Source organism: Sylvia atricapilla, chromosome 5 (genome assembly GCF_009819655.1).
Source record: "Sylvia atricapilla isolate bSylAtr1 chromosome 5, bSylAtr1.pri, whole genome shotgun sequence".
Classification (NCBI taxonomy): Eukaryota; Metazoa; Chordata; class Aves; order Passeriformes; family Sylviidae; genus Sylvia; species Sylvia atricapilla.
Genome location: NC_089144.1, coordinates 16,525,085 through 16,667,488, shown reverse-complemented (window position 1 = coordinate 16,667,488; position 142,404 = coordinate 16,525,085). Strand labels below are relative to the sequence as shown.

The 142,404-nt window shown below is 43.2% G+C and overlaps 6 protein-coding genes across 8 annotated transcripts; 4 read left to right on the top strand and 2 right to left on the bottom strand.

Annotated features, from left to right (window-relative positions):
- Window positions 1-44,150: 44,150 nt before the first annotated feature.
- Window positions 44,151-55,573, top strand: HSPA14 (heat shock protein family A (Hsp70) member 14). The gene is made up of 14 exons (XM_066318791.1): window positions 44,151-44,220; window positions 44,323-44,403; window positions 44,506-44,588; window positions 45,606-45,654; window positions 46,444-46,537; window positions 46,621-46,711; window positions 47,822-47,926; window positions 48,496-48,657; window positions 49,081-49,236; window positions 50,434-50,536; window positions 51,954-52,166; window positions 52,593-52,766; window positions 53,621-53,691; window positions 54,977-55,573. Exons 1-14 carry the CDS (start codon window positions 44,164-44,166, stop codon window positions 55,053-55,055), a joined length of 1,518 nt encoding a protein of 505 aa, XP_066174888.1. The 5' UTR covers window positions 44,151-44,163; the 3' UTR covers window positions 55,056-55,573.
- Window positions 55,574-56,119: 546 nt separating this feature from the next.
- SUV39H2 (SUV39H2 histone lysine methyltransferase) lies at window positions 56,120-69,038 on the top strand. Its single transcript, XM_066319476.1, is given in 10 exon segments — window positions 56,120-56,150; window positions 56,514-56,634; window positions 56,636-56,714; window positions 56,717-56,738; window positions 57,716-57,861; window positions 58,801-59,472; window positions 61,392-61,538; window positions 63,072-63,201; window positions 64,579-64,694; window positions 66,819-69,038. Coding segments are annotated over 9 exon segments (1,458 nt in total). The 3' UTR covers window positions 64,689-64,694; window positions 66,819-69,038.
- Window positions 69,039-69,369: 331 nt separating this feature from the next.
- On the bottom strand, window positions 69,370-81,205 carry DCLRE1C (DNA cross-link repair 1C). The gene is given in 15 exon segments (XM_066318782.1): window positions 69,370-70,802; window positions 70,804-71,753; window positions 72,210-72,310; window positions 73,160-73,248; window positions 74,839-74,893; window positions 75,058-75,194; window positions 75,804-75,905; window positions 76,429-76,569; window positions 76,734-76,806; window positions 77,075-77,176; window positions 77,255-77,310; window positions 77,967-78,026; window positions 79,063-79,147; window positions 80,839-80,890; window positions 81,049-81,205. Coding segments are annotated over 15 exon segments (2,184 nt in total). The 5' UTR covers window positions 81,158-81,205; the 3' UTR covers window positions 69,370-70,730.
- A 123-nt stretch (window positions 81,206-81,328) lies between these two features.
- Window positions 81,329-89,344, top strand: MEIG1 (meiosis/spermiogenesis associated 1). 2 transcript variants are annotated; one of them, XM_066318780.1, is made up of 4 exons: window positions 81,329-81,449; window positions 83,607-83,739; window positions 85,556-85,718; window positions 87,683-89,344. In XM_066318780.1, the coding sequence occupies exons 2-4, from the start codon at window positions 83,636-83,638 to the stop codon at window positions 87,809-87,811; spliced, it is 396 nt and encodes a 131-aa protein (XP_066174877.1). In that variant the 5' UTR covers window positions 81,329-81,449; window positions 83,607-83,635; the 3' UTR covers window positions 87,812-89,344. The 2 variants fall into 2 exon arrangements, with proteins under 2 accessions (XP_066174877.1, XP_066174878.1); XM_066318781.1 differs by lacking the exon at window positions 81,329-81,449 and having other exon boundaries at window positions 83,664-83,739; window positions 85,545-85,718.
- Window positions 89,345-100,338: 10,994 nt separating this feature from the next.
- On the top strand, window positions 100,339-109,024 carry TMEM243 (transmembrane protein 243). The gene is made up of 4 exons (XM_066318779.1): window positions 100,339-100,442; window positions 106,272-106,322; window positions 107,169-107,273; window positions 108,341-109,024. The coding sequence occupies exons 1-4, from the start codon at window positions 100,365-100,367 to the stop codon at window positions 108,461-108,463; spliced, it is 357 nt and encodes a 118-aa protein (XP_066174876.1). The 5' UTR covers window positions 100,339-100,364; the 3' UTR covers window positions 108,464-109,024.
- Window positions 108,851-137,715, bottom strand: DMTF1 (cyclin D binding myb like transcription factor 1). Of its 2 annotated transcripts, none has more exons than XM_066318777.1 (17): window positions 137,597-137,715; window positions 130,923-131,039; window positions 130,301-130,420; window positions 129,288-129,382; window positions 128,437-128,551; window positions 126,213-126,289; window positions 124,656-124,813; window positions 123,842-123,874; window positions 122,606-122,715; window positions 121,815-122,043; window positions 120,073-120,224; window positions 118,377-118,592; window positions 115,819-115,904; window positions 115,011-115,169; window positions 113,918-114,304; window positions 110,770-110,917; window positions 108,851-110,224 (listed from the first exon to the last, which is right to left on the bottom strand). In XM_066318777.1, the coding sequence occupies exons 2-17, from the start codon at window positions 131,029-131,031 to the stop codon at window positions 110,115-110,117; spliced, it is 2,304 nt and encodes a 767-aa protein (XP_066174874.1). In that variant the 5' UTR covers window positions 131,032-131,039; window positions 137,597-137,715; the 3' UTR covers window positions 108,851-110,114. The 2 variants fall into 2 exon arrangements, with proteins under 2 accessions (XP_066174874.1, XP_066174875.1); XM_066318778.1 differs by having other exon boundaries at window positions 114,005-114,304; window positions 137,597-137,714.
- Window positions 137,716-142,404: the final 4,689 nt, after the last annotated feature.

Below are 142,404 nucleotides of genomic sequence, written 5' to 3'. Positions count from 1 at the left end.
CTGAATCGATCTTAATCCCACCCTTTATGTGAGTGTGGGTGCACATCAGCTGGTGAGCTGTGGAGAGAGGGAGAAGCCTGTCCAGTGGTTAAATGGGCACTGCATAAGGGCAAAGGTGGATGCCACAGATGACTTGAACAATGCTTCCAGCCTAAATCACCAGTATTTTCAGGCCTTTAGTGGCACACTAGAGGCCTCAAGGGACGCAGCAATCCAGATGTCACTTGTGTCAAACAGCAGTGCTGTGAGGTTCTCTATGGACAGTACACCAGAGGGTGCAACTTCTTCAGCTTCCTGGCTTTGCCCTACATGTGTGTAGATGCCACTACAATTCACCAAGCAGATCTTCCTAGTTAGATATGTGTTCTGCAGCACCTTTCTGTGTGATATTCAGATGTACCACGTGCACAAGCCCACCAGCCTTCCATACAGCCATCCCCATGAATTCGCATCTGGGGTCTTGGTTGTAAAACTCAAATCAAAAGCTTTTCCTGCTGCTCCTCAGAGTGCTCCATCTCTCTCCTCTCCAATGCAAACCTCCCCTACTGATATTCTCTAGCACTGAGGTTCTCTTGTTGGCCTTGAGGACATGCTGGGTGTTTTTTACACGTTCCTCAGTGGGTTTCTTGACTCACATACCCTGGTTTCAGGTGTGGCCCTTCACTGTGGCAGAACTTCCTTCCTTCCTTCTGCCACTCCCAAAGAGCCTCTGCCATCCATCTATCCCTGTGCATCCAGTGATGTCCTGTTCTTGAATAATTAAAAAACCCACCTAAACAACAACAAAACCCACCAAAAACAAAACAAAATTAAACAGAAAAAACCCCCAAAAAAACAAAAGAAACAAACAAAAAAATCCCTAACCGTGCCCCCCTCCCCAAGAAAAACCAAACAAAACCCCCCAAAATACCCCCACAACAATCCAGAGCAAGAGACACAGGCACCAGAACCAACTTTTAAAAGTCTCTGGTTACTTTTGTCTCAGAGCCTGGTGATTCAGATTCTGCTACTCGCAAAACTGTCTGGGAGCTAAAAATATGTGACCTCCACAAGGAGAAATACATAAATCTGTTTGGCCTCCACAAGTCACCAAACTTTCAGCATAAAGAACGTTCTGCAGTCTCTGGTTTATTTTCAACTTCACTTCTGCAATCATAAAAGTCTATTAGTGCTGAAAACCTGGAATTGAACTGCCCTTTGGAAAAACTAAACTCAGATTAATGCACAGCTTGGTCTGCTCAAAAGCACAAATTAGTCACACAACGTTAAATCATCCAGATAAAAGTCTCAGGAAAGCAAGTACCTTTCTTTCATGACTGGTATTTGGCTATTAATAAATTAATTAGTGTAATAACTGTGTTTCTTGGCTATCAGTTACTCAGATGGTGGTCACTGTATTCTTGTCCCGAAAGAGAATTGCTTTAAGTCTGTTATAATCTGATGGATGAAGACTTCTCCATTCTACTTGTTCTTGTTGTGAAAGTTTGAGCAAACTTCATCCCCTTTGGTGAGTGTCCCCATTTCCTACACAGCAGACTCCCACTGTGAGCCCTGGCTGCAGCCTGGTTGCAGAAGATACACTCAGTACCAGGGGTACTCAAACCTGCAGAGACTGAAAAACACCCCTTCGCATCGATCATGGGAAATGCAGTGAGATGTCATCCCCACAGAAAACCCGATTATTGCCCATAGGTTGGAAGGAACAGTGAGAAGTGGGGCAGAGGGAGACCTGTCAGATCATGTCCCTGCATGTGACAGGGGCACTTGGGTGTGCCAGGCTGCAAAGGCCCCCCTGAGTCGTAGAATGATCACCCCGAAACTCCTCTTCAACCCTGCGGTATAGGATGGGCCAGCTGGCAGCAAAACAGCAGCCTCTGTGCTCTTATTTCTGCTGAAGCTTGGTAGAGCTTTGTGGGGAGGGAGTGGTGAGATCTTTATCAGCAGAGTAGCTTTGACAATTCTAACAAGCGTTTTGTCTGGCAGAACAGTTCTATGGGACCGATGCTGAAAGCCAGGAGGGGCCCTCAGAAGAGCAAGTCAGTTTGGGGTGAAGCTCTTTGCTCTGGCAGTGCCAGCACTGGGGCCCTCTAACTGTTGCCCATCCCTGGTCACTCTGTAAATGCACCAATGCCAGCACCAGGACAGCAGTGTGGGGAAGGAAGAGGGAGAGGATGGACTGCCCTTTTTGGCTGGTGTTAAACAGTAAATTTCATCTTGAATTTATGTTGTGGGAGCGTTGAAGGACAGTTTCTCAGCCTCAGCTACTCTGCCTGTTCCTTTGCCTTGTAGCCTTGTCCCTACAGCTCCTGCTGGCTCAAGATTAGGTCTCCCACATTTGTAGCTGGAATTTGCTAAGAGGAAAATCCTCATTACTTTTGGTTTGGGAACCAGCTGATGGCACCAGTGCAGGGAGGATGGGCAGCTACAGCAGCAGTGGCTTGGACTCCCTGGACACCCAGCACTCAGATCAGAGGGGCTGCACTCCTCTGCTAGCATTGGATAGGAAAATGAGCCAAAGAGTCTTGAAAAACCCTTTTATCTAAACATCACTAGCGTTGGCAGAAATACGATCTAAAATTATTCTGCTTTCACAAGATGAAAACAAGATGCAGAGCCCTGGGGTGCCTCAGTGCAGGGGTTTGTCATGTCCCCCCTTAATGGGCACGTTCCTCCTCAGTGACTTATCCCCAGCATTCCTGCAGCCCCTCTCTGTGCAGGTGGCATGTGAAGGGGCTGAGAGGGGGGCTGACTACAGCCTGCAGCACAGGGTGAGACATGCAGAAGTGCTGACCACAGAAACGCTATCTGGGGAGAGATATCCCTTCACTGAGGGTGTGTTAAGACCTGTGAGGCAGGACCAGCCCATATAATGTGTGCTTTGGGGCAGGACACAGCTGCAGTGGGAACTGAGCTGTTCGTATTGTATAAGGCATTAAATGCTTGTTACACAGGGTAGTAGCAATGTGGAGAGGGTTACTCCCTCCTTTATTGCCCCAGGAAATTCATCTTTTTACCCATGTGCAGGAATGAAAAGGTTTGGGGACTCCCTGTGGCCCTTCCAGCAAATGCATCACTACCTGTCCATGGAAGACACCGCCACCATCCCTCACATGGGCTATCACGTGCATTTACAACTTCATACCAACATGAACACACAGGGTTGGGATCTCCTAGACCAGCTCCTGACCACGACAAGCCTTGGCAGGGCAGAGGTGGTGAAGTGCTCCCACATGTGGGCTCTGACCAGGCTGCTGGGCTTGGGTCCCATCACACTCAACCCACATGCTCTGCTTTCAGCCAGCACCAGCCTTCCTCATGACTTTGGTCAAGAGATTTTCTGGTCTCTGCTTATAAAACCCTCTGCAGGAAGGAGGACCTCACTGTCCTGGACCAGCACCAGCACTGGTATGACCCTTCAGTCCCTACACCCACAGTTCACAATCAGTTTAGGCCAATCTGGGAGTATTTTGTCACTCAAAGGTGTGATACTTACTTCCTGTCCTAGCTGCATGTTTCTTCTTGCTCCCTTGTGTCAGCACAACTTGTGGTGCAGCTACCAGCTAGTTGGATCTGTTTGGTGGCTCATTTTTCAGCCAGATTAGCAGGCTGACCTGCCTCACCATGTGGCTCCACAGCTGCTGGCCTGGCACAGTGGTGGTGGCAGGAATGCACAGCCAGGAATAGGGTTGGATGGGATGGGACAGGCAAGCAGGACTGTCCCTTTTGGCAGCCAAGCAGAGCTGGATTGCCTTGAACTTCTCGTGAAAACCTGCTTTTAATTTTCCCTTTGGTAAATACGAATAATTCTCTTTTAATGGGGAAGTTGTGCAGCTCCATTGTGTTTCAGAATCACTCTAACCACAGCATCTTTCTGCAGATCATAACTGAGTTAAGTGTGTTGAGCAAATAATATTTCAGCTGCTAACAGTTGAGTCAACAGCAGGGTAATCACGATTTAATCTTCTGTTTCACAGGGGGAGACTGCACTGCTATTTTACAAAGCCTTTTTCATCACAATAGGATTCCCTGAATCAAAGGCTCACAGGTGTGATTTTTGGCTGGGAACAAACAGTTGTATTCCTATCAAATGCATTCTGCTTTCCAAGCACAAATAACTTTCAAATACTTGGTCCAGAATTGCTTTCCAGACAAGGAAGGTGTTGCCTTCCCATGAGTTCAAAGGCCCATCAGAAATGTGGTGTTAAGGATGCTGCTAACAAGCAATCTTTCATTACTGAGGAACAATTCCTAGAAGTTAACCAGGCAAAAAATGCCTACAGGAGGTTCAAACTACCCTAATTTAGAGAAAGAACTAAATTCAGCCATCAGCAGTAAGAAGAAGGCAGCATCCCCTTTTCTTTTTCTGCAGAAGCTGAATAAAACCCCTCCATGCTCCTTAGCTCTAAGCAATGCCCTTTCAAAACTGATGGAGTAAAACAGACATCTCTTTCAAAAACAAGTGAAAAGCTGCTGAATTTTCTTGTTGGTCTTTGTGGGAATATTGCTATATAATAGTCAGTGGCTGTGCTCTTTGGGAGGTTAGATTAGATGTGCATAAAGATTCCTTCTGCCTTGTCAGGCTATTCATTTTGTCATGGATTTCTTTCAGAGTGCTTTCTTTTTATTACATCAACATTCTGAAGACAGACAGTGATTTCTAATTCTCTAGAGGACTTTGCAAGACCACATCAGCACAAATGAGCAATTTTATCCTGCAGGGATGTGGGAGTACCATAAATGAGAGGCTCCTCAAATGCAAGATGTAAAGGAAAGCAACTTCTTTCCCAGGAATGTGAAGTGGTCACACCTTTAATTGTCAGCAATGATCTGATTTCAAATATCTCATGAGAGACCAGAGGAATTCGATACTAATTCATTTCTTGGGTGTTTTAGTATTGACAGACTTCCTTGCAGAATTTATGCAAGCAGTGGATTGAGGCCAACAAGTCATTTGAGCCTGCAGGCTGCTTGCCAGGGTATATCCCGGATTAAGGCAGGAAGGTGGAAATAAAAGGATGGAGCAGTCCTCCTGTGCAGGTGGGATTTGTCCATAAGCAATATTGCTCTGTGGGGAAGCCATTCACCCCAACTCCTTGAGGGCAGCTCCTTATCCTCCAGTTAATGCTTGGGATACCTTTAGGAGGGACAGGGCTGGGGAGCAGGGAGCTCAGGAGAGTGTGGAGCCTGTGTCTCACCAGCACTGCTGGTCACAGTGAACCTCAGGGTTTACAGGGGTGAAGCAGAGCCCTGTTGCAACACCAGATCCATCAGTGGGGTTACTGTGGTGAGATCGCTCCCTGCCCCACCAAAACCTGCTCCAAACCTGCTGGGTCCCAGCTGTGGCAAGAAATCGGGAAACAGAGGGGACAAACAAAGAGGGCAGGAGTGCAGATGGGGCAAGGTTGATCCATGTGTCAACCTCTAGGCCAAAGCCGGAAGGAAAAAGGGGTCCTCCCTCTGCAGCCCAAGGACTCTGGAGGTAAGGAAGGCTGTGCTGGGGAGGAGGGCGGTAAAGAGCCACAACACAAGCCTGAAGCACGTGCTGTCTGCATATGCTGCTCTGCAAAATCTGGGTTGAAAAAGGAGATGCTCCAAAACTGTAAGAAAGCGTCTTGTTATCACATTCGATCCAGATGTAATATCCAGAAAGAACTGCCACCCTCATCTTCAACAGCACCTGGCAAGCTTAGGGTACTGAAGTTGCAGACTCTTCTCTGTTTTGCAAATAAAAGGCAGGAGATTTTGTTTGTAAGAGTCTCTCTGAAGCAGGGAGTTTGAGAGTGGGTTTAGGAGGTGCTCCATAAGTTGAAAACAAGCCACCATGCTCTGTACATGTTTTTTTCTCAAAAGGTTCTAAAAAGGTAGAGAAGAAGGTACTGAAGATAAACCACTGGCAGAGCTGTAGCAATTTGGGGGTGCAGCAACCAGAGCTGCTGTGAACTGCCTTGGGTAGGTGACAGAAGATGGGAAAGGGAAAGGGAAAGGGAAAGGGAAAGGGAAAGGGAAAGGGAAAGGGAAAGGGAAAGGGAAAGGGAAAGGGAAAGGGAAAGGGAAAGGGAAAGGGAAAGGGAAAGGGAAAGGGAAAGGGAAAGGGAAAGGGAAAGGGAAAGGGAAAGGGAAAGGGAAAGGGAAAGGGAAATGAGCTGCTGGGAGGGGGAAGCCACCATGATTTACTTCTCTCAGCAAGGCAGGGCTCAATGCCTTCTGCAGACAAGGAAGCAGCCTTCCAGTGCTGTCCTTTCCAAGCCAGCTCACTGCAGATAGCAGGGTAATAAATCTGTCAGTCCCTCAACAGAGAAACTGCATTCCTGTGCAGACCTGCAAAGAATTATTGGCTGAATATCTCCCTTTGAAACTAAAGCTAAACTTCCAGAGCTCCTAATCTGACCCTGGCTGTGTATCAGCCACACAAATCTCCTGTTAATAATAGATAGGATATGTCATAATTTGCAGTAAGGAAAGCTCTGCATCAGATCCCTGCGTCTCAGTTACTTGGGACACTCCTTCCTAAACTTCGCCCTTGTTTTCAAGCCAGACAACAGACAGAGATAAAAAAGAGGTTAAAAAAATTAAAGAGGAGTAGCTCACTTCTGATTTCTTGTTGAAAAACAGTTGCCATGCCATATTAGATTGCCCGTGTCCTCTGAAAGACCCAGAACATTAATCACACATGTTCACCACACTCCCCTAGGGTAAGCAGAAAGATGATGGGATGCCAAATTCCTGCATCAGTTCAGTAATTCTGCTAAGCTGCTCCTCATTATTTCACTTACAGACCTGATCTGCAATGTCACTGGTTTGGGCTCCTGCCCCCAGCTCCACCTGCACAGAGCAGGCCGGCAGGAGGAGTGAAGCACAGGGCTGGAAGAGACATCCCCATTATCTTATTACCCTTTGCCATCATCAGAGATCCATTATGACTGAGGTCCAAAATACATTAAAAGCCTTTGAGCTGATCATTTACAGACAATCAGCAGCATCATGTAGCTGGGTATTTCTAGAGGTTGACTGTTGTCACCCTTGTGATGCATTTAATGATAGAACCAGGAAAGATAGTAGAGCAGAGCCAAAATACCCCCACTGTTACCAAACATCAATACTTTTTAGAAGCCATATTATGAAACTAGAGCTTCCTGACATACAGTCGTGGTGAATATTAATAAACTTTTTGGAGCTGATCCAAGTTTTCTATCTTGGCTTTTTGCTTTGTTTCCCAAACAATAGAGATTCCTTTAGCAGAAAGAGGCATCATTTCAGGCATGAAATTGTATGATTGTGTTTTGGGACAACGAATAAAAGATTGAAATCACAAAATACATAGTCAGGTCTCAGTGCTGCTCTTGTTCAAACCTCACTGACCTCGGGAGGAACAGGAGAGGAAGCAGGAGGAAGACAAACTTCAATCACCCCTCAAAGCTTGCCTCACTTCCAGTTTTTCAGCATTAAGTGTTTCTTTTTTCCCTCCCACTTCTGCCTCCTGCTGGCCATGCTCTCGGGCTGTGATTTCTTGGGTGACAGGCTGGGTTAGGTCTCACACCCTCTGCATTTACTTCTCAGCCCTTCTAGGAGTCCATCACCCCGCTGGTTGTGCTTGAGCCAACTGCACTGGGTCTAAAGCCATGAGCAAAACCACCTCACGGAGCTCATCGGCCCAAAAATTTAAATTATTTGTTTGTTTTGGAGGGGGCAGGAAGGAAGTGGAGGAGCAGCATCCTCCAGCATTTCTTGTTATACATTACATAGGCATTTCAAAAGCCAGGTTAGATTTTGCAACAGCACACGCACTTTAGGGAGAAGCATTAAGAAATAAAAGATGAAAGGCTCAGAGGACAGGAAAGCAAGAAGTGTGGAAAAGGACCAAAGGGCCAGACCCACCTACTGCAACAGCTGTCAGAGCCGAGAGAAAAATCATAGTGACACTGTATTTTAGGAAAGAAACTCGTCATGAAAAACCCATCAGATTAGATCAGACTTCTTTCCTCCAATGCCTTGGTGCATCTTGAAGAGCAGCATGGTTTCTTTAAATAACCTGTGTGTTTTACACAGTCCTGCAGGCTGGGGAGAGAGTTCTGGGTATGCCAAAACACTGTGAGCTCAAGTGCTGGAGAGTGGATGTTCGTGGGCAGGGGCAGCTTCAGCCAGTGATCACTTTCCTGCATCCCCCTGCAGCACAGGGAGGTGGGGGGAGCCCACCAGAAGCCCCTCAGCATTTCTCACCCTGTGAAAGGGAGGAGGGGCAGCACATCTCTGCTCAGGAGCCCATCTGGTGATGAGACATCACCTCGGCGTGTCGGTGTCAACTGCTGACATGACCGTAGCTTTGTCTGGCACCCGAAGTCTCCTGGAAGGAGCACACCGGGCTCCAGATGCTTCTTTGTATCTGCCTATTTGCATCCCTCCCTCTTGGGGTTTAAACCTAACTAGGCTTTGCAATTAGCTTCATGGGAGCTGCACCTTCCCCCTATGCCTGCAACAAATGCTGAGCCTCTGACATGAAATGGCTCAGGGTTTGCACTTTGGAGGGCAATATAATAACCAGCTCGCTCAATCCACTTTCTTATTTATGTGTCCATTCTTCAGAGCAGGGCAAAGCTTGAGCTCATGCCCTGGCAGGCCTGAGAGGCTAATCCCAGGATATTCCACTGGGGTGGCGTTTATTTTATTACTTCAGATGGCAATCAGGGCTGCTAATGAGCTGACACAGGGCTGAGGAGAGGGGGAGAGCTGCTGACTGGGGGTCAGTGGAACGCCTCCTCCACTTCCCACATCCCTGCTCTCCCTTCCTCCACACCTCTGCCACTGCAATGCTACTGATTTCTAAGGCTTCCATCTCAGTCCTCTGCAGAGACTATCAGTTTCTTTCTATTTTTAAAAAAATATTGACAAATAACGCCTTTAACCAGGCAGGTCTTAGTGAGATATTATGCCTGTTCTCTGCATTTGCAATTCTGCTGATTTTGTTGGAAAATCAAGCTCCTTCCTGTTGCTGGTAACATTTGTTCTTTGGCTGAGAAATGATGGCTGAAGGGAATGGAAACAATAGGACTCAACGAGCATTTGCTTCCAGGGGGTTTCTTGCCAGTGCAATTCCACAAGCAAAACTAACAATAATGAAAAATGATGTAAGTGTTAATATTTTCTCTGAGAAGTTAAATTGCACAAGCCCGGGGAGCTGAAAGAATGGTTTAATTAAAATCTGCTTGTGTCTGCTTTCTTCCCTGCATGTATGAGCAAAGCCCTCTGGGAAAATCCTCCTACAAGAAAGACAAATCCCTCTGAAAACTGGAGAATTCCACAAGAACTTATAGCCAGAAAAATAAGGACAAGAAGTTGCTTAAGGCCACTGGCTTCATTCAGAGCCTGAATAACTGGTTCCATCCCTGCTCTCCCTGGAGCTGTGCTGGGGCAGGAGCAGCAGGCGCCCATGGGCTCTGACTTTAAGAGAGAATCTTGTTGGCACAAAAATTCTCTGCTTCTCCCTATACATTTACCTGGATAATTTTTGGACCTTAAATACTTTTCTTTTTCACCGCTCTAAATTGTACATGAACAGATTCCATCCTGCTAGTGAGATTTTTCTGCCAATGGATGGTGACTCAGCATAAATAATTTTCTTTTCCTGCTTTGGTTTATTGTTTGAGTTTCCTGAGAGCTGGTTCTGCCACTCTTCCCTTTCAGAAATTGTGCATGGTTTCAGACTGGAGGATCTCAGGGTCTGGGACTTGATTTCACAGATATTTCTTTTAAACAAAGTTATAATACCATATGAGGAACTGCTGAATACTTGTGCAATAAAAACAAACTTGTCTTGAAATTATGAGGCTGCAACATTTGAAATTATTTATATGATTATATTTGGCTGAAACATGAAAAATCTATTATAGTGGGGTATTTTTAATTTCTCATTTACAAATGTCACAGTTTTCAAAAGCTGCAAAGTGTGGAGGTTTGTGTATAATGGGAATTTTATGGTAGCAACATGACAAATATTAATGCTTCTGTCAAAGGATCATATATAATTGAATAATAGCAGAGAAATTGGAAGAAAATTTTCCAGAGAGTGGAGAAAAACACAACATGAAGGACTGAAGCTCACTCAGATTTTGGAGCAGAGTAGAAGGAAGAAGAACTGAAACTGATTTTTGCTTAAGGCATATTTTCTTTTGATGTCTAGAAGGTCACATACCCACTCAGCATTGGGACAGTGAGTACCAAGAAGTCTTGGGATTTTAAAGGAGTGGTTTGTCAAGGTCTGGCAGGTCTGCAGAGGAAGGTGGCAGCAGACAAAGAAGCTTTTGGATGGGTTTGTGGAGGATAAATTTAGCTTAATATTAGGAAAGCACCCTCCCCAATGGAGACATCCAAAGAAGCTGAACATGTTTCTGTGGTCCTCATGGAGAATAAGGCAAATTTTTGTTCACACAAATTAAAGTCTGGAAAATGCCCCACTCTAGTGGGAGATGACTGTCATTGAATGCAGGTGTTGATGCCTGGGTCACTTGAGCCCTATTCCTGGTGAAGACAACACTCAGTCAATTAAGGATTTGCACCAGTCATCTGAAATCTCATTGAGCTGCAACCTGCACAGCAAAGTTACAATGAACTTAATTGGTTTTTCTTTTTCCCCTGGAAGGTTCTAGATCATGCAGCTGGGCTGTGGAAGATTGAGATCTACCACTGAAACAAGGTCCTTCACTATTACTACTTTTTATTGCCCAGTTTTGGTTAGCAGGTTCCTGTACATGCCAAGTGGAGGACTCAAGGTGCTCAGCAGCAAGAAATATCTGCTAAAATTTCACTTCCGGTATCTAAAAATTATCTTTTGGCATCTAGCCACTGCTTTTGATACTAAGCCAAAGGACAGACACAAAATCTGTCAGCAAACAAAATATTACTAACCCCCACTATTTAGATCTGAAATTGCAGAGCAAGGAACACACAGTTTGTGGCATGTGGGACTAAATATCATTCAGCAACTTCAACCCACTGAATTATTTGTTAGCTCTGATAGCTCTGCCTGTGCCTAGCTTCTCTTCATGTAACCAGTACAACAGCAGGCCTGGAGGCAGTTTTGTATGTGTACAGGTGAGAGGACAGCCCTGTCCCCTGAGAAGGCATTGTCTTTTAGCCACAGAATCTGTCTGCTTTGTGTCAGAGCAGGAAAGCTCTGGGTCCCTTCTGCTTGGGCTAGTTACAAAAAAGCACTAATTTAGACAGAGCAGCTGGAGAGTCCTGGTTGCTGGTGTGTGGAAAAGAGGGTGACAGAGCAGGGCTGCGTTCCAAATGTATTGCAAATGTGTAGTCCCAAATTACTGGCATTGTTCTCAGGGCTGTTCAGCCTCCACAGAGTCCTTACCCAACACAAAGCTCCGTGTGCATGTTCTGAAGCAGAGCTCAAACAACAGCGTTTTGCATCTGATGCTCTGAAATCAATGACAGTCTCCTTAGGGAGCGACCCTCCACATCAAACCCTTGGGTCTGGCTGTGCTCAGGAGTTTCTTTAGAGGAACTAATGGCCCAGATGATTTGGGGTTTTGGCACTAGTGGTGCACTGTTTGTGGTCTAAATGTTTCCATTAAAAATAATCAAGAAATTAGACCTGTCTTCTTATGGTTTAGGTAGGACTTTTCTGAAGTTCAGTATTCAGGTGTTTTGTCTGGGGAGAGGCTGAATGCCGATCTCAGTGTAGAGCTGGACTGCCAAGCCATGGCCTTTCAGAGCAGCATTTTTTTTTTTAACACCCACCCCCAGTGCATTAGATAGAACAGTATCTCTGGGTACAATTATACAATTTGTATACAAATTGTATACAAATTGTATTGCCTCAACACATGGCTATGGGACAAAGGAAAAAAGCAGAAGCAAAGCTAAGCGCTATCCTGCCAGAAGTGTGTGATGGCATATGGAGTGGATTATGAAGGACTCAAAATACCTATACTGCAATCTATTATACCTGGATATAATATAAATTGATAATGATACACATAGTATGTGTGTAGATATAAGATTTATGAAGTTTTGGATTTCTTGAGCTCTGTGTCTCTGGGCAAATACAAGGTCTGGTCCATGTAAGGCTTGATCTTTATTCACAGGCAGAGTCCCCCAGGGTCCTACTGGCTGATGAGTATTTCAGTGCAGGATCAGGCTCCTTAGGTACAGGGCTTCTTAAGTTACTAAAAGTAGCCCCAAACCAAGAATATTGTGGAGGACCATATAAAAGTTCCTCCAGAAGTCCAGGTAAATAAATGAGGTCAGTAGCTCTTCTCATGCCCACTGGTGCCATCACTCCACCAAGGAAGGACACTTCTATGGTCACTCAGTCAGGCACAACTTGCCCTTGGTGAAGCTGTATCAGCCTCTTCTGCTTTTGCTGTTGGAGAGGGGGTGGCCATGGCTGTAGCAGATGTGAAGACTGCTCAGCAGCCAGCCCTGGATCAGTAAGAATGCACAATATTGACAGAGTTTGCTTTATCAACGACAAAACAGCAGAGCTGTGATGTGTCAAGTCATAAATAACTCATCATGGGGAAAGTGTGTGCTGTCTGGGCAGAGAGCCACAGCATTCAAATCAGTCCCATTAGTATCATATTCTTCTGTAATTACTCCATTGATTCAAACTGCATCTTATCTCCCCCCAAGAGCTGCAAACTCCCTTTAATTTAAGGAAGGAGAATGTTACCATAACATTCACACTGACTTCAGAGCAAGTTTGGAGAACTTGCAAACAGGGCATGAATATCTATGGAGATGTTCTGCAGGTGCTAAAGTGAGCAAAAGCCAAAACCTGAATGCTAATGGGATGCCAGTGTTTACTCACACAGCAGCATGACAGGACTCTCATGCTCACCCTAAGAGTAGAAGGGGTATGAACTCTTCACTGACCCTGGGCTGTTCTGTGTTGGTGATGAAACCCAAAACCTGTCAAGTTTCATGCGGTCTCCAATTTCCTAGAGGAGGTTTCAAAGGGCTCCTGTTACAATATCTTGTTTTCAGAAGTACCTTTCATGAAACTTCACAAATTCTCCTTAATCCCCTTTAAATGAGGGTCCCGTGGCTTCCCTGAAAGCTCCACTATTTCCATTATTATTGTGGGCACAGAGGAGGTTCATTACTCCCAAGAGATGCTGGAATAGGTTTCAGTGTGGGAAGGCCATGAAAGAGGTTCTTAGGCTGTCTCTTATCACTCTGCTAGGCAGGAGATGTTGTAGAACAGCAGCTGAAATGCAGCTGCATAACCCCTCTGCAAAAAATAACCCAGCTGATGCAAGCTGAGGAAGTAAGAGGTAAGAGACAGATTTCACAAAGCAAAAGAAGAGTTTCTTGTCAAATAGGGGAAGCTGCACCATTTTGGTTGGGGTCAGCTAAAGCGCTGCCATGTGAAAGATGAAGGGGGGAGTTGTTGGATGAGGAATTCTGCAGGCAGGAGAGGGTTGGCAGTGCTCACTGGTCTGTGCAGAGATGTGCCAGCCTAGGGACAACACAGTCTGGGATGGCACACAACGTCCCTTTGACCAGAGCCTGCTGCTTCTACCACTTGAATGGATTTTATTTTGCATATGTGCAGGCCATGGAAGAAAATGAATGAGTTGTACATTAGCCAGGATAAAAGACTCTGTGCTGCCATTACCTCTGTGTTTCTGTGGGAGTGGGGAACAAAGAAAAAAATGTAATGAGAAAGTCTGGTTTCACTTAGGTACTGTTTATGTTGAGAGTGTAGAACTGCCAGCCCACACAAACTCTCCCCAGACAGCTGCTCAGTCAAGATTAAGAGGAAGAGTTGAAGGGAAACATTACAGTAGCATGCTCTAGTAAGAGATTTTGGTCATAGAGAGCAAGGAAACAGAGAGGGAAAAAAATCAATCCTGTCCAAGGACTCTCTCAAGTATCTTGGAGGGCTCTGGCCAAATCACCATGGCCATAATCTCCCAAATGAATTTGCTAAAGCATTAATATATAAATGTAATTTGTATAAATTACACTGTTTTATTTGAGATGCTAAGCTCCTGCAGATGTCAGAGTAGTGAAGGGTGTTAATGCTCCTCTGGCAGCCACAGCCTGAGATTGAGCATCCAGCTAGAGCACTTTGAAGCTATGAGGTTTAACCTGTGGATTTAATTCGATTAAATTAAAGCAAATTTGTGCCAGAGTAATACTGGGGAAAATAAAAGTAGATTTTCCTTGTTGTGCTGGAGAAAAAAATATCGCTGTGCAAGTCCTACAGTCCCACTGATGAAATGATCATAAACATCTTCTGCTGAGGGGTGTAGTGAAGCCTTTGCCAAGGTAAGCAAAAGGACAGCTCAGGACTGAGCTGCTGCCAATCTCCAAGTAGTGATGCTCTTTTCCTGCTAGCTTTTAGCTGCTTATCAAATTACTTAACAACTCCCAAAACATACTTTAAATGCTTCCTTCAGCAGTCAGACCCTCAGGCCCACAGGGCCTGCCAGCACCTGAGGGGAGTTTGAACACAACCACTCTCACTGTTTTCCCAGGAGAGCATGTGAAGTGCCAGGAATCCTCACAAGCATTGTGTCCCTAGGAGCTGGTATTACAAACCCATGAGCAGTGAGTGAGTTTGACTGTGAGAAGTCCCATTATTTTCAATGGGCTGTTGATATATTCAATGTATTTATGGAGTTTACCTACAGGGTATAACTTCAGTGTAGGGCTTCATCTAGGACACTACTGGTGGGTTTCCTCCATCTCAACTGTCCTCACCTCTTGCAGTCTTGTGGCACTTTCAGTGAGCACTTTCCTCTGCTGTAAATGTGTGACAAGTCATTGTCAGGCTTTGTTTTACATCACTGTCTTGACACCCAGATCAGTTCTGGGCCATAGCCTGATGAAGTTGTTGTGAATTATGGTACCAAAAGCCTGTCTGTTATGTCCAGAGTCCTGAAAATAAGCTTCATTGTGTCAAACCCACTGTGTGGTTTCTCTAGCCAAGGAACTAATCAAGATACCAAAAGGGTGCAAATGCAAAACAGACAAAACTACATGTTCAAGGTTTGAAAGTAGCTGTGAGATCCTCTAAAGGGTTCTATGTACCCTGAAGGTATGACTGGCACTTTATTTAGGAAGTTGCTACTGAGACCAATTTCATTAAGGCTCCCCAGGAGCAATGGGAAGCTTCATCTGACATATCATTCCCATGATCTCTGGTGTAAGATCTCAGCTTCTGATTTTCTGGTGGCTCAAACAGCTTGAAAGGGAAAAAATGATTCCATGATGCATTGGATGGTGTTTAGGTTTCTTTTGTTTTGGAAAATAAACCAATCTGAACTGTGAAGGTCAACAGAGTTCAAGTCAGGTGAGTGATATCGCAAGTAGAAAGGGTCACTGATATGCTTTTGTCAACATGAAACATTTATTGGAGTCATAGCACAGTTATTGGTTCAGAGCAATAAGGATTTCTTCTAAGTTTCCACCCCAGAGTTTATCAGTTGCTAAAACTGTACCTGGAAATAAAAGATGATAAAATTTTTCATGCTGTAGCTGAGGTTGAAAGATCAGGCAAGCAAGTTCTAGTCTTTAGTTCTGGCAGCTTTGATTTATGGCCTTGTAAAGGCTGATAAAGACTCTCCAGCACACAAAACGCAAGAGAATTAATTCTTTACACATCAGAATCAGAACAAAGATGCAAGATGTCAAGTACTTCATTGACATTTAATCATGCTTTATTACTGAGGCAATCCCTAAATATTAAAATGATGGTTGGTTATTTACAAGCATATTGCTGCCATGGTAATTGTGACCAAACAACTCTAACTCAATCTCTTTGGTAATTATTTTCAAATCTAATTTCTGTTTGGATCATGTTTATATCAGATTTAAGCTTGGCTCCATCTGGGGCAGATGCAGTCTTCTCATAAAAGGAATAATTGATCAAATTCTGGATTTGGTTACATGCATGCAACTCCATTGAAATCCAAAATATGTGACTACATGTCCCAGGAGGGAGAGTCAGCTGGAAGATCTCGTTAATTAGTATATTACGTGTTCAAATTAGAATTGTAGGCTGCTCTTAGTGAAAAGTGGACTGATACTCTCTCTCCCTGGAAAGGATTATGCTGACAGGTAGACAGCAGATCTCTTTTAGCTGGAAGATCTCAGTGTATTTGTCCTTAGCTCCTTGATGTTGTGAAATTTCAGAAATTAAGGAGACAAAATACTATGAGTGTTTATCCTGACATTACTTCAGCTATTGTTGAAGAATTTGATGCAAGAACATGAATTAAGGATTTCCTGTGTAGGACTCTGAGATTCCTGTGTGGACATAGCATGTTTGCCTTTGCCACTTAGCAGTTAGCTGTTTGTTTAATTTATAGATTTCACTGTGATTGGGTAGGAGATGTGACAAATTCTGTCTGCTTCATAGCTGGAGAAACAAAGGGAAATTCAGATATGACAAGGAGAATGGAAATCTCAGTCTTCTCCATTGGGCCTCACTGGCTCCTTTAGCAATGTCTGGATATTATTATTTTAGGACAGGCATGAACTCTGCTTTGGGACTGTAATGCCTCCAGCCCCAATTCTCCATCAGCCCTGTACTTTCTCCTCTCTTTCCTCTCCACCCTCCACCAAGGCCACCCACACCCTGCTCATGGAGACACTGTGCTCATCTTTCCCTCCTCATTGGCCATATTTTCCCTGAGTCTCTTCCCATAGATGTACACCAGATGTCCTGTGTGCCTCCCACCACCTTTTCTCCCCATGTTCTTCCTCCCTCTCACACCAGGAGCAGTGTGTGTGGTCCCCAGCCCACCACATGCCTTGACCATAACCGTCCTCTCTCTTCCCCACTTCCTGCTGGAGTCCCATTGCTGGGACCCTCCTCTTCCTCTCCAGATTTATCATGTCTCTCCCCCAGCTGTGGCAGAAAGTCCAAACCCCCCAGTATCTCCACATGCCACACCTTCACCCTCAACCCACCAGAGTCAGTCCACATCCTGCATTCCTTCTTCCACCCACTGCACTCTGACACCCAACCAGTGCATCACACAGTCTTCAGGAATAGCCGGCCCCCTCTTCTTATTTTGCTTCAATTATTTATTTTTGATAAATAATTTTTTGATTGCCTACCTGAGAAGGCAATCAGGGATGGTACAAACATTTTAAAACCAGTTGAGCTGATGAGCAGAGCTGAGGGAGGACACTGCTTTGCTGTAGGGTACCAAGAGCTGCTGCTAAGCAAGTCTCACAGAAAAGCAGAACGTAGACACTCAGACACCAAGACTCTGTGGGTCTCCTGTTTCTCCCCAGCTTGCCACCAAAATCATCTCAGCCCTTTTGCTGCAAAGTGTCCTGACAGCTTGGAATTGATCAGATGCAACATCTGGGCTGTGTGTGCCTTGGAGACAGAAGTGCTCCTTGTGTGTGGGACTTTACAAGTGTCACTGACCAGACCTTGGCAGGAAAATCCCAATGGTGAAGGGCAGCAAAAAGCCCAATTCCTGCTCTAACAAGGAATTTTCTTGCAGATCTCCTCAATGATAGGAGAACGTCAAGGGACTTAGAAGAAGGTATTCAGCAGGAACTTCAGGGCAGGACCACACATCATCCTGATAGATGTTTCTTTTGTAGCTTGTTCTTAAAAAAATCCCTAAAGCCAGTAATGAAAGATTTGAAGTGGCATCTTGGATGACTGAATTTGATTCACTCAGATTGTCCAGAGGGATGGGGCCAATTCCTGACTTCTCCTCTGATTGCAGAGTCATATAAATTTGACTCTGAAATTGGACCATGTGTACTCCTGGAGAAAGCCCTGGCTCAGGTTAGCCAGCAGAATCCCTGCTCCACCACTGCATAGGCAATGGAGCATCTTTGGATTGCCACAGTCTCAACCCTTCAGCATTGCCTGTTCCAACACCACAGGCTGTGCAGTTTTGAGATGCCTGTGCCCAACATAAGAAACATCTTCTCTACAGTGAACACTCGCAGCATGGGAGAGATGTTGGCAGTGGTTTTGACAGCACAGGGATGAGCAGAAGGTGAGTAAAGGCAGGGTGAAGTGGTTGGAAGGGTGTAGGTAGGAGCAGGCAGAGGAGAGAAATTGCCACAAAACCATTGTAAAGCCAAGAGCACCACAGGCTGTCTCAGTGACAGCAAAGAGATGCCTCATGCTCATAAGCTACATGCATGCATCAAAATCCAGACGTCACAGAAATGGTGACTGGAAAGGGCCTCCTGAGGTCTCTTTCCCAGCCTCCTCCTCAAAGTCAGATGGATGTCAAGGGTATGCCAGGTCAGCCCCGGGTTTGTCCAGCCAAGCCTTGTTATCCTCCAAGCACAGCCTCCCCATCACTTCTGTGTGACCTCTTTCCATCCTGCACTGCCTTCAGGTGAGAAAGCCTTTCCTGACACCCACTCTGAACCTCCAAAACAAGGAAAAAAACCCAACCAAACAAAAAACCTACCACAAAATAAAGCAAAGCAAAACAAAGCAAGAAAAAGCAAAACACTGAAGGAAAAAACCCCAACAACAACAAAAGTGAAACCAGAAAAATGTTTTACAAAAGTGAAACAACAAGAAAGTGAAACCACAGCTGGTGAGAGAGACCTTGATAACATCTGGTTTGGCTCCTTGAATGTCATAAAGACTAAATATACTAACTCCATCTCCATATAATGGCCAGCTAGCTCTTTTGCAGAGTCCAGAACACCTTCATAGTCAGCCCTCCTTTCTAGAAATTCTTATTCTTGGGCAGCTCCATTTCTTCCTTGTGTTTTTTACTTACATTCTACATAGGAGTTGTGGTTGGTGGCAACAGGATTGAGGTGGTCTACAGAGCTCCCAGCTCTGGTAATTGCATCATAACTCACATGGAAACCCTGATTCTCATAAGTTTCTTAATTCCACCAGATATATCTCACACTAAACCTTTTTCTAGCACTTGTTCTACAAGAAAGGCAGATATCTTTGCCACGGTATTACCTGACTGTGAAGGGGAAGTAAACAGCAGCACTGTGAATATATGTGATTTGGCAGGGAAATTGGGAAAGGAATGGACTCCTAAACAAAAGCTGTGGTATAAAAAATTTGAATCACACATGTGGCTTCCATTCCTCAGTGTTTATCGGGGGGAAAAAAGCCTGTGATCTCCAGTTACCTAGCCAAGAGAAAACGAGAACAGCACCATTTGTCCATTACTGTTTATTATTTTAGTAGTAACAGTGGTAAAACACCCAACTTTGTGATCTTATTAAAGAGAGAATAAATTGAATTCACCAAAACTGCACTCAAAACCTTACTGTTGCCTCCAAGTACACACAAGCTAAAAATAAGATGGAAAAGGGATTCTGCAGCCACTGGTGCCACGGCCTTGAGGCACCTGGCTGAGGTGGCAAAAATGCAGCATTCACCCAAGTCAGGGGGAAAAAATGATGCCTGTTCATTTCAAGGGATTTTGGATGAGATCCAAAATAAGTGAAGATCAACAAAAAATAAGAAGGCAAGTGATCGAAACATACTGTAAAAGTGCCTGGTATTATTACAAGCACCCCCTAAGGTTTCTGATAATGGTGCAGGAAAGCTATAGCTGTCATATTGTATTATTTTAGTAAGAACAGCCATTAGTCCCTTCCTCACTGCATGCCAATCAATACAAGGTAAATGCTCCCATGGATTTTTTTTCCCCTACCCTTTTTATACTTTGCAAAAGCAAGCCAGTTCTCTTACCTTGCTGCACAGGGACTTGTAGAGCACTCACCTTTGGCACGTGGATGATGGACGGCCTGGGGATGTGAGTGCAGAGTGCAATAACTTCCTGGCTCAGCTCTTTAGCAGCAAACACTGATGGCTGGGTGGCAGCAGGCGCTCCCTGAGCAGCAGTGTGATTGCTGGAGCTGCTGCTTGCACGGCTCTGTTTGTCATTCCGTCTGCTGGCTTTGAACATCTCCTCGCTGCCCCTCTCTCCTCCGTGCTCGATGCTGCTGGCTGCTGCTGTGGATGGCTGCAGGCACACTGCTGGGGCTGCCTCTGTCTTCTCCTCCTCCATGGACACAGGACCTGCGTTGGGCTGCTCTAAAGGAGTGTTTTCGTGTGTGTTTCCGAAGCAGGTGAGCAGGGCTGAGCAAGGGAAAGGATGCATCTTGGATGACAGGTTATCGGATCCACTTAGCCTGCTTTCCACATCTGCATAATCAACAGGCTGCACTCACATCCAGAAGAGTGCCCAAAATGAAAGCCCTGGCATGACGGCATTCCAGCCTTCCCAGGAGAGAGCAGCCCCTTTTCTGCTGTCAGGAGCATTCAGAAGTGGGGTACTACACCTCCTGCTCTGTCCTCCACCAAAGTCAGCCCGCTATCTCCTCCCTGCCGACCACTCCTATTGTCTGCAAGGCAAAGAGGTGCAGGCACTATACAAACGTTTGCAGCCCTCGCATACCCTTGCTGGGAGCTGTCAGCAGCTGAACAAAGCCCTGACAATAGCCCCATAGCCCGGCGGGCTACGGTTACAGGAGAGGACTCTCCAGCGCCCGCCGGTCCTCAATCAATAGTGCCGCGGCCTCGAATTACCTGGCAAAGGAGGCAAAAAGATAATGTAGCCCGAGCTCTGCGGCCATAACAGCATCAACGCTGTATCAGTGTCATCATAACAATAGAGAAAACTGGCTCTGGTTTCGCTGCTCGGGTGTTTATCAGCCATAAACCCTCAAATCGTTTATCTATTGCTGACTTGGATCAAAAATGTACTTCCAAGCTGTGGCTAGGCTGCTCATCGGGAAAACGAGTGGGTGCTTTGGTCAGGAGGGTGAAGATGGGGTGCTGTGTGGGCACCCCACATCCAGCACACCTCCCGAGAGCACAGGCAGGATCCGAGCCCCACTGCTCCTCCTCCAGCCACGAAATATCGCATCTCCCAGCTCCTCTCAGTCATCCACTGCTCTTCCTGGCCTCGCCATTCCCCAGAGAAACCAGGGGAACGTCCTTTAAAACTCATCTGCTCTTGGGTGGTTGTAAAGGGAGACATTTCCTTTTTCAGTGTGCAGTGGCTCGAGGCTGGCTGTTAAAATAAAAATATGCGGGAAGTGAGGGAAGAAGGGAGTTTGTGGTTAGAGCATCTGCTTCCAAAAAATCCCAGTTCTTTCTATTTTGTGCTGCCACAGGCTTCCTGTGTGATAGCAGAGATGTTATTTGATCTCTATCTCCATCTGTAAAAACGAGGAGAGTAATCACTTCTTTTTTTCCACCCACTATACATATCCTGTCTCTTTGTAAAAGGTTATAAATTCTTATTTGCCTTTAAGCTGCTGGTACAAAAGGTCTCTGAATACAAACACGGCATTTACCTGCTAATATCTTCTACAGAGACATACTGCTCTTGGAGTGAGAACCATGTACCTGCTGACCCAAAAAGGCTTGGAAAAAGTTAGGAGAGGATATAATAGTGGGGAAAGCAAACTCAGAGGTGAAAAATGTGCTGCAAAATTGGAAATTCTTGAAGTGAAAAGCATTAGCTTTATTATAGTCATGGGAGAGGTTGATTTTGGTTTGGGGTCCACCTAACTTTACTTGAGGTGAAAGTACAGCATCAATGTCAGTATCCAGCAAGTGCCAGGAGACAAAAGGCTGGCTGTGCTGATATGCAGCAACTTCCTTTCACTTTGCATCCACTGGGACGGACACGGATCCCTTTGGAATCACTGCCAATAGATAGTTTTGCACCCACCTGGGTGCCCTGCTCCTCTGCACAGCTCTGTGGCTTGAGAGGTCAGATGGAGAGGCAGGACCAAAGAACTGTTTTTGTGTGGAAACAGCTTTTGGTGCTTAGATAATAACAATGATTTCAAAGTGATGCAGAAATAAGACTTCAATGATCTGATATTTCTTTAATGAAACAGTAAGTTGTCCTTGGAATTAAAATAAGTTTTCCAGCAGGTCAGTCAGCCAACAACCAATATTCAATTATTTCCAGGTCTTCTGGCCATGCCAGCTTTTCTTCAGCTCTTTTTGAGAACCTAGTGAGTATATAGGGACACCAGTCTACACAAAGACTAGCTCCATGAATGAGTCATGACCACTTAAATTCACCACATGGCACAGATGCATGTCTGACAGAAGAGTGGTTGCTCTAAAAATCAGGTCGGTGCTTGTATTACCTCTGAGGAGGGAGGATGTTCAGTGCCTGCTTGCTATGAGAGCCAGAGAGATACTTTTTCAGCCAACAAAAAGAGCTAAATGCTCCATTGTACCTGTAAGAGAAGTCATCAGGACAAGAGAAATTAACCTGTGAGTCTTGTCCTGAGTTCAAAGACAACTTGAGAAATCTCACAAGCTGAGAATGTCCAAAATGAACTTGCTGGTGACATCTAAGAAGTGACAGCCATGAGCCCCAGCAGTCAGACATGAGCTCCATCTCCTCACAGTTTGGGACTGTTGGGTTTTACTCAAAGCCCATCACTCTTGCTAACACTGAAGTCACAATTCAAGGTTTGTTTCATTCAAGCAGATCTCCTTGCACTAATCAATCAAGTGTACTGACCAGTTTTTATGTGTGATGAGATATTATTAGGACAAGAGACAAGACTTGCTTTATTTTTCCTGAATTTGCTCATAAATTAATGATGAACTGAAATGTTCTGGCTTAACAGCTCAGGGAGCTGGACATGTCAAGTAAATGGAGAAGGCAAATTGCAGCCAACTTATGACCTGTCTTCAGTATTATTCTTTCAAGAGAGATTTTTCCTTCACATGGCTGATATTATACTCTCTTCTCAGCAGGAGACATCAGGTCAGATTTAGCTCAGATGCTCCAGGCTTGCAGCAGGAACTAAGCCTAGCTGTGTCTTTCACTTCACAGGAGCCAGTTTTGCAGCATTTTGTTTTGCAGCTTTTGTTCTTCTGAGCCGTCCCTTCTTTCCTCATCACTCCTACAGTAGTACTGACTCTCTAAACACCTCCCAAACCCATTTCTGTCGGATGGGTTTGGCCATAGCTCAGCATTCCCCAGCTGAGCTTTCTCATCCTGACAAAAGCTACAACCTGCATCTGCTGCCTCAGGGCTGCCTGCAGAAGGAATACATTCTTTGCACCAAAGTAGATTTAGGTTAAATCAGAGCTGATAATAATCAATAGAGTTCCACTGCCTTCAGATTTGGGGGATCTGGAACGGTGATCAGAGGATATAAATCCAGTCTCCTTCTATCTCTTCTGTCTCCTTTCAGACTGTCCAAACTTTAGCTGGAAACAAGCTGAGCTTCTGTCTCCTCTTACTTCATATAAAACATACTGAACTGTCAGAGGGCAGGTCTAGATTAGATATCAGGAAGAAATTCTTTATTGTGAGGGTGGTGAGGCCCTGGCACAGGCTTCCCAGAGAAGCTGTCAATGCCTCATCCCTGGAAGTATCCAACGACACGTTGGATGGGGATTAGAGCAGTCTGGTCTAGTGGAAGGTGTCCCTGCCTGTGGCAGGGTGTTGGAATTATGTTTGTGTGAGGTATGCTTTCTAGACACATAGAGCATATACATTCTATAGAAGATGAGTAGGATGTGAAGAGAGTGTAGCTGAATCATGAAATCAGCTGGGAGCAACTTGGCACTGCTTGGATGGAGCTCAACAGAGGATAGTTCAGAGAAGAGCATTGCAGATGCCAGAGGGACCAGCTTGTAAGAGAAGGCTTAAAAGGGCTCAGCTGGAGATGCAACATGAAACCAGTAAGATAAGAAATAAAATAAGATGGCCTATGTTTATCTGAGATAGGGATTGAGGTTAAAAATAAAATGATTATGGCAGCCAAACCACTCCCTAATAATTTCAGAGTTTCTTTCATCTTCTGTTGTACCTGCTATTAGGCATCACTGGAGGCAGGTGACTGGCTGAGAGGAACTATTAGTCTCATCCAGTTATGGCAGAGCTGGTTTTTCTAGTCAGGAAAGTTTAAACTTTTAAGGTTTTTTTTCCAACTAATTTTCTGAAATTTCTAAATGTTTTGACACTTCCAAAACCAACCAAACAACCAAACAACCCCCATCTCCCCCATATTCCATTGCTAATCTGGTTTTTCAAGGTCTTGAGCATGCTTGTCAAAATCTCACTCCTGAGAGGCTACAAAAACTTCCTGTCTTGGAATGCCAAAAAACCTGATGGGACTAACTGGATCAGCTGGAGGCAGACTCTAAGTACACCCCTCTGTCTTCTCAGGAAAATCTATTATTTTGAGGGATTGTGAAAATACTTATTCCCTAAGGGATTCCTACTGAGTAGCTGGGAAAAAAAAAACCACAACTAAAAAGTAAACCCAAGTGGTGAGATTACAGAAGACTGGAAATGAAGAGCTGAAGTCCTTTGCAACAAATTGTGCCATTCTACTGTAGAATTAATACCAGAAGTTGGATGATTCCTGAAGCTGGATGAATGCACACATGCACTGTTTATATTAATGCAAATCATTGTTCAAATTTTCCATTTTTGGCCATGCAAATAATATTCATACCAAACCAAAGTCCTGGTCCTTGGAGCCAGAAGCTTTTATAGAAATCAGCAGATTGTAGAATCAGTCTTGATTCTGCTGTTGAAATGCGTACAACAGAGGTGATGATATTTACTTTGCTATCTTCCAGTCAGACAGGTTGCTTCCATCAGGGAAAACTTGGAAAAAGCAGGAGGCTGCTTAATAAATTAGTTCTTTCATAACAAGTGCTACTAGTTTCTGAGATGAATTTAGAGCTCCTGCAGCTGGGTTAACAACTGAAATAAAATTTCTGTCTGAGCACAAGTTTCTGTCCTTGAGGCAGCAGTAGAATATCTTCCTTTTGTAGTTTAGAGGATACAAGATTAAACCCCATATTTTTTTTTAAATGACCTTTCATGCACTAATGACACTTCAAGCCTCTGAGCCAGAAGAGTTTCAAATAATTGACACTTTGTAAATGATCAGCTTCATTTACTTTCTGCTCTTTTCTCAATTACACATCCAACCTTCACAACTTTATACATTTATAGCAATTTTCCGGTTTTCACTCTCATCCACTGGTATTAACATGGCGTGACTGCAAATATTAAGTAAAACAAAAGAGCAATGACAAAATATTTCTCTGAGTTTCAATCACTTCACTTCATAGAAAGATTTCCTTTGAATTTGCAAATATGCATTCTAGTCTTGTTGCAGCCCTTTTAAAATAACACAGACTTGCCCGATGGCTGAGTCTTAGCAATCATTCCAAAAGGCAGGTAATTTTCAAAGAATTGAAAAAAGGGGGGGATTTTCTTGTTTGTAGCTTAGAATCATAGAATGATTTAGGTTGGAAGAGGCCTTTAAAGGTCACCTAGTTCAACTCCCTGCAAGGAGCAGGGACACCTTCCACTAGACTAGGTTGCTAAATGCCCTGTCCAGTCTGGCCTTGAACACTTCCAATCCACCACCTCTCTTCCACTATTTCTCCATACTCATTGCCAAAGAAATCTTCCTTGTATCTAGTCTGGATTTGCCCTCTTTTAATTTAAAACCATTACCTCTTGGCCTACCAGAAGAGGCTCTGCCAAAAACAGTCTGTCCCAAATTGGAACAGGCTGCCCAGGGAAGTGGTGGAGTCACCATCTCTGTAGGTTTTTAAAAGACACAAAGATGGTGGAACTCAATGACCTCAGAGGTCTTTTCCAAACTATATGGTTCTATGACTAAGATCTTTCTTACAAGCCCCCTCTAAGTACTGGAAGGCCACAATAAGGTCTCCCTAGATCTTTCTCTTCTCCAGGCTGAACAACACCAGCTACCTCAGCCTGTCCTCACAGAGAGGTGCTCCAGCCTCCTGACCATCTTCACAGCCTTCCTCTGGATCCACTCCAACAGGTCCAGGTCTGTCATGTACTGGGGTTTCCCCAGCCTCATGCAGTACCCCTGGAGAGCAGTGGGGAACAATCCTGCCCCTTGACCTGCTGGCCACACTTCTTCAGACTGGAAACATATCTTTGATGCAGCAGACACATCTGTGGACCCTGTTGGTCTGGTGCACTGTCCCGGAGCCATTCCCCATATTCCAGACTGTCGCTTTGCTCACATGTGTTGGCATATGGATGGAGCAGCCTGCCAGATGTCCTTTTGGAAAGGGATGGACTGAAGGGACCCTCTCAAACAGCTCTGATTTTTCCAGCTTTTGTCATGGGGAAGCAGGGGGTCTCAGCCCTTCCTTCGCTGGTCTCAGCTGTGTCACTGCTCCAGGAGCACCGGGCAGCTCCACTCCTGTGTACAGAGAAATGCCAGCCGAGCCTGGACTGGGGGAATCATTCTCTGGCTGCCCCTTCCCTGCTCTGCCTGCTGAGCCGAGCCCTTTTCCAGTTGCACACCACAGATGGCTAATTAGGATCATGGAGAGAGGAAATCTGCTCTGTGGCCTCCTGTGCTGGGACGGGCTCTCCGTTATGCAGATGAGATCCGTCGCTGTGTAATTCAGCCGGCTGTTGCAGCTGGGGCATGGCACAGCACCCAAGGCTATGGCACAGTTCTGCCCCCTCAGGGACCAGGAATCTGGTTTTGGGCATGGATGGGCAAGCAGATAAATAGGGCATGCAAAAGAAGGGAGCAATGTCTGGGAGCAGAAAAGGTGGATTTTCAGGTTCTTTTCGTTCCTACTGACTTCTTCTTTGAACCCTCCCCATATCCACCTAAAAAATATTGCCTGTGCTATTTAATGTCAAGGTGCTGTCATTATCTCTCATCCTTAAAATCACCTTTTCATTCTTGACTATGCTAATTACAATGAAACAATTGCCTCCCAGAAAAAATTCGCCCAATTCCTTTGACTCTGTGGGCCTTGAACTGAGCAAGCATCCATGGCTAACAGAAAGAGAATCATGAGGAACCATGTCATGTACTTTGTGTCACACACAGGCCATAAAATCTAACTCTGAAATTTCTGGCATAAAAAAAAGCACTATATTTCCTTCTTCCCTCACAGGAACTTGAAAATACATCATCATTGAGGACTTCAGGCATATATTGTAATCTGTATTCTGACTGCTTGCTGAACAAAACCTGCTCTTCAACTCAGCACAGCAGTGATTCATGAGTATTAAAACCAGAATCAATATTAAGGGGCAACATAGTGAGAGATTCTAAAATTGTATAATTGGTTTGTATTTGTAAATACAAATGCCCTGTAAACCTCTGGGTGTTTTATAAAAACACTTCAAGAAAACATATTATTTACAGGAAAAGAAACCTCTCTTTCCTATTTGTATGAAGAAGTCAACTTTTTTAATAAGAACATTTTTGTGAAGAAAAAAAATCTACCAAAGCAATTGTCATTTCAGGAAGTGATATTTTGTGAAATGATCTTTCTGGTTTGGAAGCCTTTTCTTGAAAACTCTGATTAAAGCCTGAACTTGCCATGGCCTTGACCAGAGACAGGTGATTAAACCAAACAGGGTCCACAATCATTTCGCTCTGTTCAATTTAATTTTGGCCGTGTTTGCACATCACTTGGCTCTGCTTACTTTGCAACAGTCTTGCCTGATGCTTGGGAAAACAGTCATGACTGTTGCCAAGATTCTGTATTTCATCAAGAGACAAGATCACAGAATCACAGAAAGGTTGAGGCTGAAAGGAACTGCTAGACATCATCTTGTCCAAGCCCCTGCTCAGCTGGGACCACCTAGAGCAATTGTCCAGAGCTGTGTCCAGACAGCTTTTGAATATCTCTAAGGATGGAGGCAACTTCCTTGGGCAACCTGTGCCAGTGCTCAGTCCCCCTCACAGCTAAAAAGGGTTTCCTGGTGTTCCGAGGGAATCTCCAGTGTTTCAGTTTGTGCCCACTGCCTGCGGCCCTGTCACTGGGCACCACTGGACAGAGCTTGGCTCTATCCTCCTTGCACCCTCCCTTCAGGTTTTTACACATATTCATAAGCTCCTCAGAGCCTTCCCTGCCCCAGGCTGAACAGCCCCAGATCTCTCAGCCTCTCCTCATAGGATAGATGACCCAGACTCTTCATTGTCTTCCTGATCTTTTGCTGAACTCTCTCCAGTATGTCCATGTTGTTGTTGTATTGGAGAGCCCAGAACTGAACAAAATACTCCAGGTGGGGCCTCAAGAAAGCAGAGTAGAGGGGAAATATCACTTCCTTCCAGCTTCTATAGTAGTGTACTGCAGCCCAGGATGCCATTTGCCTTCTTTGCTGCAGCGACACAGTGCTGGCTCATGTTCAACTTGATGTCCACCAAGGTCCTTTTCCAACAAGCTGCTTTCCAGCTGGATGGCCTCCAGCAGGTATTGGCGCCTGGGGTTGTTCTTCCCCTGGCACAGGACTTTGCACTTCTCCTTGTTAAGTTTCATGCAGTTCCTGCTGGTCCATTTCTCTAGCCTACTGAGATCTGGATGGAAGTGTAATCCATCGGTGTATCAGACACTCCTCCCAGTCTGGGGTCATCCAGTTCATGACCACATTAAATCCATCTCAGATAGAAGTGGGTGACTTAAACATCATTCACTGAGTCCAGGAACCATAGCAATCAACCAGCTCAGGTCTGACAGTAAAAGCTCTGCACTGACTGCCTGACCTGAATCCTTGTGGGCAGATGATGAGGGGCTGCCCTTCAGCACCCTGCTGGCTCCTGCTCACACGTGCAACAGGGGCAATTCTCAACCAGGGGCTGAAATACGTGTGTGTTGATGCAATGCACTTGTTCCATGTTTGCTTACAGTGCCTGAGCAAAACACAGATGGCTGGGTTCGCTACTGCCTCTGCACCGGGGCTCTGTGGGAATTTCACTGCCACACTCCTTGCTGAGACAACACAGGCAACAATACAAAGGCATCCCTGTGGTGTCCTTAGGACTAATTATCCAGAACTTCAGGCAGTGGGACTGGTAACCCAGCTAAACAAATTTCAACAGAGAATTGCTAGGTTTGCAGACATTTGGAAAATTTCCCAAGCAGAGGTGACTCCTCACCACGATGCACTGAGTCCTCTCTCAGCCAAGCCTGCAACATGAATCTTACTTTTTAACCTCTGTACAGCTTCCACACTTCAGGTTTCATTTGTTTGATCCAGTCTTTAGGCTTCTCTTTTTTTCCTTCCCAGCCCCACCACAGGCGCATACGCAGCTCGCAGGTGCAGCTTTCCATCGCTTGACTTGTCGGGGTGGGTTTTGCTGGCTGCAGCTGGCTGCCTGATTAAACAGGCAGGAATTCCCATCTCAGTGCCCACAATGCATCTAGCAGCTGCCTTGCTCCCACAGACTGCTCTGATTTTGAGGAAAATGATTTTAAATACCTGCTTCCCCCTCACACCCACCCTTTGAGCTCACTGCAATATAATCAGGTCATGATAAACCACAGCATGGGTCTGTTTGACTCTGCCTTCATGAGCAAATATTTGGCAAGAACAAAAGTTATGGGGTCTTTCAAGGTGCTTCAGGCTAGAAAACCTGGCCTGAGGTTTCACATTCTGCATTTCATTCACATGCTGCAAATGTGAAATTAACCACAAAATTTAAGGAACAACTTTGAAAACTTTATTGCAGCAAAATGTCTTTGGAAAAGATGGGTCCAGTGTGCAGTGATTTAGACGTGAAGGAGCTGAGCCAAGAAGTTGTAGCAATGTTTAAGGTTTGAGAAGGAGTCAGTTAAAGCTCCTGGTTCCCAGAGGCAGGTGAAATGCCAGAATTGCAGATTCCACATTTAAAATACATCTCTGAACCTTGGGCTTGTAACAGAGAGTCTAAAGTTTACCCTGGGAGTAGTCAGCAACACACTGATGTGTCCCTATGGCCCTGTACAACTTCCAGCAGGGAGGAGAGAGTGAAGGCCCTTCAGCAGGGAGGGAAGAGATCCTTCACCAGCACACAGCATTGGGACAGTGTCCCACACTGCAGTCCTCTTATGCTCTGCATGCCCCAGAGCAGATGAGGAGGATCACCCTATCAGTGTCCTACCAAATTTAGCTGCCTCTGCAGGGCAGAGGAGCAGGAGAGGGGGTACCTGGGGAGACCAGTCCAACATATCTCTGCCCAAAGACACCTCGTCCTGCTGCTCAGACCCTGGAGCTGATGCTGCTCAGAGAGAGAAGACACAGGCAAGGACTATTAAGAAGGCAGATTTTAGCAAATACAAAACACGCCAGATTTGGCCTGAAAGCTGCTCAATGCCGTCCTTCAGGATATTATTTAATTTGGGATAGCAACCAATTTCATAGCTGTGTTTTGAGATCCATGGCAGGTGCCCAGCTGGCAGAAATCTCTCAGAGGCAAGACTGAGGGGAAGCATTGTCTGTGCTTCCGACACGGACCCGGATCTCTGCCCCAGCATTAACAATGCAGTTAACTCCAGGGAGCTCTTGGCTCAGCTCAGCTCAGCCCCCTCCAGTTCTCCCTTCAGGAGATGGCTTCACCTATCCACACTGGCTGTGAGCACAGAAAGGGAGGTCAGATCCCAGCCTGTGTCCTTCCGGCAGAACCCTCTTCATGGCTCACTTGCCAGCAACAGTAGTTAGTGTTTCACAACTTCCTGCTCTGCCACAGCCTCTGTTGTGGGTGGACAAAAGGCTTTCTCTTGGCATGACGTGCTGGGAGACAGAAGGCACCTCTTCTGCCAGAGTCTTTGGAATGGTGGTCTCAGCAGTAGGGAAAAAATAGCTTTTCAGGCTGCCGAGTTTGCTGCCATCAGCAAATGTCAATTCACAGACTGAGACAGCTCCAGAACGCTGATGGCAGCTATTTCTGCACCAGTTCAGTAGATGAGGGAGTCCCACCTGGTACACAAAACGTTTCCAGATTCATGTTTTGTTCAGAGAGAATATTTTCCTTCCTCATTTTAAGGTGTTAAACCTGCTGCTTACACGCTGTGTGTGACTTGAGCGCCTTTCCCGCTGAGTAATTTTGCATAGGGACCCACACCAAGCCATGGGCTGGTGGGAATTGTCTGGGCTCTGCTGAGCTCATTTGACTCCTGGCAACTCTGAGTCTATCCTTAGGAGCACACCTGCCTATTCCCCTAGAAAATAAGTCATAGCTGAGCAGACAAGAGGTCTTGATCAGGACCTAAATATCTATCTATATTTTTATATGTGTGTATATATATATATATATTCTTGACCACAAGAAAAAGTTTGCAAACTTTAGGCAACACAATTATATCCATTTATTGAAATACTTTGGCAATGACATGCAGATTTATGTATTTTGTACGCAGTTTTGCACCTCACTGCAAAAAGACACGGTGGGTTTGGATAGGAAATGCAGACCATCTTATTCAGATGTACCTGGAGGGAAATGGAGGTAGATAGGAAGGTTTAGGCAAGGTGTGTTTGGCCACATTCCCAGAGTTAGTACTCTGCTCTTTTATGAAGGTACAGAAGATTTCGAAGAGGTGGAAGGGATGGACTTAACTTCTGTCACAGAGCACAAAGGACAAGTAACATTAAGAGTAAAGCAGGTCCTTGGTTCATTACTGATGGACAAGGAACAATTCCTCTTCCACTTCCTTTTTTAAAGTATATGTTCCCAAGTAACTGACAAATAGATACATAGATTAGATCAAGATGAAGATATATAGTTACCCACCTCTGCGGGTATACAGTTGTATATATATAACTATATATAGATATATAGTTACCCACATGTTGTATATATATATAACTATATATAGATATATAGTTACCCACCTCTGTGTCTACCTCTGTGACAGGAGATACTGAAAATTCACTGCAAACCCACACAAGACAGGCTCTATTCAGTGACCTCAACATGTTTCAAACCCTCTTGGCTGAGACACCAAGTGTGGGCAGGTGTGACATGGGACCTCCAGGAGATACACATCCTTCCAGCCCAGCTGGCCTCCCCAATGGCCCTAGAGATGTCTGCTCAGTCAAGAGATTCAAGTCCAGGGTTTCCAGACAAGACAAGGCTGCCAAGGTTCAGATGTGAATTTTTAGGCATTTATTAATTTGTGATATACTAGAAGTCTTCTTTTTACTAATTTTACTATTGCGTTTAACCAATTGCAGAGTCCTTTTTCCATGGGGTTTGATTGTGAAATAAAAAACTGTTCAAAGGCCTGCCAATGCATGAACTAGTTTCTTTCCTAAGTACTATATTTGTTCTCTTCTGCTTCTCCAGCTACTAGAAAGTAGGTCTCACTTTTTCCAGGATGGGTCAAGTTACCAGAGGAAGGTTTCTTCCTGCTGTTAAGGGATCTGCTGCCAGCCTCAGACTTTGGGACCAGCTCAGATCCTGCCCATCAGAGCTTAAGCTGTTCACTCAGGACTCATGTCACAACTTGTCCTGCTGCCTCCCACACCTTTCAGGGTATGAGGGTGCCTGGGCAGAGCAGCCCAGGATGAGAGAAAGCACATTTCCTTCTGGTGGAATTGGAAGGGATTCTGCTCATTCCCACAGGAATTTTTGAGGTAGAAACATAATGGACAAGCCGCCTGCTTTCCTTTTATGGTTTTAACCATTATCTTCTGCTGATCTTCCTGTACCTACATTTTCTGTACTTAAGGTTAAACTCACAGGCCCTACCTGTATACATTCAAAAACCTCTTTAAACAAGCAGAATATCCTGGAGTAGTGGGATTTTCTGGTTGTGTTTCCATCCATTATATCAATCCCTGATTAGAAGGGTTTTGTAGAGCACCAAAACAATAAGAGAGTTGAGAGCTCAAATTCTATCGAAAATCTCTGGAAAGTTCAGTTCAGTAAAGTGAGGTGGCAAAGCCCTTGGATATCTAAAAATTGTGACAAAACCCTTGGATATCTATAGATTTTGGAAAAGTATAAAACGAAGTGGAAAGAGACGTATTTAGAGTAGGTCTAAAAATCTTGAGTTTTCACATATAATAGCTTTAAGTGGATTTGGCTGTGTATTTGTGGCAAACTGCTTCAAAGGCAACAAGCAAAGGAAAACAGAGGCTTGTTCAAGAATCATTCCCAAGCAGCAAAGATCTAGGGATTAGGGAATAATCTTCACAAGGGAACACGTATGTATTTTGATGCCACATTTACTCTCCCCTCCATTATAAGATTACAGATGCAAGGTGAAACACTCATTTTGTCATTTGTGCACTACAACCAGATTTTTGGGAAAAAAAAGGCTTTTTTTCCCCAGGATTCTGCCTTATTCTGTAACCTGCAACAGACAGGGTTATCCACAGGATCCCTGCCTCCTTCCTTCACTGCTAAGATAAAAGGCAAAAGCCTTCCAGGAAAGCCAAGATGGATTTGTGGCCAAGGAGCTGCCTGTGGAAGCTGCAGCCAGTGCCAAATACTCCTGTATGAGAAGATAAGATGGTGTGATTGCTGGCTGCTGCTGCTCAGTGTCAGCAGAGAGTGCTCTGACAGTGACTTCTGCTGTGCTGTGCTGTCCTTGCCCTGCCATGGCACTCCCAGGCTGCTGCTGGCACTGCAGGCAGAGCCCTTTCCTAATCCTGACAGCGTCATGACATGCTTTAAATGAACTCACCTGAAAACACACTGAAACAAAAGCAAAATCCATGATTCTTGCTAGACTTCAATTTTCTGGTAGAACTGCACTGGGAAGCAGTGACACACCATGTTTTATCAGGAGAATTTAGTTATCAGCAACCATGAGCAGACTGGGAATGCACCACTGGAAATCCCCCTCCAGCTCCCAGCCTAAATCTTAGCAGAGCTGGTGTAACATGGCCAGAGAGATTTAAAGCTGCCTCACACCAATAAATCCTGTGCTTGTAAATGACAAACTCTACCAGTGTCACACACACTTAAAATCAATGGTGAACCTGATCTCCACTGCAGTTGGGTATTGATTTACCTACATTGACCTAAATTCCAATATAGTAAATTGAGAGCTCCCTAGAAATGACATAAAAATGTAGGTTAAAGGTACTTGTCCTAAGAAAAATAATTTTAGCAGGATTAATTATTTTTGCCTGAGTTTCCTTCTGGGTATGGTTGGACAATCACAAGCAGGCAGGTTAGTTCCTCATGGCACATAAGAGTCAACAGCAACACTGAAAGGAAGAAACCTCCAGGACAGGCTGGAAAAGCAGAAGGCAGCACATGCCACTGTGTCCTGCAAAGCTCAGCTGTCCCTGATTTCTTATGGCCACGTGCATGTGGGCATGTGAATTCTGTCACTTTCCTGCCAGACTAAAATTAAGTAACTGAAGTCACTGGCATCAGCAGTCTGAGGTTAAATTAAACCATTGGGAGACCTGGTGAGGAATGGATTCTGTGCCAGCTTGCAGTGGAAATTTCTGAAGAGTGTTTGAGGTGAGGAATATTAATAAGAAAATCAGAAGAGTGGATGCATGCAAATGGCAATGATGCATAGTAAGAGGCAGATTGTTTCCTAGCAACAGAGGCTTTAGGCTGGTTAGTTTTGGTTAGCATTTTCTGACTAAGGGATGCAATTTGTATCTGTATTGCTGCTCACTTGTCTACCTGTGCTGAAAGACAGAAAGAGCAATAGAGAACACAGGGTAGGATCTGCATGTGCCAGGCTGTGTTTGCAGGGGAGAACTCTGAGTGTGGGGAGTCTGCCAGCAGTCCAAAAACTGATGAGTGTCTCTTCAGATGCCCATTTCTGCTACGTGTGAACTAGCTCTGACCTGGACTTTGTGCTTCAGGCAGCTGAGCCAGGGCACATGAGTTTCAACCCACTGCATTCTGGCACTTCCCTCCTCCCCTGTCTCTATTCCATAGTACTGTGTGCTCCAGGAATATCCTATGGCTAATTCTGCTCTCAGTATCATCAGTGAGAGACCCTTGACTTCACTGGTAACAGGGCAGAGCCCTTTAATTTATTTATGGATTCTGTCTGTGGCTTTATTTACACCATATCCTCAGAGAATAGTGTAGAAAAACAGCTCCTCTGTGTGTGTGTGTGTTGATTGTGTTTTATGTATAGGTCTTGGCATACTGGGACCTCTGCTCACCTATTGCAAGGTAAATAATTAATGATTGTATGTCTGTTAGAAATCTTTTCTGAAGGTGTTTGACAAATGCCTTGCACTGCTAGCATGCAACAAAAGCAACTCCTAATAAAAATTCCAACCATCCATTTAAGACAGCATTTGTGACCAACACGGGCTTGAGACCAGTGTCAGCTCAAGGTGTGATCTGGGCTTTCCACACAGACACTTTGGAACAAGCTCTGCTTTCTCCATACAGAGCCTGCTGACTTCTCCCCAGCCTGCCAGTACTTCCAGCACTCAGCCTCCCTCCTCCTCCTGGAGAGCTGTGTGTGTTTTAAGTCCAGTTTCCTTTCCACAAGAGGAAAGAATGTGAGAGATGCTTTAGAGAGCATGTGAGTTTTCACATTGTCCTTAACTCCTCTGTGCTGTGGAGAGGAAAAAATTCACCCAGTTTATGTAAATGCTGTGGAGCAATTGCTGTGACAGAGGGCAGCACAATCAGGGAGACCAGTTGTTGCACCCCAAATTAAATGGGCTTGTAGCCCCACATCTTGCACTGATCTGTCTGCAGCAGCAAGCATTTAAAGCCAAGGATCAAGGCTTTATCAGTCCATGGCATCTCTAGAGGGGATGGCACCAGCTCCTCAGTCTCATTTCTTTCCTCAGGAGGAAGGCTTTAAATTAAGTCTCATTAGCCACCAGAAAAATCACACAGGAGAATGTGTCTGAGAAGTACTCTGCCATGAGAAAAGCTCATGCCAACCCCTACACTTTATTAGGAAAAACATAATAGATCCAAAAGTCATTAAGCCACTAGAAATGAGGTTTCATTCAGTCCATGGGACTGGCTGTTTATGTCCTATACTTGGTTTTTGTCTGCCATGAAAAACTGTCTGGGTGAGAGGAACAAAAGTTTTTGATGTACAAAGAAAACAAGAAGAGGGAAAAGAGACTTCACTTATTTGAGTTACTCAAAACTCGGCAGTCTTTGTGCACAGCTGTTGAACTCGAACAAGCAACCTCTCTCTGAAGGAGTCAGCATTGCTCCTCTTTCACTGCAGAGCTGGGAAAGTGCCCATCCACATCCATGAGTCATCCAGACAGGCCTCCAACAAAGGCTGCTCTAGCTAGCAGGAAAGTGTAAGCCCCAAACTTTTCCTGGCCTCAGCTGTAAGTAGATGAGAAAAGGGATGAAGGGACTACAGAACTATTTATTTCCCTTTCTGTTCAGGTTTAGAAGGGCTGAAGAACAGAAGAAGTCTGTAGGAAAGCATTCAGTTGTTACAGTGAGACCCCAAAACCCAGCAATTTGTGTTAAAACCTCGACCTGCCTCATCCAACCTCACCAAACTGTCTGCCACCTTATACTTTACACAGATCTTTGGTAGGGGATGCTGCAAAGCTGGGAAGGCTTGCACACTCCTAGAAACCTATGGAAGTACAAGGCACAATTATGCCAGGGATGTTGACTGCCACAAGCCACTGGCTAAAATCATGGGACTCCCCCTTCCATTGGGTAAAACACATGGCAAAGCAAAGGGCACAGCAGTGTAACCTGTTTGTAATGGATGTTGTAAATGTACAAATAATTTTCAAGGGGATATTGAATTGTGTTGTTTCTATTTGGCAATATTTTGTTTTAACTTTGCACCCATAATAAATTCTGAAGCTAAGGCTTGAATTGTGTCAGCCTGTCACATGAGCAAACATGATGAATGTACAATTAAATGAATTAATGAGTAACGTGATACAGCAAGGAAGCTCTCCTCTCCATGGTAGAATGCATTCCATAAAAGCAGCAGGGGTTTTCTGCTAGCTTTTATAGCACAGAGAAGGCAAAGAGACCACCTGTGGTTCTAAATCAAGAATGAGACTTGCAGCTCTACCCACCTAGTCTGTCCCACCACAGGGGATAGTGGATAAATGCTCTTCAGCAGAGGGGCAGGAGGCTGGACCACAGAAGCCTTTGCTTATCTCCTGGCCAGACTGATTCACTGTTTCTCTGCACCCCAGGAAATTCCTCTTGGTTTGACTGTAATTTCTTCAAGTAGATTTTGTATTTTTGCTCTGTGGTTGAACAGCACTCAGAGGAGTAACCTCTGGGCATGAGAACAGGCCAGGGAAATCTCCAAAAGGCAACCTGGGAAAATCCAGAGCTAGATTTTCTTCAAAGGGTAGAGCCATGCAATCGATTGGTGCTGCAGATGTCTCTGCTGCAGTTGGCCTAAACCAGGCCACCTCTGCTCTGTGGAGTGGGGTTTGTCCCCTGTGAGCTGCCAAAAGCAGTGTGGCTTCTGCAGCAGCTCTTCTGTGAAGACTTTGGGGATTCCCCTCTTGCTTCCAACAAAGAAGTGAGGAGCCCCTGCAGCACAACTGATTAAGATCAGAGCATGCAGAGATTTTACAACAAACTGCCTGATTGCACAGCCCTCCTGTGGCCCAGGAGGAAGGATCAGTCCATGTAATGTGTCCCAACTGCCTGGGCCCCAGGTCTGTCCGAATGAGACCTGGTGGTTTTGTGGTTTTGTCTCCATAAAAACGTGTAGTTTTCCACAGAAGTGACAGCTGTTATTTCAGAAGCAGCTCTCTGGGTCCAGGTCATTAAAACCAGAGCATCACACAGTAAAATCGTTGGGTGTCTGAAATTCCTCGGAAGCCCTGAAGCTGTCGCTAAGGAAAAGTGCAGCTGTTTGTTCATCAGCACAACAGCTCCCTCCTTTCCACCCTTGGCCTTTCCCAGCTTCCTCTGCAAAGGTGGAAGGGAATTTCAGTGTATCTATTCAGTCATCAGCTGATGAGCTGCCAACAGCTCTGTTAATTCTCCCCTGCTGTAATAGGCAGTTTAGGGCGCCAGCCAATGACCAGGGAAGCTGCTGGAAAGAGTCCCACTGATTTCAATGGCTGTCCAACAGCACACGGCCATATATGCTGAAAATCAAGCACAAATCTCGCAAATCTGCTTCTCACAGGCCGTAGGACTGTCCTCTGTTCTTCATAATTATCATTATTATTGTCATTACTGGGCTTGAATTAATGCCCATGAGTGCAGATGGACAGAGATTTTTTTTTCTGAGCACAAATTCTGTCATTTAACCAGGGCTTTCTTAGAACTTAAAACAAATGATTCCAGATGCCATTATTTTCCTTTGATCCCCACAGCTGCTGACCAGCTATGATGTCCACAGCAAGAACTAAATTTCTCTAAGTGAATTCTTATATTCTAAGTGAATTTGTAGTAAAATCTATCAAAAAATTTTACATACAACAACAATGAAAACCGTTAGCTGAACAGCAGAGATTGCCAAAGGAATATTAACAAGTTAGCTAGAGACAGAGATCATTAACACTTAAAAAAATATGACTGCTCTGTAGTTTAAAGAACTGTAATTTCATCTTTGAGCTTCATAGATAACAGTGGGATTGTGGGAAAGGAAGTAGTTCTATCAGCTCTGCATGAATCCTATTAACACTTTTTTTTTTTTTTTTTTTTTTTTTTTAATAAAAGGACCTCAAAATCTATCACCACTTTGATCTCAGTTCAATAAAGCTAATCTTAGTGTTGGTTTTAACATGGACATTTAATTGTGTTTAATCACCTTCTGCAGAAATCAATTTAGTTGACATGATACTGACCAGGAGTGGTCAGCAGAGATAAGAGCTGTGTTCTAGCTACTCCATCCTATTACACTCACCTCTAAGCAGGCAACTAATTAATGTGGTTATCCTCAGAACACCCTTGGGAGGAAGGAAAATGCTGGTCCTGTTTATTTGTTGGTTTGGGTTTTTTCTCAAATGAAGAACTCAGGGGACAGCAAAATTAAATGGCTTCCACAAGATCACATGGTAAATCTCTGACCATGCACAGAATGAATTCCTTGTTTCTGACTGGCACCCTCATGCCTAAATCCTTTCTTTGCCTACACTAATCACTATCTAATCTGGTGCTGATCATAACCTGTTGTGGTAGTCATCTCTTCTTAAACTGCTGGTTTAAACACAGCTCACTTTTCGTGGAATCATGGAACAGTTCAGGTTGGAAAAGGCCTTTAAGAACATTGAGTCCAACCTTTACCCCAGCACCACTGTGTTCACCATCACCCCGAGTGCCACACCCACACATCTTTTATAAACTTCCAGGGATGGTGATTCCAACAGCTGACCTCCCTTTCAGCAAATAATTTGTTCCTAACGTCTAATTCTAATCTAAATCTTCCCTGACACAACTTGAGGCCGTTTCCTCTCATCCTTTTGTAGTGACCTTGCCCTGCAGAGTATGAACTTCATGGCAGTGCTCAATGAGCACAAGGTTTTCCACTGAGAGCACAAAAGTAAATTTCAGGCATATTTTACCATGAAGTTTGCTTGGAAAGCTCTGAGCTTGCCTCATGGCACCCTTTGTAATGCATGTCACAACTCAGATCTGCATTATTAACCATAATATTTTGCATTTACAGAGCATCCTCCAGCCAAGGATCTCAGCACACTTCCTATCTATTATTAAAACTTTTCAACATTCCTGCAGAGTGAACTTGATAACATTTAAGAGATGGAAAAATTGAAACACAGAGAGGAAAAAGGACAAAAATATGCAGATTTGTGCTCTTATTGGGAGGGAAAAAAGTGGTCTGTGTGTTTGAAAGTTCTCAGGCTTGACAAGAGTAATGAAATTGTTTAGCCAACTTTGATCATCACAGATGTGCCCAAAGATGGTATTGCCTTACACAGTCAATAGCAATTCCCCAAACAGCAGTGAGAATGTTACATATCTTTTATTTTATTAACACCAAGTGTACATGCCATTATCTGTGGCATGTGCTTATATTTACTCTACAGTAATTCATACAAATTTGATTTCCCTAATAGCCAAATTTCAACAAAGCCTTGTCAAAGGTGGCTTGTGCCAGTTCTCTGCTCCAGCCTTGGAGTGTGTTTGCCGTGTTTAATTGTTCTTCAGTACCTCCCTGCTCCTGTCAACAATAATTCACAATTGGCTGAGTGGCAGCAGAGAAGAAATGTACCAAAATGACCTGAAAGACAGGTCAAATTATTTCAGGACATTATTTTCAGTGGAGTCATTGGCAGATTCCCTTGGGATGCTTCAATGTGGGTGAGCAAGGAGCACTCATCAGTGCCCCAGGTACAGTTTGGTTGTTTCACGTTGTAAGAAAATAAAAATTTTCCTACTTTGTGACTCAAGTTTGTGATGTGGAGTGCAAAAAAAATGGTGGTTTATTTTGAAAGCCTCTAAGGTTTTTCAAGAAAAGAAAGAAAACCACCGTTCTTGATTTACAATCAAAATCAGAGATCTTTAATATACTCTATGTCCTCTAAAATATAAACTAATCTTGGGATAATCTCTAATAAGCACGCTGGTGTGAGTAAAAAAAAATTAATCTGGCTTCAGTTTTGCTGCCAAGCTGCCAAGCTGCCACAGAGACAGAATGTTGCAGCTAAGTTGTAACACTGATTTCATGCGGCAGTTCTGCCACCTACAGGCACTGAAAGCAGCTCTGCAAGGGGTTTGCAAACTTTCTATGTACTTCTTTTTTTGGTCTGCTGGGGGAAGACTCCAGAGCAGTCAGCCCCGACTTTCGACCCATAAAAATATTTTGTTCCACTTATTATATATTAAGACAAGTATTTAACTAATCTGACCCACTAACTGAGCTTGCTTCTTCCCTATCATTTATATACTGGGGTTATGAAGAAGAGACACTGAAAACTATTTTATTAGGTGACTTTTGTAATGGGTGGCAAGTGTTAGAGCAAACCCAGAAATAGCTACAGCCTCCACCAAAGCCCATCATAGAGGTGATATACAGACAGACCCCCCCACACCATGTGTGCCCCAAACAAACACTGTGATCAATAATGATGGTGTAATCACTTTGGGGAATTCAGTCTATGTGCTTGAAAAGACTCTTTTTATACAAAGTGAGGGAAATGGAAGTTTTCTAACAGAGATGTCAGAACTTCCAGTAAGACTGTGTAGTCTTACACCTCTGTCTTGGGGAAGGAGCTGTTTCCAAAGCTGGGGCTAAGTGCCACACAGAGGATTGCTGTCCCCCATAACCAGGCTCTCACAAAGCTCTCCTGAGAATCCTGAATCCTGATCACTGCTCTGGCTCTGTTCACATCCTCAGGCCAGAGATGATCACAGGCCACAGTCTTGGAGCTGCCATCTTACCTCCTCGAAGCTTAATTTTCTGAGGATTAAATCAGAACACACATAAGATAACTTAAAGAAGTTCTCTCATCTCTCTTTCCTTACTCCAAGGGACATTTTAGAGTATATATTATTCACCAGCTGCAAAAAAATCTTTGTTTGATACAGACACTTGTCTCCACCTTAAAGACATTAAAGACATGTGAGAAAGATGGGGACAGAGTTTTTAGCAGGGCCTGTTGCAAGGGTGATGGTTTTAAATTGAAAGAGGGTTGATTTGTATTAGATATGAGGATATAAGACTGCTCTGTGTTTTGGATGGCTGAGAGATGTGCCACAGCCCAGAGGAGAAGGGACAGCTCTGACACTTTGAAAGGTTTGTGCTACTGCTTTTTCAGCTGGAAAATAATACTAAGGAATTTCATCAGAGTACCTGTCTAATTCTGAGCTGAATTTGATGCATGGTGGATGTTTGTTGGATGTAGGTGCCTGGAGATGAGCAGGACTCCAGTCAGACTGTGGCTGGGTGTTTCTCCTCTTGCCAGGTCAGAGAAATAGCTCCCACAGAGGTGTGCAAGATCAAATTCCAAAGCCAGGCTGTTTATTCCACTTTTTCTTTAGAGATGGGTTGTTGCCCCATCTATCACCTAACTCAATCTCAGTGCAGCTTCTGAACTGCCCATTAGATAAGAACAATTCCCAAAAATATAAGAAGGGCACAGACAGACAAGAGCATTTCACTCCTCAGCAAACATCACTTGCCCCCACTAACCTCTGTCAAGGAACTTCTTGCCTGCCAATTCCTTCCCACTCAGGTTTGCTTATACCTGGCAGGAACAGTAACTGCTTTGGTTAGTGTGAGAAATGGATTTGTAGAGGGTTCTCAAAGCCTGACTGAAAGCTCACATAGTCTTGTACATCTGTATGCATCTGTATGTACATCTCTTGTACATCTGAGATAAAGTGTGCTGACTTAGAAAGGCCGTGGAATAGAGAAGGCATTGTTGAGAGAGAAATTGAACTGGAAACAAGTTTCAATTGATGGCCTTGCAAACAGACCAGATATTTTGGAGAATTAGAACTGTGAAAGATGCATTGTAGCTAGACCACAAGGGGTAAAATAATAGGTGATTGGTGTTAGAAGTACTAGCAGCATTGTGTGGCAAAAGCTAATAGGCTGAAAAACGTTTATAATGTATCGTAACAAAGAAATAGTTTGGCTTCTGAAAGAATGGCATTGAGTTTTACATCTTTTGTGTCTCACCCTCCTACGAGATTGATAATAGAATAAAATCTTTTAAAAACACCCCAGTTGCCCTGTCTCTGTAGAGCTGAGTTTTTCCAACAGGTTTAGATAAGCAGAACTTCTTGTCCATATGGACATATCTATAACAACTGGAAAATAACTGTGGGTGTGCTTAGCAGATCAGGAGTTGTTACCAGTGTGGCCACAAGCACTTTGTAATGCACAGATTACACATTCTAGCTTGGGTTCTAAATACCAGTATATTGACATAAATATACCACCTATAATATATAATATACTACCATAAATATAAAGGTACCCTAATAAACAGTATTAGGATTTGGAGGAAAGCACAGGAAAAATATTCTTGGTTTCTGTATTGGGGCCTATATTCTCCTTTATCCTCACATCTTCAGTGTCTCTTCCCAGACTCTCTTCCCTTGTCTTTTGCCAAAAGCATCACAGGGAACCTCCCTCCACCCTCCATTTCCACAATACCTTTTTCCAGTGTGCACAGCTCTCTCCTGCCCACTTCTACCCTTTTTCTCTGTTCATTCCTCCCTTTACAAGAGAAGACAGAAATGAGCCATTTGAACATACTCCAAAGGTATTGCTTCCAGTTGTATAGGCTTTTTCTTTGTCACACTCACATAATCTCTGGAGCATGGACTGCTGGCATCTGAGCTCCAGCCTTTGGGATCTTCAACAAGTCCAGTTACCCAAAGGAAGATCGGCGCGTGACTCAAGAGCTGTGGGATCTGTTCTGGGACAGAAAATTCCATTCCAACTCCAGTTAACACTTTTCACCTCTGTGTGATCTTGGTTCATTCTTTCAGCCTTCAACATATCATTCATAAAGCAGGATAAGGACAATCTTTGTTTCAAAATAATGCAGTGAGGTGACTCAGAGGGGCATTTAGCCCCCCCATGGAAATGAGATGCAAATGGGCACCCAGACCTACACAAGTGCTGTCACCTGGAGAGTGTGAGGTCGCAAATATGCGGCGGCCTGTCCTGTGATCATTTTGCAGTTCCTTTTATCAGGCCACACAAAATGTGAGGAGCCATTGGCACAAAGCTCTGGCCAGGATGAAGTTCTGTGTGAATGATGCTGATATCCCCAGGTATGATTAGAGATTTTTTTTTTCTTCCCTGTCCTGTGCCACTGAGAAATAATTTCTCCAACAGCAGTGCAGCATTATGGGACAGTGAGGTTTGCTTTCAGGCAGTGGTCATGCCTTGTTAGGTGATGGAAAACCAGCACTACAGATCAACCTGCAGCACTAGATACACGGATATTTCTGTAACATAGAAAGATTGGACATTAGGAGGTATTTCTTCACTGAAAGGATGATTAGACAGTGGAACAGACCGCCCAGGGAGATGGTGGAGTCACCATCCCTGGAAACGTTTAAGGAAAGGCTGGATGTGGCAGTTAGTTCCATGGTCTAGTTGACAGGGCAGTGCTCAGTTAGACTCAGTGATCTCAGAGGTCTTTTCCAACCTAATGGAAAAGCTGGAAAAGGTTCTGTGATTCTATGATTTACAACGTCTCCCTCCATGTGCTTCACTGCTAGCAATTAACCCGCGAGAGGCGCCACGGACATAAACCGTGACACGCACACTTGCTACTCTTACTCTCGATTTCCTGTTTTAATTTCTCTGTTTTCTAGTTGCCGCATTTAACTCCTGTTTTCTCTCCGGCGGCTGTCCGGCTTACACAAACCTCCACGGCCCCTCAGCGCCGCTTCCCGCCAAAACCGCGCGCCCCGCGCGCAGTCTGCCCCCGTTGCTATGCGCAATGACGCCACTAACTTTGCTTTTTCTGATTGGCTGCTCTGCCGGTGACGGCACAGCGCGGCGCGGGATTGGCTGGGAGCGGGCCCGCGCGGGGCACGTCGGGGCGGGAGGGGGCGATGGCGGCCATCGGGGTGCACCTGGGCGCCACCTGTGCCTGCGCCGCCGTGTACAAGGTGAGCGCCGGGGCCGCCCGTGTGGTGTCTCTGCCGCTCGGAGCTCCCCCTGGGCCGTGAACCCCCTCAGGCTCACGGCTGTGCCCCCTTCTCTCTCCGCAGGATGGCCGCGCCGACGTGGTCGCCAACGACGCCGGGGACAGGGTCACTCCCGCGGTGGTGGCGTTCTCGGAGAGCGAGGAGGTGAGGCGGCCCCTCCGCGGGCTGCTGTGGGGAGGAGGAAGGGAGAGGGCTCTGTCTGCTACTCAGTTTTTCCTTTTCTCTTTTCCTTAATTTCTCATGCAGGTTGTTGGCTTAGCTGCCAAGCAAAGCAGGATAAGAAATATTTCAAACACCGTGGTGAAAGTAAAGCAGATCCTTGGGCGAAGGTAAGAGAAGGGGCGTGGAAGGGGCGGTGAGAAATTTTTCCCATTTAAGGCTGTTTTAACGTCTCAGCGCTAATACAGAAGGCATCTCGTAAAAAAAAAAAATCATTCTGTTACCGTAGTCACCGAACGGTTTTGTTTAGAAAAGACTTTAATGATCACCTCTCTTCCAACCCTCCTGCCATGGGCAGGGACGCCTTCCCCTAGACCAGGCTGGTACTATGAGCTTCTTGGCCTGTGTTTCTTTCCAGCAGCAAAGAGATGCTTCTGAAAATAGAAAAGTAGAGAAGAAAATTTGTATTGTAGGCCTAAACTTGTCTGTGAAAATCAAGTTGCAAAATATAGTAACAAGTTTCATATATGCTTTTCATACATAGGTTTCTTAACTATGATTTCTTGTCACCTGATTGCTTTTCTGTGTGTAAAATCCACTGTGGTTTGTTTGCCTGAAATTTTGTGTTGCTTTTATTGCAATAGTAAAACTATTGATTAGTGCCTGTTGTGATTCCTGTTAGTGGAGGATCATTTATTTGCACTGGCAATTACAGTGATAGTAGAACTAAACCTCTTGGGTTGGAGTTAACATCAGAGATGTGACAAAACTTTTTAGTGATGACCCAGCTGTGTGATACAACCCTTTCACTGTTGACAGGAGCCAACAAGATGTTGCCGTTTCTGGTGTATTTCTCAGCCCTTTTCAGATGCAGAATATCACTGAAATCTTATATAATGTTCATGGGGGATAGCAGGTTAAAACAATGGCTTTGATTTTCCTTTTCCATAAGTAGTAGGTGTTTTTTCAATCATAAGTTTTGGGAGAGGAGAATGAAAGATGCCACCAGTCAGAACTGTTGGATTTTCTTCTACTCTATAAATGTATTTTTAGAGTGAAAACAGGATTTTTTGGTTCAAGTGTAGCTTGATGTGTTGGAGGTGTTAAAAGAAATATCAGCAAGATGCATTTGTGCAATTAACCTTGAACGTGTGATTGATTTTGTTATTTTGAATTTTCATGGACAGCTCTGGTGACCCTCAGGCAAAGAAATACATTGCAGAAAGCAAATGCTCTGTGAGTATGATGATTTGTAAAGTTTTATGCTTTTCTTGCCATTGTTTGGGCCACACCACATCCATGTTCTGTAGTGATCAGCTCTCATCATGTGATGTTCCTTTGCTGCTATGTGGAATGTTTCTGCTTTTATTCAATAGATAACTGTGTTCTTGGGTCTGCCAGCATAATACAGTCAGTTCCAACAGAATTTTTTTTTTATGTCTTGGTCATTCTCCAAAGGGATGAATTCTGATATATATAGGTAGTAGAATTGTGATTTTTCTTAGAGCTGGTGGAAGATACTCAATTTGCAGCACCTTGTGATTAACATCTTCAGCCAATGGAGTTAATCTCAGTATTTAATTTTCATAATACTCTCCTTGTTGCAAGAAAATTTTGCAATTAGGAGAAAAATTATCCTGGAAAATACATTCATAACAAAAGAGCAAGCTTTTCCCTGGGTTTTGACTGTTCATATTGGTGTGATTTTATAAATAGCTGGGGTTTTTCTTACAGAATATAACCAGGAGTGTACTTTTGTTCTAAACATTGTTTTTGTACCCAGGAAAACTTAATAGAAAGGGAAAGTCTGGACTCTTTAAGTTCTTAAATGTCTGTCATATGCTACAGGTCTTTTGTGATCTTTGATAAGCATGTAAAGCGTTTATTCCCTTGTAGTAGAAAACTAATGCAGAGAGTCTTTGCACAGTTTAATGCTTTTTATGTTAAACAGACCCTAAATTAAACATTACTTTTTGTTATTAACTGAATTACTGTCTAACAAAGGTATGTTGGGTTTGCTTACAGATAATTGAGAAGAACGGAAAACTACAGTATGAAATAGATAACAAACTTATTAACCCAGAAGATGTGGCAAAACTCATTTTCAGTAAAATGAAAGGTATATAATAATTAAATTCATAAGATGTCATGTACTTTTTCTTTTTTGCTTTTACTCACCATGCTCTGCCTGTTTCTAAATAGAGACTGCACAGTCTGCTTTGGGTTCCGATGTGAATGACGTTGTTGTCACTGTGCCATTTGATTTTGGAGAGAATCAGAAAAATGCCCTTGGGTAAGAGCATTGAGGTTTTTCTGTTATTTTACGTGCCTAAAACAGATGGGCTGGACAATCAGCATCAGAATTCTGCTGCTGGACTTCAACTTGTGACCATCAGTTAAAATATTGGGATGTTGTTTAAACTGGGAAAATATGAAAGCAGGAGATTAAATCCTGAGTTGAGAAACTTTTAATGGACTTTGCTGATGTCGCCAAAAGGAAATTCTGAATCACTGAAGTGAGAGAAAGTTTCAATTTCATCAAGTATAGAAGCTCATTTCAGATCAGGATCTTCAGTGACCCCTTTAAAATACAAATAGTTCTCACCCTCCTCCATAATTTCTCCTCCCTGCCCTTCATACTCCCCAGAGTGGTGCTACATGACCTCTTGAGGTCTGCTTTGTCAGAGCAGGTATGGCATACATGCTAGTTTTCTACTTGGAAATTCTGTTTGGAAACACTTTTGCTCTACAGTTCCTCGGTAGGAAAACATAGGCATGCTTAAAACTGAGCATAAATGGCAGTATCTATTCCTGCTTTCTGATATTTCTGCCTTTACATTCAGCTGTCATGAAAGAAATAAATAAAGCACGCCTAAAAGTTGATCAGAAAACAGTGATCTGTGTGTTTTGCAGTGTCTATAATGAAACATTTCTTACTCTGGTGTAACTTCAAAGTGGGGAAAACAAGTTGTGGGGATATTCCCAGGGTCACTGAAGTTTCAAGAAAACACGTAACTTAAATGTTGCAAGTGAGGCAGGGTAAATTAAAATTGTTACCTGTTGAAATATTGTATCAAGGAGTTTTAATACCACACCTGAAGAGAAGCTATGACCTTTGATTTAGGGTAGCATGTAGTTGCAGGGTATTTTGCAGTTTTTATGCGTTATGTAGTCTGATACACCAGTGTTTTCTTTGACACTGGGCACCCAACAAATCCAATTATTTGAAGAAAACAGTAGCAACTGACCTTGTTGGTACTTTTCCAGTCACTCAGTTTTATTAATACCATGCTATGAACAAGGTCTGATTTGGTGGCACGTGTAGTTCAGGTGAAATCTTAATAGTGTGTGTCTATAGTGAGATCATTAAAGTAAAATGAAATGCTGTTATGGCTCATTGCAGAGAAGCAGCTGCAGCTGCTGGCTTCAATGTTATGAGATTAATTCATGAACCATCTGCAGCTCTCCTTGCTTATGGAATTGGCCAAGATTCACCCACTGGGAAAAGGTAAAATCCTAATATTTTACTTCTTTTTAAGCTACTGTACTTAAATCCTGAGAAATCTTAAATGAGGGAATGCTGTGTTGCCTTAGCATGAGGCTTGTTTTGCTTTTTTCTCTCAATCAAGACAATAAGCTTGTAGAAATTGTAATTTTGTAGTGTATTAAATCCCTTTGTTTTGGTCTTTATGTTTTGAGAATTGTCTTGAAAGATTTGTCCCCAGTTTCCAATTTTCTGTTTAAAAAGCTGATTGGCTTGAAGAAAAATGCATTCCTTTTTAAATGTATTTTGGCATAGCTGGTTTTAATTGTGGGAGATGGGATCATTTTATATGGGCTGGAAGAACTGAAGCAGAGCTCCTGTGTTCAGTCAGTGCATCTGGTTGTCTTTATGAATGTACAGATAATTCATTTTCAAATAACAAAGACTGCTGTCAGTTTGAATTTTTTTGTTCTTCTTGTTTGGTGTTTACCATTCTCGTATACTTGTCTGATTGAAACCTTCAGTACATGATGGTAATCATTTGACAATGTGTCAAAATTAATGCTACTTTCAATATTTTTTTAACGTGGCAGCAACGTGCTGGTTTATAAACTAGGTGGAACATCACTTTCTATCACAGTCATAGAAGTAAACAGTGGAATATATCGTGTACTTGCTACAAACACAGATGACAGCATTGGTGGAGTTTGCTTCACAGAAGCTCTAGCACAACACTTAGCTTCTGAATTTCAGAGGTAAGATTTGAATTCCAAGCATGTTGCTGTTAGGACAGGATCCTTCATTATGTGGTGCTTGCTTAAAAAAAAATCTAGCAGAATCTCTGTGAGTGAAATGGTTCAAATAAAGATGATGCTGAAGGAGCAGTCAGCTGTTTGAGTCTGAGGAGGAAGGCTGGGAATGCCTGAGTTTGGATGGATGTTGCCTGAGGTTGGTGTTGAACTATAAGGGCTCAGCTGTGGAATCTGCTGTGCCAAAATATGTGCAAATTTTCATTAGTGGCATTGTAGTTAATACTAAGATGTTTACAAAATCAGTTCAAGAGCTCTAACCTGTTTTTCCTTAAAGAAAGCATTAACAGTTGAATTGCTGCCTCTTTAAATTGGTATCTTTTTTTTTTTTTTTTTTTTTTTTTTTTTTTTTTTTTTTTTTTAATACAGGTCTTGTAAGCATGATATTAGAGGAAATCCCAGAGCCATGATGAAGTTAATGAACAGTGCTGATATTGCAAAACACTCTTTATCAACCCTGGGAAGTGCAAACTGTTTTGTAGATTCATTGTATGATGGATTGGATTTTGATTGCAATGTGTCCAGGTAAGGGAGATCCTGAAGCTTCTGAAATCTTTCCAGGTGCTATTATGGACGTTCATTCAGTAAGTTTTGATTTCTGATGGTGTTTATTTTAGAGAAGGAAGAAAGGCTGAAGGCAAGTTTGCTGTTCCGTGTTGATAGTTGTGTTATGCTGCCATCTGTAGTGCTCAGGGCAGTCACACCAACAGTTGTTGCCATGATGGTTAGATAATTAAGTGCAAAAAGGTACAAGGATACCCCATCTTCAGTCTGGTTGTTGATGGAAAGGGAGTAGATACTGCAATGAATCAATGTGGCTGTTTCCTTCCCCTTATTGTTTTTGTTATACTTTTCTTTAAGAAAAGGTGGCTTGTGGACTCTTCATCTAAATGAGTCCAGAATAGTAGCAGTTCTGGAAGTCTTGATGTTGCTTCTCAGCGAGAGCTGCAGTAGAAAGATTTTTTTGTCTTTTTTTACCTACTGCTGTGCCCTACTCAGTCTCTTTTCCCTTGGCGTTATCTCTTACTGAGATTTTTAGCTCACTTTGATTGCTCTTCCAGGCAGCAGCAGCTTTAGCAAAATGAAGCAGACTTTTCCATTCCAGAACTCCAGGAGCTGGAGCTGCTCAAATGAGGCACAGCATGTTTGAAAGTGTGAGAAGCAATACCGTAGAACTGATCCTTTTGGATCAGGATGATCCTGAGGATCAGTGTTGCAGACTTTGATTTGTTGTATTTGTGCAGAGTAGAACTTCGTTTGCAGGCATGAAAGAGACAAAAGCAAGCAAAGTTTGTTTTTTAATTTGCTTAATCTTCTCCCTGTGTGAAAATCAGGACACATCTCTAAAATTTGAGTCCTTGTGTCCATTTTAAAGATCATGAAGCAGTTCCAGGATTTTTCTTTATTTTTTTAGCATGAGTTGAGGCATCAATACTGGTGTTGTCAAGACAACAATACTGGGTTTTTTTTCCTCTAGAGTACACTGAAGAAGAATGAATGTGCATTTATGTAGGTGGTGTTGATGGAACAAATAGCACAGATATTTCTACAACAAAATCACTTGAAGATTAATAATGGGAAGGGATGATTTTTTTTTTAAATCCCTTAGTGCCAGCTGGAGAACTAAAGTATAGTCTAAAAATTATCGTTCTTCCATTTCAGGTATTTGTCTCTAATGAATGATATGAACCCTTTTATGAATGTTTTGTTTTTCTCTTTTAGGGCCAGGTTTGAACTTATCTGTTCTTCACTTTTTAGTAAATGTGTAGAAGCAATTAAAAAGCTCTTGCAGCAAGTTGGATTTACAGCAGATGATATTAATAAGGTAATAATAGAAATCATTTGTCTGTAGCACACTACCACAAGAACAATGCTTATGGGGCCTGTTCTTCTTGCAGACTGAGATTATTTCATGATATATTGAAGTAGTTTTTACTGAGATCCAACAAAGTCTATAGATTTTATCAGGGTCTTTAAAACTGCTGTATTTGCTTTCATTTCAGGTATTTGAAGTTAAGTATAAGGTAGAGTCACATTCAGTTGTGTGTTTTTACTGCTGCATATTGAGTAGGTGGGGAGGATCTGTCTCCATTTGGTGTATTTGTGTAACTCTGCCGAAATCCAAGCTGAGGGGTACCTTCCTTGAGTTCAGTCTCTGGGCTTTGTTCTGCCTTCATTGAACTTTGGACAGGGTTTGCTGATGCTTCTGAAGAAAGGCAAAGTTTTGACTTAAAGTTGAACAAATCACTGAAGTGTCCACTTGGTGCCTGTGCTCGTCCTTGCTGGCTTAAAAAACACATGAGGTTTTTAAGGTGCCAAACCAGAGAGTGCTTTAATCCCAGAGATGGTGAGCAAGGCAGCAGACATTAGCAGTTTATTCATATATCTCTTGCCTTGGTGTGAGAGAGGAAATTCATCTCACCTCCTTTGGACCTGTGCTTGGCAAATGGTGCTGCATTCACTGCTGGAGAAATTGGCTCATCAGGCCTGCAGCTAAAGCTGCCTGGTGCTTTTAATGACACTTGATGTTGTTTCAGACTCTTAATTAGTGTTTACTGTGTCACATCTCAGTTTCTCTGATGAGTAATGAAGTATCCCAGGCCACTGTTCAAAGAATGGCTTTTGTGTTCTGGTGGCAGTGGTTTTTAGGTGGCCTTTTAGGCTCTCAGGCATTAATGCTTTGGATGGAGGGCAGTGGAACAGTTTAAATGTAAAACTAAATAATTTAAGAGTTGTAAATTGGATTTATGTTTTACATGAGAAAAAGTAGGAGTTAGCTTTGTTTCCAGATCTGGCTGATTTCAACAGAGTCACTGCAATAAGACCTGGATTTATGGATAATACCCAACTTGTTCCTTCCTACAGGATCTGTGGAGGAAAGATCCTGAGCAGCCTGTTATAACTGTGCCTGTTCTGGCCAGGAGGTTGGACTAGATCACCTTTCAACCTGATGTTCTTTTTGTGATTGAAATTTAAAATTTCAGTTTTCAAAATTTTCAATTTTCAAAGTGTTACTTTATCTGGGTGATTCTTGCTGTAAGAGAAACTTTTCAAAGACATCATATTTCTTTTAATTTCAGAAGAAAAAGTATCAAAAGTCAACTAAAGATTACATCAATTTTTTTTTTCAACAACTGCAGATGATAAAATATCCCAGAGCAGTTTGCACTTCTGAATTGCAGGGTGTGACCTGTTTTATTTCACAGACTAAAGATTTGAAATTCTGATGATTTGTTTCCCAGGTAGTTCTTTGTGGTGGGTCTGCTCGAATCCCAAAGCTACAGCAGCTGATCAAAGATATTTTCCCAGCTGTGGAGTTACTGAATTCAATTCCTCCAGATGAAGTTATTCCCATTGGTGCAGCCATAGAGGCAGGAATCCTGCTAGGGAAAGAGAATACCTTATTAGAAGAAGATGCACTCATTGAATGTTCTGCCAAAGATATTCTTCTTAAGGTAAGAATTTAAGGGAATTTGAATTCTTAATTTAAGGTAAATTTAAGGTAAAATTTAGAATATTAGGAAATTTTACTGCTGCAGTGAATATATAGCACTAATTATGTATGATTGATGTTAGAGAAACAGCATTGTTTATTATTACTTATACAGATTTACTATAGATTATCAGTACATGGTAACTTAGGTTCATTGACAGGAAAAAGTGATTTTAAGTGGAGACAGATTGTATGTTTCCTGTGTTATAATAGCTGGACTTCTCATTTATAGGAACGTCAGGGTTTTTGACTTGCTATGGTGGTAAATGTGACAGAGGGAATGAAGCTTGGATTTCTTTCCTTGTGGAGCATTGTTGTAACACTTCCAGCTCAGTGAAGCACCTTAAAGAAAAACACGAACTGTATTCTTCTTTTTTTCTTTTTTCAGGGAGTGGATGAGTCAGGGGCTGACAAATTCACAGTGCTGTTTCCATCAGGGACACCCCTGCCAGCTCGAAGGCAGCACACCCTGCATGCTCCTGGAAATATTTCCTCGGTGTGCCTTGAGCTGTACGAGTCACTGGGGAAGAGTCCCATGAACGAAGAGGAGAAATTTGCACAGGTGAGTATGGGCACACTCCTGTGCACTTCTAACAGCAGCCACCTGGAAATCACTTGGACCTGGGAAAAGAAATGGAAACCAATTCCACCAATTCCAAAGCTTGTTGTTAGAAAATTACAGTGACATGCATCTCTTTGGTATTGGTCTTTTATTTATTCTTCTGGACATGCAAAATATTGAACCACTTTGTAAAGAAACTGAAATTTCCCTTTTGAATTCCTAAATGGCTGACAGGGTTTGACACTTGGCACTACTGTAATAAGATCACCTGGGATGAGAGAACTTTACCAGTTATTTTAATAGTGCAGACATCCTTCAACATTATAAAGATAAAACTGATTAAGAAAATGGCATAGCTGATGTGTTGATTACTTTATCATTTTCTCAGATTGGACAGGATCTTGTTATTGAATATTGAATTTGATTTATCACAGTGGTAAGATAAAATTATTCTATCAAGTGAGGGTTTAAAATTGTTGGTTAGGAGTCAACCTGCAGAGAGAACACAGCTTTTTTGAAACAGTTATGATGTGCTTTACATGGAAGGAACAGATGCGTCTGAAACTGATGAAATATTTAAGAAGATTGTTATTTCACCTTAATTCTGCACAAATATCTTCAAAGGGGATAGGGAAGGGATGTTACCTAATAATTACAGTACTGATTCTAAAGGACACTGTGGGAGTGATAGGTACTTCAGCTTATCTCAGGGATAGATTCTAAACCAGACCACAAAAACAATAGTGCAAATAGCCAAAATGTGTGAATTTTCACACCTTAGCTGTTGTGTCACTTCCCTTGAACTGCTGCACTTGAATAACCTATTATAATCAAACTTTTTTTTTTTTTAATAGATTGTACTCCAGGATTTAGATAAAAAGGAGGATGGCCTACATGATATACTAACTGTTCTCACTATGAAAAGGTACCCAAACCACTTTTTGTTCTGCTGTTTACCCTGCTATGTCACACTTCTAACAAGCAATCTTTGCTCCTGTTACAGAGTATTTATTTTTTTGGAGGAATTTCAGCATTTCATTGGTCACAGGGATGTACAGTCCTAGCTGGGGTAAATTCTGTAGAAATGTGGGTTTTCTGCAGTACCTTTGGTGCTGTCATTGTTTGATTCATAAAGAAACAAAGCTTAATACAATTGTGTAGATTATTTTTAGCAACTTCTGAACCGTTCATCAGTTTAACCATGCTTGAGAGCAGTCAGGATCTGAGACTTCCTGGAAGTGGGTTGGGTAGGTTTGCTGAATGCCACACTCTTAGGAAAAACTGAAGTTTTTTTGTCTTTTTTAGGTATGAAGGATTGTAGAATTTACAGTGGCTCTGTCTTTTCAGAGGCAGGGTTGTTAAGCAGATAAACAGTGCCACAGGAAATTTCTACTTGCTATTTAAGGTTCAAAATACTTCATTTTCTTGTGTTAGCTATCAGGTATATTAATGCCTGTTAATAGACCTCGCCTAAAATGTCTTGTTTGTCATACAGAGATTTATACTGAGCCCTGATAAGGGAAACATTTTGGAGATTACAGATGCAACTCTGTCATGCAGAAAAAACAGCATTATTTGGAAGGTTTAAGTAATATTTAGGTGAAAAAGGGAGAGGAAGTTTAGGAGAGAACATCTATTTGTACCTAATTTTTTTGTGTGACCGTATGTCTAGCTGAAGTACAACTCAATATTGTTTCTTAATTCTTGGATTTCAACTATTAAGATTTTCCTTGTTGAAGGAGACCTTTGGAATTTAAAGACTACTTACACTTCAAAAGTCAAGTTCTTGTGGTGTGACAAGACATATTTTTCAATCCATTTCGGTTACTCAGTTCTCACAAGGAATATTTTGAATAATATTACCACATATTCTAGTTACAAACCTGTACAAAATAAATTCAGTTGCGATCTTTAAATGTGTTCCTAGATCTATTCCAACATATGTAGAGAAGATAGATGCTTTAAGGGCAAAAAGTGCATATAAAAGCACTGACTAAATTAAACGTTATTTCATAAACCAATTTCATCTGTATTGAAGTATGTCAATACTTCAGCTTCAAGGGATATCAAAATATCCCTTGGTATTTTGATGCTGATCTGTTTGTTCTTTCATCTGTGGGAAGACTATTGTTTATCCTCTCTGGCACCTGCACTAGTGTAGTAAGTGTTGTGTTGGGATAATCCTAAACGTTACTCTCTGTTTTATCTAGGGATGGGTCCTTACACGTTACCTGCACGGATCAAGATACCGGGAAGTGTGAAATCATCACTGTTGAAGTGGCATCATAGTCCATTTTTGGAAGGCAGCATTTTTCTAACTTGATTTTTTTGTCTCTTACTGACTTTTCTACCAAAGCAATGACTCTCTGTGATGTCTCTCATGATTCTTAGAGGACTGTAATAAACATGTAAAAATGCCACCGAGTTAATTTGCCACCGGGTCTGTTTAGAGTGTGGTGCAAACATTAGTCAAGACACGTGAACAGCAGATTGTTGAATTACCTTATTAGCTCTTGATTTACAAAATGCAAAGCACAAATGCTTGTGCCTGTGGTTCAGCAACAGGCATATTACACGATTTTGAAGATTTTTCCTTGACTTATCAGGTCTTGTACCCGTTCAGCCAGTGCATCTGTGGCTTCAGTAGTATAGCTTTTAACAAGTGACAATGAGACTAGTGAAAATCCACTCTCTGGTAATTAAACTGGAATCCTGTGTGGTCTTGATATTGCCTGAAACAGTGAAGGTGGAGCCCATTTGTGCTGGCCTCTTGAGCAGATGATTTTCTTTGTTCAGGAGTTTTTTTTCTGTCAAGTGATTTTGTGATATTACCTGAGAAATGTAAGCGTTGTGTTTATTTATATGTTATTAAAAAATACATTTTTTATGCAGATTGTGGCAGTCTTCTTTCTGTGTGGCACTGTACAAATCTGTATTGTCATACATTTGTCTGGGAATAAGCTGGCAGGTATTTTCAGTAACAAGATAGAGTAGGCAAATGTGGTTATGAAATAAGAGTGTCTCAGCCTAAAGTGTAATTAAGGGACAACAGTTCAGTGCTTACTATACTGTGTTACCTTGTAAAATACTGAAAGTGTCACAGAAGACTTAAAAATTAGAGGACATAGAGCAAGAGATCCCTGTCTGTGTTTGAAGAGGGTTGTAATTCCATTACCTGGGGTTTGAAGTGAACTTAAAAACTTCTGCAACTGCCTGAAAGGAGCCTTCCTGTCAGTGCTTGCCTGGGAGGAAGAGCCCCACAGGATGAGAGGATGCTGCATAAAGCTGTGACGGGAGATTTGGGTTGGACAGTGGGAGGAATGTCTTTACATTAAAGGTAATTGGGCATTGGCATGGGCGGTGGTGAAGTCGCCGTCCCTGGAGGTGTTTAGGGAAAGCCTGGAAGTGGCACCCCGTGCCATGGTCTGAGCCACAGGGTGGGGTTTGGTCACAGGATGGACTGGAGCCAGAGGCCTTTTCTGAACTGATCGATTCTGGGATTCTGTCAAAGCTACATTGATAGTAAACAGCTCATCTGAGGAGTGAGGTGTGATGGCAGTGTAACTTTTTCTTTATTTTTTCCTTTTTGTGTTTTTTTTTTTTTTTTTTGTTCTTTTTCTTTGTTGTTTTGTTTAGTTGGGTTTTTTTACTCAAGGAGTACCGGGACATTTCTCCGAGGTTCTTTTCAGTTCTGCAGCAGAGGGGCCCGGCAAAGAAGCTGCCTCGCGTTTCCCCCGCCTTTCGCAGGCACTGCGGACTCGAAAAGAACAAAAGCCGAAAGGGTTTTCAATGCGCCCCGCTTGGCCGGGCCCGTCCGTCCGGGGCCCCTCACGCCGAGGCGGGAAAGGGGCCGGGGGGCGGAGCCGCGCACGCCCCGCCCTCTGCGCTCCGCCCCCTTCCGGCGGGGGGCGGGGCCGGCGCGACCCGAGCGCAGCCCAACCCACCCCCACAATATGGAGGGCTGGCACGGAGGTGAGCGGGGAGCGGGCTGGGGACGGGGCCGGGCGCGGCTCTGCTGCCCGCCGGGCTCTGCCCGCCCTGCTCCGGGCGCTGGGGGACCAGGACGGCCGGGGAGGTTCCCGCTCTCTCTCGGCGGCGGGAGCCTGGCTCTGTCAGGACCCTTCCCACCCCCCCTGCCCACAGATCCCGGCGGGGCGGGGAGGGAAGGCCTGGGGGTCCTGTCCGCTGCCCTGCGGGAGCTGTGGGAGGAGGGCGGGAGGTGCCTGGGATAAAGCTGGAACGGGGGTGGGACGCGGCGATCCCGCTGGATCCCGATGCGGCCGCGGGAAAGGCGCCGCCGCCCCCTCCCGAGCTCTGGGCTGCGCCGGGGCCGGGGCGGGAGAGCCCCGCGGAGCCCCGGGGGGAGCGGGCACGGCCCCGCAGCCGCCGGCCGCCGCTCGGGGCTTCATCCAGCCGCTTGATCCCCGCGTTTCCCGGGCGCTGGCGCTCTGCGGAGTGTCTCGTCCCTAAATCCTCCTGGCTGACAGGCACTCGCCATCCTTCTGAATGAGGGCTGTGGGTCTCTATCTCCTCGTCCGGTCACCATGGTTGCATCGCAAGTGCTCAGTTGCGCTTGACTACAGAAATTTGGCGGTCTTGTTAAAGAATGGAGGATTCCTGCTTGCCGTAGTTCAGTTACGCGATGCTGCAATTGTAGAAAAATTGCCCGGTGCTTAGTGTGGGAGACTTTCACCTCTGGCAGTCTCTGCCCTCCAAAATATTTTTTTATAAGTGTACTGTACAGAATAAAGGTGCAGGGAGGGGAGGGAACCATTAATGTGTTTCACTTGGCCCGTTAGAAGAGGGTTGAGTTGGAGACGCTGCAGCTGTACAAGAGACTTTGTGGATTGCTGTCGCAAATGGTAATGTGGGGACTCTGGGATGAGGCATAATGATTTCGATTTAGCTGAGACATTTAATAGGATTCTTTACCAATTTTCTTATTATAGCCTGGTATGTGCCATGTCTAGCTTCACTTGAGACCCTCCAAGAATTTTGTAGGAAGGAAAATCTCACATGTAAATCCATTGGAATCACCAACAGGAGTCTAAAGAGTTATGAGGTGGAATATTTGTGTGACTACAAGGTAGAAGAGGTAAGAGAAACACAGACCAATTTGATCACTCTTTCAGCTGAAATCTCGAAGCAAGCCAAAGGTGGTTTTGCTCATAATATAAAGCAGCAGGCAGCGAGGACAAAGCTTTTGCTGGCATCAAATTAAACATATTTTGAACTTTGAACTGTAAACAGAAAGTGGTGGATGTGCTGCTACTTTCAGTATGCGGAAGGAAGATCTTTTCCTGAAATTACAGACATTAGAATATGAAATGTTTCACCTTTGCATATCTGATGCTTTAGGGTGGTAGCTCAGTATGAATTGTGATTTCTCTCCTTTATTTGCAGATAACCATGTGTATTTCTCTCTTAGTCTGGCGAAGAATTAGGGCCGTGTGCTGAAAATGGATTCCTGTGGAGTTCAGTCTCAGTGTTTGTCCTTGTTACAGTTATTTGTCCTTTTTAAATAAGTGCAAAATGTGTGCTGCTTCATTGTAAATACAATATTACACGTATCAAATTAATTACTGTTCTGGGAGAATGGTTGATATTACCAATAGTGGGTTTTAGACTTTTTTTGCTAAATTTTGGGTTTATTTTTTTTGTTCTGTATGTGATATGACTGTATTCTGCTTGTGCATACAAGTCATACAGCGAGTTGGCATAACTTAGCACCTGCCCTGACAAACTAGCCTCCTCCTCCAGGTATGGCGTTAGCAATCAGAGTTCATCCCAACTTTTGATTTCTTAGCCCTTAGAGATGATTTGTAAAGTATGCAAAGTTGTGCTATAAGTTAATTTGCAAACAGAAAACTTGATTTTTCTCTTCTCCCCAGTTGTAATTTTTATGGGGACATCAAGGCCTTCTGCCCTGTGTACTGATCCTTAGCACCAGAGCTTTTGTGTTTGTGTGCTCTGTGATGCTGGATTTCAGCATCATGAACTCTGGCTAAATCTGTATCTGTTTCTATATTTCAAGGGCAAAGCATACTACCTTGTGAAATGGAAAGGATGGCCAGAATCTTCAAATACTTGGGAACCCCGGAAACATCTAAACTGCCCTTTGCTTATTCAGAACTTTCTTAGAGACAAGAATGAATTCTTGTCTCGGGGGAGAGAAGGCAAAGCAATGGAAGTGAGGAAACATGTTAAAACTTTGAAACCTGCAATTGCAGATTATATTGTCAAGAAAGCTAAACAAAGAATAGCTCTGCAGAGGTGGAAAGAAGAGCTCAACAGGAAAAAGAATCACAAAGCAATGATTCTGGTAGAAAACACCGTGGATCTTGAAGGCCCTCCTTTAGACTTCTACTACATCAATGAGTATAAACCTGCTCCAGGGATAAATGTGCTCAATGGAATAACAACTGGCTGTGAATGTGCTGACTGTCCTGCTGAGAAGTGCTGTCCAAAGGAAGCTGGGTTTATTTTGGCTTACAATAAACGTAAGAAATTGAAAATCCAGCCTGGCTTGCCCATCTATGAGTGCAATTCGTATTGTAGGTGTGGGCCTGACTGCCCGAATAGGATTGTACAGAAAGGGACCCCATATTCCCTCTGCATCTTCAGAACCAACAATGGCCGTGGCTGGGGAGTAAAAACCCTCCAGAAAATTAAAACCAACAGTTTTGTGATGGAATATGTTGGAGAGGTAGGTATGTATTTATCTTGTGTAGGTGAATTAGATACAAGCAAGGAAGTGTTAGGTGAAGTCTTAATGGACTTTCTCTCAGATTTAACACTTCTTGACTTCTTCACCTAGAGGGTGGTCAGACACTAGACAGGCTCTCCAGGGAGGTTGTCATGGCAACAAGCCTGACCGAGTTCATGGAGTGTTTGGACAATACTCTCAGACACATGGTGTGATTCCTGGGCATGTGCTGGGCAGGGCCAGGAATTGGCGATCCCTGTGGGACTCTTCCAAATCAGGATATTCTGCAATTTCACAGTATAATAGATCAGTCTGCTTTTGAGTAGAAAGATAAAGGGACATTCAAGTTGACAGCAAAATTATGTTGTCTACAACACTCCTTCATTCCAAAGCAGTTGTAAAAGGTCAAAAGTAAAGAGAATATTTATCTCATATGGCTCTAAAGAATTATTTTAGATACATGCCCTAATATTATTTCTAAAAGCAAGTCCTTAATTTCTTTCATGGCAATTATATTCTTCCCTGATCATCTTTTTTGTAGTTTTTGCCATTCCCAAAAGCACAGTCATTATGAAACTCCCTGCACAGTCTTTTAGTCCCTTTTCTGTTTTGCCTGCACTTCTAAGGCAGTATTTCCAAGCATATTTATTACTTTTGATTAACAGCAAGAATAAGACTCGCAGTATAGACTATTTATTCAATCTCATACTATTTCAAAGAGAACTTTTATGTTATAAAATACAGACACTGGGTTACTTTTGAGATTTTGTACTGCCCTGTGCTTATGTGGTTCACCCTCTGCTCTGTTCCAGGGCTCTTCCCACCAGCAGTTTCTGGCTGACTCTGTTACAGTGTGTTACGTTTCTAACACAAACCTGCCTTGCTATTATGTTGACTCAAAGTATTTCCTTCTGTTCCTTTGTACAATGTTCATGGTTTTAAGTAGATTTCTTCCATGCTTCCTGCCCCAAAGCTTCTAATTTCTCATGTTCATCCATTTCCTTTAAATATACAAAAGGTCAGATATTCCAAGTATCTCTGTTAATGCAGAAGGGCGATTATGTAATTTCAGTGCTTAAAGGAAAGAGTGTGTTTACCATTTCACCTGAATCTACTTAAAATCTACTGCTGAATTCTCAAATCTCCTCTCTCAGGTTTTAGAGGGATTTGTTGTCCAATTCCATCACATCTTGTGTCTCTCTTGCTGCCAAATTATGATTTCTTTGCTCCATCCGCACAACAGAATGTGTTTGATGTGACAGGCAGCAGATGAAGCTGTTTAAGCTGTTTTATCTGTTGACAGTGACACATTCACCTAATGGAATAGATTGAACTTTGTGAAGTGATGTCTGTCTGAGCTGCCATGAATAGGATCTTTCACTGCAGTCAAAAATAGCAGGAAGAGATGCTTCTGGGAAGAGAGGAAATGAATATCGGGCTGTAAACGTGGCTGAGTTTTAAAGAGTGATACCTGTTGATTATCTGTGCAAAGGGAAAAGGTTGAATCTTGGTTTTATGTGAAGTAAATGAGGCTCTCTGGGTCTAATGGAAAACGTGTGTTTATATAAACTTCAGGTAAAAACAGTTGATTGTATTGTCATCATCAAAACAATTAATAGAGGGTGCTGCTATGTTTGTTTTGTTTTTTTTTTCCAGAGACAAAGTAGTGCTGTGCATCAGCTGTAGACAAATTGCATCCAGAGAAGGCTCAGTCAGTAATTAGTTCAGCTGTATGTACTCTTATGTATTCGTCATTCATTAGATAGAATGCTATTTCAGCATCAAAAACTTACTGTAGTATTTTTTACTAAATATTTTTTCTAACTTGATTGTGATTTTTGTTTTGAGTTAATAATAGTTAATAATATAATGCAGGTTTCTTTTTTCCTTTTTTTTTTTTTTTCCTGTTTTTTGTTTAGGTGATTACAAGTGAGGAAGCAGAGAGGCGAGGCCAGCTCTATGACAACCAGGGAAATACATACTTGTTTGATTTGGACTATGACTCAGATGAATTTACAGTAGATGCAGCTCGATATGGAAATGTGTCCCACTTTGTGAACCACAGTGTAAGACCTTGTTTTATGTACTAAGAATTTGGAGAATTATCCTAAATGTGCTAGAAATGTCTTCTACTGTAAACATTTCTTTACTGTATTCACAGTTTTTCTGGAGTAGTTTGCTTCATTTCCGCACAGTCCAGTTAATCAGATGATGTAATAAATAAAATTCGTGGCCTTACTTGAATTGAGACTGCCTACAAAAATCTAGGGAGAGATGCTGCCTGAACTGGACATCCTATAGGACTGGAGTTTTCAGTGAATCAGCTGATTCTAGACAACTAAAATAGGGTTGGTTTGGGTGTGTTTTATTCTGAGTATCTGAAATACTTAACATGTGACAGGTCCTAAATAAAATTAGCCGGGAGTTGGAGATGACAGGAATTGATGTGTTATTGTGTAGCCAGGCAGGAGGGAATGTTACTTTGTATTCATCCTGCAAACTTGGTGGAGGAAAAAGAGAAAATTCCTGCGCTCTCTTAGGTATCTACAGGGGAGAAATATAATTTTTCCTCCTCATCTAAACTTGCCAGAGAACTCAGAAATAAATTTTAATATTCAGTTTTTGTAGTGTTTTGTTCAACTGGAGTACATAAAGCAAGAGGGCTGAGCTGCATTTGTAAGGATTCCTGAACTAAAAATTATTATTTCTAATTGATCCAGTGTTTGGGAGGTATACAGTCAGTGTTCTACACACAGAAAATTCATGTCTTCAGGTTTGAGATGGTAATGCTTGTATTTCATGGAGGCTTGCCAGGAAAAAGGATGAAAGAAGGGTTTTAGATACAGACAGTTGCTCTTCACTTTTGCGAATGGAAGTATTCTCAGTCTTCAGTGTAAAGTTAAATGTCTGTAACTTCACTTTGGATTCTTTAATGTGTGATATATTTCACTGTTAAAGAACAAAAAAGCCTGTAGAGCTTAACAGTCTCAGGGACTACTGACTTCTGACACTTAATCCAGACAAAATGAGGGAGTGGTTTCTAGTTCCAGCTTAGTGACTTTCATCCTCCTCCAGACCCTGGCAGGGAATTCAGAAGCCAAGCAGGTTTGCTGTAGAAATTCATGCATAGTATGAAGATATTCTCTCTGGCCTGGAAGCAATGCTTAAACATCAGTACAGAGTAGTGAGTTTGTGGGGTTTGAAACGTTAGGTTGTTTTTACAACTTTAATTCTTTTTATGGGTTTTGTTGGTACATACTAGCATCTGAATGTAACCATTTTTGTTGTCACCTTTGAAGGTGCCATTTTTTTATAGCTTGTTGTATAGCAGCGTAGTCTGCACATTGTGCGAAGGTTGCCTTCCTGGAAGGGCTTGAATCTGAGCTAAGACTGTTCTCCTGGAATGTTTTTTCAAATTATTGATTTGAGACAATAACTTAATTGCACACTTCTGTCACTGAGACAAGAAGCTATTCTTCCTCTGCCGTGATCTTAGTTTACTTAAACACTTCAGTGAAATTATATGTTAATTTCTCTAATTAATGTTTTCTAATTAGTTAAATGTTAATAACAGAAACTGCATTAATTTTTGCTTACAGTGTGATCCAAATCTTCAAGTCTTCAACGTGTTTATTGATAACCTCGACTTGCGTCTTCCTCGAATAGCGCTGTTCTCGACCCGAACCATCAAGGCTGGAGAAGAGCTAACCTTTGACTATCAGATGAAAGGTCTGCACATTTTAATGTGGTTCTTGTGGGAATTTCGGGTGCTGGTGGGTTTCACTGCAGCCTGAATGGTGGTAGCATTTCAGCTTAGGCATGGCTTTGTATAACACAGCTCTGGCTTTCAGAACAATCATCACTCGTGACGTGTAGTGCAGAGAAGAGCACACCCAGAAGCTTTTGCCTGCATCTCTAGTGCATTGCCTCCTTTGGTGCTCCTAGCACATCAGGGATTGTGGCTGGATTGTCTGGTGAAGCAAATGATTTTGAAGCTTTGTCCCAGGAATGCTCAAAGGAATGGTCAGGCCCTTAAAGAAAGCTTTCCTTTATTCAAATTGGCATTTCAGGTAAACCACTTTCTAGATAGTCTGCTAGTGATAGCTACTAAGATAGATACTAAGGCAGTTGTAACAGCTCAGCAGCATGAAGCACCATGGGTTTGAGTTCTGATGTCTATAGGCCTCAGTTGTGGATGTACAACAGATCTTTCAGCTGGGATAGTTAATTTCTTCTCAGTAGCTGGTCCAATGCTGTGTTTTAGATTCAGTATGGGAATAATGTTAATAACTCACTGATGGTTGTTGCTATGTGGTGTTTTTCTTAAATCAAGGACTTGTTTGTGTCTCATGCTTTAACAGTGAGGAGGTACTCAAAAAATGTAGAAAAAAAGAGCTGGGAGGGAGCATAGACAAATGAACTGGTCAAAGGGATATTCCATGCCAGAGAATGTCATGCCCAGAGTAGAAACTGGAGAGATATCCAGAAGGGGATGATCAGAGTTCAGGGATGGCCTCTGGGCATCAATGAGCCATAAACAATCGTATGTAGATCACTTGTGTTTGGTTTTTTCTTTTACTATTACTGCTATTACTAATAATAGCAATAATCAACATGATCAGAATATAATCATTATTACAATATTTTACTGTTTCAATTATTGAACTGTTCTTATCTCAACGTACAAGTTTTACTTTTGGTTCTCCTCCTTGCTCCACTGGGGTGAAAGTGAGTGAGTGTGTGTGGTGTTTCATTGCCAGCTGGGCTTATACCACAACACTGCCAAAACTGATCTTGAATCTTAAAACTCCTCTGTGTCTCTGTTTGTGACACTGACATTGAAGGTCTTGGAAAGCCAGCTGCACTCTCAGCTGATCCATGTGGATACCTGGGGTGTGCAAAGCTCAAGTCCGAGTTTTGGATTCTGATGTGTATGCCAGGTATTGTACAAGTAGCTGCAACAAGGGTGTCAGTAGAATCTGAGTACAGCTTCACACATGGCTCTTTGAACTGGGCTGTTAGAGGGGCTTCAGAAGCTGTTTGAATACTGGGCCTGATCTCGGTCTGTTTTCAAAACTTCATTACTTGTGTTCATCTGTGTTGCAGGTTCAATAGATCTGAGTTCAGACTCTGCTGAAGGTCTTAGCCCATCCAAGAAGAGGATCAGAACTGTCTGTAAATGTGGAGCCGTGTGTTGCAGAGGTTATCTCAACTGAGTTCGGGTATCCAAAGTCACAATATTTTGTTCTTTTTTTAATGTGTTTTAAGAAGACTCTTCTTTCACACATATATTCAAGTATTCTTACATCTAATGTAAATAAGAATGGTGAAAACAAGGTATTGTGTTTGTAACTGAAATGGCACTGGCCAAAGAAAGATATTGTAGTGTTTCAAGCCAATACAAAACTGATAATGGGGATTAAAAATCCATTTTTCTAGAGCAGTTGTTTAGGAAGCCGTAAGATGTATGCAAAGAATGTACCTTGATTTGAATATTCCTAAAATCATAGAGTAAGATGGATTGGAAGGGACCTTCAAGGGTCATTGTGTACAGCTCTTAGTCCTGCACAGGATATCCCCAAGAGTCACACCCTGTGCCTGACAGCACTGTCCAAACACTTCTTGAACTCTGCTAGGCTCAGTGCTGTGACCACTGCCCTGCAGAGCCTGTTCCAGTGCCCAACCACCCTCTGGGTGAAAAACCTTTTCCTAATATCCAGTCTAAACCTCCCCTGACTCAGCTTCAGCCTGTTTCCCCGAGTCCTGTCACTGGTCACCAGAGGGAACAGATCAGTACCTGCCCCTCTGCTTCCCCTTGGGAGGATGTTGAAGAGCTCAATGAGTTCTCCCCTCAGTCTCATCTTCTGCAGGCTGAACAGACCAAGTGACCTCAGCTGCTCCTCATAAGTTTTCCCCTCAGACCGTTCACCATCCTCGTGGCCTCCTGGATGCTGTCTAATGGTTCAAGGTTGTTTTTTACATTGTGGTGCCCAAAGCTGCCCCAGCTCTTGAGGTGAGGCCACCCCAGTGCAGAGCAGAGCAGGACAATCCCCTCCTTTGCCAGGCTGCTAATGCTGGGCCTGATTCACCCCAGGACAGGGCTGGTCCTCCTGCCTGCCAGGGCACTGCTGGCTCATGTTCAGTGTCACAGATATTCGAGTGGGAGCTTTCAGCCACAGGCCTTCAGGAGCTGATTCCAGGGGGATGAAGCGATGCTACACGTTTTCTCTACCTTGAGAAGTCAGGAGGCATTTGATTTGAATTCTAAATCTTAGATGACTTAATTGCTTTTTGTTATATAAAGAAAAGCTTGAAGATCTTAGCAATAATATTTATGGCACCAGGATGAGGGATTAAGGCGAGCCAGTGTGTAACACAGGAGTGCAGATTGTAAAATTGTAAGGGAAGTAATTGCAAAAAGAAAATTAGAGAGGCCAAAGCTGAATTAAAACTTAACCTGGCCACTTTTTTAAAGGATAGTAAAAACTATTTCTCTGAATACATCAATAGCAAAAGGAGGGGCAAGGAAAACTTCCATTCTGGGGGAATATAGTTACCAAAGATGAGGAAAAGGCTGAGATACTTAACACTTTCTTTGCCTCAGTTTTCAACATTATACAGTTGTTCTGTCCTCAGGACAACTGGCCTCCTGAGCTGGTAGACAGGGATGGGGAGTAGAATAGTCTCCCTGTAATCCAGGAGGAAGCAGTTAAAGACCTGCTGAGTCACTTAGATGCTCATAAGTCTCCATGGGACCAGATGGGATCCATCCTAGGGTGATGAGGGAGCTGGCAGACGAGCTCACCAAGCCACTCCATCATTTACCTGGAGAAAAGGAGGCTCAGGCCTGACCTTAACTCTCTCTACAACTCCCTGACAGGAGAATGTAACCAGGTGAGGGTCAGTCTCCCAGGGAACCAGCAATACAACAAGGAGACATAGTCTCAAGCTGTGCTGGGTGGGGGATGGTTATGTTGGACATTAGGGAAAAATTCTTCAAGAAGGAGTGATAGTACATTTTAATGGGCTGCTGAGAGAAGCATCCTGAAGGTGTTTTAAAAAGCATGGATGTGGCACTCAATGCCATGGTCTGGTTGACAAGATGGTGTTCAGTTATAGGTTGGACTTGATGATCTCAAAAGCCTTTTCCAGCCTAATTGAATCTGTAACTGGTATTAACAGATCCCAAGTGTAAAACTTGAATTCTTAGCTGATGTTATGTAGGATGTTTTCAGTTGTTATGCTCTGATTTTTAGTTAGGATTCTATAGGAGGGCTGCAGTTCTACAGAGAATTTGTAAATACGGAATTGTCAGAAGTAACATTTGCTGTTTATTTTCATGGCAGAAATTTGGCAGTTGTGGCTGAAACAAGTTGCTGGCTGCAGTTTGGAAATAGATAGCAAAAGGTTGAGGAGAGCAGCCCATTGTCTAACAAAGCAAGTGAATTGTAGAGATATGCTCTGTTACCTGTTAGATGCAAAAGAGCCCTGGGATTGATGTATACTCACAAATGGTTTTGGTTAGATTTTTACATACTGTGTCTTTTTTACCTAGTGACAGACTTCTAAGATACTAGGCCTGTATTTTCTGGTTGCAAAAATGTTAACTTCAGTGAAGTTAGACTAGGGGTGAGTATACCCATTTGCTGTAGACATTTGTAAGATGTTCTTGAATGTAAAGGCTGAGAAATATGTTGTTCTTCAGCTGCTTGAGTCATCTTTTTTTTTTCCTGATCATCTTAAAGTTGTCTTAATCTATTCATAACATATGCTAAGTTTTGCTTGGCTTCAGAACCCCTGAAGAGCAGTTGAGGTAGGTGATGAGTGGACTTATAGCCAAGGTCCATGCTGTAGGGATGATCCACATGCTTTTCTCTCATGGATTCAAAGCTGGTAAAACTTGCATATTGCTTACCAGTCACATAAATGTTGACAAGGTCAGGCAGAATAATGTTGCTCCATGAATGGATGCTCCATAGCTGGATGCTGGCTATGTATCATAGGTCAGCTAGTTACCTTTATAAGGTGCACAGCTGTTGGCTCAGGTGAATGAAGTCAAGTACCCAGCATGTAACTGTTTACTTAATTTGTAAGAAAATGCCTTAAATTCCATCTTAATTACTGGCACTTCAGAAAAAACATTTCAAGATTGTTTCTTAAGAAGCACAGTTGCATTTGTACTGAAGATCTATCTGTCTCTTTGGTAGCAAATGACATTTTATATGCTACTAGCCAAAATCAGTTTTACACTTTTGGTGAAGAGCATGGGCCACTGGAAATGCTGTGTGAGTTTTGTAATCTACAATACAGAGATACACATTGAAATAGAGACTTTATATTCTTTAAGGAATAGGAAAAAGTTTGCTTAGATTTAAAAGTATTTGATGTGATCAGGCTCACCTGTATCCACACAGCTGATAAATGCTGAATCATATCTGGTTTTATCATGCCCTGTCTCTAATGATTTTTCTTTTTAATTTAAAGTTTTAAGTGGAGTGTGGAGCTTTAATGTCAGCAAACTCGTTTGGAGTTATTAGTGCTTTCTCTTGCATGTAGCTCAGATGAGCAATGCATTCCATGTGGAAGGAATCTGCAGTCTCCAGCTCCCTAATCCACTGCAGTCTGCAGCCCGCGCTGTCCCTGCAGGATGGAGCGGCTGCGGCAAGAGATGGATCCTCACTCCAGCCTCGCCCCTGCCGGGGGCACAGGGCAGGCCCCGGGCTCTTTCCCTCCTCATGGCCAGTTTAATTTAAATATTGCAAGTTTGATTTGAATATTGCAAGTAGATGCATTTTAGAAGGTAACAGTTGTGGCAGTTGTACTGGAGTGCAGTGTCTGCCTTTTCCAGAGGCAGAGATGTTACCACCAGCACTGGAATAATGCTGCTGTTTGTTAAGGATATGTGTATTATCTTCTGCCATAAATAAAAAACTGTTAATTTATGTTCTGGGAGGTAGCAGTATTTTGTAATTATTTGAAGGAAACCCACAGATCCAGTTTCCAACATAGGAGCCTTGAACAGTATTTTATATTTACATATTCACAATGTATTTGGATTGCAGTCATTGAATTAACTTAATTCAATGGGACAGTGTCAGTTTTAAAACTCCTTTTACTGTTTTTATGAGTTTGGCAGAAAATTGCCAAACTGGAAATGGAGAAAAAGCTGTTTTCAATTTCTTAGGGAAGCTAAACCAGCCCAGCTTCTGCCTTTGTTTTGCTTTGTGGTCCATTGGCATCGTCATGGTCACCAGTTCAGTCGTCTGTATGCACTTCTTGGGGGCTGGCGACCTGTGACCTGTGCTCCAGCTGTTCTTTTTTAGTTGGTTTTATATTTATTTCTTGGTAGCAAAATTAAAGCTGGAAGATCACCTGTAAGAAAAGCTATTGCCTATTTAACCTCCAAGTTAATTTAATCTTGGTTATTTTTAATGTATGTTTTAGGAACTGTATTAGAATATGCAGTTTGTAAGCTCAGGAACATTTTCTTTTCATACTGTGTCATCTCTAGTAGTGCTATCTTCCTATAGTTTTTGATAAAATAAATTAAATTTAGTTTTTCTCTTGTTTATTGTCATTTTTTTTAAAAAATATTAGCCTGTCAAAATTAGTTGGAGGCACTAGAATTCGCCTTAAGACTGCAACCTTTTAATTCCTGGCCTATACCCAAATTTTCTAAGACTGTAAGGGCTTTAGCAGAGGGACCATAAGGAAATTATGTGTTTTCAGTTTAGGGCTGGTGAGAACTGGTATAAATTTACACTTGCATGAACAGACAAGTTCAGGCAAGTGTAAATTGCATTCCTGTATTAGATTCTTGTATTTTTGAGCATCCTTTTAAAGGCAGCCCTAAACTTACATGTAGTTTTCAAATATGAAATGAGGCAACAGAAGAGGTTCTGTTTTGTCTTACTTTATTCACAGAGGTAGTTCCAACAGCACTTCCACTCACTCAGACTTGCTAAAAAACCACCAAGTTGGTAGATCACGTTTGGAAATTAGATTAGCAAATCCCACAAACAGGAAAGGTAGCAGTGGAGAAATACATGGATCTTGAATATCCTTAAAACCATACATGGATTATGGCAATGCTTTGTCTCTCCTGCCTCTGTTCCCTGTGGCAGAATGCTGGTTGGTTTAACATTCACGTGCCACTAAACATGGCACAACAACTGAAGGCACACTCAAGAGGGCAGAGATGTTGTGCTGAAGTATGTTTAATTCTTTGGGACTTAAGACCATGAATGGAAAACCTCAGGGATTTTTAGATGACTTCTGTGGTTTGGATATTTTGTAGGCACTCCAGTTTAGGAAAAACTTCAATTACATTTCTATGTTAGAAGCTAAGAGTTTTGGCAGAGAGTTATGATGGCACACATGCATGGAGGATATATTGTCTTGATTTAAAATAGTGAAGTCCACAGAATGTTGCAGAGGAGGTGAAGTTTTGTAGTACAAGAGCCTGTCTGGTACACCAGGTTACCTTCTGTGGCTGAGTCACCTGCCAAAGCAGGACAGGGCTGGTAATTTGGGAATCACACAATTTTAATTTTTCTGAAGAACAATTCAGAACAAAGCAGAACACAGAGGAAGTGATGACAAGTTGTTTGCAATGAGTTGGAGGTGAAGCACAGACAGCAGTCTGCAGTACCTAACTCCAGAGTTACAGTTCAGTGTAAAGAGAGACTTTTTGAAATTAACAATTTGATTTAAAACAAATTAAAACCCCCTCATAACCTCAGTAATTCTCTAATCAGTTCTGCAGTTATTTTTAAAAATAACTATTAAAGAATTTTAATAAATATTAAATTGTTATAATAATGATAAGCAATGGTAATAGTGATTAAAGCCCAATTACAGCTGCTTTGTTTGCATGGTCATTCTTAGGTGTTCCTCCCCACAGTTATCAGTGTGCTATTTTATTAAAACCTGAGATCACATTACAAAGGCAAACTCTTAGAGCTCATGATAAACACTAAATTTCATTTAGTGTCCTACCCTTAGTTTTGTCTGGTCCATTTTTTATCTACTTACAGTCCTGGAGAATTGAACCTTGAGAGGTAGAAGGCTTTTGCTGTCCCTCCTGGGAATACTTTCTGAACACTTCCTTTTCAGTATTTCATGGAAGGAACACAGGCTGCAAATAAAGGTACACAGGCTGCAAATTCCTAGTTCTGACAGTAAGATATTCTGAATAAGGCATGACTCAGCATAGCTGCAGACAGTAATCCACAGGAAAGGGAAAAAGAATTCAGGTATTAATAGACATGCTGAGTATTACCACAAGGTAACAGGTTGTACCTGTTCTCAGGAGACTTTTTTCTCAATGATTATGTTTTCACCTGCTGCAAGTTTCTTGTATAAAAGGTGCAGTTTGTCTGGGTGAGGTGCTTCAGCATCAGGGGTCAAGGGAATTTCGAAGTCCGAGGAACTCTGGGAGTCCCTCCTCAGCTCCAGATCAGGAGTCCTGGAGCTGTCACTTATTCCCACCAGCACATCCTGAACGTGGGCAGTGCCATCTTCTGCAGCTTTCTCACAGTCTTTGCTATTCAAGTCACAGGCCCCATCATGGGCACAAGGTCTGTTCTGACCTGGTGGCCTCCCCCTGCTGCTGTCCAGCTGAGTGTCCATGGGACTTCCCTGCAGCACAGGAACCACTGCTCTGCTCCCACCTTTGCTGAGATCCAGGGCACTTCTCTCCTGGGAGGTGATGAGCACTGTGTCCATTTGACTATCCCATCCCTGGCTCCCCTGCTCTGATATGTGTGTTGACTGAGAAGAATTTTGGGAGGAGATGTGTGTTGAGTCACTGACTCCATCTGAATCACTGAAGAGTGACTGGGACCCGCCAGCATCTGCTGAAGATGGGATGTTGTCCTCATTTTCAGAGCTCTCCTCTAGTTTATTAACAGTAAAAAATTCATCCCAGCATGGGACATTGGCATTAGACTCCTGTTGGTCACTAGTTACTCCATTGAAATTGGCTGTGGAAGTGGCATCTGGCTCATGGGAAAGAAACTGAGCTGTATTGTTTTCAGATTCTTCTTCATCGTCGTCATTGTCGTCATCATCATCATCATCATTTGATTCCTCACAGTCCACAAAGTCTACCTTAAGGGATGTGTAAGTTGTGGTCCCTTTGTGATTTTCTGTGCTCTCATTAACGTTTCCTTCAGAATTTTCAGACAGTCCTGTGCTGGAGGGCCTGCCCTCTCCTCTCTGCTGTTTTGGAATCTTAGGCCTTGTAGAAATTAATTCTGAATCAAAGAGATCATCTTCATCTGGCAAGAAACAAACAGAAAATCACTAAGAAAAGTTCATACCTCTGCTAAAATCTTGTTGAGAGCAAAGTTTTTTATTAAAAATTCATTTAGTATAAGTTGAGGAAAATATTCTTTAACCCAGCTGGAGATTTTGCAGGATGATATTGACAGTGTTTGCCTTGCCTTGGTCAGCACAGTGCCTCACAGTTAGAAAAAGCTTTCCTAGGGCTGGTCTAGGACTGAGAGAAGGAACTCCATCCAAAAACTTACAGGGCTGTTGAGCATTAAGTACATTTTAAGACTGCAAACAAGTGTGTTTTTACACAATTAGTGCTCTCGCCCTCCTAATACCCAAGTTCACGTAATTTCTATTTCTGTTGCTTTGCATGCACAGATTGTGGTGAGCACCAAAGCTTTTGGCACCTCTGCTTAAGTCTCAGACTTGCATTTAAGGTGCAGCAGCAGAACCTTTACCTGTATCAGACAATTCTCTCTTGTGGGCTCTCTTCAGTGTTCCTAAGGGCTTGTACCTGGGTTCCATGATTCTCCTGAATGACCTGCATAATGGCTTTAATCTGAAGGGAATGAGAAAAGCAGTTAATATTTAGAAGTCAGCAGATGCTTTCAGGAACAGAAGTAAATCCTTCAACTTGTTTTAAACAAGTTAAGTGCCTTTCAAAGGCACTGCAGCAAAAATGTTAAAGCAAAAGCAGCAATACCTAGGATGAAGTTGATTCATTGGTGAGCTACAGCAGCTGAAAGGCAGAAATCTGTCCTTTCAATATATTTACCTTAAAACATGTACAGTTTTTGGAAACTATCTTGTAGTTCCTTCCTTACAGAAGAAAAGCTGACAGGGTTCAAAATCTGACTACAGTTTTATTCAGTGATTATTAAGTGGAAGTCTCCTTTCTTACTAAGGAGGAAAGGAAAAAAGAAGAGGAATCTTTGTTCTGTCCAGACTACGAGACACCACAACTCTCCTGCTCCCCGAGGGTGCTTTTTAAGCTGCTAACATCTACAGCAGCACAGGAGAACTGGCCTCTGATGCTGTGCAGGGGAGGACTTCAAGTCCCCAGAGAAATCATCTTTAAAAGAAACTTCTAAGAAGTAGCAATGACAAATAGAAATGGATCACAGAACACAGTGAAATGAATCTGTATTTAGCTTCCTCCCAAACAGAGTTTACCAGCAGAAAAGCCTCTACACACAGAGAGAAGTAGAATACAAACTCTGAGACTCAGCTCAACATGCATATGTGCTTCAGAAAACCCAAGTCTGTGGGACTGAATATAGAAAAAATTCTGACAGACAAGTAAAGCAAAAGGCAGTGGCCCCCCTGAGAAGCTGGAATTTGGGAGGGGAATTGTCCTTACAAGAACAGAGTTTGGGTCACCTCCCTCCAGCCCCCACTTGTCACTTACATTTGCATCACTTTGTCCTCTGTTGCACCCACTGGCAATACATTGGGATACACGTTCACAGGACAGATATAGCTCAGGAAATCCTTGATCTGAATTCCAGAAAAGAAGAAGAGCATTCTTAACTGTTGATTTTACAAATTACATCAACAGTTAAGAATGTCACCTAAAGGCAGCACTGATGTGAGCACATCCAAAAGTACTACTAGTAGTCTTTATGTGAAGACAATGTAGTCCATGAGTCTGTCAAAGTAGGTATTTCTGGGACAAGAAAACAGGCCTGGAAGGATGCTGAGAACTCAGCCTTACCTAACACCTCACTGCAATTACCAATTACTACACAGACCATCACTGTCTCTGAAAGAAAAGGCTGGGCAGACCTGGAATGTGAGCCAGTGCTTCCTTGTCCTTACTGCTGCTGATCTTTTCAAAAGTGCATTTTTCTTACTGGAGTTCAAGTCTCCAGTGTTGCAAATCAGGTTTTCCTTTCCTATTTCTAAAGTCTCTCCTAAAGTACCCTTTAAAAGCCCATTATGACAAAACACACGTTTTTCCCAAGCCTTACTCTGTTTTCTTCTAGATGATCTCCAGTAAATTTCTTGAAGAATTGTGTCCAGTTTTGGGCACTCCTGCTGAGGCTTTTTCAGTGCTGAGCACTGGAAACACTTGCAGGTTGCAGATTACACTGCTATTTGTACAGACAGCAGGACTGTCCTGGGGTGACCCATAATGTTATTGCAATTTTGTATCTAGCAGTTAGTTACTGTTATTTTTTGCCTGTTGCTGTTGCACTTGTTAGGAAACTTACATTTTCACTGCTATCTACTCCTGTTCATTCCTTATTGGTGGAAAGGGATTTGCTGAACCTGTAAAGGAAGACAACTCCGTCCAGAGTGTTCTCCTTTAAATTGTCTCAAACCAAGACAAGGACCCATCTGTTTTTGCATGTGGAGGTAGGAGTGTTACAGTTACACTACCTCTCATATTCTGCCAGCAAATTCCACACTGGGACCTCCATCTAAAATCCTGCATGGCAGTGCAAATTTAAACTGAATCAGGATCTTAAAAACAGTAATGCCCTCCTCCATTTTGTAGTGCAAGAGTTTGTGACAGATCATTGTTAGCACTGATCCAGTTTCAGTTTCTTAGGAGAAAGTAGTGTTTTTAGAGCTGTATCGAGTCAGGTTAAATGAAAAGTGTGTGATTGTGGGGAGGATGCTGCCATGACCCATTTCCTTTCACTCTCAACACAGGAAAAGGGGCAAGAGCAGCAGTCAAGATGTGAGAAAATTCAGTTTAAATGTGTAGGCTGAGAAATGAAGGCAAACTCACCCAAATCTGAGGCACAATAGATAAACAACATATTGTAAACTAAAACTCCACGCTTTAAGCGTTGCATAGTTACACAATAATCAAAACTAGAAAGGCAGTCAAAACAATTGTAGAAGTGACCTATACATTGAGAACAGAGAACATGAAATAGGCTCGTAATCCTGCCCTAACAAGTTTCTCTGCAGCTATATTTAAACAAATTTCTCTGTCTTCAGCATTCAGAACTTCCTGTCTCCTTATGTCTTATTACTGACAGGATTTTTTCTTATTATGACAAGTCATGTCATCCACTCCGGAATAATCAAAACTCTTACATTTTTTAAATCTATATATACTAGAAGTATACAAACCTCACTGTATGAAGAGTGGAAAGAGAAACAAGCTCTGTATGTTCTCTCCCCAGTCCTAAAAAAAACAGAAGAGGTACAGAAATTAGGTAACTGCTCTTCATCTGTGGTACACAGACCAGCATAACCTACTCTTGAAGTCCATTCTGAGATACAATTATACACATATCAGGCAAGATACAAACCTGAAACAACAGGTTTCTGTGTGGTTCAAATGCTTACCTCACTATTACATTGGTTTTCTTTTTCCTTTCTCCAAACCACATTGTGGAGGGTTTGATGCTGATTATGTGCAAGGGAGTTCCATTAAGGCAAGTCATCCCACAGGGCAGTCTGTTCCCTCGGAAGCAGTCCTCATCCTGTCCAATGGATACAAAATTGAGTTCAACAGTGATCTTTTTAACCCAGAAATTAAGCAGCATAGTATCCAGCCAAACCAAGTTTTCTCTCACTTGTAATTCTCTTGAAAGACCCTGTCACACCTTGGTTTTTTAGTGCAGCTGGCAAAGCAAATTAGTCAGAGAGACCAATGCCCCAATGTGCCATCTCAAGTTCTACCTGTGTTCCTCGAGGCTGGAGCCTCCAGCCTGACAGACATCCTAGAAGTGGATGGCCACGTGCTAAAACCACATAGTGTGTGGCTGCAGCAGGCACCATCTGAGCTGCTTTTGATACATTGAAATGGGTAATACCTGATTGATCTACTCTGCTGCTTGTCTCACTTCGCTTAAAACCACCATTTTTAGGCTTCAAATATAATTAAATTACCTCTAGCATAAGCTGATATATTTTCCCTTTAAAACAAACAAACAAACAAACAAACAGACTTCAACCCACTAACTAAGGTTTTCACTCTGCTTTACATTGAGTCACCATTTCACCAGTCTTCATTTAGCCAACAGGCCCCAAACATCACCACATTTAACCACTTTCACAGCAAAGGTAGGGGAGGCTTTGCAGGAGCGCACCCGAGGATGTCGACAGGCGTGAATCTGCGTGTGCTGGTCTGTGGTAACATGGCACAGGATTTCTGGCATGTTCCTGAACATATCGAGTTTGTTCATGTGCACCTAGAGAAAGGCAGAATTTATTTTTCATTAGTTCAGTGTGTTTGCCAGACTGCAGCTGGAGAAGGTACATAGATGGGATTCTGCTCTCCCCAAATGCTGGCAGGCATTTAAATTATTACTCCCCATAATGTCCAAGCCGAGATGTGTCAGCCAAAACTTGGATATCTAGAGCAAGTAGAACATACCCCCTATACTGAAGAAGGATGAATACTCATCAGAAAATCAGAATATATATACTATTAATGCTGTATGCAAATTACTTTTATCATTCACAGAATAAAAGGGAGCGAGGTAAATGCTGACCTTGAAAAGTGGAATTAACTTCTCTTTGGAAAGCCCAGATGTTCCAGACTGAAGTCAACTAGTTACCTCATTCTGAGCACAACTGCACTTTTAAAGGGAAGTTAATGAAACAAGCATAACTGTGACCTAGAACACTTCTCTGAACAGCCATTACCAGCTCAGTGTTGGCCACAATCATTACTGAGGGTCTGTTCCAAAGCCACAATTAGAGAAACATTACCTTGATTCCGAGTTCCTCACTGAGGTTTATGAACAAATACTCATATCCATAAGCAGCTTTGCAGTTCAGCCACACAACATGATTACGAGACAGTGAGGTCCAGCTTCGCACTAACTCCAAGATCCCATTTAAACATTCCTCCTGAAAAGTGTAGAAAATGCTGTCAATCATCTTGGAAAATACTTTCAAAGTGCTGTGATTTAGTAATGCAAAATAGCATTGCCTTGCAAGACTTACCTACCAAAGGGGTAGTTAATTAATTAACAGTTTTAAGTGCCTTTGTTCTCATAATTTATTAGACTTACCCGGCTTGGTATGTGATAAAATTTGGGATCACAAAAAGTAGTGTCCAAATACACACTCTGGATGTCTTTTACCCTGGAGGATAGAAATATGATATCAGAGTAAACATTGCCTCACAATGCTAAGATACACCACATCCTCTCTCTTCAAAAGGAGGTAATTCTACCTCTTAATTACAAAGAATACATCAAATGGGGCTTGTAACTGCAGTATTGCAATTATATTTAATCCAGTATTGCAATTATATTTAATCCAGAATAAAAAAAGAGGGAAAAAAATTAATACCTAGCCAAACTGTCCATGCCATATGATCTTTTCTTTCTATACTCCACAAATAGCTCACCTGGTCCCTGAATGCAAAAGCTCCATTCTGGCTGCTTCTCCTTTAGCAAGCCTGAAATCCCCTGTGTACAACACAGTGCCGTTCTCACCTTCAAACAGAAACCTGCAAACAGCAACACTCGGGTCAAATCCCTCATTAAATGCCAGGTGGTGAAACATTTAAAGTATTGAAAGGACATACATGACTGAACCTGGACAGTGACCAGCTGGCAGAAGTGTCACCACTACATCTTCTTTCTGGAAGAGAGGGGTTAGCATTATTTTCAGACTGTAGTAATTACTACCAGTACTTTTGTCAGCACAGTGAGAGTAATGTATTATCCCCACAGTCTCCTGCAGCATTTGGCATTGCTTTTAAAACCAGAGAGTCTCTTCACACTGCAACAAGTGCTAAAGAGCAACCACCATCCTGTCATGGCAGAAGAAAGGACCAAGTATTGTATGGTGCTTACAAAGCAAGCTGGAGAGGAGACAGCTCTACTTCCTTGGTTAATGGTGAGCAAGTACAGAATCACAGAATAGTTTGCATTGGAAGGGACCTTTAAAGTTCATCCAGTCCAACTCCCCTGCAAAAGGCAGGGACATCTCCAACTGCTCAGAGCCTCATTCTGATCTTGAGTGTGCCCAGGGATGGGGCATTCACCACCTCTTTGGGCAACCTGTTCCACATTTCACCATCCTCATTGTAAAATGCTTCTTCCTTATATCTAGTCTGAATCAACCCTTTTTTAGTTTAAAACTATCACCTCTTTTTCTGTCACTAGAGGAGAGGAGGGGCACATACATTTTAAAAATAGCTTGTGCACTTCAGATGCTGCAGCTGTGTTTCCTGTACTCGTGTAAACAGCATTACTGCCCATGACTGACATAATCTTTTTTTCCCTGTAACTTACCTCACCAGATGCTTCATCTACTAAAGAAATCTGAGTTGGAGTTTCAACTTCCAATGCAACCTGTAACAAAATGATTAACTGCATTGTAGGATTTACTGAACATTCTCTTTCATGTTTATGTCATGGTATTCATTATGTAGACATCTCTAGCACTCACTGTGGCTAATGCCAAGCCTGTAAAATTAAACTCATTTTCCCATAGCAAATCATAAATTTCCATTTCCAGTGGAATAAACTTTCCTAAAAGTTATCTAAAAATTAAATGGAGATACCTCAACCAAGGTGTGCATGCCTAAAAAAGTTAGAGCATGTTGGACTTCTATCAGCAACAGCTCTTGTTCCTCTGGATGGATCACATGCTTTGTTTTTTAATGACTGCAAAGCCCAAAACATCCCAGTCCTAAAGCAGTGGATCTTGCTAGGACTGCCCCCTATTACCAAAAGCAGTGCCCACAAATCACTGGGAGCACGTATTCCTGTGTTTCTGCAGAGATAATTATTTCTATTTCTGTAAAAAACCTCCTGTTCAATTTCATAATGCCTGCATCTGCAAAGGGAAGGAAATAAGTTCCAGTCACACCTGTACATAACACTGATCCCTTGCAGTCTGGCTCCAAACACTGGAAATCATGTAAATTTACTAAGTTTTTCAGTGATTCTATACTAAAACTTCTTCACGTTATGGTCCATTTTCAAAAAAAAGCAAAAGGCAAATCATGTAACTTTAGATTATATACACTCCAAGCAATAAGAGACTTAAAATGAAGCAAACAGAAGCACGCAGAAGCAAAGAGACATGAGCAAGGTAAGGAAATGAATACCAATGATCAATACAAATGAATACCAATTCATGTGTATAGATGATCAATATTAAGATGAAGGCAACATAAAGCTGAAGTTGAGGGAAAGGAAAAATTCTGTGGGGAGACAAATAATTAAACAACAAACAGCAATAAACCAATCCCACATAAGAAGCAGCAGGAAAGGCACATTGTTGGAAGTACCAATACTGAGACACTCCTGAGGAGCAGGGAGCTGCTTCTTTCTGAGAATCACTGCTTGGAAAGTGCTATTTTCAAAATAAACACAAACTCACAATATGATTCTCCCAAAACTTGTATTTCCAGTTAGTCAACAACAATTCCTTAGTTACTGGCGAGCAGTAAAGTTTAACTTTCAAGCTGTGAGGAGACAAAAAACACAGGTGTTTTTTAAAGTAGACATGAGGAACAATCTAACAACACATCAGCACCTGGCACCCAGAACATCAAACCCTGCACTCAGAAACCTCTCATATGAGGAGACCTGCAGATCTGGAAGCCTGCAGGCTTCTCTTCAGCACAGCAAATCCAAACCTACCCCTGTGTGCCTCTGCCTGCACGGTTTTGTGCTGACATAAACGCAGTGTGTGGTGCATGGTCATGACCTATCTGCTTGTTTCCATACCCCTGCACACACCCCCGGAACAGGCATTTGGGACAGTCAGCACACAGCAGAACATACAGTACTCCTTATGAAGCTTGAGCTTATGCACAGAGACCCGATGAGCAAAGAGAGATTCTCTGCTTGCATCACAGGAGATGCAATAGATACTCTAATAGATCAAAGAGAGCCTAGGAACTGGTCCACAATCTCCCTGGACCCATTGCCACATTTGATCATCCTCATAGTGTAAAAGGTGTCCCTTGCCCTTTCTTTATGCACTTCCATGGAAAGTCTGGCTCCATCTCCTCTACCCCTACCTGCAAACAGTGATACGTGATTGTCTCCTACTCCTAAGGCTGAAGACATCCAGCTCTCTCAGCCTCCCCTCACACATCACATGGTCCTGGCCCCAGACCAGTGTGGTGATGCTGAACAAAACATGCATCAATTTATCATCCAGGGGAGCCCAGGGCTGGACACAGTACCCCAGAAAGGTCTCACAGATGCTGGCCAGAGGGGAATAATTGTCTCTCTCAAACTGCTTGCTTATGTGCCTCAAACACTTCAGAGAGCCCAGCTGGCTCCTTCACTGAACAGGCACAGCACTGTCTCTGGGTACCAACACTTCCAGGGAGTAACAGAGAGATCCTTATGAAGCTCATGAATGTCATGGAGCTCAACAAGGCCAAGTGTACCTGAGTCTGGGCAACCCCTGGTATCCAAACAGACTGATGGATAAATGGGTTAACAGCAGCCCTGCAGAAGACTTTGGGGTACTGGTGGATGAGAGGTTGGGCATGAGCCAGCAGTGTGTCTTGCAGCCCAGAAAGCCACTATTATCCTAGGCTGCACCACCAGCACTGTGGGCAGCAGGACAAGGCAGGGGATTCTGCTCCTGTGAGACCCCACCTGCAGCGCTGCATCCAGCTTTGGGGATCCCAGCACAGGAAGGACAGGGACCTGTTGGAGCAGATCCAGAGGACGCCACAAAGATGCTCAGAGGGCTGGAGCACCTCTCCTATAAAGGCAAGCTGAGTTCTTCAGCCTAGAGAAGAGAAGATTCTGGGGGGCACATTACTGCTACCATTTGACATTTAAAGGGGGCTTTCAAGAAAGTCCCTATAGAGAGGGACTTTCTACAAGGACATGGCATGGACAAGGGAAGCTGATTTAAAATTGAAAAGGGGCAGGTCTAGATGAGATACAAGGAAGAAGTTTTTAAAATGAGTGAGGATGGTGAGGCACTGGAACAAATTGTCCCGAGAAGTTGTGGATGCCCCATTCCTGAAACAGCTCGAGGCCAGGTAGGATGGGATGCTGGAGCAACCTGGTCTAGTGGGCGGTGTCCCTGTCCCATTCCCATGCTGGGATTTCTGCCCCATGGCAGTTGTTCGCGCCGTGTTGCTCACGCTTTGCCGCGCACCCCGAGGCCTCCACCAGCCCGTACCTGCCCTCCAGCCTCCTCTTCAGGGCGGTCGCCCGCAGCCCCTTCATGTGATCTGGGGAGAGAGGCACGGGGTCAGCCGGGGCGCACACGGGGCGGGGAGAGACGCACGGGGGGTGGGACATACAGGAGAGGGAAGAGACGCAGGGGAAGCGGGGAAGGACGCACGGGACGGGGGAGGGAGGCGGGCAGGGGGCCCTGGCGGGCCCTCACCCTTGTGGCAGTGCGACAGGAAGAAGGCGCGCGCGCGCAGGTTGTCGCGGTCGAAGCGGTCGATGGACACGGCCGGGTACTCGCGCGTGCGGCCCCCGAACCGGCTCATGGCGGGCAGCGCGCGCTTCCGGCCGCGCGGGCCCCAGCCAATCCCGAGGCGACCCCGCCCCGCGCCGGCCTATCAGGGGCGGGCACGGCCTTTTAAAGGGGCCGCGGCGGGCGGTTGCCTGGTGACCGTTGGCGTCGTGAGGGGACGGCAGTGAGGAGGGGACAAGCCGTGAGGGGACAGACGTGAGGGGCTTAAGGGGTGGGGGGCGGCCGTGAGGGGCGCTCCCTTCCCGCCTCGGCCACCGCTCCGCCCCGAGTGAGAAGAGTCCCCGTTTTGCGTCTCTTGATCCGAGGTGGGCCGCCTTAAGGGCTGGGTGGGCGGGTTATGGCTGTGGCGGTGGAGGGAGGGTGAAGTTACGGTCGCAGCGCAGTCACGGATGCAGGCTGGGATGTCTGTCTGAGCACATCGGAATGTACTAGGAACTGTCGGGTAGAGTAGGTAGAAGTCACTGCAAAGGGGAACTTAGATTGGATATTAGGTTTTGTTGGTTTTTTGTTTGGTTGGTTGGTTTTGGGGTTTTTTTGGGTTTTTTTTGGGGTTTGTTTTGTTTTGTTTTGTTTTTTACAGTGCAGGCGGTGAGGCACTGGGACAGTTTCCCCAGTGAGGTTGTGTTGTCCCAGCCTTGAGACAGTTCCAGGCCGGGTTGGATGGGGCTTTGACCATTCACCTGATCTCATGGAGGATGTCCCTGCTTGTGGCAGGGGGATGGAACGAGATTATCTTTAAGGTCCTTTTCAGCCCCTTGACATCCTATGAAATCTCTTACTGGCTCTTCTGAGACCCAAGCAGGTCCTGTGTTTGCTGACTTGGGTTAAGTGGTGTAGGAGAGGTACAGCCATCTCCTCCCGCTGTTCTGCCCCGGGGCCTCTCCTGTCTGGGGACATGGTGCTGCTTGTCTGGGCTGAGGAGACAGCAGAGTCCCTGTCCCACTTGATACCCTGACCTGGACCCAAGGTGCCCCTACTCTTCAGCTTCAAGTTTGCTGGTGAATAGAGGTGTGCATCCTAGGTATACCAAAATGGATGAAGGTGCAGACACCACTCCTCCCCAGCACCAGGCACACAGGCTGTGACCCACAGTCCTGCTCCACCTGCTGACATGGAGCCCCTCACTCATGACAGCCTTCCTCCAGCAGCTAATTTTTCAGGACACATCCTGTTCCTGCTCCAGTGGCTGGAAATTGAGTACGTTCACCTACTCCAGATATCACAGAAGTGCTCACACCCCCAGCCTGACTCCAGGAGCTGGCACCAGTGTTCACTCGGACACAGGTCTCACCAGGAGACTTTGTCTTTGCAGCACACACACATGTGGAATACAGAGTTTGTGCAGAGAGACAGTTAAGATTTAAGAAGATACAATAGGCTAGGACAGTCTGTGATGCTCAGGTGTGGGGCTTAGCTGGGCATGTAATACTGACTGCTCCTGTTTTACACAGAACAGGCTTATTTTATACACCTTTCTGTCTATTCCCATCTTTGTTTCTCACTGGTCCTGCTCATTCCTCACACGTCTATACAGTTCCATGGATTCCCACACCTCTCCAAGTCTGGGCCCCTCTGGTTAGGTCTTACCAGTGCAAAGTCCAGGTTGATCTCCCAGGATGTTATTTGTGTAGTTTCTTGATAGCCCATCTATTAGTGCTAGAGTTGAAATTTGTTTATCTGGGTTTTTTTTCAGGTTCTTGGCTCTGCATATTTTTTTTTGTTTCCTCCTTTTTCCTAAATTTCCCAACTGACAAGATTTGTCATCAGATAACCCTGCTGGAATAAGCATTTTCACATTCTTCACATGCCACATGACTGGCCAGGTGTAATTCTCTTCACCAGCTTTCTCATTTGCTGCTCAGGTTTGAGTCCCCATATATTGTTTTATGGCTTCCTCCCTTTCCTGTGACCCCATATTTGCAGTGAAAATGGTCCTTGAGCAGATGCCCTAAGGGAGCAGACACTCTCCTCCCACAAACACCAGCTTGTGTAACTGTTCAGGAAACCACCATCAGCGAGCCCAGGCTACTTAGAATTCCACAGTAATTGTGTTATGATTAACATTAAAAAATGTGTTCCCAAGGCCAAAGCACTCACTGTTTATCCTAAATTAGGAGTAGGCAAACATTGTCATCTTAGCAAAGTCCAGTTCACTGCTCAAAAATTTGCCCTTAAATGAAAAGTGTTAATATTAAACTGAATATTTTCTTATCATTTTCTTGTCTTCTTTATTTGCCTTTATCCATCTGTTGTCTTTCATCTCTTCCCTGAATTCCTGGCTGGAGTACAGCTGTCCTCTGCTCTGCTACAATGAAAACAGCTCCGTGCCTGGAACTTGGACACATAATAGACAAAGAGTACAATTTTTAAATAGCAGCCCCCAAATGGGATTCATTCATTATACAAAGTCACTGAGCTGGAACTTTCAATACATAATCTTTATATCTTTATTTTTGGGGCAGGAACGCCTGTGGACAGGCACTGGGAATTAATGGTGACTCACAAAGTGCCAGACCTACCCACATGTCTTGAAGAAAAACATTCATTAGGTGAATCCAGCACGTCCTGTAAAGAAGAGCTTAGCACTAATGACATGTAAGTTGTCACAAGACACTTCATTTCATTGTAGCTTAGCATTTATTAAGATCTAATGTTATTGCTAGTCATATTGACTGTCTAAAGTCAATATTGACTGACAACAGTTCTCATCAAACACTGATGAACAAATAAAGAGCTTGAAAAATCCTGTGACAGCTACAAAAGAGCAATTTGCAGCAGAGGAGAAAAAAATTTATGTTGAGATAGATATCTCAAAGACTACCCTAAATTTAGAATAAGGATCTGTGCTTATCCTGTTAATTTGTATTTGATAGCTCATAACCAGATGGGAAAATTAATTTTTTATTTTTGTAAATTGTAAAACTTTCAATTGTAAAATGCTGCAGTGCCTGGTAAAAGAATGCTTGCAGTAATGAACTGGAATAAATGGTTTAGTGTTGCCAGAAAAATGCCCTTTTACGTATTTTTATTGATCTCTAATAAAGTGTGTTCAGTAAGAGATGAAAGGCCTTTTCTTTGTTTACTGATTGCTCTCTGCACAGGTGTGCAGACTTCTTTCTGCTAGTTCCACATTGTGATCACAATAATTCTTGATACAATTTTCCCAAAGATTTTTATCTTGTGGTGCAAGACTTCTTTTCCATTTTCTGCTTTTCTAAAAAGACTAGTGGCATTTTGCATTTGATAAGACTTCAGCTTTCAAATTTTCAAGCTCTCTGTTGATATAGGAACTTGCCAAGTAAAGAAATTGGGCAAGGTTTGGAGGCAGCATCCTACCCACAGGGAAGGAGATTGTATTCATCCTCTCACTGCAAAATCCAGCAGCTTTCATTCCTTGGAGATACTTTCCTAATTATGAAGCTGAAGCTTGGTGACATTTCAGAACTGGGAAAGGACTCATCTCTGATCATACCTGCTAGGCACGATAGTGATGTGCGTGTTTTGCTTGCAGAAGCAACAGAAGTTTTTTTGAGTAGCAAGAAAGCAAGTAGCTTAAGAAAGCAAAGGCAATGAAATTTAAATATAAGACAGAAATCAAATGATTTTTTTTATGTAGTTCAAATCCATCCCTCGTGAGTATCCACTGTCTGCGGTTTTTTAAATTGCTTTTTGCTGCTGTTGTTTTTAGTTTGTTTGTGGTTTTTGTTTGTTTGTTTGTTTGTTTTTAAATCTATCTCTTTTATTAATTTTCTTTTCAGTTTGAGTTTCAGCTTGTCCCAGTTCTGCTCTTTTCAGGTTTAGCAGGTGATTAACCTGTTTGCTATGTCTGAACAAATGGGTTTTGTGTGAGGAGGAGTCAGTGGCAGTCAGTCTGACTGGGCAATGTTAGAAAGGGGTGAATTCTGGTGGTGTGTGCCTTGTCCCCTTATCCAGTTTATCTCTGGCACTGTGCCTATGTCTCTGACTGTGCATTGCTCCTCTCCCCTCCTCTCCCATCCTGAGTGTTTGCCCAGATCTTCATTCTGTAGTTCCCAGTTTGATGTCACTTCAGGAGCAAGAAAAAAAAAATCTGGACATCTGCCTGCATGCCCCAAGGGGACAGCAACTGCAAAGATGTGAAATTCAAAAATACTGCATTTAATATATTTTTAATGCATCAATATGCACAATTTAATTTAAGAAAGGTTGAGTCAAGATGTACGTGGAAGTGCTGAGGAGTTGGGTTTGTTTGAGATCAAGTAGTGCATTTAATTTGATTCCAGCTGCTTATAACTTTTTCCTTTTTTAACCTCAGACTTTGAGCCCTGTAATTCCTTTATTTTACAATTTTGTTCTATCCATTACCCTACATGTCCCCAACAAAATCACTTGCTTCTGTCTTCTCTATTTAATTTTTAAAGTTTAATTTCAGGAAGATGTCCAAAGTTTCTGAAGTAATGACTAAAGCTGACATCAAACCAAAATCTATGCATCGTGCCAAAATATGGTCAGATGATGTTGAGAACTTGTACAGATTTCAGCAAGCTGGATACAGAGATGAGGTGGAATATAAACAAGTTAAACAAGTTGATGAGGTAAGATGTAGAACTTTGTAAGAGTTACTGCTTTAAACTTCTGTCTCGTGTAAAATTATTAACTAGAAGTCGAGGTGCTGCTTATTTCCTTACATTTAGGCTAGGTTCTGATACTGTGTGTTTCCTCACAGGTCTGACTTGGATTCTTGAGCAGTTAACTGTGTAGAATAACTCATAGAACTGAAACAGAAACACTACCCAGCCTGTGTTTTGTTCCCCCTCTCTGATGCATTTAGAAGCATCACAGATCTCTTTGAACACATGTAGCTGATCTTCAAAGGAGTAATTCAGTGTTGAGGGAAGAAATATTTCAAAGTGAGTTCTCTGCAGCTTCCCCGTTAGTCTGTCAATAGACTCGATAGGGAACTCCCTGACTGTCCATGGAGTCAGTCCTGTGTCACTGCTGCTGCTTCACTTTGCAGTTGGATTGTGTGGTAGCACAGTCAGGCTTTGTGCACACTCACAACTTGGCCTCTGTCAAAATGATGTCCACAATGGAAGTATTTGATGCCAGCTGTAAAAGGCAGTTGTGACACAGGCTCTGGTGTCTCTGCTCACCACAGCTGGTGGTGATGCTCCCCAGCACATCAAATGAGCTATTGAGTAGTGCCAAATATCCAGTGGCTACTCAAGGTTCAAAATGCCAACTAACAGGTTAATACAACAAACAATATATCATTTTTATTACAGATCTGCAAAGCAGCAAATACAGTATGAAGAACACACTTTTAAAAGATGTTGACCTCCTGTGCACATAAGAAACCACAGAAAGTTCCAAGAAACTCACTCCCCATGCAGTTAACTCAGAGCACAGCAAAACATTGATGTGCATAATAAGATACGGTTTATTATTTTACTGTGGGCTCTGATACCACTGCAAAGGCTGTGGTATAATTTTCAGTAACTGCAGAAGGAAATCGTGTCATTGTTGTGGTAGGATCTGTGTGTTTAAGATCTATGGCACAACTGCCAGCAGTTAAACCCTGATGGAAGTTAAAGAATCCCACTGACTCATTGTAATGTGAGTGTGCACTCTGTTCCAGCCTGCCAGGGCCTGGCACTGATACTCTTTCAACTTACATATTCCAAAATGTCTTGTTTGGTCCATACTGGGTTTCTATAATGCAGTTGTTACTAAAGATGCAATTTTAATGTAGGTGGAATGAATATTAAAGCTGTTGTGTTTAGACAGACAATGCAAATAACACAGGTGTATGCCTGAAGTCATAAGGTAAGTGATGAAACCACTTCTGGTGAATGCTCCAGACAACATCCTGTTGTCAGCTCTGCCTGGAAGAGAAATAAGATGGTTATTACCTGATTTTTAAGGTTTAATCAGAAGCAGTCATAGATGCTCAAGCTCAAAGAGATACTAAAGCCATAAAGCTGTTGAATGTGCAAATGCTGAAGCTTTTAATTTAAAGCTTTACACCATGGAACAGTGAAGAGCACCAGGGTGATGCTGAGTTTGCGTGTTGGATCCTACTGTCTTTGAGACTGATACAATCTGCAGCTTACTTTATTTTCATGAAGTTGCTAATGAAAATCCCATTTTTCATGGTCAGAAGGATCTGAAAGAAACCTTTAAGTGTATATCAGTCTTACAGAAGCAGACCTTTGCAGTCTCTCCAATTACTGAATAACTGAATAGCACAAATATTATATTCCTATACCAGGTGTTTTAAAAACTTGTCCAATTTTAAATTAGCCTGTTAAATATCCTTAGATTCCTGTTTCTGGGCTTTTCAGATCACATAACTTTATCCTAAACCTGAAAACTGTTTTCCGTCATCTTGTTATCAATCTGCTTTTAAAAGTTCAGCAAGTTAATAGAAAAATGGTATTTAGAGGCAAATGAGGGTTCCCCATGGAAGTATACCCTATATTCCTTGCAATGTCATGCACAAACATCCCTTAATGTGAGCATGTTCAGGTGATTTTATACCTTTTTGTTCTACTTATAGGTAGAGTGCTGGCCAGAAACTGGATTTGTTAAGAAACTTCAGAGAAGGGACAATACATTCTATTATTACAATAGGCAAAGAGAATGTGAAGACAAAGACGTCCCTAAAGTGAAAGTTTACTTGTATTAGTGTTGTTACTGTTCTGGTTGGTTTGTTTTTATAAATTGTTTCTTAAGACCTTTAAGTAAATGATTTGTGAAATCTGGCTTACCTTAAGTATCCATGTCAAGTTTAGGTAGAAAGGGGAGTGCTGGAAATGCAGAGAAACCTGAACTATAGACATAGACACTTCACTTTTTCCTTCCTGCAAGCAAAAGTCTTATTATTCCTCATTTTTCTGGTTACAAATGCTCTGAAAAAAAGCTAAAAAGCTGGTAAATGGGCATCATATATTTCAGTTACCTGTATAACATCCACTGTAAGTACAGGCATCAATCATTATTCCAAACAATATAATCTGTGACACTGCTTAAGATCAGCCACAGTCTCTTGCTGTAGCTGAGGTTTATGAGACTCCAAAGGGCCAAAGTGAGACCAGAGCACTGACTAAAATTTCCTTGGGGCAGAGCAAGAAAAACAAGCAAAGAATTTAAGTGAAGGATTCTGAACAATTAAGTAATAATGGCCAGTGCTGAGCTGCAGTTACAAAGACTGGTTATTGTGATAGAAAGTCACAAAAGAAATGTCTTTCTGTCTATCCCCAAAGTATTTTTGTCAGGTGCCAGTACTAATTACTCAAAGAGGAAGTATTAATTAACTTAGCATCTGCCTTCTAGTGGGGGTGGATCGTGGATTCACAGGTTGAAAACATGGAGTATAAAACTCCAGGGAGAACATGAAGTCCACACTCAGTAATGTTTAGGGGAAAGTGAGGTACACGGATGATATGTGGGATTTCTGGGCAGAATTCATCTCGTCTTCAAATGTTACATTATCAACATCTACACCTGATCCTGTTGTTTGGACAGCCTGTGTTCTGAATAGAGAGAAGCTCTTGTGGGCACAATTAATTTATTTTAGATGCAGCTATGTAACATTCTCTTTGAATGTGCTGCTGTGACATCAGCTCTGCAGCAGCTGCCCATACCTGGGCTACTCTGAGACACTCAATGAAGATCAGGGACTGTACTTACCTTCAGTCATGAGGGGATTTAATTAAAAGCTTTGAGAAGCCAAAACTCTTGATAATTGTCCACTAGAATAGATTGTTGTTATGTAAGCCAGTAGGGAGGTTTGTGGTAGTTACAAAAAAATTGTTATTAATATTTCCTATCTCTAGACTGTTGACCAAGGGTATCTAAACTTAGTTTTAGGCATGCATTAGCAATGTATATTTGACCATCTATCTTATGGGTATTCTTCATTTATTTGAGCCTAAGATGGAGTCAGTCAGGATGAGAAATAGAGGACCTACAGCTCCTAGTCAAAATAAGTACTATGGATGCAATATTTAAAAGACCTCGTTGACAATGACTGGTGATGGTATCCTCATCTTAGACTACTTGGAAAGTTTTAGCTTAATTTGTATTAACTCTGTTGGAGAAATTACTAAAAGATACTCTGAAGCAACTATGAAACATTTATTCCCAGAAGGTTTTAATGGCATATAAAGAGAGAGTTACTGCAATGTAGAGAAATAAAGCATTGCTACAATGAATGTCACTTCAGCCTTTCATTATGATTTCTTCTATACTTGGAATGCTCTGGATGTACTTTTAAAAGACAGGACTTTTTGCATACTTTGCAGTTAAATAGGGGGAAAATAACAATTGCCAGATAACCCATCCATTTTGTCACTTTGGTTTAGTGGATCTCACTTTGTTAACTATAGATTCCTAAAACCAAAATATTCCAGTGGACATGAAAACAGCCTTTAAAGCATTTCACAAAAAATAGATGTGTTGTATAGCCAGCTCAAATTTATTGTCAGAAATTATTGCTATCAGCACACACAGAAGAAGTGCGAACATTTGGTACAGCCATTTTCCCAGTCTATAAAAAAGACAGAGTTGGGAGAGAACATTTGAGAACAGAAATTAAAACTGCAGGTAACTTTTTAGAATTTAATGTGGATTCTTTTCCTCAAGAAAAATTTTTAAAAGTTGAAAGACATGTAAGAGATTTTTCTAGAATTCCCTCATTTTACCTGCCTACTCCTCAGTATTTTTGCAATATTGCTGGATGCTTCTGTCTGTATTTTAAAACCATGACTGTGCATTTCTTGCAGCCCATGGATATTTCACTTCAGATGAGTAGTATGGGAATTCATGTTCCCCTTTATATGAGTTGACAGATCTTTCCCACTTTGAGAGAGTGAATTACCTAAATATTACTTACATTTTTCAGCATTTTCAATGTAAAAAAGATTGAATGTCACTGTGATATTTAAAAGATTCACAGGATGAAAAAGAAAGACAAGCTGTGTAATCAGACCAGTTTACAGAGATGGCCTTTGTCAAGGCTGTGATGAATTTGGGAGTTCTCTCAGTTCATCAGCAAAACAGCAGATTTTGTACTGGCAGTGTTGGTTTCAGTTATAGCTGTCCTTTGACATCCAGTTCACGCTAAACTTAAGGTGATGTGACCACTCCTCCAGCCTGCCAAAGTTCCTCCTGACCAGGCTTTGGCCTTCAGCTGTGCTGGCTGAGCATGAAGCTGATACCTGAGTACCAACAAAGTTTCCTCCACTGCCTGGGTGCTGCTGTGAAAGGAACTCAGTGTTTTCTCTTATCTGATACATCTGTAACTGAAATATCCCTATCTCAGTTTTAAGCAGGTGGAGAACTGTGAGCTCACTTGTCTCTTAAGCTCAGTTATGAAGGAGTGTCAGAAGTTCGCAATCTGGGGAAGTTGTGCTTCATTTAAGGGTGACACATCAGTACTTACCAACATAAATAATTTCTGAACATCATCATACAAACTTTTAAACTGAATTTTAAAGAGCTAAAGCACATACCTCAAATTTTATTGCCTAGAGATGAAAATATGTGCTATTTTTCTGATTTGAGTCTTAGGAAAAAGTAATTCTGTAAAAAATACTTCCCCAGGTACTTATCTGTTGGTATTTCTCTTATCAGGGAATACTGTATGTACTGCTCTCAATGGCCATTTGCAGCAGCTCAAGGAATGGCTGGTGTCAAGGCTGTTAGCTTTCAGCTGCCAACGCCCGATCTACTTGGTCTAATTCTAATTCCCTTCATAGCTTTGTACAAGAAGGATAAATCCTTTCTGTGCCTGTTGAAGCTCACGAGAGTAGGGAAAACAAAGTTCCAAGACCTACTTCTCAGGCTTTATGTTTGACTGCTACACGTGAAATGGTAAGAGTGTAATCTTGTGTATTCTAGGCTGGTGTGCTCTGTTCTTCAGGCCTTACTGGAATCCATTATGGGATGGTATTTTCTGACAGTGATACCATGATGGTTTGATTGCTTTGCAGTCACAGCAGCTCAAAGCTCCACACAGAAGGATGGTAGAAGTGTTCTGATTTTCACTTAGGCACCTGAATAGATGGTTGTTTTTCCATCTCTGAAGACAGTTCATCTCTGTTTTTCATCTCTGAAGACCTCAACCTTTTGGTTTGCAAACATGGTTCCCTTGTTTCAAAGTGTTGAAAATGGTTCCCTTGTTTTCAAAGTGTTGAAAATGGTTGGCCTCAAACTTATTAAAAACATCTTTCTAACTCAGCAGCTATTGGTGCTGCTGTTCCTCACATTGTTGATACAAATGTGCCTGAAAGCAGCTGGAATATAGTTCCCCTGTGCTCCTTGCAGGTTCTCTCCTGGTACTCTAGTTCCTCTGAATTTCTCTCATTCATTGGATCTGCTTTCTCAGTTTAAAAACCACACAAATTCTTTCTTGTTGCAATTGAGACTTTGCATTTGGTTCAAGTCTGAAGAACGGCATGCTCACGAACAGCATTTGGGATGGTGACTGGGGAATGTCTATTGATGGCAGAGTTCCAAGGTGGCACCCAAAAAATCACTGCAATGTAACTTTGAACAAACAATCATTTTTATGGATGCTTTGTCCTGCCAGTGTATTTACATCTCTCAGTGTTGAGATAGAGTATCTTTGCTGCTTGTTGCTTTTGTGGCTCTTTATTTTCCCCTCAATACCATTCCACATTCTCTGCCTTCACAGGCACTCCACACTTATGGATCCCTTGAAAAGCCTGTTCAGTGTCCTCTATCCTGGCTCCCTCAACCAGCCCTGGCTCAGACCCTCAGTCTTTTCCGGGGCTGTCACACAGCAAAGGTAATTAAGGATGGGATTTAATAAGAAGGCAGGCCAGACTGCATGGATCAGGGCCAGGGCCCAGCCAGGTGATTGTCCTGCACCAAACGTTTGCTGTCATGTCTGATCCAACCCTCTTTCTTGTCATCTTCTTACGCTTGTTCCACCCTGATCCTTCCCCTCCTGTGTCTTTGGTCATTTCCCTAAACATCCTGTAGTAAGGTTTGTTCAGTCCCCCAAGCCCCTTCAAATACACCTGTGCTCTAATTTCACACTAACAGTGTTTTCTCTGTCTTATCAGTTACAATATTGCGGCAGATCCTCTCCAAAGTCAGAGCAGCTCCTTTACTGCCCATCAGTCAGTGCCTGGCAAGCTCTGGCTTCCCTTATTGTCTCCCTAATCACCTGCTCATTAATGGCTATGTGCCTGTGTGTTTAAATCACCGTTTTCCTCGCTATTTGTTATTTCTGTGATACGGAATAGCCAACAATTTACTGAAGCAGATGCTCTCCAGTTTCACACGTCCTGTGGCAGGCGCTTGGCTGCGCTCTGAGCGATGGTGTAGAGGCACCTACGCACCGGAGCCCCGCGGTGCTGCCGCTGCTCGCGTGTCCTGGCAGGCGGCAACTCCAAGGACGTGGAGATACAGGGAAGGGAATGGCCAGAAGCAGGAGGGGGAAGGGAGGGAAGAAAGGGACGGGTTCAGGGGACGACGAGCAGGTTAAAGAGTCAAGCACACGTATGCATCAGCATTTTGCCAGCAATCTCGTACTCGCAGAAACCTCCTCCCCTGCTGGCAGCTCTTGCTGGTTGGGGAAGTAGGATGTGGTTCCAACTCCTTGCTGCAGATGTTCCTCTTGTCTTGGCAGAAGCACCTGAATACCTCATCCAAGGGGAAGTTGTCGTGTTCAGCTGGATAAACTGCTGCCAGTTGCTTGGGAGATGGAGCAAAAAGCCGGGGGACTGGATATATGGCAGGCTCTTCATGTTTGCCCGGGGTGTCTAGAGGATGTCTGCTGTGCTGTCCTGGGGAGCATCCTCGTGCCAAGTACTGGATGTTCCAGCCAGTGCTGGGATGTGAGCGAGGAGGAGCCAGCAGGTGGGCTGCGAGTGCCAGGAGATAAGTGCTGCGAGGCTGTGCCTGGAGAGAAGGGCTGGAGCCAGGCACAGGGATGTGTTGGGCAATGTTTCTGGAGAAAACAGCCTGGTGCCCCTACAAATCAACCTCTTTCCGTGGCTCTGGTTTCCTAAAGCTACAGACAGTGGAGCTGTTGCTCTGTGGTGGTTACAACCTGCCAATTCCTATCCTAACCTCCCTGAGAGATACACATCCATCTTGTTCAGAAGGAACTTGAGTTGCAACCCAGAAAGACTCTTCTTCACTCCACTGGGCCCTTCAAAAAGGAAGCAGTCTGTGTATCAGAGCTGAAAGATCACTGTTTGAAGGAGATGCTAATTAAAACCATGAAATATCTCTTTGATAGCCTATCACTCACAACGTCGGTCTTAGCAAATGACAAAGATTACTACACTTGCAACTACAAAGACAGAGATTTATTTAAAACTTCAGTGGATTAATATTTTGTCAGACCAGAGCAGTATTTCAACAAAGGTCGAGAGATGATGGACAGAGAGACAAGTCTGAAGGATGAGTTCGGAAGAGGTGCTTAGAAAATATATTCATTGCTATAGAATGTATATTGCAAACAGATTATTGAGAATGCAAGGCAACACAAACTGAAGAAATATAAAAACTTAAATATGTTATAGACAGTAAGAAGACATTAAAATATTGCTGAGGATCTTTACTTAGGAATAGCTTCTCTGCTATTTACAATCTTACCATTTATATCCATCAGATGGGGAAAAGCATCACACTGAATGTTCATAATTCCTACTTTACTATATCAGAGCAAGGTAGTAGGATCCATCTATACCAGATGAAATGATTTACCATCTGTAGCTGAGGAGGATGTGAAACATCACCCTGCTGAATACAGACACTTTCAGTTCAGAAGTCTGGGGTCATGTACACTTTCAGTCTTAAGACCAGTAGCTCAGTACTTTCATTTCACTAATTTTAGATCTTAACAAACTTTGGAAAACTGGAGAGGTGCCAGAGGACTGATGGAGAGTCAACATGAGCCAGTACTTAAAAGGGAATGATACTAGACTGGATAAACAGATCAGGGATAAACATTATCAGGGATAAATTAATGAAGTGGTTACACTGGGACACTCTCAATAGAGGTTAATAAGTATTTTCCACTGTGCTTCACTGTCAGACGTCATGTCTGATATAGACAAGGTGAATACAGAGACGTAACACAGAGCAAGGAGTAGTTTTGTTTCTGCGACACTATTTTACTGCCTGAAGACTAACACAGTTTCCAAACACTGTCATCGGTCCTTGCCCAGAGTTACCTGACTATTAGCAGTGGCTTGTGCTGTGTGAGACCCTGAAATGAGAGTTCACACTTCTCACTTGGGATGGAGCCCTCCACTCTCAGAATCTGTGAAAGGCCATAAACTTCAGTAAGATAACAGCTCTCTTGTGCAAATAGGATTTGCATGACTTGCTTTTCAATTCAGAGGCTGTAGCCACTGCAGGATTTGAATTGCACATACCCATGGAGAAGAAAAAAGCCTGTGATTGAGGCAGTGCCAGCTGGAAACATTTCAGCACAAGAGGCAGCAATCTGGATTTCAGGCAGATGTTTTAGTCAGCCTCTGGCTAGCCATTGGTTAATGGAGCATATGCCTCAAGAACATCAAGTTTTGGGAGGCAAATCTCCTTCTCCTGAACGAGATAGCCTTGAGGTGGCTTGGGAAGATGGATGAGCCACACAGACCCTCACTGCTGGTGGGATGACCCCTCAAAGCGTGCTTGCTGTGGGCAAAGAAAGTTTTTCATCTCACCTCTCTCCAGAGAATCACAAAATCCTGCATTTTGAGGCTGTGGGAGTGCCAAAGGGGAACATATGCACATAATAAGGAAGGACAAATAGGTGGATAATTTTCTTTTCTGTTCATCCCACTGTGGAAAGCTTAAATGACAAGATGGAAATCCTCCAAAATCAGGAGGTGGTACTGCTGCTCTGTCCTTTTGCTATTCAAAGTAGGTTTTTTTCTCCTTGAAGAGCAGTACCAATGCAAATTTCCCTGTGATGTTCCTGCCACCCTTGGTGGGGTGACAGGTGATGTCTGACTTGCAGATGCAGCAGATGAAGGGATGTTTTGCAGTTCAGCTGCTGTGCAATGACCGGTGTCACACCGAGCTCTATCCTCTGCTCTTCAAAGGGGTGTTTTGAAGCAGCCCCACAGCTGCTGCCCCACTTAATGTCTGCCACCAGCCCAGAGGAGCAGTTGGTAAACTGCTTATACGTCTATCAGATGCCCAGGAGGGAAATTTGCGTTATATATGCACACATATGCATTTATTTATGAAACATCTATACTTTTGAAGATGTTTTTTCTCAAAAATAAAAAAATATTGAGGATATTTTTCTCTAAATCTATTGAACACTGACTCTCTGCTGAGATTTTGGAGCATGTAGGAGCAGATGGGAAAGCTTCTGCAATACATTAAGTAAGATAATGTAAAAGAGGGAGACTCCACAATCTTCATGAAACTCAAATGCTGAAAAATCCACAAGAGAACAAAGATTTTAATGAATAATTCAGACAATACATTTTTGAATGAGAAAGTTTCAGCTTTCTCATTTACTCAGTCTCTCATCTGATCTCCAAGAGCTAAACATAAATGTGGAAAAAGTGAAATGAAATAGTTTTTCAGAACTGTTTGAAGCCCTCTGCCTGCATTCTGGAGCTTGGAGGGATGCCATGGGCTGAGGTTTGCATGGAATCTGCGAGCTCATGCCTCCCTCTGCTGACTGCCTCCCCAGACCTCTCTCTCCTGGCTGCAAATCATAAAAGGCCGTGGTTGTTCTCCCCCTCTTGTTGGGCTGATATTCCTCCCCATGTCCCAAGCAATGACAGTAAAGTCTGAAGAGCTGCTGGATACGGGCTGCTCACATCAGCCCCAGCCCCATGGTGCCAGTGGGTGTCACCCCAGCAGCCCTGCGTTCCCTGTGTGGCATCTGTCCCATGGGTCCCAGTGCCACTCTGGTTCTCCATTAACTCTAAATTAAAGCATCCGTGTTCAGGGGAAAAACTGAAAGCAGTAAGGCAGAGACTCAAGGAAAGTTACCATAAACTGAGAGATAGAGGCAGAGACCTTTGGCTACAGCACTGGATTATACCTGGGGTATACTGGAAATATTTCACTGATTTCTTTTAAAATTTTATTTTTTATTTTTATTTCTGTGGGTTTGACTATGTCTGTAACACCACTTGGTACCAGTTTTAAAATCTTTTGGTTGTTTTAGGCAGCTGCTAACTAAAATTGTCTGTGGGAACTGCAAAACTTAAAGGTTTTGGATTCTATTCTCCTTTCACACACTCCCTACACAAAGTTCCTGTCCTCTCAGCAGAACATGTGCCCCCAGCAAAAGCAAGAAATGCACAATCTCAGCATGGCAAGATTAACTAAAAATTGTGCCCCTTGCTCTGGGGGGAGGGCCATGCTGGCTGTCCTCGAGCTGGTTGTCCCTTGATGATCTGCCAGGGTCAGGTGACCCTTTCTGTAGAGGGAGTCAAACCCAACTCTTCTGGGGTGATGGAGAGGGATCTCAGTGTTGTAAATGTCTTGTCTATTTATTCCTCTTCCAGAATATTTCCTCAGGCTGGGGGCTGATAGAGATGAGATTAAAGTCTATTCTAACAAGTCAAGTTTGTTAGTCAGGTATCCTTTGGACTTGAAAACACAGATGAGTTTTGTGCTGTGGAAGCTTTGTTAGAAAGCTCTGAGGAAACTGCTATCCTTTCAAAATAAAGTGTGCCAAGTAGAATAGCCCCGAGGCCATCGTACTGGGAGCTGAGGGCTGATTTAATAGTGCAAAAACCAATTACCAGGCTGTAATCAGTAACGGCTGTGTCGGGAAGCTGAAATCGCTACGGGGAAGGGGACAGGAGGGCAGAGTCTGCTCCTGCTGGAGCTGAGACTAAGATAAATGCCAGCAGAAAGCCCCTGCTACCAAAGAGTTATGGAATAAATTGATGCATTAGAAGCCCCAGCACATTAGATCACTTGAAAGGACACGCAGAGCATCACTGAGCCAGATCAGTGAGGGGCTGAAGGCAGCACTGCCGGCCCAGATGAGTTACTGACCTCCACCCTGGGACTCCAACAGCCAGCTGGTGAATTACAGAGGCAACAGCATGAGTGACAGTGATATATAATTAGCCTTGGGATATATTGAAATTTTCATATATATGCTGAATTAAACCTTCACCCAGAGTGCAAAGAAAAACACATGATGACTTTTAATATAAATAAAATATTAGACAGGAGAAAGCATATAGTCTTTTATGGTCTATGGTGCTGATGTCCTGAAGAGACTCCAAAGCTTTCTGCAATTTATGGGCCAAATCGATTTCTAGGAAGTAATGCCAGGAATATTTTTGAGGAAGGAGAGCTAAAGCTTGGCATGTAAACCTTGGAACTGCTGTAACAGATGCAGCCAGCTGTAATAAATGTAAAATACACTAAATAAGACCAAGGGAGTTGTGTCCAACCTGAGCAGTACAAATCCCTCCAGTGTTAAACCATCCAAGATTTCCTTTGAAATTACTACTTCCATTAAAAAGCAGATTGTTCTCTATTTCAGACCTGAGAAGCATAAGTACTTTCCACTGAAGATTGATATACTTTCTTTGAATTGTAGAGAGAAGTGAATCTGTCTGGTCTGTTACATTAGTGGCTCAATCGGACTCTCACTCATCAAATTGGAGCTGCTGCTTACTAAGTGATCACATCACCCAGGAAGCATTTTGATGCACAAGTGAGTGGTTGAGGTAGGAGAGATGTACATTGGTTAAGTGAAGAAGATGTGTAGTGCTTAAAAAACAAGATACTATAACAAAGAATGGGCTGAAAAACAAGTAACTCCCCTGTTCCAATATTCACTGATTATTGATTCATTGATTATTATGTGCAAGTAACAATTTGTGGTTTTCAGCTAGTTTTGCCTGTGTTTTGCATTTGTTCTCAGTTATTCAGTGGATGTTGGAAGAAGGTTATGCCCCTCTATCCCACCAAGCCATAACTCCAAGTATAAATGCACTACAGACACAAGTCACTCCCACAGTCACCCCCTTCCAACACCTCCATTCCCCACCCAGACCCTACAACCCCTGAGTATTTAATCTGGGCACAGCCAGAGCCTGCTCAGGAATATAATTAATACACAAGTGTCGAAAAATGAGCATAGAACCAACTGTTCTGTAGGTCAAGGGCACTTGTGTGTCAGGAAGCCACATCCCTCACACCATGGGAATGTTTTTTTCCAAGTGGCTCAAGAGGCCATGAAGAGTCTCTCCACGGAGTCCTGGAGGCCCTTCTTCCCCAGCGCTTACCCTGGGAACGACCGCTGGAGGGTTAAAGGAGGCCTTTGTGCCTTCCCACCCAGTACTTCAGCTCAGGACACGGTACAGCTCGTTGAAGCTGTGATCATTTGCCAGCTTTACTCGAATTCAATACTTTTCACCTTTGAAGCGGCGGCACTTTGGTCTCGGAGTGGGCTGAGCGCAGAGACCGAGAGCAGACCGAGGGCTGCCGAGCCCTGTGTGCACAGCACGGCCCCGGGCCAGGCGGCCCCCGCAGCACTTGTGACCTAAAGTGACAGAAAGGTTTCGCAAGAGAAGCGGCTGATTTCACTGGGCTCTTGCTCAAGAGCTGCGGAGCTCCCACGGGCCGTGACCCTGGTCCCGACGAGGGGGGACAGGAATTGGAGCCACCAACAGAACAACTGCTCTGACAGTCCCTATCTGCAGCTGTTCTTCTTTCCGATCTTTTCACCTACAGACCTTGCCTATAAATCTTTTCTATCCAGCGAGAAGGAAATGGCCGTGCTATTTCTGCTGAATTGCAGTGGTATTCAGGGGAGTTTGTCTCTCAGGGTAAAAAGTCCCTTGGAATTCCTGCAGAGGTGCATGGCAGGGAGAGCAAGGTCGGGGGAAACCACAGAGCTTATTTGAACAAAAAACTTAAAATCTGTCCTGGAAGCCACAACATTTAATGCATCTTAACTGGTTTATTTTCATCCTAAAAGGTACTTGGAGAAAGGTTGCATCCATGAGGGTCTGGGGCACATCCAAAAGGAAAGCTATTTTCGAGACCAAGTGATGTAAAGAGAAAAATGAAATTAATTAAAAGTAAAAAAAAAACCCTCAGAGCAATAAAAGAAATAATTTAAAAATGCAAGCAAAATGTAAATAAACTATAATTAGAAAAGTAAAATAAATTAAAAACCCTAACAAAATAATGGCCCCAGGCTTTCTCACATCAGCCAACCCATCATCAACTCCAAAGCAGCAGCAACAATGACAGTACGAGGCAAAAGTTTGACTAAGGAATATATACTGCAAAAGTGTTTCATTCACACCAATCCCAGCCCCAGGAACAATCCCTCTTTTATTCAGTTTAGGAGGAACTGGGAAGAACACATGTAAATTCGTTTTCAGCTCTAGCAGGATCAGATGTTTAAACATAAATTAATTAATTAAATAAATAAGCCCCTTAAAACTAACATAAAATAGAATACAGTAAAAATAAAATAAAATACAAAAATAATAAAAATACAACAGCTATAAAATAAAGGTTAGGTTGGGTATCAGGAAAAGGTATTACACCCAGAGGGTGGCTGGGCACCGTTACAGGCTCCACAGGGCAGGGCTCACAGCACGGAGCCTGACGGAGTTCAGGAAAGGTTTGGCCGATGCCTTCAGGCACCGGGTGGGGGTTTGCGAGGTGCCCTGTGCAGGGCCAGGAGTTGGACTGGTGTCACTTGTGGGTCCCTTCCAACTCAGGATATTCTGCTTCTGTGATTCTATGAGAGTAAAACACAATAAAGAAAAACAAAATAAAGAAAAAAAAAACATAATAAGAAAAAAATCAAATCGAATCAAAACCAAATCTAATCAAACTCCTTTCTCCAAGCTGCCATACCATCATCCCTAATGAGATTTGCTCAAATACCGCAACTTTGTTGAGCAACAAATCTGCCCAGTCAGCGGCGGCGAGCCGGCCCCTCCCGTCCCCGCGCAGGCCGGGCCGGCGGCTCCGCACCCGCGCCGGTCCCGCGGGGCCGCTCCCGCCGCTCCGCCCTCCCGGAGCCGCACCGGGGCTGCACCGGGGCCGGTCCCGCCCTCCCGGAGCCGCACCGGGGCCGCACCGGGGCCGGTCCCTCCCTCCCGGAGCCGCACCGGGGCCGCACCGGGGCCGGTCCCGCCCTCCCGGAGCCGCACCGGGGCGCGGAGCGGCCGCGCAGGGGCGGCGCAGCATGAGCGGGCGCCCCCCCGCGGCCGCCGGCGCAGCGCCCCCGCGCCATGGAGGGATTCCCCGCCCGCGGGTACGGCACCGGCGGCGCGGACAACCGGCCGCTCTTCGGGGAGACCTCGGCCAGGGTAAGGGACGGCGCTCCGCCGCGACACCGGCCACCCCCGGCAGCCCCCTTCCCCCAAAACAACCCCCCGCCAAAGCAAACCGCGGCGGAGAAAAGGCAGCGGAAAGTCCCGTAGTGCTCCCCCCTCCCCTCCGTGCCGGAGTAAATGTCCCCCGCTAATGAGGAGCCTTCCCCGCGGCCACCCCGGAGAGCGGCGGCTCCTCTCCCTCTGCCGCCAGGCTCGGCACGGAGCGCCGCAGGCAGCCGAGCGGCCGGCCCGAGCGAGGAACCTGCCCGAATCCTGCAAACAGATTTAAAAACCCCTATGAAATAAGAAAGAATCCTCAGTCCCCCTCCGAAACAGCAGCAAAAACCAGAAAGGCTGCATCCCAATGGAAAAATATAAAAGGAGCCCCCCAAATTCCAAAAGAAGGAAAAGCTTCAAATTGGCGTATTTTTTTAGAAAAATACCCCTCAAAAACCAAAACAAAACCAATCATCTCCCGATTAGTGTCTCAAACCAAAATAATCCAAAACCACCCCAAACAAACACCGCCTCAAATTTTAAAAAATCTAGACCTTACCCTCAGAACTAACCCCCCCTAGCAAGACCCCTCCCCAAATAAACTCACAAAACATTCCCCTCCCTTTTTCCCCGAGGAAATCAACTGTCAAAGAATCCCCCCCCGACAAACATCCCCCAAAACTCTATCGGGAACTTGGGGGTCGGGGTCCCGGGGTCGGGGGGCCCCTCGGAGTGGGGCTGGGAAAGGGGTTGGGCACGGGCAGGGGTCACACAGCCGCTGTGTCCCATCGGGTGTGCCCTGCAGCCCCCCAAGCCGGGGCTCTGGGGCTGCAGCACCCCGGGCTGCCCCTCACCCAGTTTGGGGGGGGGTCTGCGTTTGGTGCCTTCCCGGGAACTGATTTTTCTCCCGGGATGGAGGAGCTGGCGGTGGCTCCTTGGCTGCCGTGTGGCAGCGGCGGCTCCTCAGGTGTCAGTCCCCGTACGCCGCTCGGCTCTCGGCCGCGCTGCGGGGTCGGTGCTGCGGAAGGGGCTCCTGGGACTGCCCGGCACCGGGATCCCTCGGGAACCACCACACCCGGAGGTGTCACATCATCGGTTCCTGACTTGGGGGTGTCCCCTGTTAGGACGGGTTACCCCAGCTCGTGTGTGTTTGGGGGGTGCAGGCTGCAACTGCCTGAGATTATTCACAAGTGTATCAAATCCATCACCGCCCTCCCTGCAAGAACTTGGAACTGCTGCTACAATTATAACGTTTAATGAAAACGAAGTGATACCAACCGGATTTTAGGGGGAAAATAGTGACGTGGCATAGGAGGACAGGCAGGACCCCATGAAGATGAACTGCGGGGGCCAGGTATCCCCCACTAGCATTTGCTGGCCCTGGTGGGGAGCACTGGAGGCAAGGAGCAGTGCCTTTGTTGGAACAGTGCCCTGCACTTGGCTCCTGTTGGACGGTCCTTGGTCAGGGATTTTGAGAAGCTCCCAGCGATGGGCACTTCTGGGGACTGGGATGTGCAACTGGAGCAGGGAGGCAGTCTTGGCAGGTAATTCCCAAACTTTTCAGCCCAGGTTAAGCCATCAATCCCTGATCCCCTTTTCCAGCTACGCCTCTGCTCGCAAAGGAGAGCAGTAAATAAAAAACGTGGGATGCTAATTTCAGTTCCTGGGCTCTAACGAGGATCCACTTCACCCCCTGCCTGTCTCCTGTGGCTTTGTTGGAACCTGTCATACGGGCCGAGCAGCGGCCAATGGTGTCTCGCTGCTGTACCCGTGTCCGACAGACAAGGGACCACTGTGCTGCCCAGGGGTCGTTTCCTCCCTGATTCACTGGGGTTGCCTAGAAACGGACGCTGGTGAGGTCCCGAGATGGAATGTTCTATGTCAGAAATGGAAAAGCTAAACTTTGCCTTTAAATGGGAGCAGGTCTGCCGGGAGAGGTGCGTCTGCCCCAGCTCTGCTTTTGGGTCTCTGCAAGGGATGGCTGATAGTGGCAAACCGGGATCCTCTGCTCGGGCTGGGACCACAGGGAGGGGCAGGGGCAGTGCTTGTGCCCCAGGAAGCCCTGCACCCAAAATTAGGGGTCTCCCACCCTTGCCAGCAATTGGAAATGGATGTAGAGATGGGGATTCCCTCTTCCTGCCTCCTTGCACTCTCCTGGTCTCCAAGCTGGTGATTTTAGGGTAAAGCCATTCTGTGGGGATGGCAGAGCTGAGCAGCAGCATCTGCCTCCTTGCCCTGCCGTGGTCCAGCTGCTCCTGCCAAGCTCGCTGTCCCCTGTGGCTGCTGAGCAGAGGATGGGGCAAGATGGTACCAAAGGAGTGGCTGGTGGGAAGAGGGAGTGGTGCAGCACGGTGCTGATGAATGCCAGGCACTGTGGATTCAGCTGTGGTTTCCAGGGATGCAGCACTGGCAGTGAATGGGTGAGACAATGCAAAGGCACAGCTGTACAGTGACAAAGAGGGGACAGAGTGTCACAGGTGCTGCACTTCTCAGGAAAGAAGTTGAAAACTTGGGTTCCTCCACAGTGGGAGCATTTGAGTGTGTGGGAATTAATTGCTATGGGTTAGAAGCTGAAAGCAATAGGAGACAGGAGCTCCGAATGGGAATGATGAGCTTTTGAGGACACATGAGGAAGGCCCTATGTCCTGCAGTGAGTGGGGGGCCAGCATGGCCCTGAGCACAGCCTGCATTGCCTGCAATTGCAACAGGTTGGGTCTGGCACTGCATTCAGGCATCCCCTATGGCTGCAGCAGGCTGCAATGGCTGCTGACCATCTGGACTTGCTGATGTAAGGCATAAAAATGGCCTTTCCGTCACTCCTGCAGAGATGGCACCAGGTACCCACGCTCCAGGGGACCTGCCCATTCCCTTCTCCCGGTCAAGCCTCTGCCAGGATCCCTATGGGCTCAGCCACATGCTGCTGACTTGGAGGATTCAAGGATGGAAGGTGCTGAGCTGGAGTGGGGTAAAGAGCAAAGCTGCCACTCTGTCAAATCCTGTGAAGGCAGTACAGTTATAATCTCAGCCTGGCCTCAGTTTCCCTGCTGCTCCTTGTAACCTTGACCCAGATCCTAAAGAATCCTGGACTGTGCCCTCCTGCTTTGCAAGGATTTGACGCTTCCTGACCTTATGTCCCTTTCCCAGAGGCAGATGGAGGGAGACCTCTGCACTGCAGAAGCTCCCTGGGAGAAGCCTGATGCCTTCAGCCCCTGCAACAGCCTCCCCAGAGTAGGAGAGAGCAGAAACCCTCCTGTTTCAAAATGCATCTTGTGCAACAGTGAAGCATGGAATCCATCTACTCTCTGGCCAACAGCTCACTACATCTTGGCAGCTGGCTGGCTGAATGGGGACCCCATAGAGGCAGTGCTGGGCTGCATCAGAAGTTGGTATGTGTGTGCCAGTACCCTGGGCTGGTCCAGGTGACCTCAGGCAGCTGCAGGCTCTCTTTTGGCGTGCCTGCTGGAGTTTTTTGTCCTTTTACTCTTGCAGCTATTACACTACCTAGTGATGCTGGAGAAAAATCCTTCCTGAATCAGCTGTGCTGGTTGTAAGAGCTGGCTGTGCCAGCTGGGTGACATGTGGGACACAAGGCTCACCACAGCCACTTTCAGTGTGCCCAGTATCCAGGAGTGTCTGTCTGGCCTGGGCTCTGCACTCGGACACAGTGTGGAGGTGAAAGGCTCCGTCATCCCCAATCCCTTTAGCCGTCTTGGCCTCTGCTTGAGTATTTTTAACCTTTTTGCTGTGCTAAGCTGCCTGGGGCTGAAGTGTCAGCGGGCACTGGGGAATACAGCCTCTCACTGCTTTGCCAAGCCCAGGATTTCAGGATCAGTGTCTGTAATCCCCAGATCCTGAAATACCACCTTCTGCCGGCAGCCCATTTGGGAAATTCGAGTGACCGCAGGTTTGATCATGGGGAAGGGGAAGCCTTGGCTGCAGGAACTGGATGCCACAAGCTCCACTGCTGGCATCTGTACCTGATCTCAGTCAGCAGTGTGAGATGAGAGGTGCCTGGGCTGGGGGATGCTCTTTCCTGCATTGGAACAGCCAAGAGACAAATGCCCAACCATTGCAAGTCTGACTCCCTTGTTTTCTCCTGGCAGACCAGTCTGTCCTTGCACAGTGGGTTTCCAGATAATTAGGAGCACAGTCATGGCTGACTTTCTGGATGGTGACTGTGTCCCCATCCCTCTGAGCTCTCTGCACAGCTGGCTGTGACTGTGCTCACCAGGTGAGCTCTGCAGGTTGATGACCCACTGTTGTTCTGCAGCTGGCTCCCTGGCATTCCCTGCTATCTCTGCTGTCATATCACAAATTCCATGTGCAGATTTGCCAGTGAGGAGAAGGGGTTTGTGCCTGGCTGGTGAGGACCTTGCACAGGGGATGTTGGTGACTATTTCCTATTAAGGGGAGCTTCTCACTGCTGCAGCCACTGCTGTTCCCCCAGAGCCCGGGGCCTCTGAGTTACAGGAGCATCAGTGGTTTTGTTTTACAAAGAGGAGTTGGGGACTAATAAAAGAGGTTTCGGAGTCTGCTTGCTGTGGCCCTGTCCCTTGGGGATGAACACAAGCAGGGCACAGTATCCACTTGTGCCTGAATCACCTTAACCTGAGTTGCACAAAGCCTTAGGTCAGGGCTGGTGATGTCCCACAAAAGCATGATTTGCTGCTCTCTCTTCGCTTTCTTCTAGTGCCCTGCTGCTGTCATGTGTTACTTCTTCATGACCTGGGACTTCTCCCTCTACAAATCCAAATTCTGGGAGGGGAGGATGCAAGAGCAGGTGGAGGGAAGCCCATGTTGCTCTGCCTGCTGGCTTATCTTGGGCAAAATGCTTTCACTGCTCAAACTCTTTTCTCACTTTCCTTTCACCATACCTACTTAGTGACTCTCAGTACACTTAACTGAAGTCTGGGGTATTTTCTCTCTGCACATTTTTTCGGCTGTAGCTGTTCTTTTAGCCTTTGAGTGGTCAGCCATGTGGGGAGTCACACCTGGCTGTGTGCAGCCCAGTCCGACTGTGGTGATACACGTTCATACTCAGAGCAGCACCAGGGCAGAGGCAGTGTGCAGGCAGGGATTGGAATATTCTCCTTTTTGGTTTTTACTCCAGAAGGTTTATCAGTACAGGGTGCTGCTGTGGGTGCTCCTCTGAGCCCGTGGTCACACAGCCCAATGTCACAGCCCTGCCCTGATGCCACTGGGATGGGGCTGCAGTGCTGTCACTGAGGTATCTTTCTTCCCAGGTGCAAAAAGGTTGTGTCCTCCCAGTTGTTTTCTACTGATCAAGAACAGCAGCAAGAAGTGTGGAGGGACATCTGTCTGTCCAAGCAGAGCCACTCTGTGGCATCTTCAGATCTGCTGGTGTTAGGGTGGAGCATTTGGGGTGTGGGAAACGCTTCACCTCCTTGCCAGCAGCCCACAAATTCCCACCTAAGACTCTATCAATCTATTAATTCTCATGCAGTGAGGCTAAAAACAGCTTTTTCTGACAAACCTCCATCTGTGCACTCCCACTTCAGAAAAAAAAAAAAAATTAAATATAATTTGCACAACTGCAATCGATTTGGATGTAGTGGGGAAGCCATGTGCAAATGAGCAAACCTACTGCACAAGGCCTTGACCAGTACAACCTCCCTGGGGTCCATGCAGGGAGGGGAAACCTTCCTGTGTGGCAGAGCTGACCAGGGAGCCTTGATGGTGTACTGGGGATAATGTGGATCCTCTGATGCTCTCAGTGTTGTTGGTTAATGCTCTGTTTTATATGGTTTGGGGATTTTTTTATTGTTGGTTTATTAGGTACACATAACAATCTTCTCTTTTCTTCAGGACAGAATCATCAATCTAGTTGTTGGTGGCTTAACAACCTTGCTGCTTGTAGTAAGTATCTCCTATCCCACTCCATGTTGCATCTTCAAGTGACAGGGAGAAAACCAGAATTCCTCCCCAAAAATGGGTGGTGAAACTTCCAATGACCAAAGAGGCTCTGATTTAGGGCAGGCAGTCATTTTGGGACATATCTGTCTTTTGAAACTCTTTGACAACAGAAGGGGAATACCTTTCTTTAAGAGCTGTAATAAAAGCCTTGAGGTTCTCTGGTAATTGTCCATCCTGGCTGAACATTAGGCTATGTGAGACAACAAAGCATTTATGTGCCAGGAGAGTGTGTTTGCTTCTATTTCCTTCTATTTATGATTTATTGTCCTCTATTTATCCTTATACAAGTCTTTCCAAAGTTTGTCCCCTTGTGTTGAGCTGTGCTTTCCCCAAGCTTTAAAGACAAATCCAATGCTGTCACAACTGGGGACCATCAGTGGTGTGGTCCATGGGGACTGTTGGAGAGCTGAGGTGCAGGGAGGCTGTGGGGACAGGTGAGGTGGCAGCTGGTGGAACCCTTGGCTGAATGGATGCTCCTCCATGGGCAGTGTGCACCCCTGGGCCTGATGGCTTCACTGCTCCTTGGGAGGTAGTTTCTGGGAATAAGCCAGCGTAGCAAAGCTTTTATCAGGTTTTATTTCCACGCCTCTCAGTGTGCAGCTGTATCAAAGCAGTTTTCCTCTAGACTTGTACATTTTCCTTCAGCTGCTCAGGGGTGGGAGTCAGAGACCAGGGAAGGGTGTGCAGATCAGGATGTGAGCTCTGTGCTGCTCCAGCCCTTGGGCTGAGCCTCTTCTCACTGCAGCTGTGGCCAGAGTGAAATCCTCATCTTTGTTTTCCTCCATACAGGTCACTCTAATCAGTGCTTTTGTCTTCCCGCAACTACCTCCAAAACCTGTGAATGTATTTTTTGCTTTCTGCATCTCCTTGTGTTGCATTTCTGCTGGCATTCTTGTAAGTACTGCCATGTTTGCTGTGCTTTTGAGTCGATGGCTCAGAGTAAAATCTGCTTTACGTGGTGTTGCCTTCTTTTTTACACTCTCCCAGAAAAGCTTTCCTGCCTCCGTAACACGAGCTGACAATGAGGGAGTGGTGATGAGTTTTGTATTTACTGCAAACTAAATGTGTGCACTGAGCCAACTCCAGCTGCGGTGCAAGACTTGTCACCTCTGTGGCACTGCCACCCATAGCTGCCAGTGGAGACACAGAGTAGCAAACCAGGGAGCAGAGCACTGAAATGGGAATGCAGAGATGGACTGTGCTGCGGAAGACACTTGAAGTGGGATCGGGCATGCACCTGCATTAGACAGTGACCCTTCACAGGGGATGAGTAACAGGGGTAGGAAGCTACAGCAAGTGGAAGATGTTCCTCTACTCAACAACTGCAGAATTCCAAGGGAGTTGGTCCCAAGCACTGGCAAAGGGAACTGGCAGGTCTGAGCTCACAGAATCATGGAATGGTTTGGGTTGGAAAGGGCTGTAAAAGACCATCCTGTCCAACTCCCCTTCCACAGGCAGGCACATTGGTGGCTCCTTGTGCTGCTGCAGCTTTTCACACTTAGAGCATTCTCCTTCCTCCAGCTGTGACCTGGAACAGCCCTGAATCCCTCACTGCTGGGTACACCGGGAAGTTGCTCTGCATTGCCTGGTCAGTCCCAGTTTTTGATCCTACAGCTGGTGGCCACAACTCTGCCCAGAATAGACTGTGTTAGTGCAAAGCTGATGTTTGTCCTCATCCCCCAGGGTGTAGCCAGCTTTGAGTGTTAAAACAGCCCCAGCTAAGCCTCCCACTCTCCCTCCCTCTCAGCAAAGCTGACCAGACAGCGCATGTCCTCAGGGCCAGTTTCACATACAGACACACACACACTCAATCTCTCTGGCCAGAGGAAGCTGGATGGTTGTACAGGAAGACAAAAGGAATCCCCAAAACTAAACTTGCAAGTTGCCAATTCAGTTACCAAAGAAAGTTTCCTCAGAATACCTGGCTTTTTGAAATAACACAAACTCCTTTTCTCTTCTAGATCTACTGGTATCGACAAGGAGACCTGGAACCCAAATTCAGAAATCTAATTTACTACATATTATTTTCTATTGTCATGTTGTGTATATGTGCCAACCTGTACTTCCATGAAGTGGGTAAATGAAGGACACTGGGAATACCCAGCAATGATGCTACTGTGTCAGACTGCTTCCAGCTCAGCTCTCAGCTCTACTCGAGACATTTAAGTGAGAACCATCAGCCTGAGAGGAAAGAAGTGGGTTGTGCAAGGATAAATCAGTACATGATTTTCATGTAAATGTATATGTAATGTCCCTCTTGTTGGGGAGAATTGTTGCCATAAGACGTGACATTCTGCTTTTTTTTGAAGAGCTACTGTTGCGCTTAATGAACATTCCAGTTGTACTGATGTTTCAGAATGGCACAAGCTTTTTCATTTTGGAAAAAACTGCACTTTTTTATTACTGTACAAATAAACTGCAGCACTGAAAGGATCTGTGGCAGTATAAATAAATGGCATCTTACAGTCAAGTAAGACAAATACTCTTTAATTTGTTGAAACTGAATATACAATTATTTCTGTTCCCTAGGCAACCATTTAAAACTACAACTTATTTTTCACATTAACAAAACCACAGACTGAAAAAGACCAACTCTTGATTATGAAGAGCTAATTACAGAAATAAATAAAATAATTTATACAAGTCTTTAGTTTCTATAGCTTTTTCTCTTGATTCCTAGCTAACAGGCTGCTGTTCAGCCTAGTGTCTGTTTCAAACGATGCAGGAATTAATTGGCCTCCTTTGCCTCGGGGCCCTATGTCCAGACTCTCACAGAGCTATTCCTCAAAGACTTTGCCACCTTCACACCACTCCCCATTTACTGACTTGCTGCAGAAATCACTCTGGAGAGGTGGCTGGTAGTGTCAGGTAAACAGCGAGAGAGACAAACGTTCCAACCTACTCACAACAATCTCAAAGAAATTCCAAGCTTGTGGGGGGAGGCTGGTGGGTCCCAGGAGCTTCCCTTTCTCATAGCCCTTCCCTTTTTATTCAGCTTCCTGTAGTGATGAGAGAAAAAAACAAAAAACAAACAAACAAACAAAACCGAGAAAAGATTTTCCACAAGTGATCTTTCTGAGCTCTGTCCATTGCCAGCAATGGATTCCTCAGGAACAAGCAGACCAGGCAAGTCCCATAAGCTTCTGCCTTCTTCCTATGCCACAGACATACGAACGAGTCAGGTGAGATGGGAATACACACCACTGCTTCATGATGCTGCCCATGCTCCCTGGAGTCTTAGATGGAACTCACTCCTTCCTGAAATGTAACAGTCTCTTACTCCATGTGTTACAAGAGTCAGTAAGTGCAAAAATCCTCACCCATTCTTCATGAAACCTGTGCAAACTAATACTTGCTGCGGCACTGAGAGGCTACAGTCCACAATCCTTGACTTCAGTCCAGTTTTCCGTGTGTGCAGTTCAGCACATCAGTAACAAGTCACATCAGAACTGGCTGGATGGATCCGAGCACTGTGAGCACTGCAACAGAGGCTCCTCAGGACACTGGAACACCCCAGTGGGACATGGCACCTCAGGCCTTGGCTGGCAGCTCAGTCCTCCCTCCTGCATGAGGGAAACAGCCTGAGCAGAGAAAGTGCACAGTAGTCATTCCACACTGGAAGCTTCTGTTTAAAGAGACAGACTGTGACTGCTTTCTTTGGAAATGTGGCACAGGGTTGTAACTAATTTCACAATGCAAACATGGTCAACAGAAAACGGACACCATTGCTGCTTCTCAGTGACAGTTCACTAAATCCTCAACATCCTTTGAATCTTCTGAGTCAGGACTGCCCAACGATGAGCCAATAATGTGTGACCCATCTCCATGATGTTGGAGGATAGGATCTGTCAAGGGACAAAAAGCATTAGAACTATTGTGGTGCCATTATAACAAGATAGAAAACACAAACTTTGGAGACAGGAAATGTAGCCTGGAATTCTAACCAATACAGGCAGTTGCTCAAACTAGGCAGTTTTCAATTTCTAGTTTCACAGGATCACAGAATAGCTGGGGCTGGAAGGAACCTCTGGAGAGCCCCTAGTCCAACCCCTTGCTAAAGCTGGTTCAGCTAGAGCACCTTGCACAGGACCATGCCCAGGTGGGTTTTGAGTATCTTTAGAGAAGAAGGTAAGTGATGAGCAGTATGGATGGATAGGGATGCAATGGTGTGACTCACACTGGCATCCATCAGGAATTACACTATCAGTGCTGATCCTCTGATGGCTCTAGAGGGAGAGATCCTTCCTCTGGGGAGGAGTATTTGTTAGGTTACTTGAAGTTTCATAGCACTGATATGTAAAATTATTTACAAGAAAGCAAGGATCTATGAAGTGCTGTCTGCAGAGACTCAGAAGCTCTACGCACTGCTTTAATGAAAGGACTGTCATACCTGTGAGAGTTGTCAAGGGCAAGACTGATTCACTGTCTATATCATCTGTTGCCTGGATAAATCCATGGGAAGAAGGAACAATAAGCACAGTCTCATCGTCTATTGCAGGCTGATCAACTTGTTCTTCTATTGTTGGGGAACCCAGGTCCTGCACAACACAGAACAGGCCATGAAAGTGTATTCCTGGTACCATAAACAAAAACCTGCATTGCTCAGCCATGCTCCACAGTAAGCAATACACTCTGGATGAATTTCATCTCATTAAATTGAAATGTCAGCATCTGAGATAGTTTTGTTTCAGCATTTACAGGGCATCTTTCATCTTAGTGCAGGCACCCAAAAACAAGATGAGAAGAATTTTACCCTGCTGAGCAGTGGTGGAGAGGAAGGGAGACACTGCAAGGTGGTGATAAAACATTCCCTTGCAAATCAAGTATTATGTCTGTAAAGAGGAATAATTAGGCTTTTCCAGCACTTGCTGTCTAGATGTTCTGAGACTGAAGCTTTACCTTTATAGCACTCACCTGCTCCACAAACCCAACAGCTTTACCTTAAGTTTCACAACTCCTGTTGTCAAGTTTTAACTGACACTGAACACAGAGCTCAAATGACCCACTTTATTTGCTGTGCCTTGCTTGGTCTGTCATTGGCTGGAGGTTTTTTTTGCTGAACCTCATGACACCAGAAGATTGGCAACACATTGATTCCTTCCAGGTTCAAGTTGTCAATGCCCTCATTCTCTTCCAGTCCTGCCACTGCTGCTGCTCCTGTGCTACTGGAATGGCAGCAACACATCTGGCTGACTCAGTGTCACAGCACACTCCTGGCTCCACAAATGCAGTGTAAAGTCATCCCACACAGTACTGCCAGAACCAGCAGAGATATTTGGATTCCAGCTTTTGTGTGTAACATGCATAAGGTTTGTTCAAACTTCCCTGATGTAAAATGCTAGTACCTGCTGCTGCTGACACAATGGAAGGTACCTGGATTTATCACTGCTTTCAGAGGGAGCAGGAATTGTTTAGGAGAGGTTACAGCTCTCTATGTTTAAGAAAATCCTGGTGTTCCTCCACCTTGTTTTTGTAGGAAAATTTGTTTCCCTACGTAACTCCAGAGTGTTTTTGCAAAGGCAGCTGCTTGAAAACACCTTCCCTGATGCTGCTGAAGAGGAGCTGACAACCTGTGCTGCAGTTCAGGGAACTGCACTCTGTCCCATCCCCAAGGGCACCGTGTGCCTGACCTGCAGGAGCAGCTCTCAGCAGAGCACACAGCTCTGCCCACCAGCAGCACTGGGCTACAAGGCTTGAAACTGGGAAGAGGAGGCGTGAAAAACTAAAGAAGCCATTGTGGCAAATGGGCACCTTTCCCAGCCAGAAATAATAAAACCCTGCAGCATGACTGCCTGCCTCCCACTACCCACCCACAGTGACAATACAACCCTGGCAAGCTCATAAAAATAACACTGACTTAAAGAAAACAAAATTTAGGCATGTTTTTCTAGAGTAACTTTTCACTGAGAATTACTCACAGACAGTTCACTATTTCCTAGAATTTAAGTACACATGTCAAACTTGGATCTGACTTGAAGGGTAAGGGAAATTAGAATTACAAATTCAGTTTGTTTTTCTGTACAGAAAATAAAGTTTAGTTTTATATTCTGCTAGCCATGAGCAATTTGCACAAAGTAAAATTAAGAACTAGGTTAATATCAAAAGTTTATTAATTCTCTCTCGAGAAGCTGAAGTTTTAAAATAAGAATAGAAAGCTGATGGTCTGCCTCAAATGCTGAAAAATCTTATCACAATTATGTTAAACACGACAGAGAAAGAGGAAAATGGAAGATAAATCCCCAGCTTTGGATGTATTCAGGATTCAGATGCTTCTGTAGTAGCAAACTTGAGATGTACAAAGATTCTCCTTTTTGTAAGAGCATAATGAATATGCACTGTCCATTAGAAGCTTCTTCAAAGACAATGCCAAAGCATATTAATGATGCATTTTCAAGGCTGACAAAGCAGAAATGCAGCTACTGTAGAGAACACTGTTCTAAAAAACAGGAAGGGGTATTTCACTTTAACTCATCTTTTCCCAAATTCCAATCTAATCAAACTTGTACTTCCTCCGGGAAGAGGAAATTTCTACCCACTAGGGAGTGTTACCTTCTTTTTAGCACCTCTGTTTTCTTTTACTTAGTAATTTTCATAATTTCAGCAACTGAAAGATTGAGGAACTTAGTATAAGCAATCTAAATACCTGCAATCATTTGGATAAACTCATTTCTGCATCTCAGGTGTTGGAGAGGAATAAATCTGAGGCCAGAGAGAGAAGTAGCTTAATGCTTCAAATTCCCACTTCACAGATACTTGACTGGAGCAGTATGTTTAACAGAAGTCCTCAAAACTGGAAACTGAGCTACATCTTGAAGTATGTTATTAGACTCATAAAGCAAAACCTAAATACTCTAGCTAACCTCCCTTGCTCAATCTATCTATTAATGCAGCTGTGCTGGACAATTAACAGCCCAGTTTAAAGCAACAGCATCAAACAGGAATCACTGTTCAGTGCCACCAATGTTCCAGCTTTCCACTGTCACCTTGCAGAAGTATCCTGAGTAGTGAAGCTATTCCACAACTAGTGAGGTGTTCAGTGCTCCACTGAAGTCAAATATAAGCCTCAGAACCAAATTAAATGCTGTTACTTTCATACTCGTAACACACTGCCAAAGCTCAAGGGTAGAGGATCTCAGCAAATACTTGTAGAACTGTGATACAGAATCACAGAATTGTTTGGATGGAAGGGGATCTCAAACATTACTCAAAGCCCCATCCAATCTGGCCTTGAACACTTCCAGAGATGAGGCAGCCCACAGCTTCTCTGGGCAACCTGTTCCACTCTCACCACTCTCTCAGGAAAGAACTTTCTCCTGATACCTCTTCTAAATCTACATTCTTTCAGTTTGAAGCCATTCCCCCTTGTCCTGTCATTATATGCTCTTATGAAGAATCTCTCTCCATCTTTCTCCCTTCAGCTACCAATACAAATGAAATCACTGAGATACTTCAGATAAACAACTTAAAGGCCACAGATTCAGTGAAATAACTCTCTGTGCAGAAATGGGGAAAATATCAAGTATCATGCCCTCCCTTACCTCAGTAACGTAAGTGCTGGGTAAATCAGAGTGAGAATCCTCATTCTGTTTCAGGCTAGCATCAGCAATCTCCTCCTCTGTTCTTACCATAACTCCATCCATCAGTTCTCTACTATTCCTGCTGCTAAATTTGGAAGCATCATCTTCGTTGTAGGCTGACTGCTCTTCGTCACTCAGCTTGGACTGATGGATATCATGTGGGAAAGTATTTGCTCCTAGGGTGTCTGGAGGATCTGTCAGGTCAGCTGACTGAATGTCTGAATCCACAGTCAGTTCTGTCTGGGTGACAGAAGAGGAGATGTCTTCGGCAGCAACGGTGCGGATTATGACACTCGGTGTGTGGCACTGCACTGTGACGTTGTCACTTGTGTTTAACAAATGCTCTGGCTGTCAGCAGCATTTGCAAAAAAGAGACAAACAAAAGCCCAAAAAAGGTCAGAGACTTTCCCATAACTATCTACACATCTTTCAAGCAAATACAAGCAAAAAGATTCCAATTTCTACGTGTAATTTAGTGCTTTATATCTACAGTATGTCAGCCCAGATCATCTGTTGACCTTTCCTGCTCCTAAAGCACAGCTTTGTAGACTGAATGTGGTATCGTGTTCTTTAAGTCACAAATAAACACGTAATAACATGAAGGAGGCAACCATTCAGGTGAGGATCATTGTAGATTCAAAAGGTCAGTGTTTTCTCCACTGAATTTTTCGTCACTTTTGTCATTCAATCTCCAGTTTGCTTCCCCTTCCCTCCCTCTAACAAAAAGCAATAATTGTCACTATCCAAGTGTTGTGGACCAGTGCCTATTTGTGAGAGTAACTGAACACATCACAAAACAAGATTTAGTTTTGCTGGGGACCAAGCCACTAAATGGAAACATCCTGTTCAGAACTTGACCACTAAGCTAAGTTCTGACTCAACCTGAGGCTGCTTTTTAAAAACAATATACAAACTCCCAAATTCTCAGTCTTCAGGATTTTAAGCAAAGTAACAAATGTTATGACTTAAGAACTGCTTTGCAAGTTTAACACACACATGCAGGGCCCTGTATTTCAATGCTGCCCTTCCCCAGTGCCCAAAGCAGAGCTCTCACAGATAAGGCGTGAACGATGATCTGCTCCGGGGATGCCGGAGCAGCCGCCGCTGTCAGCGTCATGGTGGGACTCGTGGTCAGGGTTAAAGGGAGGCCTTGGCTCGAGCTTGTCTGCAGTAAGTAGGTGCCTGGTGTCCCAGTCGGCTGGAGGTGGAAAGACTAAAAAGACAACACAGGTTTCATACCCAAATGCACTGTCCAGGATGTACTGGAGCATTTTGATTTACATGAACCAGCCTAACCATAACGCCCCTGGAAAATCACACCCTTCTGCACTGACTGCTGCACTGCATTCAAAAAGCAGGAAAAACTCATCTGTAGCCTTAGGCTACCAAGGCAAGTACTAAGGGCAGGAGTCCAGCAAGTCTGTATTATACTGTACAACAGCAGGTAAAAAAAGGAACTAATTCAACTTACTTTTGCATTGAGATGGAAGAGAAACTATGCTATAAATTACAGGACAATGGAACTGAGACAACCTTTACTTGCTGGGAGCTTTCTCTGTCTCCTTTATTTTCAACAATGAAAAAAGTCCAAGCACAAAGGAAAACTTTGTAGCATTAAAGGAAATTTAAAACATTTAGCCATAATTCACAGTTTACTCGGCAACCCTAATGGATTACACTTTCAGAAATAAGTTCTAGAACTCTTCTTTCTACTTGAAAACCTTCTCTCTCTCTCTCTTTTCTTTTTTTTTTTTTTTTTTTTTTTTTTTTTTTTTTTTTTTTTTTTAAATGCACAGTTCTATAGTCTAAGAAGTAGCTGGGCTGAAAAGAAAAAAACACAGTAACAAACACCAGTTCCTTACTGGAAGAATCTCAAAGGTTTGTAGTGTTCCACTGTTCAGTGTTATTGTCTCAGAGTCAACAGTAGCAGCAGGGGAATCAGTTGAGGCTGCAAAAGGAAGTAAAAAAAAAAGAAAAGGAAAGTATGTAAACCAGAATGTTCAGCCCTGCAGAAAGCATAACATACTATAATTAATACATGGCAGGGTACTGTTAATTCCCCTAAGAGGAAAAAGAAAACTGGCTGCAATCCTAATGACAAGGTCCTCTAATTGGTACCCAAGATACAATACTATTTAAAGAGAGCATTCTACAATTCAAAAGAGCAAAAAAAAAAAGTAAGTATGGGCTTAGCACACAGAGATAAAAGCAGACAAATAAAGTTTCTGACATGATTTAATTACTTTTTGTAATGAGATTTACAAGAGGTTCTAATGTAACTATATCCTTTGGTGTAATAATATCCTTGGGATCATGTACTGCTTGTTTAAAACTCAGTTCAGGCTTAGTATTGTTGTGGTTCCCACAGCCCTCTTTTCTTTTTTTTTTGTATTTTTAATCTTTTCTGCCCTCCACAGTATGTCCACTCTTGATGAAAGATCAGATGCTTCCCAAGATATTTGCTTATCCTGTGTGTTATGACTGCAGTATATAAAAGCTGTAAGTATTTTTACTACAACTATGTAATTATTTATGCAATTAGCTCCAATAATTCTAGTAGTGAAGGGAAGCACTGAAAACAGTTGATGTACCAGGTATTTTAAGATCACTAGGTCCAAACAACTTGTACTCAAAACTCCATAACAATAATTACAATTCCTACTTACTCTTAAAAAAATTCTTAAGTTCCAGGAAGCTGAAACCAAATTAATACTTTGCCTGGGGCTTTCCAGTAATTTCCTAAATACCAAAAGGGGAAAAAGATCTACAAGATGATAACAGCGACCCAAGCACTGGAAACTTTGTCATCTCAGACTCTGTGGCTGCAAAATACAGTAATTTTGGTCTCTTAAGAAGATAAAAGCTCCATTTTTGAAGCTTTTATTGTTACAGTAGCATGTTCAAGGTTTCCTGTTGCAGATTTCCTGGTACTCAGTAGCAGACAGCTATAAAGTGTGGCCTATCAGTCACCCAGCCAGGATATTCATAAAAGCTCATTTTTAACTCTGAGCCTTCCACCAAATGCAGTAGAAAGTGGCTAACAGCTTCAGCTCTCATGGGACTGTGAAACACACAATACAAAGTTCACTGTGATTACAAAATCATTATTTCTTCAGAAAAGCAGACTAAAATGGGGGAAAAGGCTTGTTAGGCAGACATGGGCAAGTGAAGTCACAAAATAACCATTACAGGATTCAATTCAGAGAGGACTCAGGTTCCGGGTTCCCAGACCATCTTGTCTGCTCAGCAAAACCCATCAGCTTTGATCAAGCTTCATGCAGTGTCTGAGACTACTCACATAGTATGGTAGACCAAAGGTTCTTGGCTTGGTATCAACTGTCATTCTGATCAGAAAATAAACCACATAAAATGAAGATAGCACTTAAATAAATAGATTAAAATAGATTGGCCTAATAGAATTATAAACAGAAAATTGACTGCCAGATGCCTGTTCAGTCTGAAGAATCAGTTTGTACACCAATCAACTTAGCTCAGTTGGTCAGAGCAGGGTGCTAATGCTGCTAAGGGCTATGGGTCCAAACTCTGTACAGGAAATTCATTTAAGAGCTGGGACTTGATGATCCATGTGGATCCCTTCCAACTCAGAATATTCTGTAACTAATTTGGTAATCAGCAAAGCCAAAGCACTAAATTTTCCCAATAAAAATTAAAAATTACAAATGCTGTGCAAAATAATATACAGTGCAGATGACAGACTGCATGTGACTGGAATTACTTAATAAGATTAGTTACAAAATCATGCAGTAAGAACTACACACAGAGCAGACCTGGTAATCAGTGTTAGATAATGTGCAAAGTTCATCCTTAAGAGCATAGGAAGCATCAACTTAAAAAAAGATACAGTGGTTTAGCAGAATGCTGCCTGAATGTTGGTGTCACTTAGCAGCTAACACTTTCCAGAGTGTTTGTGGCTAGAAATAACTACATGATAAAATACTAGAAAAAAGCACTTATACCTTTCCCTTCAGTGCCCTGCATCAGAACTTAGGGACAGTGGTCTACATAATTTACAAAAGGAGATCTAGTACATGATGTTCATTGTTCTGCACAAGAGTGACCAGAAACAACTTAAGGAATAAACACATACTCTATCTTCATTAAGAGGTTTGTGCACTGAAGGCTTTTCAAAGAACAGGTTATGTGGCAAAATCCCCTATGCACACACACAGACAGCTACAATACCTGTGTCCAGCTGCTCCAATTGTAGCTTCTTGGAACTACTGTCACAGCAGTATCTACATTTGCCTAACAAAGTTAGAAACAGCTGAACTGAACACAGAAATGTTTCATCTGAAGTTATAGCACGATCAAGGGAGAATTAATACAACTCCTTAAGACATGCTCACTCCTCCTTCATCACCTCAGCACAAGCAGGCTCCAGGTTTGTTCCAGTACTTACAGACGTGGGTGATCTGCACTGGGATCTGCAGAGCTGCCATGGGGCTGGGGGCACTGCCTGTGCTCTCCTCCAAGCGAGCCACCCGGATCTGCACGTGCTGCACCCCCGAGCTGGAGTTAGTGTTTGCCAAGCCACTGCCACACTTGTTCTCTGGAAGCTGGTGCCCTGGATTGTTTTTTTGGTTCTCGTGGAGCTGTTTAAGACCCTTTATCAGCACTGAGAGAAAAAAACACTCATGCTAAAGCAGGTTGAGGAAGCACATTTGAAATGCTGCAATTGAGAATTTACCCAAGATGAAAAGAGCAAACAAAATCCTACAGCATCTGGAACTTAAGCAATCTCCAGAGATACAGAAACTAGAAATTTAACACATACATAGACATTTACAGTCAACTATAGCAGTAAACTAGATTTCCTCATGGAACCCAGGCATTTTTCATGATGCTGGGGGGGGGAGAGGTGGGGGGAAGAACACACAGGCCATAAAAGTTTGGAACTCTAGAAAGATGCATGGCATATCCCCAAGCTACAATCAAGTGCCAGTAAAGTGCCAGTATCACTAGTTGTGTAATACTGCTACCAGAAGTAAATCCTCTGATCTACAACATGGAAGCAGATTTGTTCAAGAGCTTGACAGAAATGTCACTGAAAATAGGGAGCAAGAGAGAACGAATCCCACAGTGGTTATATTACAATTCTTCACCTGTGTGTGAGGAGGCCCAGTGCTCCAACAGAACCACCCACCCTTCTTCTCTGATTGCTTTGGCCCAGCTGAGGGAGCAGCTGATGTAACAGCAGGTTACAAAACCTGAGGTCTCAGCTTTTCTAGAATTCATTACAGCAAACTGCCTAAACATCTCCCCTTCGTCAGGGAAAAGAGAGCAGAGCCTGTTGATTCAGTACTGCATTTATACTATACATTATTTGATGCAACAAGTGCCTATTAATTGTGGTAACAGGGGCTCTCCTCTCAGCTGCAGCCTTAAGGGAAGACTAATATACAAGCACACTGTCAACCACAGCTTGAGTGTGCATTAAACTGCATCCTTCATTAATTATAACATGACTAATCTCTCTGACTTTTTTCCTCTCCCTAAGTCAGACAAAGGGAGGTCTGAAGGTCACAGACACCCCTTTGGCTTGGGCACTAGTTTCTCCAAACCAGAATAGGAAAATGGTAGGAAATGTATTTGGGAGAGCTTTATATTCCTGATTCCTCCCCTCCTCCTCATTGCAGCTAGTAATAGATCCACCTTCTGTCTACAACTAAGGCTCAGTACTTGACAGAGATTACATTCTAACACATTGTAAAGGCAACACATCTAACCTGAGGCCATGGTCAGGCTGCAGGTACATATCCTCTTCCACCTGAAGAGGTCACTGCTCTCCATATCAAAGACCAGCATCATCTGAGATCTGCCAGCTGAGCTACTTATATACATGCTCTCACTTTAGCCAAAGCAAGAAGGGATGACAAAGTCTGTCTAGTTGTACATATCAGCTTGGCCTGTTTGACTGAAATACTTAAGGATTGCTTGCAGGAGCAATTCAGCCAGCAGATCCAAAGGGCCATTAACTTCCAGCAAAGGAGCAATTACTCTTTGGCCAGCAATGCTGTAAGCAGACAAAAAAATGCAGCCTTGTTCCTTTGACACAGGTGAAAGCAGTTTTCAGAAGTGTGCAAGTAGTACTTTACCAGGGAATGAAACATCTTTGTGGTTTGCAATCTGTCTTTTAATGGTCCACCATTTACTCCGAAGCCACTGTGGGGAGCGGACACTGCTCCATCCTTCAGCCAGTAAATCCCAATTGATGTCATTCTCATCAGAAACTTCAAGTTCCGCTATCCTGGCAGGATACAGAAAATATGGAGCTGTTAGAAACTGCCCTGCAGACCGGCAGGGGTGTCCACATGTCCGGCCGTGTCACACGTAACAGCGCAGAACGACATGCTAGTGACCAGCCCACCAGAGCTCAGGAATCGACACAGGCTTCCAAGGCTCCACGCTGCCAGAGGTCAAGCAGAATCATAAACAACAGAAGATGGACTAGACCTGTTAGATGATCCAGTCCATCTCCTTGCCATGCAGGATTATTCTCCTTAATTACTTATTCATTAGGTCTTAAATCGGATTATCAAGAAGCATTCCAAGTGGTGGTACTTGCATCTTTTCTTTTTGAAAAAAACACTCCCCAAACACATCTCCAAGGCAGGAAATACTTCCTGAGATTCACTCTGAACATTCACTTAATTAATTTCATGTTATGATATTTACTTGTTTTCTTCTAAGTAACAACCATTTGTCCTTAACACAGACTTTTGCCTTCTCTCAGACGCTTCTTAGCCAAAGTAGATGAAGTTAACTACAGCATTAAACACTTTCTCATAAATCAATCCCACCAGGCTCTCCAGATAAGGGACAGTCTTCTCTACCAGAATCTGTCTGAAATCACGAAAAATCTCTGAATTGCCCTTATCTGTACATGGAGCATATGAAAGAGAGGTGAATAGCGAGGGAAAATATTTTTGTGGAAGTTAAGAAAAGTCCTCTTCACAAACAAAGCAAGAGCACTCTTGCTAGCTAAAGAAAGAAAAAAGTAAAAATGAAAAAAACTACCAAAATCAATCCTGTAGGATGAATAAAGGACATCTGGACAGACCAAACCAGAAATACTAAGAAATATACCCAGCAAATTCTGAAATGTGGAATCAGGCTCCTCATTTTGAGTTCACGTCAAACAGCTTCAGCAAATTTGTCAATACTACTTTGTAAGTATCCTTAGATTCCCTGGATGTCTTGGCTTTTTATTCCCACCCACCCATAAAAATCCACTGGCTAAAAAGCCTGAGTAAAAGGCATTCAAAATGGGAGGAGGACTGGAGAGAGCAAAAGATTTCCAAAGTCACTACCAGGTTGCCAGTTCAAATGTAGTCAGAGATGCTGATATCCAATCAGTGTTTGGTGGCCTACATGAAATTAATTTGCAGTCTCAGTTTAGCTCTTTGTAGACAAGATGTCCACATCACAGAAACCACCACCACACTTGACCCTTGTTGGTCATCTCAGCAGAGAGGCCAAGGACTGAACGGGCAGGGAGACTGAGCTACCCTCCAGTTAAGGGTTAAAGCGCATCGGTGGGGCAACGTGTGGGAAGCTTGCACGGTTTGCTGCCTGTGCTGTACCTTTTCTGTGGAATAAAGAAGACTTCAGTCTCCAGGGTTTTCAATCTGACACCTTTCACGAACACTAACATTCACTAAAAAAACAAAAAACAAAAAATATGTTCAATAATAAATCTCTGGGAACTGTAAACACAGCAGTGATTTTTGGAAGGTTCTAAAATTTTCAGTGTCTAGGAAACCAGCAAAATGGACCCCAATGGAATCCTGCTAGCAACACATATTACAATCCTTTAAAAGTAACTAAAATAACAAACCTCAAGATCAGATTTATTTCATCCTCCTTGGTCCACTCGGTGCCCCCACTTTGTTTCCAGTTGAGATAGTTGAGCCATTTAGAGCGGCACTGCTTCTCCGAGCGCGTCCCGACCCGTTCTGCCACCGCAGCCCACGACACCCCTTGTGTGACAATGTCACCTGGCTCTGTGCTCGTCAGCTCGTGCACTACTTCTGCCAGCCTTTTTTCTTCTTTCTCTGTCCACTTTCCTGAAAGACAGAGAAGCCCTCCAACTTAACTAGCAGCACATACCCTCTGTTCTGATCCATAACATGCCAGCAGACATTTAACTTCCATGTCCAACACCTTATTCCAGATGCAAATATTAACTTGTGAAGAAGATGTAACTGCTCTTAATTACTAACCATTTATATTATGTTCATTCTTGATTAACAAATCAACAACTTAATTGGTCTGCTGCCGAATTTTTCTTTTCTCTTCCTTTCACAGATGAATAAGGCCACACAGAACTTGTCTAAACAGTGACCAAAGCAAACAGATCCAAGCTATCTGAACTGTATTAGCTGGAGTGAATTAACCATGTAACAATTTAGTAGACATTATTCACATGAGATCTGACTGAATTTTCCTTTATACTTGAATATATTATGTTTTGTAATATATACATTACAAAGTAAACAGTACTTTACTCCTGAAGTGCATCTGTCGCTCTCTTGATACCAAACACACAAATGTAAGTTTATAACCATTAAACACAAGGGACAGAATTTTAACCAGATTATCCACTTCTCACACCAGCATTTACCTCACCTGTGTTGCAGGTATCCTTCATCAGCCTACATCGATCCTTTACAGATGAAGCACTTCTCCCCAGTGCAGCTCCTATTGTGGCCCAATCATTACCATGCTTTACTCTCAGCCTAAAGAGAAATGTGCTTGTTAGCACTATAACCAGTTAGGAAACTACCAATATCAAATACTCTCTAATAAAAACAGGATGAATGTGCAGTTTACAGCCTTAAAGAGAGAACAGGGAAATCACTTTGCTACTTGACTATTAATATTTTCTGCTACTTTTTCCTATGTGTTTCTAGAAGCTTTTTGGACCAGCTAAGCTACAAAATACTTATAAAATGCATAGTACCTGTCTTGTAGGCAGATTGGGAGCCTTAATGAGTGTGTTAAACACAATATGAATGTTTAGATAAATGGCTGATTTCCATTCCATACAGGTACCTCAGTGATTTTCAGGTAGTGTAGAGAGCACTTAAGAAATTTAAATAATGCCCAATGAAAACCCAGGCATCCTACAATTTAAATTAAGCAAAACACTGCATAAACACATTCATCATTTTAGCAATCATCTTCCTCCTTCCTATGACAGCAGGTTGCTTAAAATGTTGATCCATGAATAGCTCTGACACATCTGGAACCACAGGCACCTTGTGAATGACACAAACCAGCTCAATTGATCCAAACAGATGCATCAATGCAAGGCAATATACTCCCTTCCTTCAGTCCAACAATTTCTTCCAACTGCTCAACCCAGGAAATGGGCAGGAGTTAAACTCTGCAGCTCTATCTCCTTGATCTATCAAATTCATACTCAAAATTAGGCTTTTTGAGCTGCACTGATAATTTATGCATCTGTAATACTTCCTACTGGAGATCCTACTATTGACCTGCCACTTATTTTAGGAATAACCTTTGTTCAGATTTCATAAAGAGAAGGAACTTCTGCTTCTCATAACCACAAATACTGACTGTGCTTGTAAAAATCTGAAACTCTTCTAGTTACAACATAAGCCTTGCTTTAGAACTTTGTTGCATATTGTTAGGTCCTGAACACACACTAGAAAAAAGTTTTAAAATAATCCAAATGTAGTTTTATTTTTCTTTAGATAGTAACCACTATTTTTGGATAGTGTTGGAGCAGTCAAATCAATTTGTAACTCTTCAGCGATTTCATATAAGGAAACCTTTAGAAATTGATCAAGCTACTAAATATGAACAAGGAAGAGTGACCTTGTTCATAAGATAACTTACTCTTTAAGCTTTTCAATTTCCTCAGGAGTATACCTAAGCAACAGGCAAATAAAAAGACATTATTTTAAACAGAAAGCACAGAGCATAAATATTTTTATTTTACTAACCACACAGCACACATTTAGTTACAACAAGAGATTAAGGAATTTCAGCTGTAAAAAACAATCTGACTGAATACTTCAGAAGAATGTGAGGAACAAATGCCATTTTCCACGAGTGCATTTCTAAGGTTAACTGGTATAAGATTCCTCTCATTTGTCAGAAAAACTCCTCATTCTCTGTAATCTTACCCCTTTGAACAGAATTAGAATTTTCTGCATTAGTGTTTCAAATAAACAGCTTCTTCCTTTCTGTCCCAGTTCACCACCACCATAAAAGTGTATCAGCACTGAGAAGACACTTTAATTTTCAACTACATTAAAAAAGTAAAATATAATATCCTTTCTGCATAGCACCAGATCACTGCTTTAAAGAATGGCATAAGGCGTGAAGATCAATTATTTCCAGGGCACAGCTCTAGAAGAAGTTATATCTCAGCAGATCCACGCTTGTGTCCAAGTACTCTCATCATATCAGAATCTGTTATTCACCTTTGTCTTGGGTTTTTTGTCTGTTTTTTAAATCTGGCATTGAATACCATCAATTGAACACAACTACTGCCAAGGATAGTCTATCAGAATTGAGCAGAGGTGACATATTATCAAGATCTAGGTCTGTTTGGCTAAAATTTTCTGTCTCACAGAGAACATGTCAAGCATAAATACATGACCCTACTCATACCAATAAAACCATGCAGCATTAGAGGGTTTCATACTTTCCAACATGGTTTCTGTCATCATACATGCGAAGAACTCTTCTATAGACAGCAAAGAGAGGCCGATTCAGACCCCAAGCTATTGTCCTGTAGAAATCTTTTCTTTCATCTTTTGACATTTCAAATATAATTTCAGTGGCATCTTTTATTCCACGGGCCTAGAACAAAGCATTTAAAAACAAAAACAGAAACCACAAAAAAAACCACCTTAGATAAAGTCTCCTAGGAATCAAGAAGTAGAACACAAGAACTGAAGCCATTATGTAACTTTCTGTGTATCACAAACACTACAGTCCAAAAAACCTGAGTATTTACGGATGAGCTCCCTCAAATACAAACTCTTGAACACCAGGGTTTGCTGTTTTGGTTTTTTTATGTTGGAGTCCAGGGAGACACAGAAATCTAACACCTATCCACATATATGGAAAAAAAAAATTGTCCAATGTATATTTTAAGATCAGAAATTGAACCATGATAGAGAAACTCTGGTGGAATTAGTCGGGGGCCATACAGGGGAAGGCTGTCAAACAGTGCTATCCTGATTTATTACATAATTTTAGATATTCCTTATGCAAAAGCAATTTCTTTCAATTAAACTACTCTTCTTGTTCTGATGGAAACTCAAATAAATTCAATACAAGAACACTGCAATGAAGTATAACAGTAAAACTTAACTTCAGCTTAAACTAACAACCACTATATTTCAATTATGCAAAGCAGTACAAGAAAGCAGATAAGTGGGAAAAGGATGAATCAAATGATTTATCAGTAACTCAGGAAAGTTATTTAGCTAGCTTAAAAAAGCTTCACTAGATTTAAAACATAGTATTACCCATGAATGATTTTGTGGCAGAAACTCTAATATGTGTGTGGGCAGACACACTCTCTTCAACTAATACTGTGGATTTTTATCCCAATGAACACTAAATTCAGGGCTTGTTTGTTTAAACCACAAGTGAAGGATGGTGAAACTGTAATATCCAGGTTATATATTCTCAGTTTTAAGGGCTCAGCTCAAATATTTTCAGCTGGAAGCCTACCACAAACATGACTTATGGGCAATTATCACTGTCAGCATGTTCACCACATGCCCATTTACACTGAACTCTGACCCCAATAATTTAAGGGAAAGAAAGCAGACACAGACATCCTGCTACTGTAGTACACAATCACAGACTTGGCACCAAGGACATCTGGAAGCTGTATTCAGTGCTCAGTAAGGAAAAATTATCTCTATTGCTAGTGCAATTTTTTCCCACCATCTTCAACAAGGGTTTTATGAATCCTCAGTGTATAGTCAGAGAAAGAGATTTAACAAAATATCCTGTCAGGATGCTCAAAATGGGCTATATCAGTACAGAAATTACAAGCAATGTTACATTCAGTAGTACTTAAATCCTGTCTATGAATAAAATTTTCTTACGTATTTCAAATGGGTAATGGCTATTCCTATAATAAATCAATTCACTTGTGTATTCAGGGAAGTACTAAATAAAGTTGGTTTCTGGCAGGAACTGTATCACCACATCAAGAGCAGGGAACATGCTCTAAACATACCTTTAAATAACGCTCAATGTTACTCATCAAAATGTCAATTTCTTCCTTTGACCACATCCCTTGCTTCCACTTATGGCCTGAAAACAAAAATGACAACTAATTACTGAAGTGAAGGCCAGAAAAACAGCAAGAACAGAAGTATCTGAAAACATTACCCATACTGCAATTAAAAAGGAAAAGAATAATTTTAGCTACTAAAATATAACTAGCATTAATTTTAAACAGATGTTATTTCATAACTGACAGTAACCATCAACTAATATTTAAAAAATGTGAGTCAGACCCCTCTTCAAAAGCATCCCATTTTTAAAAACAGCATGAACTCTGCTATGTGCTGTCATGTCACATTTTCAGGCTTTCTCTTCAGCTGCAACTAAAAAATTTCTGTCTTTAAACTGACAGCTGAATTTTCCATGCACTCAAAATGATTCCAGAAGCTGGAACTTAAAATATGACTCAGAAGACTACCTGAAGAATTGGCAACGAGGTGGGGTCCTCTTGCATGCCTTAACACTCCTGAACATGAGAGTAGTGCCACCTACTGTGAGTGCTTTTCATACAGATAAATGCTCCATTTTAGCCATTTTTGACAAGCTGGTCCCCATCTCTCTCCTTTTTGCATTGGGAGTAATGCTCAGGGGTCACAGTCAACATAAAACCTTGTGGTGGGTCTTTTACTTCCCCCAAATAAAAGTGGCAAACCAATAGAAACAAATAACGTTTCCTCTCTGTCTATGCCCTTAGCAACTACAATGCTAGCTAAGCTTTAAAAGCAAACCTAACCAACTTTATTCAGAGAGAAAATTTCATACCTGAAGTCTATCAACAAAACATTAAAACCTTTCTCCTCTAAATTATCTTCTTTCCCTCTTACGGTCACACAATACTTTTAATTAAGCTTATGCTGGTGTGACCCAGTTTACAGACTGGTGTGTGCTGGCTACCTGCCCACCTCTGCTCAGAAAAATCAGGGTACTTCCTTCTCAGCCTGCTAATTACCAGAGCTGAGAGACAGAACACACCAAAGAGACTGTTTACTCAAATCCAATTATAATGAAAAGTACAGGCATTACTACTAATTCCACTGGAACTGGTGAGAGAGTATTCCTTCCCTGTGCCCCATAGCTTCAGTCCCTTCTTCCACAGTTACAGAGACAGAACAATAATGTACTCCTGTAACTGTGATTCACACTGGTCCACACCTCTGAACTGACTTAATGGGACACTGCTACTCTTTACATGGAATATCCTTTAACACTGAATTATTTTAGGAAAGGACATATATTCTGCACTTCACATGTTTACATATTCATAGTCAAGATTATCCACAGGTCTGGAAAGAAAGCATTATCAAATGGAGACTACTATAAAATGATGAGCCCAGACAACGCATACCAAAGACTGAGCTACTGTAAAAGAAGACACGCACTGGCATTCCTCCACTGCTGATCTCTGTGACAAACCACAGAGCTTACAAGGAAAGTTCAGTCAGTAGAGATTCTCAAATATTTTTCTTGGCATATTTTACTAGAAATGTCTTCCTCAAGTTATTAATCTCTAAACTGGAATCACCAGATTGAATGCCCTTCTTTGAGAATGCTGTCTCTTCTTAAAGGGCTTTTAACAAAAAGGAGAGTTGCTTTGAGCTGACAAAAAAAATTCCTCTAGAAAAAGTAAGTCAAAGTAAGAAAAACAGTAGAGGGGCTGAGGAAACCAGAAAGACAACATGGCTTCATTTGACACTAAGTTTTTTCTCTAGGTTTAGAAAGGTTTATCTTTCCTCCTCCACTTCCCCTGTGGGGAGGAAAATAAAAAACAAAACCTCTTGACTTCAGCAACTACTACATGATTGCACAGATATATCTGGAAAGGGAGGAATGCCCTGTGCAGTGGAAGTTTTAGGAGTAGCAGGGATTATTTCATTAGGTCCTGGTCTGCAGGAGCCTTCTTCTTCTGAAGTAACTCCATTAACCTGACCATGGATTGGTTTTTTCTTGGTGTCCCCCACTTCTGCTGCAGCTTCCCACCCTCTGACCAGGAAAACTCTTCCATCTGGGCTGACTCACAGCCCTTCTCTACTGTGGCGACTGTCACCACTGCAGGCATGGCCCATCTCCAAAAAGCCAGACCAGAGATTACTTTATGCAACTTGCAAAATGTTCTGAGATACTTGGAATAGGTTACCTTTCTACAGCATGGGAGAACCACTTTTGAAATACCCTACCTTTATTGGTTAGAGAATCCTTATCCTCTTTGGTTGTGAACCAGGCTTGACTAACAGCTGATACTTCTTCATTGCCCAGTGGGGAGATTTCATCCAACTGTTCATTCTGAAGAATCTTGGAATGACCAATATAAAATAACACAGTCAGATATTCAGTTGTTTACATCAATTTGCAATTAACATGGTGTCATAGTTTGAAGGAAAATTCAATCAGTCACCTTGCTGACTGTTCAAAAGTGTCATGAATTGAGACATGGCATTGGAACTATCACCTTTCTTAAAACTGAGTAAGATTTAGCATATTAATATACAGATGTGGTGAGAATTAATTAGGTAGCATTCTTCACCTTGTTTAATGCACAGTAAGTAAGAAGAGTCTCACTGGCTGTGGTGGAAACAGGATTATATCCAGCATCTCCAATCTAGAACTTCCAAACATGGTATACTCAAAATTAAAAACTGCATGTAACTGTTAGGACTGGTGACAAGACAAAGCTTATTTAATCCTGTTATGAAGTTTAACTTACAATGAAAAAACGACAAAAATAACAGATACACCTGTATTCCATGCAGATCACAACAGAGCACATAATTACCAGTGGAGGGTTACCTCTATCACTCTTTGCAGTATTGCTCTTTGGGCAGTAACTTAAGACTACAAATAACCTCTCATACATAAAATTTTCCAGTTGTTCCTTTATAGACCAGCATTTTTACAAACAACATCCACATTCACATACATTCGTTTCAAGGAGCCTTATTCTTTTAGTAAGCATTTCTGATACTTGTTTCCCTTTTCAATTTAAATAAAAGCACACATCAAATAGGTAAATTTTCAAGTTTTACTGTACCTGAATCTGGGTAACAGTTCCTTCATTAATCTCATCTTCAGCTACCTCAGTGGTAGCAGTCATGGTCACCTCAAAGCTCTGATCATTTTCTGAAACTTCAGAATGGGTAAGTTAGTTGCACACTTAACTCCTGAAGCATTTTTTACACATGCTATGTGTTTTATTAATTGCTACCTTGAAGTGAAAATTGTGAAGAGCCTTATTCAAGCCTTATTTATTTGTTGACCCAGTAAATTCACTAAAATTATTATCAACTGCTTCTCTTCATAAAATTTAAATATGGATTTTGAAACCTTCGGTTTTATGCTTGACTACAACTATGACCTAATGTGAAACATAATGTGCTTGTTGCAAAAATTTGAAACTGTATTATTATTTCTTTTCCAGCCCTATCCCTAGTAATTTCCAGTTATTAAAGGACAACATTCAAATCTTTTGGCTGCATGCATTTTCCCCAATCCTCCTTCAACTTCAATATGAAAATGCCTTTACTTCAAAGGAATTTCTACTTAGTTTCACAAAATAAATAAACAAATGCACTCTAGGTACTGCAAATTGGTATTTTAACTATATCTGGTTCTGTCTCTTTTTGGGAGACTATATTAAACTTTCTAATATTCAATCAACTTCTAGAAGACTAATTCAGTATTCACCCCATCTTTTTTACATCAATCTCTTTTACATACACCTCAATATTGGAAAACAGCAAAATACTAGTCTGATCATTAAAAAAACCTCAAATCTCTTTGCAGGAGAGCATCTAGTTGTTCATTTACTTATCCTTCATTTTATTCAACCTGTGCCTGCACATCTCTGAACTACTGTAACACAGGCTTATTTTGTCACTACTACTTGTTGCAAAACTATCTAAGGCTGAAAAAAAAATTATACCCAAGTATATTAATAGAATTTGGAAGAAAACCCCATGCAAAATATTCTACTGTGATTCAAGAGTCCACTTTTAACCTTAACCAACAGATATATTTGCTATAGGAGTACATAAAAGAACTTACTTGGAACTGCAACAACAGAAATGCACGGAGTAGAATCATCAAGGCTTTGATCATCCTCTGATAAGCAAAGTCTCTTGTGTGGAGGTTCAGAGCTGTCTTCAGAGTCTACTTCATCAGCTTCTAACAACAAAAACACACCCAGGTTACTTCCTACAAGCTAAGTGGAGCCTTGGACAGAGCTCTCCTAAAAAGCAGGCCAAAGCAAACAGGAGAAGCAAATGTGACAGGCTGGTTCTGTGCTTTGCTGCTGCCCAGGAACCTGGCCTAAGTTATGGGCAACAACAGTTCACATGCTTTCTGTCTTTCATGCACTTTCTTTGAAAATTCCATCCACAGTCTGTTGTACACAAATCAGTCTACAAAACTTGGGTACTTGCTTGGCTCTAAGAATCCCTTTCAGCTGAAATAAACCACAGCAACTCTATCTTTGTATGGCACACACAGACAGTTTTGGGATTTATACCTAGTTCAACACTTTATCATTCTTTAAACCAAAGCAGAACAATTCTTGCACAGTAAGCTGCACCTAAATAGCTCACAGAATTTGTGGGCAGGGATGTATGGCGGTCACATCAATCAAAACAAAGAAGAAAAAAAAATACTACATAATACAGTTCTATACCATTTTGAGGGCAATGAAGAATTAGGTTCCCTTCAGTATCCTGAGTCAAAGTCACAGAGTTCACGGTTTCTACTGTCACTGTGTCAGACTCTTCTTCAACTGTGCTCATACTCAAACCTGAAAGAGCAACACACAGATTACATTTTTCTGCACCTGGACTCCACTTGGACCATAATGCTGCTTCCATCCCCTAACAACCAGCACAAACTCCCACAGGCAATGAGCCTGCTCCTTCACATAAAAAACCACAATTTCAGGCATTCACCTACCTGTACTTTCCTGCACACATATACTGCACAGGCTAAAACTGGACAGCTTAAAAGTAACTTTTCCAGTTAAAAATAGTACCTAAACTCCCTATTAGGAGGATATGCAATCTACTGATTTCTTTTTTCTTCAAACACAAACCTAGGCTATTACTCTTTCAGCATTTCTAAATTCTTCACATCTGATGATATTTGTCCAGTATTTGTTACATTGTTAATTTAATAATTCTGCTATTATAGAACAGAAAGCTAGTCAGGACCAACAAGTACTTTTCTAGCGTCCTTTTAGTCACAGCAGCCCTATTTACAGACTGCCAACTTGCAAAGTTTTATTCTCCTTCCATGCATATAACTAAATGTGAAACTTGTATTTTTTTTCTTTTACATTTAAACAACAAGAGCAACAGATAAATTGGTTGCAAGCAGTCACCATTACAAAAAGCTACTGAGAGAACAAGTAATCCAGGATAAGCCTTATACACTGAAGTCAAGAATTAGGGTAATATGAAGTGTCTCTGATAATTCCATTTCCACTATCAAAGTATTGCAATGAAACACAAAGTTTCTAAGACATTCTATGAAACCACCAGCAGCAATTCTGAAATAAAACAAAGCAGAACCCCACAATTTTATCCAGATAAAATTGTGATATTTCAGATATCCAAAACCCCACAGTTTTATCCAGATAAAAAGAGATGCAACCTTTGCTGCTGCAGAAGCTAAATGAAATCACATATAAAATATCCAGAAGCTTTGCAAAGATTTCATCACAGTTTTAAGCCTGCATTTGTTGACCTTGGCAGAGATTTGTAAAAAGAAAATATCATCCTTTAACTGCTCAGTCCTTTTTCTGTGTTTACTCATATGTCAACAACAACAACAAATCACTTTTAACTCTTATTTTGAAGCCAAAATGTTGTTAAAAAGTATCTGGCTATAGCTTTAGAAATAAGAAATCACAAATACATTACAATTTTTCCATGTACTAGGCAGAGATACTCATATAACCATATGCAAGCGGAATTTACAACCTGGATTTCAAATTCCCTACATAATGTTAACAATATTGCATCAGCAGGAGATTATTTAATTTTTAATCAGAAAACATGTTCTTCAGTATTGAAGATTCCCAAGAGAAGTGTTATCCTAGAAAGATAAAACTACTGCCAGTCCTTCCAAAAAACTACTTCTCACCTCTCAAGCTTGTTGAAGATTTGGCACATCTTTAAGAGCACACAGTGAGTGATTCCTCAAATGAAGTGATATTACTCTCCTGAACATGCAAAAAATTTCAGATACCACTGGCATTTTAAATCAGAGAGTTCTCAAACTTTCACATCTACCATCAGCAGCAGTTTCTTGCCATATGCAAGTGTAGGAGGGAGTAACTTCCTTGGGATTCATCTGCTGCTGAGTTTTCCAGCCTGTGCTCTATCCTTCACTAGAAGCTGCTGTTTGCTGCAGGGCTGTAATACTGATTTTAGGAACCAGTGAGGCATCCTTAATGTTAAAACATGGGGAGAGACATCCAAAGCATTGCAGCTAAATTAGCAGACTGTAACTTTTTCAACCCATTTTTAAGTTATTAATTTAGCTTTTGGAGAGTGAACAAACTGGGCCAAAATAAACAGATTTTCTTTTTTACGTTCATACGTACTTTCTGAGTAAGTTTTACTACAGGGACTGCTGTAGTAAAAATCCTTAAAGTTACTGGAAATGAGGTGGAGGATTATTTCTTAATTTTATGTCAACTAGCTGTCACAACGTTTTTTTTTTTTTTTACAATCAGTTGAAAGCATCTATTTTTCTTTTCACCCTTTTAGGGGCCTGAAAGACATGAGCTTTATAAGACACATTACAACAGAAATTTACTTCATCTACAGCTGCTCTGAAAGCAGTGGAAACTATAGCACCGTCCACAGAAGAAGACAGAGCAGACCATTCCTTCTTTTATAGGAAGACAGATAAAAATCAAGTACAGGCACAGCAAAGCTGGGTCATTCTTTTAGCAGATACTCAGGACTTGACGAGAATCAATCTGTGCATTTAGAGGATTTGGCTACCAAATAAAAAACACAGGGCAATTAACCCCTTTACATTCTCTGCCTTGCAAGTTTGCAAATTAGGAGGGAACAGGACACAGAATAAAAGGGATCCACACATCCAAATAGGGCATTCCCAGAGATTGGGAGGGAGCTACACCAGGAGCAGTAGCTGCAGCCCTGACTGTTCCATCCAGAGCCGTAACAGGATTTACCAGACAGTGGCTGAGGCAGCAGATCCGAGAGCACTGACTCCTCTGATCAAGTCACACATGTGCAGCTGTCAGCTCCAGCTCCCACAAACTGCAGAGTACCCGACACTGGGCACTGCACTTAGTTTAAGGACCTGTGACTTCCCAACCAACATTCCTCAATGTAATACCTGGATCGAGGATGAGTTTGTAACTCCTTGCCAGTTTCCCAAAAATGGTCTACACCACTTGTAAGTGCAGGCTCTCTCTCAAAAAACCAGTGATGCTCTGTGTAAGATACTCAAGATTTAGCATATCCTAAGTTTTCTGAGTGAAGGTAATAACCTTGACTGAGCCTGGATAAAAACTTAGAAAGAGCCAAATCCTTGATTTGATTCCCATCAACTTTAATGCATATGGCCTTAGACTACAATTGAAAACTGAGTAGAAAGAACATAAGGAATAAAGTCAAAGTCAGGTGCATATTTTGGACACTACTTTTTATTCATTAGACCATACAAATACAAGAAAGCTGAAAGAAAAAAACCAACCAACCAACTAACCAACCAACCAGGCTCTTTCAAGCTACATTTACCCCAGCACAGGGGCACCAACACATTAACACACAAATGAGCAACCAAAATCTGGAGTAACTGCGGTGGTTCTTTTGAGTCATAGGAAACCATCTCCAGATCTTACAAACCTTATTGTTTCACACTTAAATAACGAGGGAGCTACCAGGTACTCTGAACATGCATCAAACACAACACATTTCAAGGGAGTTCAGTGGCTAAAGCCCAGCGCTGCCGCCCGAGCCAACGCCCTTTGGTGCCTTCTCCTGGCCCCGGCTGCAATGACAGCCAAGGTTTCTTAATTAGCGAGAATTAGGACCCGAAGAGTCTAATCATCTACAAAATATCATCTTCTTTCCACAACCTTCCTAAGTGTGCTTTTGGAAATGTAAACAAGTTTTATTTTAAACAAAAGGCTTATGTGAATTTTAAATTAACAACTCAAGGCTTTTCTTTATAATCTTTGATTCATACACATTCTTTACAGAGATGCCAATCTATCATTAACATTTCATGTTCTGAAGGACAGTGTTAGCTTTTGAGAATGAGAACAGTGTTGGATAGACATGCACCAGAAGTGTGGATGCCATAAACCATAATGAAACAACACCTTAGAAATCAGTGTCAATTCAATCAGCATATTTTGCCTTGCTGGATTTCTGTGTGTATTTACCAAACTCAGCATTTTTCAGAGCAGCATTCCAATTTCAAACAGGCTTCAACATGCAGCCAAAGAGGTGGGAAAATGCTTAGTCTACAAGACTCATTTAATACAGAATTCCAATGTAAGTTTTCCACTAAAGCCACATAATAAAGCCGTTCTTATTTATCTGGGAAGCATGCAGCAGAATTACGGCAGAAAAAAACAAACTCAAAAAGCTGATTTTACACCAAGCTAAAAAAAATTTAACATCCTAATACAAAATTCCTTTAATTCTAAATAGTTGTCATCAGGCAGAAGGGCTCAATTCTTCTGTGGGCTGTAAGACTTAAGCACTTCTAAGAAACAGTATTTTTACTCTTGCAGACAGAATTCCGTCATTGCCCCACGTTATTAACTGAATGTTATTTCTAGTCTTCAGTGGACTGTTGTAAATATTTTAAAATTTCTATAGTAAGTAATATTAAAGGCTGTGTTCTCTGCATTGGGTCATAAGTACGTGTCACTAACTCCTGTTAAAAGCAAAAACTGAAGTTTACTAAGGGCAGTTTCCAGTTACTGTGCATTTAATTGGAACAATCCTGTGGAATGCATTGGGATCTTGATTACCTGTTCAAGAGTAACACCAAGGAAACAAAGTCATTACAGGACCTCTCACTTTAGGAAGCCTGAACGTTTACTGTATTCCACACCAAGTCAGCACTTCCAGTACATTATCAGGAGTTTTCATTATTCAACTAGTGCCAGTGCCAGTGCTGTTAAGCTAATATTCAACAAATCCTCCCCACCTTTACTCCAGACTGAATTGGTTCTGCAGAAATTTAAAATTCCACTTCACAGAAATTTTCTTTAACTGCTTCCAACAATGGATACAAAAAGGAACCAAACTAGGCAGACACCAATCACAAGGATGCAGGGACCTGAGTCTGGGGCATACAAGGATTTATTAATCTGTATCAGCAGGAGATTACAGCCCTTTATGAACAGTTACATCCTACTCATCAGTGGTACTTAGAGAAGTGGGCCATCACTGGAAGAGAATATATGGGAGACACAACGGGACAAAGCGTTCTCATTTGCATTGATCCAAATTTGGCAGAACTCCATGAGTTTTAGCCTGCCCATTAAAAGTCTAATAAAAAACACTGAGCATGCTTTAATGTCACACGGGAAAAAAACAACACAAAACAAAATAAAACCTATGTCCTAGCTCTTTCAGAAGAAACAAACACATAAAGTTTCAAGTTTTCTTTTTCAGGAATTGGCGTTTGGGCACAAGGTTGTGGCTATGGATAGAAACCTTCCTAAGCATCATATCTAGTAAAATTATTTTCCCTTCATGTAAATCCAGTTCATGCTAAGCATTTCAGAAACTTCTTCACCTTTATTAACCATGGGTAGAATTTTAACATGCAAGAAAAGTAAGAAAAATTATCCTAACTGTAAGACTGATAAACAAGGAGAAGTGTTTCTTGCTTTCTGATGGACAGATAAGCACAGAAATGATGCTAAAAAAAAAAAAAAAAAGACGTATTAAATACAGTAGAGAGGTCTTTGTCTCTTTCATGGTTATTTTTTATAACTTTGTGTTGTTAAGACAAAAATCAGTATTTTTGGGCATTCTACTTAAGGACTTGTAATTAACGTTCAATCTTTTCAGTAAGTCATAAGACATCATGAAGTTGTCTTTTATTATAATCCCGTGAAATGATGGAAATTAAAACCAGAATGATGCGTCCATCTCAATGCAGAACCTGCATCTCCTGGTTTTGCAAAGGAATTCTAACTATGCTGTCAAGAGGCCAACCTACATCTGTAGCCAGAGCAGCGCTGGCAAACAAAAAGCATTTTCTAGATTACTTCAATTAACAATGGCCAGGTGGGGCTGAACAGCGTAACTCTGTGAATGAATACATACAAATACTAGCAGTCGGCTGAAGAAATAGCTGGTACAAGCATAATACACGTCACCATGCCCAAGGGCACAACCAAGAATAAAGAGACCGCAGAAAAGAAAAAAAAAAAGAAAAAGGTAAAAAGGAAAAAGAGGTGTGTGTGGGGAAATAGAGGCTTTCCCGAGCGGAATCCTTTATTTTGGCAAAACAGAGCGTAGCCCTAGTGCAGAAGAATCCTGCTGCCGATCTAAGATGAAACCCCTGATCGTGGCAGAGTCGAACATTTCAGACTCCACTTGCCCTAAGCAGCCTCAAATCACAACTGTCGCTGGGAAAAAGAAGAGATTATGAAACAAAACAGATAAAACCCACAAGCTCAGGATACGCCAAGCACAGACCCGACGAGGGGAAATCGAGAAATTCAAATACGATCGTGCAGGTGGCTTCTTATTAGAGACATCCAGGCATGGGGGAGGGAGTTAAAACCAGAAAAAACAACAATTAAAAAACCTAAAACAAAATAAAAAACCCCGCGCTGGCCGGCCTCCGCTTGCCCTGCCCACCCAGGGGAGCCGGCTTTGGTTATTTCCAGGGCCGGTCGCTCCGTCCGCTTCCCGATTTCCCCGCGCGCAGCGCTCCCGACGCCGGGCAGCTCCCCGGGAAGGCGGGCAGCCGCGGCCCAGGGCTCTCCCAGGAGAGCAGCCGGCGGGAGGCAGCGGCCCTGCCCCTGCCCCGGCACTGCCCCCGGGGCGGCGGCTCCGGGCCCGCCTCAGCCCCGCTGCCCCGCGGCCGCCAGCGCCGCCATTTGGCCCCGGGCGGCCGCCGCCATTTTCCCGTGCCCTCGGCGGGCGGCGGCGCCGGACGGACCCGCCGCGGGCTCCGCCGCCCGCCCGGCCCTGCCCGCCCGGCCGCCAGCCCGGCCCGAGCGCGCCCGGCCGCGGGGCCGCACACGGCCGCTCCCCGCCCCGTCCCCTCCCCTCCGCCCGCGGCCGCCGCCGCTGCCCGGAGCTCCCGGCCCTGCGATCCCGCAGGGCCCCGCGCACTTACTTCCTGTTTTGGGTCCGGGCACTTGAGAAACCAGGATGGAGACTCCCAAGTACCAGGATGGAGGCGCCGGGCGGCGGCGGGCGGCGAGCGGGGGAGGCGGAGGCGGCGGCGGGGCGAGGCGCGGCGAGCCCGCCGGAAGGGCCCGCGCCAGCCCGCCCGGCGCTTCCGCCCGCCCGCGCCGCGCCACAAAGCGCACGGAGCGGGGCGCCCGGCGCCGGCCGCGCCACAAAGCGCACGGCGCCTTCCCTGCCCGGCTCGGGGAACGGAGCCCCTGAACATCCGCACGGCCTTCGCCGCAGGGTCGCTTGGGCTGGGGAAGACCTCCGAGACTGTGGAGCGCAACCTACAACCGAGTACCACCCTGTCAACCACACTATGGCCCTCAGTGCCGCGTCCAGACTGTCCTCAAACACCTCCAGCCGTGGTGGCTCCATCCAGCACTTCCCTGGGTAGCCCATTCCGGTGTTTAATCAGTGGATGGCAATCAATGTCTAATCAATGGCCACACATATGATGAAGGCTCTGGAACGTCTCTCATATAAGAGGAGAGACTGGGAGGTGGGCCATTTTAATCTGGAGAAGACTGGGAGGGAATCTCAATGTGTATAAATAACTCCAAGATGGGTGCCAAGAGGATGGTGCCAGACATTTTTTGGTGGTGCCCAGCCACAGGATGAAGAGCAGTGGTCATAAACTAAACCACAGAGTTTCACCTCAGCGTGAGGAGCAACTTCTTAATGTTGAGAATGGCAGAGCACTAGAACAGGCTGCCCAGGGAGGAGTGGAATCTTCTCTGGAGACATTCCAAGCTGGGATGCATTCCTGTATAACTTAGTCTGGATGACCCTGCCTTGGCAGGGGGGTTGGACTGGATGGTCTCTAGAGGTCCAGAGGTTTGAATTGTAACCATTGTGTGACTCTGTGATCACTTTTCATTTCCCTTCTGCCCAACAACCTCCCAAAACCAAGGCATATTATCAAAAATTATCCATAAAGCCAAGAATAAACAAGCATGTAGCAGTGCTCAGCTTGTTATTCTTGCTGCCCCATGGAATGGGTATCCTTGGCAAATGAGCTGAGCCCCTCACAGATAAACCTGGCCCCTGCCTGCAATTTTTTTGTCTAAAAACCTCATTGTGCTTCTACCACAAAGCCCCTTTTTGGCCATTTCCTGCATGTGTGATGTCCAGCTGTGTCCTCCCCAAACATTGAGGGCTGTAAAAAGTATCCTTATGGGAAGACAGGGCAGCTTAGGGGATGAGACATTGCACATAAAAATGAACTGGTATAAGGAGCTGAAAGCAGGATTTATAGCATCCATTTTGTTCAGTGCACACAATAACTCTGGTTAGGTGTACTTGGTATTTCTGGACATCAAAACTCAGGAATCTTGAGTTCCACATACAGTAGCTGACTTCCAGAGAAAAATTAAGTGCCTGGTCCCCTTAGGCACTAACTGGTCAAGTAGAGACACCCTATTCTAGGGTTGCATATAGCTGTTGGACTCACCAGCCATGATGTCCTGCAGCTTCAGGGTTTTTTCCCCCCAGTTTTTGCAGCAAATGAAGCATGAACACTACACTTGCCTTCCTTGAAGTATCTCTCTGTTTTGTTGTTGTGGCGGTGTTTTTGTTTCTGTTTGGTTTTTGGGTTTGTTTGTTCGGCTGGGTTTGGTTTCAAGGCTGCTATGGGCTTGCTTTGAAAATAAAAGGATACCACTTTCTTGAGCTTCCAAAAGGCTTCATCAGGAGGCTGTGTTCAGACTGCAGGAAACAATACTGAATTTTTATATACGCCTTCACCATGTGGAAATTTCTAAAAAGATCTTATGGAGTAAGCAGCAAACATGAACAGGATTCCTTCCATAAATTAATTTTCCCATATGTCATCCCTTCAGTTACGAGCTTTTTCCATGCTGGATATAAAGTCTTTCTCTTTACTATATTTTCATCTTATCTGGATGTACCTTGTAGAAAACATTATTTTAACTGCAAAATTTGTACCTCCTTTTACACAGTGGTTGTTCTGGGACGTATCATGGCGATATATAAGGATGATCAGCTGTGAAGTGACAGCAGGTTGAGGACTGGGCCACTGGGAATTTTATGCCACTATTTTAATCACAAATCTGCAAGACTTTGTGTAGAGTTTGGGATGATGACCTCTGTTTGGGCCCCATTCTCTGTGCAATAGAAAGAATATAATTTTCCTCACAGATATGTGGTATAACAATTCACAGGAACATTCACTTTATATCAGGTCCAAGGTATATGCAGACAAAATGATGACTGGAGTTCTCTTGTGTTTTAGGAGCAGGATGAAATTTTACTCTTACAAGAGACTCTTGTTCCACAGACCAAATGAGGTTCATGAATCCCGAGTTATCTCATGTTAGTGGAACAATTACGTGCATCTATACCTATTTAACGTGGTGAAAGACTCAAACACAGAGTTTGCTATGGACCTAAACAATCTCTTCTGTAGATTAAGTTAGCTTTCCACTAACTCACACTGAGTTTTCTTCCTGAGGTCCTGTGTTCCTGGTGGCCACCAGGTGTCCCTGCTGCCACGTGCGCCAGACCCACTAGCTGCGTCCCAGAGATGGAACGTCTTTCCCTCTGCTCCAGTTAAAGCCCAATTAGCATTGCTCTGTAGGTGCAGCAAACTCACACCTCCTCAAGCATTAGGGGAAAAGTGAGACTGTGGTGCTGCTTGATAAGGCCAAGATGTGAGAAGGAGGATCGACATGCTTATGACTCACCATAAATCCTGAAGGCAAAGTGTGAATTTAATAATCCCAAATCTGATTACATGGGTGGTGACAGAAAGCTTGGTGCAGATTCTTTTTCGTAATAGAAAAAACAAAGTTTTATTCTGCAAGACTCAGGGGAAGAAATGCAAAACAGAAGTTAGAAAAGGTCTTGATTTCTGGTTGTTTCATATTTAAAATTTTCATATTTACATGGATTTCTGTCTATATAGATATGTACCGAATTACATATGGGTACAGCAAATATATTTATTACTCATTGACAGAAAAAATATATTTTAAAATAAAAAATCTAGTATTTATATCACACTTGTTCATTTGCATGCTCACAGTTTGGAAGGCTTTGGAGAATTGCTCAGGCTCCAAAGAGCTGCCATGAAAGAGAGAGACGGCAAAAAAGGAGTAACAGAGCACAGGCGGCAGTTTGTGTGGGTTCTTCACTGCAGAGTGAATCTTCTGTAAGAAAAATTATTACCCTGTGGCCTGGCCTAGGAGGAATCCTATAAAGAGCACTCACTCATTCTGAGACCTTGTCTTTGATGACAAGCTCATAATTTCCTGACTTGCACCTGTGTGATGGTGTAATGGACTGACCACCTTGAAAGTCTCTGTGTATTTGTATTTGTTTTGGGTGTCACTTACCCTCTCTGAGGGTAAAATGTTAGAGAATGGCAATGTATTCAGGACCCTCAATACCCAGTCGGCAGAGCTCGGAATGAGGGCATTGTCATTCTTTTTTCCTGAAACCTCTGCTGGAACACCTGAATTCTGATGGCTGTCAGTGCACACCTACAGCCTGGTTTGCTATCTGGACATGCCCAGCTCTCTCCATACCTTGGGGCCATGGCAGTAGCAATCCCACTGAACTCAGTCCAAGACTAGGAATGCTTCTGTTGATATGCCTGAATGTGAGGAAGAAGAAGGATCAGAATTCCACAGACAGTGAGCAGAGAGGCAAGGTCTACATGGATCTGAGCTGCCAGCGACATTGGGATGAGCCATTCTTCCTGCTGTTGAGTTTAGCAGGAAGGCAGCTGTGCAGTTCACAGTATCCATCAGGATTTGGTGTTTGGAGGGGATAGCCAAGAAAACAGGAAGGAGGAACTGGTTTCTGTAAGATGAGCGTATGGAGAGCAGAAGAGGAGAAGGCATGAGACTTCACAGGATCTCTGGCAGAAGAGAAGGGAGAGAAAAGGACAGAGCAGATGGGAGGAGCAGATGGATCCCAGCTGGGAAGTGCTTTACTGTGTTCTACTGAAATCAAAGGCCCTGATGGCAGCGTGTCGTGGGCAGAGTGGGAGCTTCAGACAAAGTTCATTAGAGAAGCCTTCCCATTGAGTCATGAGGTGCAGAGAGGATCCCCCTGGCTTTCTAAAATCCTTCTTAGAGAGGAGCCTGAGTGCAGCTGGATCCAGTCTGAGCCCCAGACTTTGTCAAAGTTTGTGTGTAAAGGTTTATTTAGGTGTAATTGAATGTTTATACAACTTTGTCCCACAGGATTAAGGTTGGCAAACCGGATGTATTTATAGAAATATATATGATTTATTATAGTTATGATTAGACAAAAAGATCTTAGAATTATTTAGTAGACAGTACAGGAGCTATAGCTATTATAATATAGTGCACTACGAAGCGATATTGAAGCAATTGCATTAAAGCAATTGTATTAAAGCAATTGTATTAAAGCTAGCAAGAACAATTATTAAATAGAGATTGATGTTACTCACCCATACCAATGACCATGGGCAGATTTCTTTCACTCAGCCTCAAGGAATAACCTCCAGGGACATCCCCACTGGAGGGAGGAATCTCTACACATACACCCCAAGAAGGGGAATGTTATAAGACCCTCCTGTTCAAATTTGGAATTGGGCTTTTATAGTGTAAAGTGATGTGCTGTCAGTCATATGTCTCCAGGCCAGCTGTGTCAGCTCAGCACCTCTAGGTAAGTGATCAGTAGGAGCACTTGTTTGTTCTTTTATCCAGGGATTTCACCAGGTATACCACATCTTTGTCTCACTATCAGGATGTTTAAATT

Coding starts and splice junctions, on each gene's coding strand:
- MEIG1 (XM_066318780.1), top strand. CDS start 83,636: ATGGTGACTCACAAAGTGCCAGACCTACCCACATGTCTTGAAGAAAAA. Junction 83,740..85,555: donor GAGCTTAGCACTAATGACAT/GTAAGTTGTCAC, acceptor GTTTAATTTCAG/GAAGATGTCCAAAGTTTCTG. Junction 85,719..87,682: donor AAGTTAAACAAGTTGATGAG/GTAAGATGTAGA, acceptor TTCTACTTATAG/GTAGAGTGCTGGCCAGAAAC.
- HSPA14 (XM_066318791.1), top strand. CDS start 44,164: ATGGCGGCCATCGGGGTGCACCTGGGCGCCACCTGTGCCTGCGCCGCC. Junction 46,712..47,821: donor AATCAGAAAAATGCCCTTGG/GTAAGAGCATTG, acceptor GGCTCATTGCAG/AGAAGCAGCTGCAGCTGCTG. Junction 48,658..49,080: donor TTAGCTTCTGAATTTCAGAG/GTAAGATTTGAA, acceptor TTTTTAATACAG/GTCTTGTAAGCATGATATTA.
- TMEM243 (XM_066318779.1), top strand. CDS start 100,365: ATGGAGGGATTCCCCGCCCGCGGGTACGGCACCGGCGGCGCGGACAAC. Junction 100,443..106,271: donor TCGGGGAGACCTCGGCCAGG/GTAAGGGACGGC, acceptor TCTTTTCTTCAG/GACAGAATCATCAATCTAGT. Junction 106,323..107,168: donor TAACAACCTTGCTGCTTGTA/GTAAGTATCTCC, acceptor TCCTCCATACAG/GTCACTCTAATCAGTGCTTT.
- DMTF1 (XM_066318777.1), bottom strand. CDS start 131,031: ATGAGCACAGTTGAAGAAGAGTCTGACACAGTGACAGTAGAAACCGTG. Junction 123,875..124,655: donor GACAGAAACCATGTTGGAAA/GTATGAAACCCT, acceptor CCTGTTGCTTAG/GTATACTCCTGAGGAAATTG. Junction 115,905..118,376: donor AGTGCAGATCACCCACGTCT/GTAAGTACTGGA, acceptor TTCCTTTTGCAG/CCTCAACTGATTCCCCTGCT.